Source organism: Aplidium turbinatum, chromosome 5, assembly GCF_918807975.1.
Source record: "Aplidium turbinatum chromosome 5, kaAplTurb1.1, whole genome shotgun sequence".
In the NCBI taxonomy this organism is placed as follows: Eukaryota; Metazoa; Chordata; class Ascidiacea; order Aplousobranchia; family Polyclinidae; genus Aplidium; species Aplidium turbinatum.
Window position 1 is genome coordinate 30,412,485 of NC_137476.1, and position 141,743 is coordinate 30,554,227.

A 141,743-nucleotide genomic window follows, 5' to 3' on the forward strand; every position below is an offset into this window, starting at 1 on the left:
AAATTGACATTGCTAACGCAGTCAAATAGCTTGAGAAAAACTGCCAATGAAAAAGAGAAAGCCTTAGACACACTTGATAAATAGCTTCAAGAGGAAGTGTCATGCTTGTCATCTTTGTGAAAATTTTTGTAGCATACAGGTATGCATAACTATTTATCTGGACTTGGGAATCCGTTTTTAAAAACAATTAATAATTTTTGCGCTTAAATGAATGTGTACCTGTACCAAGATTGCTTGTCTTTGTGTGTTCTTAATATCATTAGCCATATTTACAATGTCTTTGTCATTCAGTGTTCAGTAGCTTTTTATTTTTTTCATTTTTGTCAGTGGTGTAATTTTTAATTGTTTTAGTGTGGCTTATGGCAGATTGCCATGTCTTATGGAATGAGGCTTTGAATTGCAACTTTAGTATACATAAATGTGACAGTTTATCCAGACTGGTTTCAGTTTTGGTCTTTTGAAAAAAATACATATTTTGTTCAAACATGAATCTTCTACATTATTATATATATTTTTCATACTGATTCGGATGTGATAGAGTCCGGATACACAATTTTGAACCTGTACATGATCGTGTTTAGAAATAACACAGCACAGAAATTTTCATTGTTTAAGCACTGTTAATGCGCAATTTAGATCAAAATCAGGTAGAGAATTTTTTTAATTTTTTGTATTGAAAAAGTAGAGAATTTGTTTCTAAAACATTTGTTGGAACCTTGATTACTGAAACAGATGATATGATGAAATTCATCATTGAATTTTGTTAGTTAACATGCAAGTTGTACAGGGCATTTCTACACTGGCAGGCTTTATCTCTACTTCATATAGTCACTATTTGCCATTCTTTTAAGTTTTCAAACTAATCTTTCATTTCCATATTATCAAGTTGTAATGCAGTACTCAAGATTGCTCACAGTTACAAAATGGTAGGTATATACCTACAAGCTGGTTTTTTTTTTCGCTGAGACTTTTCGGTCATTTGTCCAAAATGACTTGTAAAAATTCGGTCATTTTTTATTTATTTTGGTCATTTTTTTCTGGTGAAAATATGTCCTTTCTAATAGTTGATACAAACCAAAATTTGCACTTCCTGATTAGCTACAACTTTAAGTTTCGCTGAGAAACGTTGTTGTGTTTTATCTGAGAAAAGTTAGAACAGACAAACGTTTCTTCAACGTTCATCAGCGAAACTCAACCTTGCAATTTTTTTCGGATATTTTAACCGAATTGACTATATTTTTTTCAGACATTTTGCTAAAAAATCGGTCAATGACCGATAAATGACCGAAAAAAAACCCAGCCTACAAGTTGATCAAATTTGGACAATAAAATAAATGTAACGATAATGAAGGTAGTATAATGATGCATGGCTTTTGTGATTAACAAATGCCATATATATGTTTTATTTGTTTACGTAGAGAGATAATTGATTTGTAATAAGCTATTTGACAACTTGTTTTTTTACAGTTTGTTATTTTTGAAAGAAAAGTAACTGTTGTTTTTGTACTTATTAAAATTAGATCTCTTTGCACGTTTAGTCATCATTTTTAGTGACTGCAATCAAGCTACAGGCTATTAATAATTCCTGATATAACATAACCTTGGTAACCTATGTTATTATTATCACTACTAAGTTAAGGTAGCCTATGTTATTATCATTGTTTTCATTTACCAAAGAAAGACTCATGTGTGGCAACTGGTCTACAATCTGTAATTTAGGTATTGAAACACACATGTTAACTTTATTATTAATAAAAATTAAAAAACAGGTAAAAAGCTTAGGCTGCAAAATATATTTTCATTTATTTACTTGCTTTAGTCATGAACTTTTTGATTGAAACATAACCCTTGTTTTCAAATGGTTCCTGCAAACGAAAACTTGTGGAATTAATTGAAGTGCCAAAACTTTTGGAGTTAAACCATCAAAAGATGGGTGTTTTATTCACCAAACTGTTACAGATGTTTAGAAATGCTGGTAAGCTTTGTTACTTGATGCATTCTCCTTTTAAAGTATATGCTCATCTATATCTAATCGTTTTTAATGTGGCCTGTGCTATGATGTGTTTGTGCAGGTCATTAGGTTCATCTAACACCCAGATTTTGCCTCGACATATTGTTCTGTTAGAGCCTAAAAACATGTATATACAGATTACACAACACATTTAAACTAAGGAGCAAAATGGTTGGAACGCCTGGTTAATCTAATCAAAAAATAAAGAGCCCAAAATGTAGATACCAAACTCATGTTCAGCAAACAAACGTTTCGAAAACTATACTGTCTTCATCTTCAGTGTTATAAATGTAAGCAATCCCTGGTGCCGCTTAGGTTTAAATTAAATTGCGGCTGACGTCACAAAGACTCATCAACAAGCTATTATGAGAGCGAAAAACGTAATAGAAGTCAGGTTTTTTCATGAAATGATGCGGAATAGAAGTCAGTATTTTACGATAAGACTTTACGAAAAAACAAATTAACCCATCTCGTTGATCCAGTAAAATGTAATTTGTTTTTTCGTAAAGTCTTGTCGTAAAATACTGACTTCTATTCCGCATCATTTCATGAAAAAACCTGACTTCTATTACGTTTTTCGCTCTCATAATAGCTTGTTGATAAGTCTTTGTGACGTCAGCCGCAATTTAATGTAAACCTAAGCGGCATCAGGGATTGCTTACATTTATAACACTGAAGATGAAGACAGTAGTACTAGTTTTCGAAACGTTTGTTTGCTGAACATAAGTTTGGTATCTACATTTTGGGCTCTTTATTTTTTTATTACATTTAAACTACTTGTCTCTAAATTCTAAAATATTAAATTTAGAAATCTCTTATTTTGTATATATGCTGTAATTGTAAATTATGTTGCTGGTTGCCTGTAGTGTATATTGCTTTGTCAATCGTATTAATTATTATTTTTGACTTTAGAGCACAAAGTTATCATAATTGGACTGGACAATGCTGGAAAAACAACAATATTATATCAGTTGTAAGTGAATGCTTGCGTTAGTTTATTTGTATTTTTGTTCTTCACCCAGAGATTTTCAACAAGTTGTGCCATCATGGTGTGCCATCATTGGCACAAATCACACAAAAATACTTCTCTGTTTGTTTCAGCTTCGCGGTTGCCGCATTCTGTTTTTGCACTATGCCTATTCCTGTCTTACTCTTAGGCACTTTTGTTAGGCTATAGCTTTTTTCACTTGTCTCAAAGTTTGCATTGTGGATGTGGTACTATATAAATGTTATCATTATATCAAAAACTATCTTAATTGTAGCACTGTAGGCGAAATTTAAGGTTATTGAAAAAAGTGAGACACTGTTTTTTAAGTCCGTGTTTTCTATTGACCTTGCTACAAAAGCAGTATGTATGTCCTAACTTTGGGATGGCATAGATGGATCAAATGATGCGACGTGACTGGTGCGGTGTTGTGTGTTAACACTATCAGCGACATTCTCAAGCTGCCCTAATACCAGCGAACAGCACGAACGCGCAACCGTATGCTAATGACGTCATTGCATAACGGCTAATAACGTGTTATGTTGTCACAATAATATCATTATTTTGACATTTATAAAAAACGTCTAAGCTGTAAATTCAGACCAAAAATGTCCCATTCAGCGATATTCTAGACACGGTAAAATCCGTTTTGCTCTACCAGCCTTGTAAAAAATAATTGAAACGTTTTTTTTTTTGTTTTTTTTTTCAGTTTAATGAACGAAGTCGTCCACACGTCGCCAACCATTGGTAGCAACGTGGAAGAGATTGTTTGCAAGAAGTCACGCTTCGTAATGTGGGACATTGGCGGGCAAGAGTCTCTCCGGTCTTCCTGGTCAACGTACTACGCCAATTCCGATGTAAGTTGACAGCGCTTGTGAAAGGTCAGATGACAAATGTATGCATTCATTCGATGGCCTTACTTGAATGTTAATTTTGCACAATGGTTACGAAAGAACATTTTTTAACGAAATTAATTAATCAAAAGTTTTAGGTGTTGAATGCATTAACTTCTACGTTGTTTTCAATTTTATTGTTTTTTTTACCAGTTTGTGATCCTGGTGGTTGATAGCACGGACAGAGAGCGATTGCACATCAGCAAAGAAGAATTGTATTCAATGCTGCAGCATGAAGTGAGTTTATTGGTCTAACCGTATCTCAGACAGCAAATCAGTCATTTTTTACTTTAATTCAACGTCTGGAGACGTTGAATCAACGTAAAAATGACTGATTTGCTGTGTGGGATGTATCTCGTTTGTGATACACAGGATTTTCAAAAATCGATCACGCACTTACAATTTTTTTTAGCTTCTTGGTTATTAAATGTATTGGAAGGAACTTACATGTTCGTTAATCCACGAAGCCCATAACATGGCTTCAGTCCATGTTGTATTAAGCTGCGCCCTTTTAGGGCAAATTTTTAATTTCAATTGGGGGGATATCTAAATATCTGTGTATGCCAGAAAAATGAAGGCATGCAAAAAAAATTTTTTTTTGTCAATGTTTAGACCCTGCTGTCGGCCCCGGAACATTTGCAGGTTACCGGAATTTTAAAATCCTCATAAAATCTTAATCTTTTGTGCTAGGTAGGGCATGTTGGTATTCATTTCTATTGTTTTTGGATAATTAATCCATTTATTAAGTTTACAGACAAATTTAGACATGTTTTAAAATTTTAATTTTTGCAACGGTGGCAAATTTTCTTGCATTTTATGTAAATGTTTGTCGTTTCTGAAGGTTATGATAGTAGCAAGTTGGATTTACTGGTTCTGGTACATTCTGAAGCAATATAAATAGACTCATTAGTTAAACATTTTTACAAAAACAATGGCTGAGGAAGTCCAGATGAAAAAATAGTATATTATAATTCTATGTAACAAATTACATCACAGGCATGTAAGTATGTATACTGTTTCTCCACCCATTAACTTGATTCCGATTTTACCTTCCAGGATACCACGAAATATGCCTACCTGACTCATTCTATTGAATGTATTGTATTAGCTGAGTGTAAGAATGGCATAACGATCTTCAATAAAGGATGATCCTTTAGAAATAGTAAAGTATAAGTCACTGAAAACATCCGAACTTCCGCTTCGTTTAAATGTACTCAGACATTTTCTCTATCTCCGTACATTTCAATTTATAAATTCCACAACATCTAGTCAACTGCACAATTAACTCTACGAAGGCATCATCGACATATATTCATCTGCATGTATAGCAGCCACAAAGTGCAAGAAGACCATCATAGACCACATAAAAGAGCTTGAAACCAAAAGAAAGACTGTGAACAAAAACAAGAATAACCAGTAGATTCTTAGGTTCAATAATTTTTTTTTAGGAAGTCTTAACTTTAAAATTTGTATTCTAGCCTACAGGAAAATGTGTTGCTGAAGGTGTCGTGGATCATCTAACCTTAATGAAAATTAACATATCTAACATATGTGTTATTTGAGATGGTATAAACTCTAATACTGGTTGGAAGGATGGTTCAATGGCCCATATCGACAGAAGTATAGGAAGACCTTGTCAGCGTGTTATTTGCTTACTTCACCACTGGGAGTTACCACTTCGCAAATTTTTTGAACACATTGATGGATAAACTTCAGGGCCAAACAGTTTTAATGGCCCAATCGGAAAAATGCTTGCCAAAAATGTATGGGAAATGGAGCCAATACTATTTGAACCACTAAATAATAAATATACCAAAATATCCTGAAATTTCGGTTCAAGTTGAACAGAATCTCTCGAATGATGCAAAGCACCTGCATAAGCTGGGCATGGCGACCAATAGTGGAAATCTTCCAGAAAGTTTGATCAAGAAAAAAATTGGCCCACTGTGTCACTCGCGTTGGTTATTCTTGTTTTTGTTCACGGTCTTTCTTTTGGTTTCATTGGTTTCAAACTCTTTCATCTGGTCTATGATGGTCTTCTTGCACTTTGTAGCTGCTATACATGCAAGGTGAATATAATTATGTTGATGATGTCTTCGTAGAGTTGATTGTGCAGTTGACTAGAAATCAGTGGTCTCCAACCTTTTTAAGAAGCGACCCCAATTTAAGCGAAAACAAAATCCGCATTTACATGCGACCCCATTTTGTTTTCCAATACGGAGAAAAATATTTCAAGTAATACTGAAACTAAATAGGCCCAATACGAGTAAGTATGCACAATTACAGAGAAATGTGGCTACACAAAAGTATTCCAAATGGTTGTTTTTAAGAAGTTTCACATAACACATGAACGTGATTTCACGAACACAAAATTGTCAATTTGTTTCAACATTTAATTTGCACTGTTAATGTGATGGTTTCAATTTGGTCAAGAACGTCATTGGACATAATCTTCAATCCTACGTTTTACTGATAGTAAAATTGAATTCAAGAGATTGCAATTTACGTTAAAATAACTCAGATGGTTTATCCATGCAGGCAGCCTGGATGATTTTTCTTTCAAAATGACGTTTAAGTTTATTTTTCTTCGTCGATTCTTCTCCGAGAACTTTATGACACTTTGGTTTGCGATTTGAGTCAGTAAAACCAAGTTTTAAAAAAGCCTCGTCATATGATCTTTTTCTGGTATTTTTTGTTGCCATTTTTGTATAATATTTAGCTATACTTACTAGCTACAAATTACTATTAGCCTACTAACTGCAAAGTAAACCGAAAACAGCCGATGAAATGTCTGCACACTACACCTGCATAAATAACTATTCGCTCGTTCTAGAGTCACCATGAATAACAAAAAGTTAATCTAAACTAGCATCGTAGTCTTTTTTTTTTCATTAATAAATTAAATATGGTGAGTTTTGACGACCCCAGGAAAAGTTAAGGCGACCCCACTTGGGGTCGCGACCCACAGGTTGGAGACCACTGGACTAGATGTTGTGGAATTTGTAAATTGAAATGTACGGAGATAGAGAAAATGTCGGAGTACATTCAAATGAAGCGGAAGTTCGGATGTTTTCAGTGACTCATACTTTTCTATTTCTAAAGGATCATCCTTTATTGAAGATCGTTGTGCATTCTTACACTCAGCTAATACAATAGATTCAATAGAATAAGTCAGGTAGGTATATTTTGTAGTATCCTGGAAGGTAAAATCGGAATCAAGTTAATGGGTGGAGAAACAGCATACAAACTTACATGCTTGTGATGTAATTTGTTACATAAATAAGAATTATAATACTATTTTTTCATCTGGACTTCCTAAGCCACTGTTTCTGTTAAATGTTTAACTAATGAGTCTATTTATATTGCTTCAGAATGTACCAGAACCAATAAATCCAACTTGCTACTATCATAACCTTCAGAAACAACAAAAATTTACATAAAATGCAAGAAAGTTTGTCACCGTAGCAAAAATTAAAATTTTAAAACATGTCTAAATTTGTCTGTAAACTTAATAAATGGATTAATTATCCAAAAACAATAGAAATGAATACCAACATGCCCTACCTAGCACAAAAGATTAAGATTTTATGAGGATTTCAAAATTCCGGTAACCTGCAAATGTTCCGGGGCCGACAGCAGGGTCTAAACATTGACAAAAAAAATTTTTTTTTTGCATGCCTTTATTTTTCAGGCATACACAGATATTTAGATGTCCCCCCAATTGAAATTAAAAATTTGCCCCAAAAGGGCGCAGCTTAATGTTGTATAAATGGCATGTGAAACGGGTCCCACGAATTACCCATAAGCCCCATAAGTACCCATAAGTACCCATAAGCACCATAAGTCGCGTCGAATTACCCATAAGTCGCGTCGAATTACCCATAAGCCCCATAAGTCGCGTCGAATTACCCATAAGCCCCATAAGTAGCGTCGAATTACCCATAAGCCCCATAAGTCGCGTCGAATTACCCATAAGTCGCGTCGAATTACCCATAAGCCCCGTAAGTCGCGTCGAATTACCCATAAGCCCCATAAGTCGCGTCGAATTACCCATAGGCACCATAAGTAGCATTGAATTACATAGAAGTAACGTCGAATTACCCATAAGCCTGTATAGTGTAGAGTGTAGTCTATAGCCGTCTAGAAGCCTAGCAGTCGGCTGCATAGCCGAGTGGTGAGGAGCACGGGCTGGGCGTTCCAAAATATAGTTCGACACCGCTCAAGAGCAGGACACTTGAAGGCATGCCTAAAGGTGGACACGAAGATTGGCTTCGTTGCCTTCCCGTCCGCTTATGTGTAATCTGCAGTTTGCTGCAGCAGATGGAGTGTTTTGTCCGATAAAACACCTTAACATTGGACAATTTTCCCTATGAACCAGGTGACTGCAGCATAGCAATCGTTCTCGCACTCAGCCAGAGACTTAATTCTTGCTTTAAACTTGATAATTAAAGAAAAAAAAAGAATAATGGCAAGGGTGGGAATCAAACCCGTGTCACCAAATTCAATAGCCCTTCGGCTATACCATTCCGCCACGCAATCGCTCGTGAAATCTTCGCTTAATTTGTTTATATATGTAATGTTTCGAGAACGCTCACAATATTATCAGTTTAGTTTGTTTTTATTTCTGACCATCATAACGAAAAAACAATATACGACAAACTTGGCAGAGGTTTATAAAAGGTAGAAGCGACAAAACGCGGACGTTATAACGTGCATGATGCCAAAGCAGGACAATCAGTTTAAGTGACACGATCGCAAATCGCAACAGCGACTTGCAGATTACATATACGCTGATATGAAGGCGTAAGTAATTCCACGTTGCTTATGGGTAATTCGACGCGAGTCGAATTACCCATAAGCCCCATAAGTCGCGTCGAATTACCCAAATGCCCCATAAGTCGCGTCGAATTATCCATAAGCAATGTGGAATTACTTACGCCTCATGTCAGCGTATATGTAATCTGCAGGTTGCTGTTGCGACTTGCGACCGTGTCATGTTAAACTGATTGTCCTGCTTTGGTATCATGCACGTTATAACGTCCGCGTTTTGTCGTTTCTACCTTTTATAGATCTGTGCTAAGTTTGTCGTATATTGTTTTTTCGTTGTGATGGTCAGAAATAAAAACAAACTAAACTGATAATAATTTTGTCTGATGCAAATAAATTATTATAATTAATATTGTGAGCGTTCTCGAAACATTACCGATATAAACCAAATTAAGCGAAGATTTCACGAGTGCTTCCGTGGCGGAGTGGTATAGCCGAAGGGCTATTGAATTTGGTGACACGGGTTTGATTCCCACCCTTGCCATTATTCTTTTTTTTTCTTTAATTATCAAGTTTAAAGCAAGAATTAAGTCTCTGGCTGAGTGCGAGAACGATTGCTATGCTACAGTCACCTGGTTCATAGGGAAAATTGTCCAATGTTAAGGTGTTTTATCGGACAAAACACTCCATCTGCTGCAGCAAACTGCAGATTACACATAAGCGGACGGGAAGGCAACGAAGCCAATCTTCGTGTCCACCTTTAGGCATGCCTTCAAGTGTCCTGCTCTTGAGCGGTGTCGAACTATATTTTGGAACGCCCAGCCCGTGCTCCTCACCACTCGGCTATGCAGCCGACTACTAGGCTTCTAGACGGCTATAGACTACACTCTACACTATACAGGCTTATGGGTAATTCGAGGTTACTTCTATGTAATTCAATGCTACCTATGGTGCCTATGGGTAATTCGACGCGACTTATGGGGCTTATGGGTAATTCGACTCGCGTCGAATTACCCATAAGCAATATGAAATTACTTACGCCTCATGTCAGCGTATATGTAATCTGCAGGTTGCTGTTGCGACTTGCGATCGTGTCATGTTAAACTGATTGTCCTGCTTTGGTATCATGCACGTTATAACGTCCGCGTTTTGTCGTTTCTACCTTTTATAGATCTGTGCTAAGTTTGTCGTATATTGTTTTTTCGTTGTGATGGTCAGAAATAAAAACAAACTAAACTGATAATATTGTGAGCGTTCTCGAAACATTACCTATATAAACAAATTAAGCGAAGATTTCACGAGCGATTGCGTGGCGGAATGGTATAGCCGAAGGGCTATTGAATTTGGTGACACGGGTTTGATTCCCACCCTTGCCATTATTCTTTTTTTTTCTTTAATTATCAAGTTTAAAGCAAGAATTAAGTCTCTGGCTGAGTGCGAGAACGATTGCTATGCTGCAGTCACCTGGTCAAAACACTCCATCTGCTGCAGCAAACTGCAGATTACACATAAGCGGACGGGAAGGCAACGAAGCCAATCTTCGTGTCCACCTTTAGGCATGCCTTCAAGTGTCCTGCTCTTGAACGGTGTCGAACTATATTTTGGAACGCCCAGCCCGTGCTCCTCACCACTCGGCTATGCAGCCGACTACTAGGCTTCTAGACGGCTATAGACTACACTCTACACTATACAGTATACAGGCTTATGGGTAATTCGACGTTACTTCTATGTAATTCAATGCTACTTATGGTGCCTATGGGTAATTCGACGCGACTTATGGGGCTTATGGGTAATTCGACGCGACTTATGGGGCTTATGGGTAATTCGACGCGACTTATGGGGCTTATGGGTAATTCGACGCGACTTATGGGGCTTATGGGTAATTCGACGCGACTTATGGGTACTTATGGGTAATTCGATGCGACTTATGGGGCTTATGGGTACTTATGGTGCTTATGGGTACTTATGGGTAATTCGTGGGACCGTGTGAAACTGCTGCTTTTATTGAGGGTTGCGTAGATTGTAAAGCTGTTTTGTCTTTAAAATGAGGCCTGTATCACATACCCGTAATGCCTTTGCCAATATAACAAACAAGCAATGAAATGTGGACCAAGCCATTATCTCAATTTCCTATTATTTTCAGGATTTAAAAAAAGCAAGGTTGCTTGTGTTTGCTAACAAACAGGACATTAAGGGAAGGATGTCAGCTGCTGAAATATCACAACAACTTAAGTTAACCAGCTTAAAGGACCATACTTGGCAAATACAAGCTTGCTGTGCGCTTACAGGAGAAGGGTCAGTCGTAATTAATATTTACTGTATAAGTGCACACTGCACAATATGAAATCCTTCGCAGATGTTAGAACTAGTTTTGTATCACTTCCTACCGTTTTTCCGCAATATTTTTCTAGTTTACAAATGACTTTGTTTTAGTGAGATTTGGATTGAAGGTAGTAGCTCACGATTTTATTATGGAAGCTGAATTGTGTTTTGCTTGCGTGTAAGCCGCCATAGGTAACCGGCTTTGATTACCCTCAGCCCACTGTATTTCTGCATAACTCAATGAATACATTGTTCTTTATTAAATTTGGATCCAGTCTAACCAAGTACATACCTAAAGCATTTCTTGTGGCAATTTACAGCTTTAAAGGTTTTTTTCTGGTCACCTGTCCTTAAATTCAACTCGTATTTTTTTAGATTATCACAAGGACTTGAATGGATGCTTGCACAAACAGGAAGATAGTATTAAAGTGCAAGATATAGTTGAAATGTATCTTGCTCATCCTACCTGGAGATGTGGTGTCGCCAATTAGTGTCATCGAGGTGCAAGGACTATCTCACAGATAGACTCACATTAACAAAAGATTAGTGTTTCCCTCAGTGTTAGCGTCACTAGTAAACCGATGACGTTGTATGGAGATCGGTGGTAGATCTTTCGGTGCCATAGTAGTGTCTGATTTACCAAATCTTTTCTTAAAGCTTGCAGTCTGCATGTCACCTGTGACCCTAACCCTGTCCGTCATGTGGATCTCACACTACAATGGCACCGATCTTTTTTTTTGCAATTGATTTCTTAAACTGCTTTCTTTTCATTGTCTTGTAGGCTAAGATCACATTATTCTTTTTGAATTTTTCTAACAGTGGCGTAGAAAGCTTTAAGAATTTGAAGAGTTGATATGTGGTACAGAACTTGAATACGGCGAGGAGAAGGTTTATCATTGCGACAGCAGCTTCGAGCAATGACAGACCTTCTTCTCGCCATCTGTAATTATTAACGCTAATGTATAAAAATATTTCTTTCTACTGTTGCTTAAGCAAAAGCATTGACGCAAGAACATCCTAAAACTGTTACTGAGCTCAAAAAACTATTCCATCATACATGTAGCTCGGTTTAATTTGAACCCTATTAAGTCATTTCAAAAATGACATGATATGTGAACTGACCTAGCCTTGTGATGGTGTTGTGTAAGTTCATCAAAATTCAAAACAATTACACTTTCAATATGTTAACCTCGTATCAACTCTGGACACTGACTGCAAAGTTGCATTTGACAGTAGTGACAGTGAAATTTATTCTAAAGCTTGAAGCTTACAACATTTTGGAGCTGAGTATCTCCTAGTTACTCCGTTTGTATTCACTCAGACTTAACAAGCTTGCGTAAAAGTTGCCAATTTTGAATCGCTTCAATGCCAGACGACATTGAAACAAAATAAAAAGGGCAAATTTTACTGTCTGGATATTTTACATTCTTGTGTGCGTGGCAACTGAAAGCTTTTCTTTTGCTAACATATTTTGACTTGTCTTTCAAAACCACAATCGTTCTTAAACTTTTCATCATTTAAATATCATCCAATTCATAAACAAGCCGCTTTTTACATTGATTCAACGCCTGCAGACAATTTGCCGTCTGAGCGTGTGTTGATTTTGGATTCGCATTCCCTAATACAGTGTTTCACGTCCATTCAAACCCCACATGAAAGACTGCAGTAGTTAGGCTACACTCCTCATCGTTTTGTGTCTCAGTAGAAAGTGCAATTATTGCAATACATTGAGTAAACCCTCTAAATTTACGAGGGATAAAGATCGAGCCTTGCCGCCAATGGTTGGACCCGTCCTAAAATGCTTTATAACTGCTTATTTTGATCTCTAAAAGCTCCCTATATATACCAGAGATTATCATTTTAAACACTTTTGCTACACTTCGGGCTGGTTTTCAGACGATTTTCAAATACATGTGACATGAGTTTTGTTAGTTGGTAATGTACGCGGCGGTAACTTCCCATTCAAAATTATGCAGTTGTGCTTTAAGTTCTCTTAAAATTAGTCCTAATTGCTAGAATTTAATGAAAAAAAACGCCTTAACAGTCGAGGGCCCACTCCATCGACCATGATTAATCAGATATTCTCGTATCTCGCAAACTTTGATTCGTATGCCTGACCACCATTCCTAATTTAGTGGCCTGTGTAAACCAACGCATTTTACTAATAAACACTTTATACTTCAAACTAAATTAGACTTTTAAACAATAAATGCTATTAATAGTACAAAAATTGTTCAAAGCCAAGCAGAGCGAATTGCATTAAAATTAGTTACCAGTTCACTAAAAACCTTAATAGCCTGTTTCACCTCAATATAATCATCAGAAGGAACTATTCAATTAGATTCTATTCTTATGATCCTATTTAGGTGAAACTAAGGTGTACTAATAACGAATTTTGATGTAATCAGACTTTTATAAATTATTGATTTTTTTTTGGAAGTGAATTCTTGTGTTTATATTGTTAGTCTTAATTTTAATGAATAACCGAAAAACTTTAGTGTAGAGCGGAATACAGAGTCCGTGATACGTTTTAATAAATAAAAAATAATAATTTTCCTCTCTGCGAAAGTTCATGAACAATAAAGTGTTAACGAGTGTTACGTCATAAAAAAGAGTTCAATTTTCTAATTTTCGATTGACCTCTTTAAGAAATGACGTCACAATCAAAAAGCACATGCAGGATACTTCTGCAGCTTTTAATATCTTGAAGGGAATTTTAGAAGTTTCAAATATTAGATTGCATTCAACAGACCATTTATTATTTTTATGTTGATTGATTGTTAGATGACGTCGATAGTTTGCAGATCCACCTATTCACTGGTTCAAACAAGGGAAGCGAATTTTTTCAACAAACATACTGATTTGATATTTTCCTACCAAATCAGTGACTAAAACTTGCTAATCCAGCCACTTGTTTGATGCGGTCCTTATTATAATGTGTTCTCAGTTATAAGAAGACACAATGCTCATATTGGTATTTTTAAGTTCATTATTTTTGAACATTTTAGCGCATTCCCCAAGACAAATACTGTTCATTTTGCTCCGTAGAATTAAACAGTTGCTTATCTTACGACATTTTACCTTTTTTTCAATTGCAAATTTCATCGTTTTTGATGTTATTTCAACGTATAAATGACGAAAATTATATTGATATTATTTACTTTGGTGTGTGCCTGCTTTTGTTCTGACCTTCTGAAAAGGTGATTCCTTTTTGGATAATGTCTTTTTTGTGTAACGTACATCTCTTTTAAGGTTTTGTTACAACTGAATGCAATACTTGTCTTCAGAACGTTTATTGTTACTTTAGTCTGGTTATATGGCAAACAAACCCTTTGTTGTCTTTTTGGTCAAGTTTAATAAATTTACACATTGCAAAACTTCTTGCTTGAATTGATATCACAGATGAATAGTTTTGTGGGGGGGTTTTTGACTTGCATTTGTCGGGCAAACGGCTTGTTTCCGAAGGGGATTTGTAATGAGAAGCAACCCAACTAATTCGTTCGGCTACGAACGAAAATTTGGAGGTAGCCCATCGAGAAAAATTTTGTTTCAAACCATTAATAGTATCGCATGGCATTTTGACACTTGAAGCTCGTTGTCTTTTGGTCAGTTTTTAAATATATTTCCGCATTGGTGAACTGTGTTGAAGCTACTGAGTAGTGCAGTTCACAGACAGTCTAAAATCAAACGATAAATGGTTTGAATTTTTAAATCCTTTGATGTTATATTAACGTCTACTGTGCGTTGACTAATGATTTTTTGTTCAATAAAACTAAGAAAATGTATGAACGTTTGTTTCAGTTTGGAGTAGCAGTGAATGACTCTACCTCTGTTGGAACGAGTTCTACCCAAGAATCAAAAAATAAGATAATGCAAAGATGACATCTTCTGATATTTATTCGTTGATAGAAAAATATAGCTAACTGCTCTAGGCTGCTGCTGAGTCGGAGTCTGCCTCGCTTTCTGACCTAGTCTTGTTCTGAAACGATCCCTGTTCCATATCTAGAAAGCTAAAACCTCAATTGGTAAGGCAACAGGGATCAGTTGTCAGTAGATGTAACAGAAAATATATTTCGCACTTGCTAGTGCATCGTCAGTTCTGATAAAGGGACCCTTTATCAGAACTGACGATGCACTAGCAAGTGCGAAATATATTTTCTGTTACATCTACTGACAACTGATCCCTGTTACCTTAGCAATTGAGGTTTTAGCTTCATAGAAAAATGTATTTATATAACTTGGCTTATTGTGACAGGTGCAGTGTCAAGTTTTGATGAGTCAGCGAATATGTTTGATTTATTGCGTCACAAATAAAAAGTTTTATTGAGCAATTTTAGTCTGGGGTTGCTGATTAGCTGTCATTACATTGACGCAATTTTATATGACGTTGAGTCATGTATTTGCATTAAATATGCTGCCAGTGTCTGACTGCGTCACTTTCAGTACTTACTAAGCGCCTTTTGTATTCTTGTTAATTCATGGTCATAGGTGCTGAGGAGTCAAAATCATCTGTCTGTAGGTCGTCTATTGGGAAATACCTTCTCTTTGTTAGTTTTAGCTTTGACGAGCTCAAGCTGGCCAAGTCACAAGTAATTTCGCTAACTCTTGAATAAGTTTCCTTGCCTTCGATTGTTTCTTTTTACCGAATTCTTCCGTTAACTCCACATCGCCTACCTTCACCTGGCCTTTTTAGAGCAGATACTGGCACGTCCAATTTCAGTAATAATCTGCAATCAACCGTTTTTCATCAAATGAACTACTGTATAAAAAAACTCACTTCACACAAGATTGTGACACAAACACGCTTGAAATAATTGAATGATTGACTCTCAAAATACAAGATTGCAGAGCTTAATTCACACAAAAAATTATCAATTCCTTGGTATCACTTTTTCTGTTTTTGTCACCACGTCCACTAAATGTCGCAACATGTGCAATAGATGAAAGTGACAAATTGTTACACACTACACAGTAGCCTAACTGCGGTTTTCTGAATAGCCTACAGCACAATGGTGGCTAAGGCCAAAAAATATCAGAACCACAAGCTTTTGCCATACTAAAAAAGCTAACACAATTGATTTTAATCTACCAAATTTAAAGATGAAAATTCTCAACTGTTAAAAAGTCAAATCTAAAAACAAAAGCCAGCTGACAATGACACAGATAGCCTAGTTCTTTTCTGTGCAAACTCGTTATTAAACGCAGTTGTGACTTAATTTTGCGCATTGGCGCCAAGTTTCTTTCAGCACTGACGAAAATGAACACAACACAACGAAAACGCCATTTTTTAACCTGATGTCGTTTTGTAATTTTAGAAAAAAAATCATCTGTTTGGCCATATCATATTAAAATGCACTTGAATTACAAGTCTTTTACGATCATCATGCCAGGGGAACGTCAAAAAATCCAGGAAACGTTTAGGACATAAAAACCTCAACAACTTGCATTAGCGTTTTTTGCTACTGATCATAGGTTAGAAACCAGCTTAAGCTTCTGCCACATCACTGTCGCTATGACCTGCTGTGTTTGATGGAGTTGGGGGCTTTTCTTTGGTAGAACCTAAAAAATGAAATAAGTATCATTCTTCTTTATTTGCCTGTAGTTGATGTGATATGTCTTGAAAAACTTTAAGTCAATATTAAACTACAATAGTCTTAGAATGAGATCAAATGTAGGTTGGTAAAACATTTTCTTCGTTTCTCTTGGTCGAGCTTAGACTTATTCATACATTCTTTAAAACAGGGGCAAGCAACCTTTTTCACACTACGGACCAGTTTAAGACACGCATTATTTGCGCCGACCGGCCTTCAATAAAACACACTTGGTGCATGCAAATATATTACAACTCATTCAGTCGTCGTTACGCAGCTTCGGTGAAAGCCCTGGGCTTGTTTTGCAGAAAAAGCTGCTTCCACCTTGGAATTATGGTAGTCAATGACACTTGCAGTGTGTTCGTTATGTCCAGCCTACTTTGTATTTTTGTCTTTTTTGCTGTTGTTTTATTGTAGCCTATCTGAAGGAAACTTTATGAATTTCTTGCTTATTTTTGGTTTGAGTATTTTTGGAGCAAACGTTTAGCCTACCAATCATCGAAAATAAAATTGCTATTTTGCACTAGCCCAGTTGATCAAAACCATTTGCAATTTTTAGAGCAGTTTGGGCTTGGTTTTGCGTTGCCTGGTAACAAATTCCCTACGGACCGTGGCCTCATGGTTGCAACCGGGGTTGGAAGAAACGACTAGTTGTCACTATTCGATAGCGTTATTTGTTGCTTTCTGAATATCGAATGCTTATAGCCTACCCATTCCTTTTAAAAATAAATATCGAATGCGTGTTATTCACTGCTTTTTTATGCAAGCAACGAAATCATTAATTTATTCGTTTTTCACTAAGCTAAATCGATATTTAGGAGAACTGCTAAATCATTTTTTGTTGTTCACTTACTTCGTCGTCAAAATGAATTTACTAGATTTAGTTTTCGGATTACTATCCGATCTAGTCTCCTTCCGGTTTTCGAACTTTAAAGGATTAAGGAAAATTAAAAACCATGCCCGTGAGAGTTGTTATTGCCAACCTTGCGGTTCTCCCGCAAGTTTGGGCTTGTTTTTTTCGAGTTTGCGTTTTGTTTTTTTTAGTTTGCTGGCTGCTTGTTTTTGAGCTTGTTTTTTGGCCAGTCAATTTTTAGTAATTGCTATTCATTGCTTTTTTTAAGTAGCCTATCAATAGCGAAAAGTCCTTGCTTTTTTGGGCACTATCACCGGGCACTATCGAATAGTGCAATAGTCATTGCTTTTTGACTAACGACTGCCAACCCTGGTTGCAACCTTTTAAGGAAGTGAAAATCTAGCGGTCAAAATTACAAACACTAGAAAGCGATGTCGAGCTTATCAGATGAGCATCAAGGTCAATTAGCGTATTTATCAATAAGCGCTTAGCAAAGTCAGGTAGCCTAACATTTGTCACTTATTGATTAAGCGAGTACTAAGTTATTTTGGTGATTAATGATTTATTTCTAACCCATTGATTTTGTAAATTATTCATCAGGTTTAATAACTTGTGTTTTTGTGAGTTATTTGGTTGCGTTCTTATGGTTGCAATTTTTCAATAGGACGTAGCCTACATCTTCATGTTTTGAGTGTAGGTCTAATACCCTAATAGGTTGACATTTGTCTGGAACATGACAACCAGATCTCATTTGTCAGCTTCTTTTAAAGGCCTCTTTTGTGTGGTAGGCTAAGTTGAGTTGAGTTGCTAGTAGTTTATAAATAGCCTATTGGCGATTTTAAGACTTCGACAAATTCCTTAATCATACGGAATAAGGCTACACATACATAAAAATGTTGGAAACCTTATCTTTTCATTCCCCGATGCTTGGAATCACGTGAGTGACTTTTACCTTTTCAGTACAGTAGACGGCTGGTAATGCAGTCTACAGTGACTATTTAAATATGAATCCTTCAAGCAATTGTGTTTTGAAAAGAAAACTATGACGCATGTTTATCTACTACAGTCATTTGAATCTCTTAAAAACTTAGAATGTCATAGATTACTTCTCAGTGTTGCCATTTCTTCTGCAGCTGCAGGTTCTTTTGGTTTGGGCTTTGCAGAAGTAGCTGGGGAATCTGGAAAAGTAAAAACTTCGAAATAAATCAAACTATTCCAGAAGAAAATATAACAATTAATCTGTAGCTTCTGGGGGCACTGTAAAGTGCACACGTCTTTTCATAAATAATTGGTTCTGGAATCCCGTGGCCGAAAAACGAGCTCACTGTTTTTCCCTGAGTTGCGTGCAAATCCTCAGCCTGAAACTTCACAGAGAGCGTATTTGCTCTCTCGCATTACGTTGCATTCACGTGATTTTGTGTCTATCTGCGTTGTTGGCCTGTTCTGTGCTGTGTGTAGGCTAATTATCAAGTCGGGGCCATGTTTGTAATCTAAATGCTGGTCCTTAAACTGCAACGTCTACCTCTAACGTTTCACGGCTGGAGAAAGAGAAAAAACTGGCAGGAGTCTTAACTCTTGGTATGTAAGCTTCGATAACTTATGGAATGAGTTGGTTTTCAATATGTAAGATTGTTATATGTTTCAAAACGTTTCAACACGCAGTCGAATGTAGAAAAGTAGGCTACAGTAGTTTCATGGTTTTCAAGATGAGCAGTGTGCTTCAATTGTAGAAACTCTCGGTATGAGCTTCAGTAAGATGGATTTTAATCAGTTCTGTATTCTATTTGAATAAGGCTTAATTTCGTCCCACCGGTCTTACTCTCTTTTGTTCCAATGTGTCGAGTTGGCTCGTGCTATCCCAATAAATTACTACGAAGAATATAGACGCTGTTCTCTGTTCATCCCCACTGCTACCACACTCCGGATGTCCTTGCAGTAGGTAGGCCTACTGCAGCTGTTGGCTATATGGGTGACCCATCTTTAAATAGTGCCGCTACAAATCTATTTGTAGATAGAATATTACAAGCTTACCTTTTCCCTTTTTCTTTTTCATGTATAAAAGTACTCCAGCCACAATAAGGAAAATCCCGGCTAAGACTCCGAACACTACCCCAACGATAAGGCCAGCGTCTGTGTAAGTGACTAGAACAACAACACATAAATTTTATTCTAAGTTCTATTGTGTTTCATCATACGTTGCCCAGTGAGAAGAATTGCAGTCTATAAACGGTTGGTAAGCTGTAAAGTGGTTCCGAAACGGAGGCCAAAATTGCAACAAAACAATCTAATTCGTGATTATATCTCACAATGAAGAAAATTATGAATCATGACGTGACATTATGAATTATGAATGAAAATTATGAATCATGACATCTTAAACCACTTTGTAAAAAAAAAACGATTAACCTATATAAGACAAACGTTGCGTTTTCGCAACAGACAAGTAGGTCGCGCTTTTTTCTATTTCAAGGTCGAACTGCTTGAGATTTTGCAGTCAGTCTAGTTTCATTAGTTAGTTTAGTGTTGTAAGAGTCAGAAACAAGTTAGCTTATCTGTTTATTAGCCTTACTGAAGTTTTAACATAGTTCTGAATTTCGACAATTTTTTGGAATACGATGGCTGCAAGAAATTAAGGTAAGTTGCATTTTTATATGACGAATTTACAATTTTTTTTACTGTGTATCTTAATTTAATGTATTAGATATTGCTTGGTTCACTTGTATAAAATCTAGCTGTATTCTAAGTAGAAGTGTTTTCGTGTTCAAAATGCGTGGCAATTTTTGTTGCGTTTTCGCAACGTTTGTCATCACAGATGCGCTGAACGATGCGTTTTCGCAACGTTTGTCATACCGTGAGCTTGCGATGTGCGACCGCTCTACATTTTATTATGGATTGATTGCTGTTGATAATGAAATATGGTAATCTGTAAATAAAGTTTTCTTTATAAACTATAATTTGACCCAACTCAATCCATCTGCTATCTGTCTTTGAATGTTTTATAACATATTACATTAGTTTCGTACATAATTACAGTAGGCCTATAACGAAAACCTCATGCAAAAATATTTAACCGCTATCCAAGTTAGAATTCATTTGTAAATTAAGAATTATATATTAATTATTAAAATTCTACAATGTGCTTCAAAGATCTGTTGAAGGTTGTCAAGTAATACCCCACAAGCCCGACTTATCTTCCACATCATAACAATGTTTCAGTGTTACAGGAAATCTTTTGTGCTAACTGTTGGCCTTATTTAGTGATTGTTGTCGAAAGCAAATTACATTGTTGTTCTACTTTTCTAACTCTAGTTTTCCCACACGTGTGGTTAATTATTTTTGTCTCCATTGTTAGGAAAAAGAGATTGGATGAAGAGTTGGAAGAACTTGAAAGATTCTCTGACAAAGAAAGTTCTGAAGAAGAAAATGATGATAACATCACTGTCGTTCAAACGTCTGAAGAAATTAGAGTGTTTATCGCTCCACCGAATAATGGAAATATCACTGATGAAGATTCAGGTGACGAAGAAAATGTGCAGCTGGGCCATTTACCGCGTGATCAGCTTACGGCTGAAGCTATAGTGGCAAGGCCCCACCCCTTCAGTCTCACAATACAGGATAAATATTTGAGGCAAGAAATGGTACTTTTCAATCCTCTCCTACATGTTGAATTTATGTGTGAACAACGCTTGGCTGTTTGCGAGTGAAGGTGGTTACAGCTAAGACATGCTGACCTTTACCAGATCACTGGTACAAATCTGGCTTAAAAAATATGGAGTCCCTCTGCAAACAGGAAGACAACGGTCGCTAACAAATGCGATCATTGCAGAGATGCGGTTCGATCAAATTGCTCATGATATCGTTCCAAGTGAACCCAAAAGCTGCCGAAGATGCAGACAATGCCAGAGCCAAACAGTATACGTCTGCAAGAAATGCGATGTTCCTTTACATTGGAAATGCTCTCAACATTACCACTAACAGTGAATAGGTTTTTACGAGTGAGTACATGATAATGTAACTGTTTTTCCAGCAATAAATCTTGCAAACTGCCAAGCTGACTTAGTGTATAAATATTACAATATTTCAGAAAAAACACTGCAGACAGATCATAAACTGATATGCATACAACTAAACGGATAAAGATAATAGCTGGGAAGATCAAGAAATTAGACAGACATAGCCTACATATATGTTTTAAGTCTGTACGAATCAATTGCGACAACAGCAATAGTATGCGTGGTGACAAACGATGCGTTTTCGCAACGTTCGATTTTTGCAAATATTTCAATAAATCAACGAAACATAAAATTTTTTTTGGCAATTATTATCCCTTTACACACTATTAAAGATGATATGTGACTTTCACGAATTTTTAAGCATCTTTATTTTTCATGTCTTATATGGGTTAATCGCCTTTGTTTGTTTGTTTATCTTTATCCTGCATTGCGGGAAAGCGGACTTAAACGCTATGCATCGGTGTACGCCTTCCGACATACACCTGACCCACGCTGCAGCCGACGGCAATGTCTGTTTCCGGTTGTCTATTCTACTAATGACTTAAATTTGGTACTACCCATTACTCGAAATCGATCACTGGGTAGAGGCAATTATCGTAAAGTTTCCTTGGAAACCAAACTGCCTTACTCAGGTTTGTGCCAGAGCAAGCAAACATGGCTGTTAAGGAATCCGCTGGCCCAATTCTTGCAGACACCATGATGCAAGTAAAAGGTGGTTCACTTTCTACAGTTTTACTTATCGCGTATGAAGGGTGGGGGGACTTTACTCTTCCATGTTAATTATTACGCCTTTGATTGTAGCACAGCCGACTGACATCAGCTTAAGATTGTATAGGTTACATTTCAAACTGTTGGAGTCGGCTGGAAAGGGAAAAGATAACTTAGCCTAACTGCCCGGACAGAAAATATATCCTTTTTCACACTGATCAAACGTCCACACACGCTGATTCAATATTAAAAAAGTGACTAATTTGCTGGCTGAGTAGCCTATTTACTGTAAATCATTGATTCTTCAAAACTAGGTCCGAATATCAAAAGTAAACACTTAAAAGTCTACAAAAAATTGCAACCACTTATTAATACGGTATGAACAATCTGTCCCATGTCATAGTTAATTAAATTTACTGACACACAAAAAAACTTGATAGTCAATCGAGTAATTATAAGTAAGGCGTACTTAAATAAATTTTATAAGATTTAGCCTAAGTTGACTCAAGTGAGTTAGGCTATTTTGGTTTTTCACCATTATGCATCCATTAATTAAAAAATCATTTTTTGTATCTTATTTTTCTTTTTTTTTTAATTCTGAAAAGAGATTTATAGTAATTCGTTCATAATGTATTGGCAGTACGATCTTATAATAGATGGCTACATCAGTGTACAAAGCATGCTTTGGTATAGGTATCAGTTTTAAGTTTGATTTCTCTCAGTGTTCTGCAGTTCCACGTTATGGTTTGATTTTGGGCGACAGACGGTCTTCCACGTTTGTTCTGATGGTCTCAATTCAAATCTTTACTGCAATAAACTACTGCGCAAAAGTAGCGTAGGCTATCAACATTGTTCTCAGGTCATCCTTCCCATTATGGTGCTCGTGGCGTTGTTGTAAGTTACTAACTACTACAGCTGTGTTGGCTATAGGCGGATTACCACTAACACTACCGCTACAGACTTACATATTAAAGGACAAAGCCAAAATCAAGCTTCACATTAAACTGCACTTCTTGTGTTGCTGCCCTTTACAAAAATTTGATTTTGAATTTTCTCCCCGTGCTAAAATAGGTTGGAAACCGTTGGTGTAGACCCATTACCACTGTAGCCTACAATGCATTACCTTGGGTAGTAACACAATCGCTGACTTCAAATGAACTATCCATTGCCTGAACCATTTTAGCATTTTCTGCTGGCTTTGCAGGATTCAGGCAGTTCTCAGTATCATTCGTGTAGATAAAAAGATTTCCCCAGATGTTGTTGCACAATTCTTTTCCCGATTGGTATACCTGTAACAATTGTGAAGCATTTGATTTGCATTTGGCATAGTATAATATAATAGTAAATAGAAGGGAAAATAAACGTTAAAAGAAATAAAGGCAGACCAATAATGATTTGGACAACAAACATCACAAAATGGACAAAATTAACTTATGAAAGTACAGTACGCACAGCTCATGGTCGAGAACAATGGCGCATTGTATCCAATCCTCAATACGAGGAAGGAACAAAATGATGAAATGATGATAGTATAAAATTTAACAGGAATAATCAACTTTTCAAGATGAGATGTCGTCAAAATCTTCATCTTGGCATCCTAATTAATTTTGCAGTCGCTGGGAAGTGGTTATTTTAAATAAATTTTACAATTTTTCTTAGTTGATTTTACTGGTTAATTTTTATGCTCTTGATTTGCTTATGCTTTTCCAGATAAACTAGTAAAGAAGCCGCCTTTAAGGTGGTAAAAGTTTTATAAATAAATTATTATACAAGTTTCCATACCTGGCTGGTTTTATTTTGCTCGCTTTAAATATTTAATTTATACTTTACGATTCTTAAAATTACGCAAACAATAGTCATCTTTGCTGCTTGCATTGTTGGAACTTGATTGTGATATTATTCTAAGTAAAACAATCGGGTGGACCAGTCGTTTAAACATTCGGTGGCATTATTTTTCGCAATTTGGTGTTTTAACTAACTTTTATATAAGCCTAACATATGATTTTATTTGAATGAATAAGGACCTTCTGATGATCCCCCCTTTTAAGGTGAAACAGGATGTAGGTAGAGGTTATACAGTAGAGAATAGGCCTACTAACTATATTTGATATAAATTGCTCAGCTTGGCTTTTTGCTTGGCATTGAGCACTTTTTGTAGTATTAATAGTATTCATTGTTTAAGCCATGAATATAAACATAATTTTGAATACCGTCGAGTAGTTTCTACATGTCACGGGCTCTTTGCAAGGTTGTTTCGGCGTTCCATCTGGATTGAACCCCTTGTAAATGTCAGTTATCAGATTTCCTTTTCCAACGGCGCAAGTGAAATCATTCTAAAATGGAAGCATTTTGTAATGACATAGTTTAGTAAATCAACAACAGTAATTTGATGTGTTACATGTTTTCTAACAGCCATTGTTGACACACAAAAGTCACTCATTTACCTACTTATTCAGATTCTTAAAGACACAACAGGCTACATAAACCAAGCTAGAAAAACCATCCCATTCGTATCAATGTTAAATGGACAAATGTGGCTGAGAACAATTTAATTGCTCCGTCGAATATACAGTCATGGCGCTGGAGATGCTAAGAGATCAAACATTCATTTCCCATCCACATGAAAATTTTCCGTACGTATTACTCTAAGAAAAGATTGATTCATTCATTTATTGTGGAAATCTTTATTTTTAGACTGAGAAAGATTGGCATAATTTATTTCGTCTACTGCGCTGGAGGCAATAAATCTATCCTCAAAATAAAGCGATTTCAGGGTCAATGAACTCAGTCGGCAATAAACCAATAGAAAGTACAGTATTTCGGTTGGTTGGTTTTGAATCTTTACCCTCGGACTGACAAAGCCTTGATATGCTATTCCTGGTAGTTTCGTATACTTGTAGAGGCTCTTGACACAGGGCCAGTTACCGAGATTGGCAGAGTGAAGTTTCCGATTGTTGAAGTGTTGCTGCCGAGGAAATTACTCCATTCACTAGGTGCCGCTGAATGGAGAGCAGTCCTGAAATGCTTTGCTTAAGCGCACACCCCGAGAGTCGAACCAGCGCTGCGTGATCTTGAGCCGGTCGCGTAACCACTAAGCTAACAGGGCGGACGTATCAATAGGCTACTACTTGATTTGTAACGGTAGTGGTTGTTGGGACATGTACAATTGTACAATACCTTGCAAGTATAGAACCACGCGTCACAAAAGCTAGCACAAATAGGAAGTCCGCTTAGCTTTTTTGTTGTAGAAGAAATCCATGGGAATAAGTTGGGAGAACAACGATACATGCATTCAATGTAAGCGAAGTCCATGGAGCACCTGAAAAAGAGTTGCGTGCCACATAACTTTGTCGTCGTCTGAGAGCTTAGGTCTACTAACATTATTTGTAACGTAAGCGTTGTTTTTCTTAAAGTGAAAAAGCCTCACGTAGCTCAAGTAACAAGCAGTTTTTGAAAGTGACTTCTTTAATTTTCCTTATTGAAACTTGTAAAAAAGGGACACAACAGTTCAATCGCTTGATCACAAAATACACAACACAACTGCAGGATCTGACGTTATGATGGCTGAAACTACAAGTTTTTAGCTCATGGCAATCAAAAATTTAAAACGGAGTTATGCATGCATTATAGCTTAACCATCATCACAACACATCAAAAACCTATACAAAAAGTAGTTTCTAGCCACAAAAAAACTTTGTTGTCTAATACCTACCCTATTTAAATATTTCTGAGCATTCAAGAAAATATTCTGGCCCGGAGCCATTAGTAGGCCTACAAGACCCCTATGGTAAAGCGCAGCATTTGCTGAACAGATTTTCTAGTGCAAAAGATCAATTTATTGAGCATGAATTGTAAGCTAACAAGACATTTAAGACCCTATATAGCCTATCTCACTTGCTGTATATTTCATATGTCGTATTGTAGGCTATAGAGCAAACATTTAAAAAAATTGAGTAAATTGTTAAACATGTAAACATTAAAAATATTTGCTTTATCAAAGAGCTGTCCTCGCCTGAGTTGTTGGTATTTTCGTGTGACGCTATACATATTTAAATTAAATATTAATATGAAATATTTTTATTGAGGCAAGCCTTGAAACCATTGTTGCTTTGATGGGCTGGGTTATCTCTTCCTTGAATCTGGTTTACTAGACATGTCGATATAAGATCATTCATATGGTTTGGGGCGTGGTATTTTGACCTTTGGAAACAGTAATTAAATTAACATGTCTGACCAATGTAAGGTGGAGTATTTTCAGCCTGTTTTGCTCTTATGCAGTTGACCTTATTGTTCTCATTTCGTTTCAGGTAGTTGTGTCAAAACCTGTGAAAGCTTTTTTTTGTTTTTTGATTAAAAACAATAGACTAAGAAACAAATCCCATGCACACTTACGCAGTTGACAACCCAGCACACTGGTCGAAGTTTACCAAGCCGACTTGCTTTAGTGGCACAGCAGCCAGTTCTATTGTCATGTTTGAGGTGCAACAGCTATTGCAAGAATACTGTTTACACGCATGCAATTCTGTCTCTTCAGAAGGATCCGTCTGCATAAAAATATCAAACAATCTAGTTGTTTTTGTAAAAATCAAAATAATATTTGTTTTCGGTTCCGCTCCAGTTGAAAGCATGCGACTGTGCTTGGTAGGAGGTTACATGCCCAACAGTGATGATGTTAGAAAGAAATTTTTAGGAGGGCAAAAGCAACTGTTGGCAGGCAAATTTATTAATGTTTGGAACAAAGAGTTCTTTTAAATATAACTTCTAAATGCAGGCAAAAATTTATGAAACGTCATTCAACATATAATACAGTGTCATTAAAATCAGGGCTGTGAAGTCGGAGTAGTGGAGTGAGAAAATTGTTGGGCTTTGGCATGTCCGGAAGCGGAGTAGTTAAGGTTAAAAAAGGCCGACTCCGACTTGATACAATACGGTGAACAATATCACTTTTGCTTGCAATCTATTTTCAAAATATTTTCTTCTTTTTATCTGTATCACGCTCTTAAACTTTACTAGAAAATAGAAGTGTTTGTTCTTGCCAGTGTTTAGACAAGTCGCCGTAACTTACAGTATAAGTGAAAGTAAATTAAAAAAAAAATAATAAAAAAAACTTTACAAAATCAAATCTGGCAACACTGGATCCAGAATCGGCCAGTTATAAAGCGAGGAGTCGGAGTCGTATAATTTTTGCTTGGCTCCACAGCCCTAAATAAAGCGTTATAGTGGTATCAAAACTTTTTTTTGAAAGGGCAAGATAAAACTTTAAAGGGAGCAATTGCTTCCCCAAGCCCAAGATTGCTCTCCCAAAATTTATCAAAATTGAATAATGATCCGTGTTTCAAAGCTTCAAACAGTTTTACATGCATCAATAAATTATTCTTCCTTTTTTCATGACACAAAAAAAGACATTTTGGGTTATGAGAAAAAATTTTAAACTATCTACTCTACAAAACTTGACATTGTAGTAGTCTACTTTTGAAAAGAAATAATGTAAGATGAATTTTTTTTTTGCATCTTTTGATTGTAAGTTATAATATCTGAAAAATTTAAAATGAACTGGCTTAAAAAAAATAAGTTGTATTAAAGTTCTAAGCATGGCCTTGCATATCTTTACAGAACTTTATCCCAGAGCATCTGATCATTGATCAAGATAAGAGAAAAACTAAATTCAGAGACTCAGGTCTTACCTTTCCTGCATGAGTAGGGTTTGGACAAGTGGAAGTTTTGAAAGCGTTGTTATTATTTGACGTTGGAGGTTCCGACATCACCAAAATAGAACACAAAAGCACAACTTCACAAAGTATTAAAATAATCTTCATCATCAATAATTTGATGCAAAACTTTCACGTACAAAAATATATGCTGTTGGATAAGTTTGAGGATAAAAAATACATAGTTGCTCAACAGACTACATTGCTTTAGCTTCATAAACTATTAAATGTCTCGTTTTATAATACTTTTAATTCTGCGAAATAAGTCTTGTTAGATTTTCACGTTATGAAGTTTTGACTTGAATGGTTTTTGACTTGATATTGCAAAAAAGCAGTTTCAAGGGGGAGAGAGGGAGAAAGAAATAACTTTCAATTTATAATATGTCGATATAACTTCAAGTAAGTTAGGTCTACATTTAAGTTAAGAATTTAAGTTTAGAAATATTTAACTTAAATGATGGCCAGATCCCATCAGACAATAGTTTCATTTTCAAACTGTAAAGTTTTTTTTTTTTCCATGAACAACGATTTATTTTACGCTACGAGAGCAGAAGCGGTGGAACTTTCATATTTCCAGTTCAGTGGAAGAACCGCTTTGGTCTTGTAATATCTCGCCAATCGGTGGATGCTGCTTTCGATCAAGATCAAACGAAATTTTGAATCGGTATCCTTTCTATTTCGCTTTAAGTGCTTGCGCATAGCCACGGCCCTCTTAATGAGATGGTACAAATCTTCTGGTAGATCAGGTGCAAGACCTTTTGCTTTCAATATGCGGAGAATTTGGCTTCCGGTGACAAATCGAGCTTGAGCAACACCTTGTGAGTCCCTCAGCCGTACACCGATCTGTGAAGGACGAAGACCTTTCTTTGCCAACTTGTCAATCTGCTCCTTCACATCATCGGCAGTAAGCTTCAACCATGTTGGAACACTTCTTCGATATGGCAATGAAGATGAAGAGATTTTAAAATTTCCCAAGCCACCACATAATCATTCGCAAACGGCATATCGATGACCAACTTGTACAGTGGCAATAAAACACATTCCTTTATTTTTGTGCAAGATTGTCGATGTTAAACTGCAGAAGTTGCTTGATTCGTCTAAGTATTAATATTTTTGCAGTTATTTAATATATGTTGGGCCGGGGTCCATACACAATTACTGAGCTTTGAGGAATGAGAAGATAAGATTCTCATTACACTCAGCTTTCGGTACCAACGAGAGTATATAGGGTGGTCAGTTCCTTTCTCTCGGCCGCCTTCCATTAGGAACTATATCAACCCAATTTATTACACCCTGGTAGAGGTGAGCGATGTTTATCAATAACCAGCTTAAGCCGGGTGTCAAAACAAGTTTGCATCATTGAAAAGCCAACGCCTTATCCACTGGGCCAACTCCCTGCCACATCAGCCCGAATTAGTCAAAACATAACCATAAATTATTACAATTACGTTGCAAATTGTATCAAGTGGCTTCCCATGCCTTTTTTGACTGTATTTTTCAAACGTGTATTGATAAAGCCTTGGGAAAGACTTCACTTTGTTCTGCCAAAAACGTTCAAGCGTTTTCGACACATCGCTGTGTCTTCATCAAGAATACCTAATAAGGATTAGCCTACATCTGCATCATAAAAAAGAAAGTAACAGATATTATAAGTTTGATTTGACCATGCACGAACAACAAAAGATAGTTTTCAATCGAAGGATTGAGTTTTTAGGAACATTTTTTCACGTAGAAAAGTTCACTGGTAATATTAGCCAAAAATGACTACTTTCGATTTCGTTTTTTTTGTTTCATACACTAACTAACTAATTAAGTTACACATTTTTGTTTGCACAGGATTGGACCCGGTTAAAAAAGTTATTTATCATTTTTCATACAAACTAGGAAAAGAGTTGATCACTCTAAGCATGACTGAATCTGATGTATATTGATGTTGAAAACCTTTTAAAACTCTTCAGAGTACAGCCATTTTCTTTTTGCTTGCCTGAAATATTTACTGCCTTGTTGTAAAAAATTATTATCGACGCCTGGGCGGTGTCATCACAACAGTACATTCACCACTCGTGAGGGTCGCAGTGTTGAACTGCGCAAGAATCAGTGTCAGTTCCTCCGAAACAGCTTCCCTGTTACAGTAATTTTATCAAGTCGATTTGAAATAGTAAATGATTAACAAAAGATGCTTTTTGGGTTTGTATTCACAATAGTGGCTGCTAACCCATCCTTCATCTGTTGAACGTTGTACTACGTTGCATCAACACGACTGCGATGACTTTCGTGTACGTGCGTTCTCTCGCAAACCACAAGGCTCTAAGCAACAAAACTACAAGTAAAAAACAACCAGTTTTGCATAGTTTCAACGTTTTAATAACCTTAAATCGATTGAAGAAACACAGATTTTGCTTTAAGGTGTGGTCCCTTCTTGATGATGAGAGGAATATATTTGACAAGAGCCAGCCATAAAAAAACAATTCTAACATTGAAAGTAAGACAGTGCAAGTAGTGATTATCACTTTTATATAAACAAGACATGGATCTTGTACATAAAGCAGTGCTAAGTTTCTAAATACACAGCTTCTGGAGCCTCAACCAATGGCCAACTCAGAATATTTTAACAAACTTTTATTTACCAGTTTTCCAACGTTGTCAACTCACAAATGCTTCATTGGCATAAAAGTTTCTCAATAACCTTAGCACTGTAGCACTGTACGGACAAGGAAACTTTTTGAGCTTTCAGTTATAACATTACCGTGGAAGTATTAAATTAGGTCCGAAAAGTCCATCTGGATTAGATTAAAATTAAGTCTTGCAGCGAGTTGTTAGCCACCAAGAGTCAATATATTTGTTAAGTTGTAATTTGTTGATAGTGCTATTCGCTTTTTTTAGAACATAGAAACAATTTTTTTCACCATCGCCTGATCTTCAATGTCCAAATGCCAGTTAAAATGTCAGAACACTGAACACTCATCATGTAAGATTGTAAGGGATGTCAGAGACCAGTGGGACAAACATAGCTTTTTCTTTAATAACTTAAATAATTTGCAAGCAATGTGTACCAAACCACATTTTTATAAAGTTCCACCTTTTAATCACATCTAACAATTCAACAAAAATTTTTTATATTTTAATGTATATTTTTAAGTTTTAAATTCCGCGTTAAAGTATCCCACTCGTACTTAACCTAAGGGAGCGGTGGGACACTTCAGAAATGCATTTAATGCAACAAGAAACTAGTTGCAAATACAAAATATATTTTGCATTGCTTTCATGCATGCATTTGTGTATTACAAGACACTGTTTCGACACTTTACATCAGAGAAACGTAGAAAGAAGTAGATTTAGTGGATTAACTCAACAAAACTCTCAAACGTATAAAAAAGTAGCCTATTGATGACAAAACAAAATACACAATAAAGTTGTTTAAATATAACATGACTTTTTAGAAGAGAAGGGTTTGCACCGTTGTATTGTGTTATACATGTTGTACATGTATATTGTTATAGGCCTACGTTTATACTGTCCCACAGGTCCTTGAACAAAATGCCTCACTATTGCCTGAACTCCATTTTGAAATATGTTTACCTCTCAGTCCAAAATTTGAAAAAAAAAAACTCTTCCGTTTTTGTTTAATGGAAGTGCAAGTTAAAAGGATTAACTCAATCTAAAAACTTCTTCATACAAAGTTACTGTTGAACCAAAAGTACAAAAGAAATCTGACCACTCTTTTTTACATCATCAAGTGAAAAAAACTCCTTTTGATGTCATTCTTAAACTACAAAATATTTTGCCATCAAATTACGCAAAACAATATTGACCATATTCTCACGAGCCTCCAAGTTTTGTAAAGAAAACCAACTTTATTTTCTAACTACTCTTGAAGACTATCAAAGTGTGAGGCAAGGTACAAAATTCCAAAATGATTATTATGTTATTTTTATTTCATTGCAAATAAACAAAGTGATTAAAAATTTGCCTATCATTTGAATATCAAGTCACACAAAGGAAATCTCTCTGTGCTGTAATTATTTCACATATTGATTTCCTTGCCATATAAAAAGGGACACAATTCTATTTGAAACAATTTTGCACCTTTTCATCAAATAGGTCTGATTTAAGAGGACCAGTATCAACAATAAATCTGCAAGCTTGTGTTAAGCAAAATGGACTGAAAGAAAACAGCTACTTGTAGGCAACGGTAATAAGACTCTAAGAGACCAATTCTTTATTCAAAAATAACAAATCTCCCATTGAAAATATTTCCGTGGTAAAACTTTTATAACTTATCTGAACCTTAGTCAGGCAAACTGGTCTAACAAAGTACACCATCTCGTTGCTTTATGGAAATCTGTAATTTAATAACTACACGCACATGTCGGTCATCATTGAGTATAAGTTGATTGCTAACATTACGACCCACAGGTATGAGTTTTTGAAAATTTAAACACAGAAACCTGTTAAGTTACGATCAACTAGTCAAAGCTTAAACAAAACCGTATCGGTTTTTGAGTTGCCTCAACCGTGATGTAGATATTCAAAGTTTCGCTAGGACAGTATTAAATAGGTAACCTACATAAATTGTTTCCAAATCCGCTTTTAGAAAGCTTCAGACTAGTGTCCTTTTAATTTCATGGATATCTTTGACGTGTTATTGAGCTACCATGCCATTAAAATTCTCTCCACTAACGAATATCTTACCCTATCACAGTAACAAGCTTTTGTTAGATAATCACTATTTCGTATACGTAAACCACCTATTATTGTTTTGTTAAAATTTTTAAACATTAACCACAACTTCTTAAAACACTTTGCGTCTGTTGACGAGTCTAAAATAATATTTTATTTAAGTTTGAATCGGCAAAAAATTTAGACTGTCACTCAACAAACACTGTTTTGGCCAATCTGCTCCATGTCCTGACCTCACCTGTTCCATTTGAATCATCGCTCAACGTCAGTAAACCTTGTAGGCTACAACCTTAGCTTGTCAGTGATATCAACGGAATGTTTTTCCTATTTCAGCAACGAGACTTGTCTTCTTGAAATGTGGGCGCGAAACATGTTTGTCTGGCCTAACTGTAGTTAAGCATTAACAGAAGACAAGCTGTAATCAAAGTAAACAGTACAATCCCACGCAATGCTGTCGCCAATGAAGAGGAAGAAGAACAGCAATGGGTGCTTTTTAGAAAAAATATGGTCGTGAATATTGGGTGGACTGAGAGCCAGTAAATTGTTTCACTTGGAATAGAAATATCAAAATATTTGGCTTATTAAAGAATGTAACCTGTACTGTTTTGGTTTAGCACCTTTTATTATCACGCAATTTCACCATTCACACAGTTGCACTATCCCACCAAACCTTGTAACATCCTTACCTTTTCTACCAGGTCAAGACCAAATCAATATTTGCGTTTACCATATTTGTGTTGATTTAATGACTTAAGATTTATTTGATCGCCGAAAAGCAAGTCGATACTTTATAGACCCGGGGTTACTAAATTTTATGCTTTGCAATGCCAAGTCAACCATGCCAAAACCTACTATTGGAATAAGCACGGTATTGAGGTGCTCCAGAGAAGAGAAACCTAATGGACGGTGCTTAGGCTACAGTTTTATCCTTTTTTGTAATCCACCGTGAGCAAGCGAGTAAAGGCTATAACTTCACTTAGCCTACTGGCCTCCTGAAAGATCATCAACTAACATTTCTGGTAGTTGTTGAGATGATTAGGCTGTAGCCTAATGGCTGTAAGTTTCTTTAGTAGATTTTATTCATTTCTTTTCATGATGACCCATACGCTTCTTATTGTCCAGAGCGTCACGAAAACACTTGCCATGTTGCAGATATACCTACCAAGTCAGGAAAATTGTTTTTTACTCTTAGCCTGTCTATTCCAAAAACTGCTCCATTTTCTGTCAAGAGTGTCCACGCAGGCTAAGGGATAAAGTTAAATGATGGCAGTTGGTTACTACCAGTACAGTAATCACATTTAGTTCATAACAACTCATCAATCACTTTTATGGCAAAGCGAAACTACCAACTGCATAGGCTACTCGTTGTGTCACGGCTGAAACCAGGTCACGTGATATAAACGTCATTTAGCGATTCACAAGTACGAACATACTACAACAAGTGAAATGTATGAAATTCAAAACCTGTTGAGTGTGAACTTCAATGACTTTTTTTTGACAAATTCTACTTTAAAGAGTCTAAGTCAGACACGGGGCTTTACTCAAAAATGAGTGACTTTAATTTAAGGGTACCACTGTTCCGAAAATGTTTCTTTTGCTACTCAAACACTGATGCAGTGTCTTAAAAAATAAAGAACTTCAGGTGCAAGGCAAAGCAAACTACATCACATAACCTGCTTTGAATAAAGTTCAGACCTCAGGAAAAGAGAGGCATAAAGGATGAGTAGCGCCCGATGAAAGGTGGTCCACTAACTTAGGAAGTGTATCAGTGAATGGAGAGAACATTGGTGGCCGAAATTTTGATGTGTTTGTACCTTCACATTTGCAAAACCGGATCGGGCCAGAAAGTCTGGTATGCTTCACCTCTTTTGTAGTGGTAAATCGTCTTCCAACAGGCTTAGGGCCAGCCTAGAAGAACGATTTAAACCTGTAATTGAGAAGGGCCTACAAAAAGCGTTCTTCGCCTGCTGTTTCTCAACCCGATATACATCTCTATGTTCACTTTTTTTTTATCCTGGTTAAACTTAAATGATAGCCCTGCCATAAAGCATTCCGTCCTGCCATCCGTCCGCCCCGATAGCTCAGTGGTTACGCGCCGGGCTCAAGATCACACGGCGCTGGTTCGACTCTCGGGGTGTGCGTTTGAGCAACGCATTTCAGGACTGCTCTCCATTCAGCGGCACCTAGTGAATGGAATAATTTCTCGGCAACAAGACTTCAACAATCGGAAAACTTCACTCTGCCAATCTCGGTAACCGGCCCTGCGTCAAGTGCCTCTACAAGTATGCGAACAAGTACCAGGAATAACCTATCAAGGCTTTGTCAGTCCGAGGATAAAGATTCAAAACCAACCAACCAACCATTCGCCTACTGGGTACCATTAACGTAATGACAAACATAGTGAAGTTGAAAAGCAAGATGTCTTATACTTATACAATCGTAGGCTACCATTAATCAATTTATTTTCTCCTATAATGCACAAAGTTTGCATAAGTGTTTAACAAAGCAACGTGTATAGGCTATCATAAGTTTACAACGTTTATCACCTTTTCCAAAAAAGTAATTTTTAAGACAAGATAAGTTATCGATGACAGTACCCTTAAAACTATTCAAGTTCAACAAATTGTCCTAGCTAGGTCAAGCATAAGCTGAGAGCATAAAGTTTGTCGAGATTTTTTTTGCTATCTTTTTAGGTTTTTAAAGTTTGTTAACAATTTCAAATTGTCCTATTTGTTGAAACAAACTGTTGCTATTAGACAAACACAGTATTCAAACTATGCAATTTAGAAATCAGTTGGAACCTCAAGCTGTGAAATAGAACTTAGACAAATGGAACTGCGGATTAACCCAGCTACCAAAATCCGTTATTGTTTATTCAAATTTCAAAGCATTCAAATTCTTATTGAAGGTGTCAAAGCAAGCACCCTTGTCTTTTCAGTAATTACACTTCACCTATACAATTGTTCAAAAAACTTCTTTTAATCTGCTATGAAGAATCAGCAATTTAGACTAAATAAATACAATTGGAAAACAAAAAACTTTTTTCGTCGATTCAAAGCCTTTCAGCATTGGGACTGCTAACGATAAATCATTCAGTGATTATTTGCAACAGGGAGAGCATTAGTAGATCTTACTTGCGCAAGGCAATGAAGGCAGGAATAGTGTTAATGCCTGGTAGTATTACAAGTAATTTTTTTATGCTGGCTAATAATAGTAAACAGACAAATTTCTTTTAAAAAAAAGATATCCCACTTTCACAGAACATCGCTTAGTTTGTTATTTGTAGCCTACCTTGATTACAAATAAACTAAAAGTTTTAAGTTTTATAATGTTTGTTTAGCGTTTGTTTTCTTAAGCATAAAACTTTTTCTCAGCAATGTCTACTTCACAACGCCCGTTTCAATGCCTATGGAGACCAAAAGGATTGTACGGAAAACCATGCGGAAGACTCTTCAACCGTTTTTCTGCTTTTTTGGATCATATTAAAAACACTCATATTGAAACGACAAAGAGTAAAGCACGCGTTTGTTTGTGGAATAGATGTGGAGTTAACTGCAGATCAAATGTGCATCTCAGAATCCACATCCGTAATCATACAGGAGAGAAGAAGCCTCAACTTTGGAGTCTTGAAGAAGAGATCCAAGCTCATAGTTGCTGAACAGCTTAAAAAGTAAGTCAATAGTTTTTCTTAAAATAATTTTAAATTTATTTTTGAACTTGAAAATATTTTGTTGTGAACTTTCCTTTCAAGTAGGCCTATAGGTAGAATGACGTACAGAATGACGTAGCAAACTTTAGTCGTCCAACACCGGAACAATGAAAAAACATTTATGAATTGTTTCACTATTTTTCTAAACAATATTGCAAGACGGAATAAATGAAGGAAAACCTCGCCTCAAAGGAACCCGGGTTAAGTAAGAGATCTGATGGGGGATGAACCTTTGAACGTTGTATTTTCTATAGCAGAAAAATATTTAACCTCTAGTATTAATTTTGAAGCCAAGCGCGTGACCAACTACGTGCCACTGCAGATCGGCTGTTTTTAGCCGCCTGACGTCACAGCGAAGATGACACTAGTTAAGTAACCTAGATTCCAGAACAAATGTTAAATATTTGATATAAGAAAACTACCGTTTACTGCTGTGTGAGCGGAGAAAACTTTTTCTCTCAACATTGAGAAAATTCCAAGTCTGACTAGTTAGAATACTTCTAAGTCAGACTTGGAATTTTCTCAATGTTGAGAGAAAAAGTTTTTTCCGCTTACACGACAGTAAACGGTAGTTTTCTATGTTACATTCACTTTCAAACTCTTTTTTTTAAATTATCACATTGCTACAAGAGGACCTCAATAAAGGATAGGACTTCATCTTGACATGCTGTGGTTTGGTGAAAAAAGGACTGAATTTTGTGATTTCCGACAAATACTAGAAATTAAAACAAGAGTTTTCATGCATCCGTTGAAATATTACTTGAAGCAGTATACCGTAAACTACCGACAACGCATGATGGTTACACTTGGAACTCTAAAAGCAAACATCATAATGAACTTATTTCCCCTTTATACCAGAATGTTTTAAAATTGGTGAACAATAACTGTCTTGAGCAAAATCTCATTTGGTTTTAGATGGAAAGTCAGAAATCGAATCCTTTCATCTTAGCTTTTATAATAGATGCTGCAGCTAATGTGTGATTTTGCTAAAAATTTTGGAGTTATTATTGCATCCTAAATAAATACACTGTTTTCCCGATTGTGCTGCTGTTGCTGGCAGCTTGTGTGATTTTGCTTTGGAGCTTAAGCAATCTTTGGTTATTTGAGTAAAGTCACAAGTAAAACTAAGTCTCCGAGAGAACGATTGGACGATGACAAAAACTCATGAATGTCTAAAGTCGTAAAAAATTGCTAAACTTGCCGATAATAGTGTTTAATGTTTAATTTAATAGTATCAAAGTCTAATTTTCACAATCCTTTTATTTATAATATTTTCCAAAATATTTGGTGTGAGAATAAATCTTATTTTAAATGCTTGCTTTCTGGTTGGAAATTCCTACGTAGCCTACTGTACTAGGATGGTAGCTGATTGATGTGAATAGCTCGGCTATTCGGCCTACTAATTACTAACTAATACAATTTGGGTAGACAGGTTACTTTTTGAAATCATAAAAAGACAAATTGTCTGTTTATAATTACTAACTCCCATTGATGAATAGCGCACGTTGGAGTTTCCTGTCTGAAATTTTTCCTTTGACGAAAACAAAAATACTGCAGGTTATTATTAAGATTATATTAGATAGGTTCAGCTAGCATGTCTTTGAATTGGGGAAAAGAGGGTGAGCTTTGTCAGTTTTAAAACGTGCATGGGCTTTGATGGAGAATGGTGAAGGTCTGTTTTTAGCACCAACGCAAAATCTAGAACCTGCTTTGTCATGGGCGTCGTGAGTCTTCTGCTGATAAATATGTCAGTAAATAAAGCACAAATTCTATTTTTGGATAAAATGGCCATGACACACTTAAAATGTTAGAATTTCATGACAAGTGTGATTGAATAAGATTAGTTTATGGTACAATTATGTACAGGGAATAGTTGGTATGTGGTGGAACGACTAAGATATGAATTAGCTTATAACTCAAAAGTAGGTGATTGATTGGCAAAGAGATCGACAACGACTCTTTGGAAAAACATGTTTTAGTGATGTTTGGCCCAGCAACAAATTTAGTTGTGCTAAGTCAATTTTGTAGGCTATAGCCTAACTGGAAGTGTAAGTCGATGGGAAGACAGCTAAAGCGGAAGAGTAGCCTACCAACAGTCACCCAACGGATACAAGTAGAAAGTTGAAGAAAGAACTGTTTGTCGCAATTATTAAACATTTGACATTTCAGTTCGGCGTTACTTTGTAACTTATTTCCAACCATTACAGCGAAACATAGCCTAATGCTTGCAATAAATAAGAGGTGTCAATCTGATCAAAAATAAAAATCCCAAAACGCACATATTAAACTCATGTTCAGCAGGAGTTTCGAAAACTAAACTGTTCTCATCTTCAGTGCTACATGAGTCTTCTTAAAACAGGTAGAAGCGACAAAACGCGAACGGGTGCTCGAGAATAAAATAAGTTTGGCATGGTTGCAACACTTTTGAATTTCTTGAAAAGCTAGAAATTACAGGAGCTTCATCTTAATTTACTCATAAAAATGACAAGGTTGCATATTGAATCTGATATTAAATTGATGGGATCCGTGAAACGGTTTAAGAGAGGTACGTAAATGTACTTGTTACAAAAAAAAGTAGACTTGGCCCTTCAACAAACACCAATGTGTCAAAAATTATTTTGCTTGAGGCACCATGTGTCCACGAGAAATAAAATATCTTAGAGCAACATTTTTTAACAAAAATAGTAGGGGATCCAGGAGAGGCCCCTCCTTCCTTTTCTCAAAAACACAAAAAAAGTAACTTTAATTGCAGTGTTTTTACAAGGCAGGAATAATGCAGTCCTACACATCATTGTGTTTGCTATAATCGCCCCTCCTCTCAAGGACTACTGGCTGGATCCACCCTTGAACGCAAAGTAGCCTACATTCCTTGGTGGTAAATTAATTCGGTTTCTTAAACAGTATCGTGATTGATGCGTATTGCTTTTGTGAATGTATCCTAAGCCTATCGAAGTTCGACAGTTTGTTTTCGTGCCATAAGTTTAGGAGAAAAGTAATTTTGCAATATCACAGACAGATAATAATTGACGTGGAGTTTGTGGGATTGAATAACATTATTTGAATTCAAACAATACAATATCAATAAACTAAATTCAATTGTTTTCGGCATAGCTCTGTTCCTTATTCAAGAAACCCAACGCAGTAGAGTATTCTCCGCGAATGCAAAGCATGCACTGCCTGCCTTAATCAAGCTCAATAAAACCGAAAAAAAAGGTTCTATTAAATATTATTAACAAATTTATCTTTGCTGAGTAGAAAAAGCAAAAATAAATTAAACATATATTTCATATCAGGAATTATGTTTCTTGAATCATAAAAAAAAATAACTTTATGGCAAAACTTTTCTTATGTATGTAAAAACTCTTTAGCCTATAGCAATATTATAAGAATTAGCCTATAGCACATTAAAATAACACTGGACAAAATCAGATGAACGTTGCCTAGAAAAGAAAATAATTTTGATGAACATACAGTATGTAAACTTTTCAATATTCAACCAAACAACTTATTGAAGTAAAATGAATTAAATACACTCGGTGCTCTTTTACATAGAATTACGCTATTCAAATTTACACAAACAAGAAATGCGAAGTCACAGAGCTTCACGTTTTGAAAAAAAATTAGTTCACTTAACGTGAGATGGAACTTGCAACGGAAGTCTGCCTACTTCATTGCGTTCTTACAACCCAGCCAACAAACCTGTTTTTACATTGATACAACGTCTGAAACTTTAAAGCAATGAAAACATAGCATGCTGTAAACCAGCGGAACGTATCAGTTCGCTACTCAATTGAAGCATGAGCGGTAATGAGGCATCATTACTCCACAACCCAAATGGGTTGCGAGTAGAAAGTGTTTTTGATCCAGAAAACAAATGCAAAGCTAGTTAATCAGCAAATATAGAAGTAACAGAAACTATGATGCATTTGAGGTTTTCACAGGGGACTAACAACTGTTTCTTTGAAGAGTACACCACACGTATAAGCAGAGATGGGCAAGATCTCCAGTTTTGGTGATTGTCGAAGTTGGCCCTGGCCTGCTTCAAAAGCCAATACAAGTATGCGAAATTATCAGGAATAGCTTATCAGAGGCTTTGTCAGTCCGAGGATAAAGATTCAAAACCAGCCAATCCAAAACTAAAGTTGGCTACAGAGTCTAGGTTTTTTAGCACCACCATTCCAAACTTTTTAAACATCTAAAATTGGGTCAAAGAAAGCAAACATTTTTTTAGAATTTATAAAGCATAATTGTGAACCAAGTTAAATGATTTTTTTTATCATACGTCAACATAAAGTATATTCGGAAGTTGATTTAATTACTAGTATGACCAACACAGAAATCTTTTTAAAATTTTAAATAGCAACACTAACCAATTAGATTGCAACTTCAAATCAACTTTACTTGGACACGTATTATGATAACGGTAGCTTAATGTTAGTAATTGCCACTAATTACTTTGTACAATACAAGTTCTAACAAAATGCCTCTATCTACTAACTAAACTTCAATTTTAGTGATCTTGATCTTATCGTTCTTTAAGATCAAGACCACCAAACTAAAGTGATCTAGAAGATCAGGATCACAATCTTGATCTTCAAGATCACTTGTGATCTTGAAGGTCAAGATCATGCCCGTCTCTGCTCTGTACGTTCATCAAAGGTTAATTAGCTTTCTGTAGAAAAAAAATTGCAATTTCTTTATTTAAGAGCCCCATGTGACGACATTGAATATTTCGTTTCCCAAAAAATAATGTTTTTGACATTTTGCGAACCCGTAAGCTCAATTTGTAATAAGATGAAAGGCTGAAAATAAAGTGAAGAATGATAAGCTGTTTGCTCCAATAGCTCAGTAGTCAACCAGTGACGAATCCAGGAAGGGGCGATCGTCCCCTTTTAAAACACAAGAAAGTAACTTATTTCACGGTGTATAAGTAAGGTCGGATGAATCTAGAGTTCTAGACCTGTGCATTATCGTGCTTTTTTAAAATTGCCCCTCCTCCCAAGCTACTTGGTGGATCCGCCCGTGTGGTCAACCGCCGGACTTTTTGCGCAAAGAAACCGCAACGTGTGCTTGAACAACGCATTACAAGGACAACCTTTCCATTCAGCGACACCTAGTAGATGGAGTAATTTCACAACCAACACCACTTCAACGATCGGAAACTTCACTCCGTCAAATTCAATGGCCTGCTTGCGTCAGTGGTTCATTGTGGGGAATATTTACCGAGTGAGATTTTCCATGAAGAATTTTTACCGAAAAAAGGTTTTTCACCAAAAATGGGACTTTGCATTTATCTTGTAAGAAAAGATGGGCTTTTGTTTGACGATCGCCCATTGTTTGTACAAGCTATCGATTGAATGATCACTGGCCTTCGCCAACCAGCTGGCAACCCAAAAATCAATCTAATTTGTAGAAATACTCATCCTCATGCGTGAATAGCCTTCACAGATTGGTCACTGAGCTTGCGGCAGTGTGAACCTGTCAATAGAACTTAAGTGATACGGCGCAGCAGTGCCAAAGTGCAGACGAATAGGCTAGACGACTAGTTTCAGTTCTAGTGCTGCAGTGAATTCCGAAGACCGAATGCAAGCTGAAAGATGTGATTGTGAGTTGGAGGTGTTGCGCCCGTGCCATGTTGTAAACTGATTGTCCTTTGGTAGGCCTATCATGCACGTTATAACGTCCGCGTTTTATCGCTTCAACACTTTTATTGACCTCTGCTTTGTTAAGCATATTTGGTTGTGATGGTCAAAAATAAAAACAAACTGAACTGAACAGGTTGAACAACTTTTGACAGTTTTTACGATAAGCACTTACGGCCAAGTTTTGTTGCAATAAAAAAAATAGTCTATGTTGGATATGGTTCTTTGCGTAGTCCAGTGTTATAGTTGAAACGCTGGCAAGATTTATGAACGAATCATCTGGTTATGCATCGCTTGTTATTCCTATGACGATGAATAGTAGTGATTGTGTGCGCAATACACTCATTTTCAGCAAAGCAAACAAACTGTTGGAAATATCATCCTAATAAACTACACTCACTAGAATTCAGTGGTTCACCTTTACTAACCTGCCGAACCCTTACGCTAATCTGCAAGCTTTCGTTGAACCCCAAATTTTCGCCTAATCACAAAAACAAGAATCTAGTAGTAGCATTACTATATTAATAAGACTTTTGTTGTTGTTTTTCTGAGACCAATAGTGAGATTCGAGGCTATGTGTCTCGGAAACAGCAATTCTCATGTCACTTTCGTATGCAAGCCGGTTTCGTTTTTCTGTTTTAACATCCACACGAATAGAAAACGCATGCTCGGATAAATAAATAGTTACGAATGGCATGAGAACTTCAAGGGCAACTTTTGTAATAAGAGGATAACTTTCAATTTGTTGGCACCTGTCTTCGTGCTTACTTTTATCATTCTTTGTTATTAAATATGTTACATCAAAAAAGGTTACATTTAAAAAGGTGTGGCAATCATGAGCCTTTCTTTTTTCTAGCATAAGTATCTGTGTCTTAATACAGTGAAGAAAGAAAATGTAGGCCTACCGGTCCGATACTGACTGATGGCTGACTACTGAACACTACCGCCAATCAATACAAAGCCTTAAGCAAACCTGCCTACAAAAAAGTGCAAATACAGTAAAGTAGGCGTAGGCTAAAATGTTTTCTTCGATTTCCTTACAAAAAAGAATTTCCTAAAAAATTGAAAATAGAACTAACATGCAAAAAACAAACGTGAGGAAATTCATGTTTTGAGAAAATCAAGTTTTTCTTACCGATCGTTTTTACAATGTTACGTAATAATATAGTATATATTTTTGCATTCTGTGTTACATGCAGATGGCACCATTACATCACGCGTCAAACACACAGATGTTTATTAACCATCACGTAAGCCGCAGTTAAGTTTCGGCTGGACAATACTTTCCAAAAATATTTGCTGATATACCATTCCGTAGGACGTGTGGTAATGTTTCAGAGGACGTTCGCGCCGAACCCCTGAAACCGCTTCGTCGAACCCCAGGGGTTCGATCGAACCCTGGTTAAGAACCACTGCCTAGATGAATAGAGGATATATTCCATGCCGGTAAATCTTGTTGTAAAATCGCAATTGACCTACCGATACTTACTTCAACAAGTTACAAAAAAATATCTCAACAAAAAGAAAAGCAGGAAGCCTTTGCCGTGCAAATACAAAAAAATAGAATTTATAAAAATTGGCTACTGGATTGGCTACTGTTCTGTAGAACGGTTTTAAACATGTCTTATTTTCATCTACAAGCAATCAAGAACGACTGATTAACAACAAAAAAGAAATAAAACGTCGGGAACCAAATACTGATCAATCAACACCACTGTACTTGAAATGTTTATGAAAATGTCAAGTGTGTTGTTATGAACTTATGTGGCCAGTATAACAAATGCCTCACCGTGTCGGTCCGAATCCTTGTTATTGCAGACTTGGACAACTAGAATTTTTGTAGTCTTTCGAAATTAGATTAGAATTAGAGCTACCCAAGTTTTTACAAATTAGAGTAGAATTTAAACTAGATTAGAATTAGTTGGACGCAATTGTCACATATCTTTTTTTCGTTGGATAAAAACGCCAATGTGGCAACTCGGGGTCAAAGTGTCATTCCACTATCACAGAGCCAAAACCACTTACGTCATAATATACATTGTAACGTCAGTGAATTGATGAATAAATCGAATTTTTCATGACTTTGCTGGTCAAGGGATGGAATGACACTTTGATCTTGATCGTTTTATTGCATTTTTTTGTATAACTTTGATAAGAGCGTAATATTCTTCCATTTTCCAAAAAATACTGTTTGACAAACTAATTTTTTTTAGCAAAACTGGAGATTGGATAAGAACTACAATTAGAACAAACAAGTTTTTACCGAATTATATTAGAATTAGAATTATCGACGTTTCGCTCTAATTTATCGAATTAGACAACTAGAATTATTTATCTACTGTAGTTGTCCAAGTCTGTGTTATTGCAAACCCTTGCGCTTGTGCAGCTTACATGACATAAACACTTTATTACTGTAATGAGGTTACCACAAAGGGTGGTCCTCCTTAAACAAACAAGTTACATTAAAAGTTATGTTAAAAAAGGTAAAACATTCTCATACTAGATAGCTGTGCAACCAGAAGGAAGGCAAAGAAGTAAATCGTCAATCCACTAGGCTACATGTTTTAATGTTTGTTTAAAGTCAGTTGAAAGAAAATTCGACCGCGCTAAGCTTCAGCCTCCAAGGAGAAAATGTTGCACAATTTTTTTTCTTCTGGCAATTGTTCAGCAGTAGGTCGTTTTCTGTTTAGTCCCTTCCTTAAAACGTACGGTAGGCTTACTGCAAGAATGAGTTTTTTTACAAAGATCAAAGAGAAATGGAATACACTGCGTCATTCGAATGGTATCATGGTTGGATTGGTGTACGCAACTCTAATGGTGGACAGTGTTCTACTCACAGCCGTAGGTAAGTAAAATTGACTTTTACTGTACTTTGTTTACTGTAGCACAGGCTTTCTCAGCAGGAGACTAGAAGACTTTTGCAACAACCAAAAATCTTATTTTTTATCGTTCAGAAAGCTCTTCTCAAAAAAAGCAAAGTCTTGTTTGCAAGCAAGCTAAAAGGCTCTTTCCATGAAATACACTGATGAATAAGCAAAATGTTTCATCAACACTTTTTATTAGTTTTGTTTCGTCAGAAAGCAAAAACAATTAATTGGGTACTTTTGCATTTATGTTATTACAACTCTTAGTAGTATAGCCTACGCCATCACTTCGAATACAGCAGCATGCTGTATCTCGTGTATTGATTGAAACTTTAAGAAGGTAATTGTGAAACATTTTTTAATTCAACAAATTCAGCTGTGTGGAACATTCTTTTCGTCCTTCAATTTAAAGAAATAAACTACCCCAAACAGGACTATGTGATAAATGTAAATTCATTTAAAGTAAAAGGTGGCACAGGAAAAAGTTGCTACTTGCTTGGTAACTTTATCACCGATAGGTTAATCGACAAAAAATTGCGTGAAAACGAAATATTTCGAAACAGTATTCCTACTAATTTGTCATAGGCATAGCCTAAGCTAAGTCATAGCTATAGCCTAAGCCAAAAATGGTTAAATCCATATTATTTATGTCCATTACAAATTGATTTCAAAACGCAACCAAGTGGATTTCTTTCGAAACACAAACCGAAAACAGAAAATTTGCTCAAAAACGAAATATTTTGAAATATCTTTTTCTTTGGACCATCTCACTGCAATGCTAACTACCATTACGTTGTTTTGTGAGAATTTGCCTCATGCCACCAGAGAATGCTAATGTACATGCTTCTACTGCAGTGCTGATAGGCGATAGCTGGCAGCCCCCAAGGTCTTCGAGTGTCATTGATAGTGTCATAGACATTGTAAGAAACCCCTGGTATTTTTAATTCCTTTCTTTTGCAGTTCCAATTTTACCAGAATTCTTTTTCAAAAAGCATCAAGAAATGGAAATGCTCGAAACTACTACAGAGACAATGTTTTCCTCAACAAACTTACAGTACACGGAAGAAAATTTTACGGAAATTATTACAGCTACAACGCAATCTACAAATCAGTCCGAAATAAAACAAAGTACCACTAACTGCAATATCAGCGAAGAAAATGCTTTTTTATCCGAAGAAAATTTGTATATAGGAATACTCTTTGCTTCCAAGCCGATAGTTCAAGTAGTGGCAAACAGTGCTGTTGGGCCCCTTTCGGATAAGATCGGATACAACGTACCGATGCTTGCTGGATATATTGTGATGTGTGTATCTGCAACAAGTAAGAAGCGAATTTTTGATTTATTTTGATAAAATAGTGTCGTTTCATTAGGGCTAGCTTCTTTACACTATGGTCCAAGCACTTCAAACCGTTTCAGAAGTTACTTCAAAATATTTTTTATTTCTGATCAGAAATTGACTACAAAGGACAAAAGTGGCAGCTTTTCACACAAACTTTGTGTACAGTAATGCTTATTTCCATTGATATAGTTGCAACGTTGTTCCATTAAAACTGCCTTTCAACAACAGAAACAAACCGGTATTAACAACCTTGCTTCAATCTAATTTTAGTTTTTTCGTTTGGAAGATCCTACCCAGTCATATTGTTGGCTAGAGCCATGCAAGGGATCGGGTCCGCCTGTGCATCCACGGCCGGAATGGGAATGCTGGCTTCCCGTTATGATGACGATGAAAAACGAGGAAGGGCTCTTGGGATTGCGATCAGTGGTCTAGCTTTGGGAGTACTAAGTAGGTTTTAATTGATCTTTGCTGGTGACCTCAATTTGCTGTGCTCTGTTTTGAGTTGTGGTTGAGGTTTATTCATCAACCTACTACTATTTTCTTGTTAGTTCAAGTCTAGTCTTGTCCGGATTATTTTACCAGTTATTTTTCATTGATAAATTTTTACTAGTGAAAATATCGTATCTTGACATCTTATATCGATGTATTTTTCGACATTGTAATGATAAGCAGTGTTAGTCTGCAATTTAATTTTTGACCTTAAGTAGATTAAACTGAAACTACAATACTGTTTTGGTGAAAAGGTTGCTTTGTTGAACCATGTACAGACAATGTCAAGATGTTTGATAACGGCTAAATGCATAGCCGAAAACGTTCGTAGATTTTGTTTTTTCATCATGATAATGCCAAGTTATTGCTCGGGCTTTCATTTGCATTTAACACATTGACAATGCTGATTATTTTCAAACAACCTATAGCACTTGACAAAATCGTCTTTTTATGTTTATATTAATTGACTAAGTGTCCGTTTCTTTCAGCCGGCCCTGTTTTTGGAAGTGTCGTTTACCAACTGGCCGGTAAGGAAAGCGTTTTCCTTGTTCTGGCAGCATTGGCTATTCTGCTGGCCTTGAGTCTCCTTGTTATAAGTGACATTCGTGTGGAGCAAAAGGCAAAAGTAGGACTTTAGATATTGATTTTTCTAAAATGCTCAGTGTTTAGCGTTTGGTTCACAGTTGTAGGCCTACCAAGATTTAGGTTAGAGAAATGTTTTGAACTGCGTATTTGTCCTTCTAGCAAACAAGAAAATTATATTAATTTTAGAAAAAAATCGATAAATAGATATCACAATTTATGTGATTGAAGTATTTGCTTTGCTATTCAAAAACTACATTTTACATCTTTTCTATAATCACATGTACCTGATCGATACCACAGGAAATGATGCATCATTTATTAGATCTAGTAATAAAATCAATAATCGTTGGTGTAAATGTTGCTCTCGATCAGGTCATGTTGAATTAAACATTCGATAAATTAGTTTTTGTATTTTCTAACGTAAGACTAATGTTGTCACAGACGATAAAACTTATAATGCAAAGTCTGCTGTCCAGTATTAGACTACTTTTTATAGTATCTTTTTTACTTTGCACAAGTGTAAACTTTTATGAAAAGGCATATCCTTGTATTTCAGTTTTTTTAATTGTTATCTCTATTTCTATTCTGATGTTTTTGCAGTAAATGCAAATTATCTGTAAGTTTCTATTCTCTTCAAAAACATAGAATGACTTTCAGACAAGGACAACCAAATTATTTTTCATTCTATCCACGCTTAAGCTGAGCCTGGCAGGTTGCAGATAGGTAGGCTACAAAGTGGACATAGCCAACTTTTGTTTTCATTCTTTAGCAATTCATTGAATATTTCCCAAAAAAAATGACATGTGCTTTCAGTAGGTGTCGGTCCAATCCAAGGTCCTCCCAATTGTCATCAGTCGCCAAAGCAAGCTGCTTAAAAATAATCAAAAATGTAAACAATAATTAAATATCGATTATGGGTTTCCAGGAAGAAGAAGGAACACCCCTGTACAGATTGTTGATGGACCCTTACATACTTCTTGTGGCCGGAGCTCTCATGTTGGGAAACATATGTATAGGAACTTTAGAAGCCACTTTGCCTATCTGGATGATAAAAACAATGTGCGCTCCAAAATGGGCATTAGGTGAATTTAAATTTTATAACTTAAAGCACGCATGGCAAATATGTCTTTGTGGTTTTTAAATGTTCAAAAGCTTTGCAAGGACTATGAAATGTATTGTTCAAGACCCAATACAATTCCAGCCGCTTTTAGTCTCACCTTGAAACCAACTAGATTTTTACGGCATGATCGTTTGACAGGTGTAGAATGGCCAAGTCATCGGCATAGGCGTACTTTTCGGATACCGCATTTGGCAGGTTGTGGGTGTAGATGTTAAACAGAAGAAGAGCCAGTACAGATTCCTGATGGATGCCATTTTTAAGGCGTCGTAACCTGCTTAGTTTACCACTTCTGGTAGTGGGGGTAAAGCTTTTGTTGTAAACGAACTCCTTGATCATGCGGACCATATGCCTGTCAGGGAGCAGGCGGAACAGTTTGCAGTTGAGGCCATGTGGAATTTTCTGAACGTTCCGGGTCAACGTTCGGTTTCGATAGCCTTCGTTTCTCATTTTTGTGCTACTTACAAGGGGGACCGCGTGAAGATGACTGCCTCCCTCCCCCAAGGTGACTGCTCAGTGGCTTAGTGGATAGAACAGTGGCTCGAAAAACTTTCCTAACCGCTGGCCAAAACCAAACGAAGCCATATGAGCAAATTACTACAATATTTATTAAAAGAGTTGAAAGCCGAGAATTTTGTATGGTGGTCAGACAAAGCCAGCTGACTGTAAGTTACCGACGCCTGGGTCAGAGTGCCAGCGTTTGCATCGGTAGGCATGAGTTCGATACCCTGCCGGATCATACCAAAAGCTTTTTTTAATTTCGCACATCTTACTTCTGCTTGGCATTCAGCAAAGGAATGGATTTAAGGTAATAATGTACCTTGGCCAACGCAGTTGCACTGACACTGTCTGCTTTGTAAAGCTCTTGAGAGCAACGCAAGTCTGTGATGGATACAGCGCTAGGCCTATAAAAAACACAACACAGTTTTATTTTAGAAATAGGCAAGAAAGTGTGGACATAACTCGTAGCCTACACTACCAAAGCCTAATTTGATACTACTACTACTGGATTCACTGCACGTAGTGATATAGCAGCTACCCTACAATAACATGTAGCCTACAAACACACCAGGTCAAGTCGATGCAACTTTTGTGTATTTTTAGCGTTTGTAAACTTTCGATGAAGCAAAACTAAAACAAATATTTTACTGTGAAAAAAAATACTTGAATCAATTTTAAGATATTAACGTATACCTTTTAAAGCCTTTAAAGTACGTGTTAATTTGAAGAGAAGGAGACATTATTTATGGTCTCTGTTGAAGAAGGACCTTTAGTGCAAACTAGCACACGTTAAAATTATTTGGATTTGAACAGTCAATTCATAGAACTCACGACGTGATACATCTTCTTGTCCACCATACTATACTTCCAAGTTTGATTTTACTCAATGGAAATATTGATTTGCGACCTACCGGCTTTTAGACATGGTGCTCATGAGACAGTTGACTTTTTTTCTACAGAAATCTTTTTCAAATATTGCATTCATATTTTAACAACACAATGAAGTAACTTATGAACGTCTTTTAGATGTTATTTTTTCTTTGGTTAAATGTTGAAACAATGTATAAAGTTTTATAAAAAAAGCATTGTGCAAAGCAACAGTTTAGCACGGAATTATATCTTGGGCTAAACTTAAATAGTTGAAATTACTAACAAAAAATAAATTAGAAACAAAAAGTTACGATAAACGGAAATTGACCTTTAAATAGTTTTAAAATGACTGTAGAGGTGAATTCATCAAGAATGTGAAAATATTTTTTTAACATGTCATGCTACAAAGTATTTAGGCTACTGTTTCAAGGGTCGGCAACTCAGCATCTTTTTGTAGAAGAGTCTGCCCCGATACGTTATTAGGTTTAGCGACCAATTGTGAAGGAAGAAACAGCATGGCCGTACTTCTTAAGAGGTGTGCACTTAAACTACACACTTCAAGGACTGTTCTCCATTCACCTACATCTAATGGATGGAGTTATCCACAGACAACAACACTTCAACAAGCTGAAACTTCATTCTCTCACACTCGGTGACCTGCTCTGCGTTAGTGGTTCAAAACCTTTATCAGTATGCAAAGCTTTAATGATTAAGGATTAGGCTATAAGCTTTCAAAGAAGCTTTCTCAGTCCCAAGATAAAAATGTCCTCAATCAACCAAAAAAATTAACAATTAAATGGTGTTTTTTTATTTCAAAGTTTTAACTTTTAGCAATTATTTTAATTGCTGATATAGAGGTAAACACATTTGCAATGGGTAGCTACCCTAGGCTAGACCATTTCGTAGACTCTTGTTAAAGGGCTAATACAAAAATCAATACTATTTCAGGAATTGCATTTTTACCGTTCAGTGTTTCCTATTTGGTAATGACAAATTTGTCGGCTTTTTTCTGCCAGCACCATTCCCGTTGGCTTCAATGCATGTTTGCTCTGTTATCTATCACTGCTGGATGCATAGGATTGCCTTTCGCTACAAGGTAAATGTGTTAAAAGAACTTAACGTTTAAAGATGTCACTTTTAAAGTTCAGATTTTCCAGAACTACAGTTCAATTAATGGTCGATTTTAGAAAGAGGTAAATTTAAAAATTGAACGAGGCTTTACGTCAGGTCTTTAGTTCAATAACATGATGTGCTTTTCTGGTTTAAACTAAGATAAACTATCACAAGACGTTTCAGGTAATAATTAGCATTTATTCCGACGTTTCGTCAATCAGACACGACTGACTTCTTCAGAGTGCTAGATCAGACAAAGACAAAACACCTTGTGATAATTCACAAATGTATAGAAGATAGAAACGACTTGTTTTAGCCGAATGGTGCTGGTTCGCTGTAGCCTAGTAGTAGCGGTTTGCACTAGCTTTCGGAACACAGCTCAGTTATAATCATGTGCTATGACGTATGGTATTGGAGTCAATCTTGCCAAACTAAGCTAAACTATCACCGGGTGATAGTTTAGGGCTAGGCTATCATGTCACTAAAGAGTTATATTACTAACGTGACTGAAGAGTTTATTTTTCTCAGCTGAACCATATTTTTCTCACCTTACTACAGTGGCAATATGGTAGATTAATTATACTGCACAATTTTAATTAATATGACGTGCAGACATAAATTAATTTATTGCCTTTTTAGTGTTTTATTTACTCTTGTTTGTGATGCTTTTTAACTTTTTGGTTAATTTAAAATTTCAGTCTTCCAGAATTAATAGCTCCAGGTCTATTTATCGGTGGAGGAATTGGAATTGTGGACACCAGTATGTTCCCAGTCATGGGATACTTAGTTGACACGCGACACAAACCCGTCTATGGAAGTGTGTACGCGATAGCAGATACATCGTTCTGCGCTGCATTTATCGTAGGTATGCTCATAGGAGGCGAACGGTAGCACGACAATTCAAAGCCAACAATTCAAAGCCGACAATTCAAAGCCGACAATTCAAAGACGAAAGGTTAAGGTTAGGGTTAGAGTTAGGGTACTAGAGGTCACCATGGGTTACCATAGGTTAGGGTAATGGTTAGAGTTAGGGTTGGGGTTATTGTCTTTATCGTAAGTAAGTTATCGGCTTTGAATTGACGCATAACCGAGGCGACCGGTTCTTAGAGCAAATTTTGACAGTTCTTGCCTTTCTTTTCCAAACAAAATTACATGCGTTTTCTTGAAAATTTATCAACTAAAATAGAAAAAAGTTTGTTGACATAGATAACTTAAAGTGAATACGAAAAAATTTGGGGCTTAAATGAGTAGATAGAGCTAAAATTTTCCACATAAGCAGTTGGCTACACAAATCACCATAAGGAAACATTAAGTGAAGGGAATAATTTACTGCCTACTATTGAGAAAGAATATAAATTAGGCGCCTAACTATATCATTGGTACCAAAATAATCAATTAATTCACACTTAAACACATTGCAAAATTATTAACTGACTATCCATATATGCTATAACGTTCTTTACATATTCTGTAACATGTCAATGAAAATATTTTAACTTGCCTTTTGTCTTTATTCACAACAGCTACGCTATTTTAGGGGCAGTGCTCACAATATGCATTGCAAAGGAAAAACATAATAAGTGGGTAACACTTTTGTAGTTTTTGAAATGACCTGACTAAATCCGAACCCAAACCTATCCAAAGCAATAATAATAAAAATCATGCTTTTATTTGCGCCCATTGCGATAACATACAGTACACTGCGATCACAGATGCGATACAACAGACGACAGGAAGCAGCAAAAGTGACATATAGTCTTCGAGTCAGCTGCTCTCCTTATTTTGGCTTGCTTTTAAGTGTCTTTCGCCGAGACACAGCCGCGTACTCTGGAGCGATGTCGAACCCACGTCCTTTCGAACGTCGCGCAGACGTTCTTACCACTCGGCTACGCAATGGTGGGTTAATGGCCTGTCCACCGTCAACCTGGACAAAATATTTACTTACAATGATTTTTAAAGTAGATGATGACAACAGAAACCTTCGTGCAATGTTAGAAAACTAAAGAATTTTGCATCGCAACGGTCGATTCAATTTCTAAATTTAATTTATGAATCCTGCATGTTTTTCTCCTACGCTATGCAAACAATAAACATGCAAACTGCAGTGAGGTCGTTGACTTCTTACAGGGCCACTGGCAGGTGGGGCTCTTTCAAGGGGAATCGGATTTCGTTGGATGATGTGGATAGTTGCTATAGTAACCGTTTCCTATACTCCTCTTTTGTGTTTATTGAAGAAAGCCTATCAACCATCCGAAGAAACAATTGTACGGTTTTGTAATTATTATTATTAGGTTATTTATTATTATTATTTTCTTTGCAATAGGTCCATATTAGTAACTAAACAAGCAGAACAAAAAACAATAGGCTACATTTATATATAATAATAACAATAATTGAAATTTGAAATGTCATTGTGAACACAACATGTTTTTTTGTCATCTATGTTTTTTTATTATTGCAGTAATTTCACCAGTTTTTCATAGAACATATTATTTTGTCAGCACAATTGAGTGGAAGCCTTAACTTGCAGCTTTTCAACGAACCTATATGCAAAAATCTTGAAATAGGAAAGTAATGGCGTTTGTTTGTTGTAAAAATATAAATTTAATTAAAGTAGGCTATATCAAAATATATTTTTAATGATACCTACAATCAAAACATACCAAAGGCACAGAATTGAGTTGTTCCTGCTTTCCGTAACTCTTGAAAACTGTCATCAGCTTTAAAAGAAAGTCTATCAGTAGAAAGATAATTGCTTCATAACAAACAGATTTTATAAAACAAACCGTTGCCGTTGTTTAAACAGCATTTTGTTTCACTTGCAGCCCATACTACCTCGAGCAAACAATGGAGAACCTGACGACGTATTTGCCAGCGACAGAAATGGTACCATGATGGATTCCCCTTAGCTCCAATGATTGCAACTACTTCTTTACATACAAAGATATGCCTGACGTATTTTTATATTTGTTTATTAAATTCAAATCAACTAGCTGTCTCATTTGTTTAATCGTGCATACAGCAGCTCAAGACTAGACTACTCAATGGGTCTACTCAAGACCGACTGCCATCTACAGATCTGACTTCTGTAAAGCTAGCTTACGGCAGGCTACCATACAAAGTTCTACCCTTAAAAATAGATAAAGCTATAGGGTGACCAAAAAAAAAATGCCACCCATGAAAAAATCAATAAAATGCACACTCTTTTTTATATTTCATCCATATTAGGTACACATAAAGTTCATGCTTTGCCTGACATGTCTACCCAGTTTCAATGATTTCTGACAAACCATCTTTGTTTTAGTGCCGTTCAAGGATGTGCTCTAAATGTCTACCTTTGCGTTGCAAGCACACCTGGATGCGACGTGCAAAATTGTCAAATTCTCTGGCACATTCCCCTTTAGAAATTGTCCTGATTTTGGCACTGATTGCTGTCTTCAGTTCAGGGATAGTCTGGGGATTGTCCTTGTAGACATTATCTTTGAGATAACCCCACAGATAAAAAGCTGGGGGGGTGAGGTCCGGCGAGTCTGAGGCCCAATCAGGATCACACCTCCTACTGATGAGACGATCACCAAAGCGTTCCCGCAGCCATTGCAATGAGTCATTTGAAGTATGGGGAGTTGCTCCATCTTGTTTTAACCATTGTTCATCCCTCACAACACCTCTACGTCTACCCAAGGCTGTCCAAAACTTTCTAAGAACCTCTAGATAACGCTCCGTATTGATTGTGACTGAATGTTGGTTCTCGAAACCGAATCCCTGACAGCATCAATATTGATCTGGGATCGAAAACTCTTAGGCCGACCAGAATGGGTAGCTCTGTTACTTTTGGCATTTAAGTTTAAGATTGTTCCTTGGGCTCGGAACTTGTGGATCCAGGTGTACATGAGTTTTTTGTCCGGACAATCACGACATCGAAACTTTTTTTTGAATCGTGCTTGCACTGTCACCATCGATTTCGTCTCAAAATACGATTCTACACAAAAGTCTTTTCTTCAACTGTCCAAGGCATTTCTAAAATGCTCTATTTTTATTTTTACAGGCAATGATTCTTCTACATAATTCTGAAATATAAAAGCATTTGGTTAATCATTATTGATTTTATTGACATTTTCATGGGTGGCATTTTTTTTGGGGTTACCCTATACCGTACAATATTAATCACTTATCTATGTAGTTCTCTACCCTAAAAAACAAAATTGTTTGCAGCAATAGAGATGTTGAAGTGATGTTGATAAATTGATTAACATTTTAGCTATTCTTATCCGCTTTGGTGGCCGTGCTTAACTACTACTAGTTACCGGTATAAATTGGTTTCGAAAATCATTAAACCTCTTTTATCGTATCCTGACTTAAGCGCGGTATTTAAAAAGTTTAAATTGCGTAGACAGGAAGGTAGGCTATTTTTTTTGCTCATCTTCAAGCAAGTCATAAACTGTCCTGATATAGTTACAAGCTTCTTTTTCGAGTGTCGTGTGAGCCGAGTGCTCACTCAACCGTTAAAACAAGTTGTAACTTAAAACTGGTGACCAGGAGATCCAACCAATTTTTATCTATTGCATCATACTTTGAAAAGCATCCTCAAGATATTTTCGCAAGAGTTTTTTTAAATTATGCAAGCTTCATGACACAGCTGTCTCTTTCACGGCATGGCTCTCTGTTGTGCAACGGTGGGTAACACAGTTTGGAAAACACAGGTGTGGCAACTGTGGCTGTTCCAAAGACGCAGCGGTACGATTAAAGAAGACAACTCTAAAGGAGGTTCAACCTATAGACTATACAATGTGCAATCTGAGTCGTTCTAAAAACTACTCTTCGCTATTTTAGCTATTCTATCCACTGACTTTATTACGAACAGTAACCTAACTTACACAATAGGAGAGGAATGAAAAGTTTCAAAATCTTTGAAGAGAAGTTTACATAAAAAAAATTGGGAACCACTGATTTGAATCCTTCAAGGTTTTTTAACAGTTTCACTTCATTGCTGTGCTGGTTTATCGTAATTTGTGGCTGTTATGGTGTTTTACGAAACGTAATTGGAAACTCTGCTCGTTCTCACGAGGAGACCATTGTTTAATTTCGTACTTTTTCGATTGGTTTAAAATGAATACAAGACATGCAAAAACGGTCATCTTTGTTTACAGTTTCCGAACTGAGAAAGCTTAGTTTAGTTTTATTCATTTGTTGTAAAAACACAACAAATTGGCGACGAGGTTTCAGAACCACCACATTGATCTAGACTTAACCTGTCCAGCAGTTTAGCCTAGCAAGAATGAGCAACAAAGATATCATTGAGTTGATGAAAAAGCAATTGGACCAACAACAGTCGCAATTGGCTTTACAAAAAGAACAGTTGGAGCTTCAAGGTAAGCAAAATCAACAACAGCTTGATGCTATTTTGCAATCTTTTCAAGCATTTGCCAAACCAAGTACTAGTGATGCTGAAACTAATGACAGGCAACTTGCTACACATCAAGTGCACTACTCAGTTCCTGCATTTTTAGCATTTGACCCTTCTAAAGAATTGTGGAATGATTATTATCTTCGTTTTCAAACATTTGTGAAAGCACATTCAGTTCCTGAGCAAAAAGTTGCACAAGTTTTTCTCACAAATCAATCAGTGGAGACATACAAGCTTTTGCAAAATTATGTTGCACAACAACCAACTCCAACAAACATCAATGAAGCTGATTTAGACACATTAACTAAATGCATGTCTGAGCAATTCAATCCTAAGCTATTTGTGATACGAGAGCGATACAAGTTTTGGAGTGACCTGCAACGAAAAAAAGGAGAGTCTATTTCTCAACTGGCTGCAAGAATTCGCCAAGATGCACTGACATGCGAATTTTCTTCTATTGAAGACCCCAGGGATGATGCCATGTGCACTCGTTTCATTTGTTCTATGCAAAATGAATCTTTCCTGAAAGCAGTTTTTAAAGAAAAGGGGGGAGAGCTGACATTCGCGAAAGCAATCCAGATGGCAAAAGAAATCGAAGAAGCAACAAAGGTAGCTAAAGAGACTGCTAGCAACAATATTGATGAGACATTTGTTGTCAAGAGCCATACTCGCAAGCCCATGTTGAAACCAAATTCCTACAAGACTGTTAAACATGAAAAACTAACTGTCCAAAATAAGCCCACACATCCTTGTGGAAGATGCGGAAAGCATGGACATACAGGTATATCCTGTCGATTCAAAACTTTTACTTGTAATTATTGTAAAAAAGTTGGTCACATAGAGCATGCATGTTTTAAAAAAAGAAAAGACACAGCAACTCAGCCAGTTCAAACAATTAAGTTTGTCGATACCCCTCACCTTGAACAAACCCTCTGCTTAAATGGCAAAGATGTAACTTTTGAAATAGATACCGGGGCAGGGGATAGTTTTTTATCAAAAACTAGCTGGCTTAAATTGGGAAAACCAACACTTGAACTTTCTAAAAAGAGGTATGAATCAGCCTCTGGGCATAATTTACCTGTTCTTGGTGTTTTCAAACCAACTTTGATTTCGTTTTCTCAGAACAACTGTACTAATGCTTGTGCCAATGATGTTAATTTTGTTGTTACTGAACTACCGCAATTGAATTTGTTAGGTAGAAATGCAATTACTCAACTTGGAGTATCGGTAGATAATGTATTGTATCCTAATCAAGATCGTCACTTGACATCTGAATCTGTTCATAAATGTACGGATGGTGATTCTAGCCTGCAAAGTGCATGTAAACAATTGTGTGACCAGTTTCCTGATGTATTTAAAAGTGAATTAGGTTGTTTAAAAGATATTGAGCTTGACATTAAGTTTAAATCTGATGCTGCACCCATTTTTTGTAAACCACGTCCAGTGCCATTCGCACTGCAGGACGATTTGTCTCATGCTTATGAGCAAGGCATTGCTCGAGGGGTGTGGAAACCTGTACAATTTAATGATTATGGCACACCTGTGGTACCCATAAGAAAAACATTACTGCCGGGGCAAACTGCACCATCTCTTAGAGTTTGTGGGACTACTCAGTCACTGTCAACCCACAACTTGAGATTCACAGACAGCCAATACCAGTACCTGAAGAACTAATGCATAAGTTGGGGGGAGGATACGGCTTCACTAAAATCGACTTGGCCGATGCATACAACCAAATACCTCTTAGTATTGAAAGTCAAAAGCGGCTAGCTCTTAGCACTCACAAAGGAGTGTTACTGCAAATGCGCTTGCCTTTCGGTATTAGTTCAGCCCCAGGGTATTTTCAGGAGATCATGTCCCAGTTAACCTCAGACCTGAAAGGTGTTGCCGTGTATTTGGACGACATCCTTGTCAGTGGTGATAATGCCCAAGAACATTTACACAATTTACGTCAATTATTGCAGAGGTTGCAAGACAAAGGACTGCGTTGCAGACTAGAAAAATGTGAGTTTGCACAGCATAGTGTCGAGTATTTGGGTCATACCTTATCCCACCAAGGCATTTCCAAAGGACGCAAAGTCGATGCTGTACTCAGCATGCCTCGACCAAATGACATTTCAACTCTCAAATCATTTTTGGGATCTATTCAGTTTTACAGTAAGTTCCTACCTAACCTTGCCACTATCACAGAGCCGCTCTACTACTTGACCAGAAATGACACTGAATGGAATTGGGGAGAGCAGCAAGAAGTGGCTTTCACTACTCTTAAAGAAATGTTAAACACAGATATGGTATTAGCTCATTTTGACCCTACACTTCCTATTGGGATAGCATGTGATGCATCTGGGGTTGGAATCGGAGCTGTGCTATTTCATCGCTTACCCAATGGCAGTGAGCGACCAATCGCTAATGTTTCAAAAATTCTGTCTGCCACACAAAGAAAATACAGTCAGATACAAAAAGAAGCACTGTCGATTGTGTTTGCCATTCGTAAATTTCACCAGTACTTATATGCTCGGAAGTTTATTTTGGTTACATACCATAAGCCACTTCTGACATTGTTCAGTCCCACTAAAGCCACACCAGTTTTAGCTGCAAACCGATTAGCGAGATGGGCACTGATTCTTGGACAATACAGCTACACCATCGAGTACAGAAAAACAACTGAACATGGCAATGCTGATGCCCTGAGTCGTTTACCAAGTGGCCATGATGAGGAGTTTGACAACGAAGAAGAGGAAGATGACATTAACATTGTGAACACCATTAAAATCATCAGCTCCCAAATCAAACCAACTGATTCAGAATCCGTTCGCAAAGAATCAGCAAAAGATCCAGCTATATCTACAGCCATGAGATATACGCAGGAGGGATGGCCAGGAAAACTATCCGAAAACCAAAAGGTTGAAATTTTCAGAAAAATTGCTGACTCATTGTCAGTGGAACATGGATGTTTGTTATATGGATCGAGACTGGTGATTCCCCAAAGTCTACAAAAATCGGTTCTTGAATTATTGCATCTTGGACATTTCGGCATGGAAAAGATGAAGCAACTTGCCCGCACTGCTGTCTATTGGCCCGGCCTGGACACAGACATTCAAGACCAATGCAAACAATGTTCCAATTGTGCAGAGTTTCAGAATAAACCTTCTAAAATGGACAACCACCCGTGGATGCTGCCAGAAAAGCCGTGGAGCCGGATACACGCGGACCACGCGATACAATTCATGGGTAGAAACTGGCTAGTTATAGTTGACGCATATTCTAAATACCCCTGCATTTATCCAACCGGTTCTGTTTCGGCAAATACCACTATGGAACTGCTAGAAGATTCGTTTACTCATTTTGGATACCCGTACAGCCTTGTGACGGATAATGCAGCGACCTTCATGTCAAACGAATTTCAGCAATGGTGTAAGGAAAGAGGAATTGTCCATCTTACTGGAGCACCTTACCACCCTGCTACCAACGGAGCTGCTGAAAGACTTGTTCAAACCTTCAAACAAGCTCTGCGAAAGTCCACTCTTTCACCGAAAGCCGCTCTGCAGGAGTTTTTGATACAGTACCGACGTATGCCTCTACCGTGTGGATACTCTCCTAGTCAACTACTTACTGGACGCCAAATCAGAACGAAAATCGACGTCCTGTTGCCGTCACCTGCCCATGCTGCACAAAAGAAACAAGTCATAGAAGCTCGCCGATCAGCAAAGGGAAATGGCGATAAGAATAAAAACCCATACACAGAGGATATGAACGTTTACGCCCTAGTGTGTGGCCAAACACAAAGCAACAGACCGCGCTGGGTTCCAGCTGTTGTTATCAAAGTATTGGGAACCCGCACTGTTAATGTGCGAGTACTTGACAGTGGACACATATGGCGCAGACACGTTGATCAGCTTCGTCCACGATACGAGAGTACAGCTGAGTCTTTGGCTGGCACCGGTTTGGGTCATGAGGTTGACGGTGATATGAATAGTCCCCAAAGATCGATTCGGCCTAAAAGAGCCATCAAACCTAGGGTGCCATATGATATGTAGAATCATTTTACATCTTCATTCTTGTTTATGTATACCTTCCTTTAACGTGCATTTTACGACATTGATTTATGTGCTTTCATAATTTGCGTGGGAGGTGTTATGGTGTTTTACGAAACGTAATTGGAAACTCTGCTCGTTCTCACGAGGAGACCATTGTTTAATTTCGTACTTTTTCGATTGGTTTAAAATGAATACAAGACATGCAAAAACGGTCATCTTTGTTTACAGTTTCCGAACTGAGAAAGCTTAGTTTAGTTTTATTCATTTGTTGTAAAAACACAACAGTGGCAAAACTCCATTTTGCGTCAATGAAAAAAAAATATAACGATATGTTCTGATCTTGATGTGAAGAACATTTGTCAAAACACGGTTTGGACTACCGCCAGCTTACATCACTCTGCAACAGCATAAAGATGACTCATTGGCCGATGCATGTGCAGAACTGTTTTTCTTTGTTGGAGCGGTGGAGATATTTTCTTTGCAGATGATAATTTGTTCAGACCTCCGATTTTCTGTAACTGCCGAGTGTGGCTTCTGCAACAAAAGTTGGTAATTCAAACATTGTTTTCTGGATATTTGAGTTTTAGCTAAATTTAGTGGGCTACTGTTATAGGCCTAGGCCTACATTTAAAGTAAGTACCCAAAAAGATATAAACTGATTGTTAGTCTATTCGTAGTAGTTTTCTACATCTTTACTTGTACACTGATAGACCTACATTAGGTTACACTGCGGAACTTCTTCAGAGCTTTTTTTCTACAAAAATCACAAAGCAAACTGAAATAAAAATTTTCCTTGTCAAGCACAAACAGGTGAAACAAAGTCTACCATTTACTCGAAATTTGTTTAAAGTAGATAAAGTAAAACTAGGTTGTTACAAATGTTCATTGGGTTACCGCTACGTTACAAATATGAAGTGTACGTACATGATTGGGGTCTTTTTCTATACTGTCTTGGTCACATAACTGAAAGTTGCGCTCTTCTAAATGCTTTACCTTGGCAGCTTTATGGACAGACCATTTTTCTGCGAAAAAAGGAAATTGTGTAGCCCACGCATTACAAAATAGGAGGTCACTATTAAAAGGTCTCAAAAAGGTCGCTGTTAATTTGGCAGCAAAAATTAAGAAGCACTGCGAAGCTTTATGAAATTTAGCTGAACTACTTTTAACTCTTTTTGTTTACTTTAAAAACATTAGAGAGTGACTAGCCAGCAAGACTTAACTGAACCTAAGATTGCGTGAGTAGCCTAAACGTTTCATCACTATGACTACACGAAAAACCTAATTGAAAATAACATTGTACAGTAAAGTACATTACAGTTAGACAATTTTCAAGCACCACCTAATCATTAGATACTAATGGAATTACGGGAATGGCTTAACCCATTAAAAGCGGCTACAAGTTCCCATTGCTCTTTTTAGAAAATATTTCAGCCACAAAGTTGTATTGTCATAACTTTTTAATTAATTTAAAAAAATTAATGATTTTTGCTTTTTTGATACATTTTTTTGTTTGCCTTTTAAAAGGACACCGGCCACATGGTCAAATATAAATCTCGCAATACCTTAACATAAGCAGGTGTTTGTTTCGGTAGAAATTTGTCAGATCTTTCTTGAAGGGCAATTCAAAGTTATTGTATGAACATATTATATTCACGGTAACCATCGGCGCAGCTAGTGGGAGGGTGCATCCCCTCCAGTAGGCAGTCTCCCCCTTGGTCGGAAGCTTGTGGCGGCAGAATATTTTTAAACGTAAACGAACAGCCATAGTAAAAATCTTTTTTGAAATGGATTTGGCTCGAATTCTATTTTATTGTTCCTACTTTACGCGTTCAGGGGTGCAAAATCATGGTCCGCCGCGGACGGCACAAACCATAGCTTTACGCCACTGATAGTCGTCGACTCCAGCTCGTGACCGAGCATTGGTTTCGTCATCAAATCGAATTTGGCTTTGGATGGTCATGTCATATATGGCTTTGGAGGCCCAGTCTATGATGGAAAAGACGTGGGCAAAAGTCACATTGTATGGAGGGTATGGATTGTATGGAGGGAGGGACGTGGTAGTTTTAGCTTTTCTAGTGTTCGTTTTTCTTGGGCTTTTGTATCCTTTTTTTTTTCGAACATTTCCATGCCTTCCTTAGATCTTATTCCCCAGAGTAATCTGTCACTAGCAATGTTTTCCCATGAATCCAGATCAATGTTTGCATGGTTGAGGGAAACTTTGTTTCAGCTGATCTTTGTATCTCATTTTTGGTCTTATGGGGGGGTGGGGCTTTTTCCTGTCTCTAGTTGTCCCTCTTCGTTGTCCCTTCTCATGACATGTCCTGTCCAGCGAAGGCAGTGTTGCAATATGATGGCTTCTTAACTGGGCAACCTAGCGTGATTAAGGATTGCATCTTTGGTGAGACAATCTTCCAAACGAGTGCCTAGCATTTGGCCCTGTTTTCTCTTCTGAAAATTTTCAAGACGTTTGATGTCACAGCGGTATAATGTCCAGGTTTCACAAGCATAGAGAAGGGTGGATAGCACGACTGCCCGGAGGACCATAATTTTTGTGCGGATAGATATAGCATGGTTGCTGAAAACACGATAGTTAAGTCTTCCATAGGCACAATGCGCTGCTTTTACACGATGTTCAATATTCTTTGACAGTGTTACAAACAGCCAAAAAAATGTAGCCATGTGGCCGGTGTCCTTTTAAAAGGCAACAATAAATATAAAGCAAAATAAACAAATAAAAGAAGCAAAACCTTACACAAATTAGAGTGTAGTAGGAAGCACAATATTATAGAGTGTCAAACTATGAAGAGACATAAGTCATATCTATTACTAATAGGCAATAAAACTTGTATGTTCCTCCTCACTTCACTTCATCTGGCTTTTCTCATTTTTCAACAATTTTCAAACGTTCACAAAATTCAGAAAAAGTACGTTGTTCGCAAATATTTGTCAACATCTTCCAAAACAGACCCTAAACAACTACTAGCAAGTCCAAAATGATTCAATCAAAATAAGATGATGCAATACTGATGCATTCAAAACGATGTCCTTTTAAAAGGACACCGGTCGTAAATGGGTTAATTAAGACACTAAAGTTATGATATTACGCAAGGTCATAGCCTATGACATGAAAATGTATAAAAAAAAACTAAAAACCGCAATGTCCATAAACTGAAGACTGTAAGAAGAATAACAGTGGCAAATGGAAGTTTCAGTGCTCTGAGAGTTCATTACCTAGGTCTATACCATTCAGTCGTTAACATATGATACTGATCATTAAAAGTTATAGCAAGCCGGAAAAGCGTCGTCATTTTTACATCGTTTCAACCTGGCCAGGTGTTGAAACGATGAAAAAAGGCATCGTATTCTGGTGGGTTCCCAATCACATTTTTCAATCATTTTAAAAACATGTAGGCTAGAAGATACCTGACAAATTGGTTCCATGATCAACACACAAACTGGCAACACCATCATCCTTCCAGTTCTTTTCACAGAAAGTGTCGTTTATTTCTTGTATTTCTATGCCATTAAACATGGAACTTGTTTGGGGTGCAGTTAATCCTATCTTTTGTTTCTTTTGGCTTAAGCTTTGTCTTAAGCTTGAGTTACTGCCACTACTGGTAACAGCAGATGCCTTTGATGCAATTTTCCTCTGGCTATTTGTCGAACCAACAATTTGATCGTTTCTTGAACTCAGGTCGTTTGGTTGAGAGTCCAAGTCTGAATTATTGCCTTCTTCATCCTTATCGGATAATATTGGCGAAATATCTGTGCTGCCAAAGTTTCTCAATACATTTGATTCTTCTGAATTGAAAGAAAAATTTAGTTTTGTGCTGGTTTTTGAGTCGGTTGCAACAACATTTGTTTCATGCTTGCTTAGCCTATTTGCTCCTTCTTTAATAGAAGTGAAACGATCTTCATCAAATGAGTTGAAATCTTGATCGTCAGTAATGAATTTTTCCTTTTCTTTTTTGTTGCATTTTGTATCTATTCTTTTCTGAAGACTTACTTCATCTTTTGATATAAATTCATTCATGTTATCGAAAGAAGTTGATGTTTTGCTGAAATTGTATGTGCTTTGACCCAAAAAGTTTTCAGTCTTTAGTTTTGATACATTAAGACGCTCTTTATCTAAATAAGCAGCATAACGTTTATCATCCTTGTTGTCAGCAACACTATTTTTTTCATGAATATCTGCTGGAAGGCAACAGGTAACAATTTCATCATCAAGCAAAGTATCTTGTCCCAGCTTCATATTAGTTAAATACCCTCTTTTGTCATTAAGGCTAACATGATCACAATCTCTTTTGTACGGAGTGGACGTTTCGGGATTAGTGCCAATGCTAAATTGACCAGACGAGGTCAACAAATCTGGACTCTTCTTCTCAGCTTTGGTGATCGCAGTTATGTTGTTTTCAAGAGGACCAAGCGAAGTATTATTTGCTCCATTGCAATGAACACCCTGAAAATGAATGTATATCAATAATTTTACAATGTGATAAAACCCAAGTAGACGTCGAAAAAGTACTTTAGTTTGAGGTTATAAGTCCATGGAAAAGTTGAAATCAATCTAAGGATAACACAAAAATATAGATTACTGTATTAGGAATGAATTTGCTTTCTATTTTGCGCCCATAAACTGTTTAATGGCGTACGAATTCATTATAAAGCAAGGTTGCTGTTGGTTGTTTTGAAATGAAATCAAAATAACCTACTTCTTTCTATACAAAATACTTTTTGTTGAAACGAAACAAAAGTTTTGAAATACGTCAGTATCATCAGTTTTGTTATCGTTATTATATTAGTCCACTCCGTTATCTCAGTGATTAAGTGGTTAAGCTCCGACTCAAGATCAAGTGGCGCTGGTTTAGCTCTCGGGGTGTGCGCTTGAGCAACGCATTTTAAGGACTGTTCTCCATTCAGCGGCACCTAATGGATGGAATAACTCCCCGGCGACAACATTTCAACAATCGGAAAACTTCACTCTGTCAATCTCGGTAGCCAGCCCTGCGTCGGTGGTTTGAAGCCTCTACAAGTATGCGAAACTACCAGGAATAAACTATCACAGGCTTTGTCAGTCCAAGGATGAAGATTTAAAACCAACCATCAGTATTTTTGTCTTTATCTTATCTTTTGTCGTATCTTGCAAGGCTTAGATGAAGTGACCAAGAAGTGAGGAAGTCAACTTCGTGTCCTGCACGTAATTATGCTTCCTGCTAAAAGCACAGCTGCATGCTTAGTTGATTTGGTTTGTATCGCTATCCTCAAACTGACAAACCCTCTGTTTGCTTATTCCAGGCAATGTCGCATTGTCCTTGAACCACTGAAGCAGGCTGAGTTAAACAGATTGGCAGATTAAAGTTTCCGATTGTTGAAATGTTGTTCTCTGTAAATATTCCATCCACTATGTGCCCCTGAACGGAAAGCAGTCGTTGAAATGCGCTGCTCAAGCGCACACCACGAGAGCCGAACCAGGGCTTCTTGGTCTTGAGGATTTTTTTGTGCACAAAGTCGGCGCTTAATCCACTAAACTATCAGGTCGAACATGCTCTTGTGCGATATCAAACCGGCGCTCTCTTCAGTTATATTCCAGTTAGGCTATATCAGCGCTTTCACTTCATCTTTTATTCAGCCACTGAAAATCGAATTAGCTTTTAGCCTAAGTTGATAAAAAAAATGTTTTTAAAACAGCAACTATTAATGTATTAATTTTATGAAGTATTAACAAACCATCGACAAATCTTGATTTCTAGCTTCTTCTCTAGAGTCCACCGTTGAATTCACTAATCCCAACATGTCAGAAGATATCATGGCAGCAAATTCATTTAATCCTCCTCCACAGGCACTTGAATGAAACCTCATAAACCCAGGCCTACAGAAAAATAAAATGTAGCTTATCACACATAACCAAAACTTTAAATTGCTTAGTTTCATTCATTAAATAGGTTATAAAAATTTTAATAGGTCGAGTAAAAGGATGAGTCGTGTATTACTTTCGATACAAACTGTTCACCTTTAAAAGTTTTGAAAGTCATAAAAACAGAATCAGTCACTTGAACTATTTTCAAAGTATGGCAGAAGTGGCTGTGTCTTGTAAACAGCTTTGTCTTTCAGGGTGGAAAATGACTACGGTACTTTTGAACCTGCCAATAGCCTAAAAGTCAAACATGTTATTCTCTATAACAGAACGCAGCACGTATCAGCTACAGCAATCTGCTTACTGCTACAGCAATCAAATTTACAAGTTTTCTTACCGATTGTGATTCATTTCTTGAAGCGGTTTTGCACAAGAATTGTGTTGCAGTGACTTCAAAGTTTTGATATCATTTTGTCTATCAGTCGATACAAATGACCCAGACAGAAGCCAATCCCGTGTGATTTTTTGCTGGTCTGATGTAGGCAGACTTTCCAACTGATTTATATCTTCATCAATAGAAAGCTCCGTGTCTTCGTCTGTGGTTTGCCCCTCGAGGTCAGAGGAGGAGTAGTGAGGGTCCGAGGGAGATTGTAAAATGGTGGATAATTGACCTGGAATTTCTTGCACTGCGCTCTTGTATTTGATATCTTGCAGCGACTTTAAGTCACAATAAGAGGATGAGGCTTGTTGATCTACACAAAAAACGTAGACTACTTCAATTGAAGGGCAGTGTACCGTAAATCTTCTCTGTACTGTATTATTACCTTAATATAGGTTTACCACGTCACCAATTTAGCCGTTGTGCCTAGAACTGGAATGAAAACATGAAAACAAACTCGCAAATGAAATTACAAAAGTGAAACTAATTTTTTTACAACAAATTGATGAGCCCACATAAAGCAAAATTTACAAAAGCAGTTCTAAGTATTAGCTGGCCACTTACCGTTTCCAATGGATTGAATATTTTTTACTGGAACGGACGGTTTTCTGAAAAAGTAGCAGTTTGAAATAAACTTTACGAAAAAAATTTAAGGTTGTAAAATACTCTTTAGTAGAAAATTCAAAACGCCAATAAGTTGGATGATATTTCTCAAACAGTTGCTAATTGAGCAAATGCCTTGGTTTAACTTTTTAAATAGTTAATGTAGCTAGGCTACAAAAATCTATAGCTTACTCTATAGTATACGGTTAGGCTATTACATAACATCAACATACCTGTTCGGGTGGAAAGAAAACGGGTCCAATTCTAATTTATTAACAGACACATTATCAATATCACCCGTTAGGCTTCGGGTTTTTACCAACTTGTCTTTTCGTTTTTTCTTTCTTATCTTTTTCCAAGTTTTATAGCTAACGGTACTGGTAACACTCTTTTCAGAGCTTACTTCAGATGTAGCCTCATTGATACCATCTCTTGAATTGCAGACCCCCATGGTAAGGTACCCAGGACAGTCAACGTTCATTAACGCACGACGACGTTGGTACACAGAAACATGTGTATTGAAATGCATTGTATTTTGTTCTGAATTTTGTATTTGTTTACAACTTTTTGATGATGATACACTAAATAATTACTTTAACGCATTTAGCTCAAAACTGTAACAATATTTAACTACTTTTTAAAACAATTCATCATTTACTTTACGATTCAACGTCTCCTGTTCTCCGCATTGCGAGGATTAGACGCGAGCAAATGTCGTTTCATTCTGATAACATTTCTCTATGCAGCCCGGTCCTGGGTGACGGTAGAGATGAGATCTACCGACGGCAAAATCTCCCTGACGTTGTGGACCCAGGAATTACTTTAAAGCAATAATAACTGATGGTTTAGTAACAAAAAAATTATAGAGATTTAGTGTGACGGATGATAAAAAAATGATAGAAAACCGCTGCAGTTGAAAATCGATAAGCTAGAACAATAATTTGAGAGCATGGTTGTTTTCTAAACAAGCATTGCACGAAAGGACAAAAGAGACAAAGCGTAAAACGAATTCCATCCTAAATTTTTCCATCCATCCTAAGTCTTTTCTAACATTTAACTGCGTATACTTGCTGAAAAGATAAGCTGTGTAGCTTTGCTTTCGTGAAAGAGTTGCGATAAACCAATTTCATCAACAACTATGTCCTTTTAAAACTTATGCTTCAGATCCATCTAATCTTTTTTGTTGATTTGTGATAAAATTAAGTATCAGATCAAGTCAATCTGTAGCCAATCCCTCGTAAGACATTGTGGCCCAATTTAAACAAATTTTCTGCAATCAGAGTGAGCTTTTCTCCTTTTATCGTTATTTTCTAATTGAACCATGTAAGCATAGACAAACGTAAGTTCACAAACTACGATATTTTTCTTCACTAGACTCTCTTCTGAAAAGTGATCTAGATTTCTTTTCTGCTACTAACTGCGCGCTGTGATGTTCACAAAACAATAAAGTTCCTCAGGTAATTTTCTTTCCAGCTCTCAATTACCAAAGAAGTTAAGATATCAGCACTTACGTTTATGTAACGTTTGTAAACATGTAAGTTTTGAAAATGTCGCGGCTTGGTGCTTATCTCACTGTAGGTCGACACATAACTTCCCAAAGGAAGTTGCCGTTTTACCAGCTCAGTGGCCGAGTGGTTTCGCCTTCGGCTCTGGTGCTGGTAGGTCTAACATCAATTTCAGCTCGTGTCAAACCTAAGAATTTAAAAACGGTACCGATTATGTTCTTTCTTCTATGACGCAGTGAGAAGAAGTCGAGACTGATGACATTGTAAACCTAATATAAAATTAGAAAGGAGCCTTGGCGCTAAAAGACGTTAACAGTTGTAGAGCGACAATAAATAAAACCATAGCATTATTAAGTTGCGGTCTTGAGAAAAACTGATCATAAATGAACACTTCAGTTAAGAATACATTGATTCAATGTAAGAATAACGGATTTTGCTGACTGGAAAACATACAAAATAAATTGTATCTTTTCCAGACAGAATTTCCTTCAGGCTCAAACGAGTAACCATTTTTGGTGTCATTGATGACATGACCAGTTCATTGGCCGAGTGGTTGTCGCCTTCTGCTCCAGTGCTGGTTAGTATGGGTTCGATCACATGTCAAGTCACATCAAAAATTTCAGAAACGGTAGGTACCGATTGTGTTCATTATGACATAATACTAGTGAGGATTGGTTGGTAATAATGTGGTGACGTCTTAAACCTAATACAAAGTTAAAAATGAACCCTGTCGCTAAAAGACCTTAGCTGTTGTAGAGCGACATTAAGCAAACAATGAGATTATTAATGCTGATGAAGTGAAACTAATTGGCAATGTTGCAACGAAATTACTTGATGTCAGTAGGACGTTAGTTTTGGTAAACGCCGATGCAAAATTTTGTGAATTGAAACGAAACCTAGTTTTATTTTGTCAACAGCGGTTCGAAATAAAGTTAATGTTTCTGAAAATTTTTTTTTATTTGAAGCCAAACAAAATCATTACAAAGCAACTTTGGCCCCACGTCGCAATGTTTAGTTACTGCAATAAGTACACCTGTAAAGATATAAAAAAAATATATATAAAAAAAGGAAATTATGCAGTTGATCATATTTTCATCTAAAGCACTCCTGTTGTGTTGCGACTTTAGCCCCTGGTAAGAAAATGGCTATTTCTCAGTATTGAAATAAGATTTTTTAAAAGTCATCCTCAGTAATTGAAATGTAGGCTATTTCAGCGTTGTTTGCTTTATACCAGTAGAATTTTCGATCAATATCAACCTACAGAAGGCGGCATACAAACGTGTTATCCACTATCCAGCCAATAGATCACTTCTTTTTCACATTGATTACCGTCTGCAAATGCAATGTGAAGTAAGAAGTGAGTTGCTAGTTGAATGGGTATCGATGGGTATAGAATTTGAAGAAAGTAAGAGTGAAACGCTTAAAAATAATTCTCAATCTGATGCAAAACATGTCTTGTGCAAAAATGCGTGGCTGCAGTCTGAAAAACTACTCGTACTCTCAAGGATCAGTGGTGGAGAAAACAAGTTTATGAAATACGGCAGCTAGCGAGCGTCAATGGCACATGTGATAGGTTTTATACGAAGACATGGCTTACTAAGCTTACTGTGCAAAGACTATCATATTGGAATATCAATCTTTTTGCTGTGTACAGCTCTGATGATGTCAGAAAACTTTATTGGATGACACAATGAGATCAAAGTCTACTTTTCCAAAAACTTCCTTAATCAGCATTTTTGTGTGACTTCAGTGAATTCATCTTTTAATTTCGAGTAAAGTCAAAGCGCAGTGGTAAGTTGTTTACCACTATGTTGCTTCAGCGTTAATTTCCTATGACAAATCATTTTAACACCGTGTTGTCTTGTTTTTGCTTAGTAATTTCATTAGTAATTGCTGATATGTTTTATATTATCCTACATTGAACAAGCTAGTGTTTAACAACAAGCAATACCCTTTTTTTAATTAATTAATTTCCAGTAGTTTACCGGTAGCCTACTTGAAATATGATCAACAATAAGGACAATTTTAATACGTCTACTCTACATTCTACAACGTTATCACGTGTGCGTTTTATCGTTTCTACCTTTTTTCAGACCTCTGCTATGTTTTCACACATGGACTATTGTTTTTTGTTGTGATGATCAGAAATAAAAACAAACTAAACTGATATAATTCATAACTAGCCTAAGTTTAGTGCAATTTGCTTTGAGGATTTGGTTAGAGATGGTGCATTAAATTTAAATTCTTGTAAGATATTTTCAAAAATCTGGCAAGCAAATTTCAAAGGATGTATGATATTGTTGCTTTTCTTTGTAACATAGAAAAATTCCAATCACCAATGATTGAAGAAAACATCAGTAGATCATTGGCGCTGGCACATGTGTAGTTTGTGTCAAAATATCCGAATGACAAGGTAGGTTTACCTGAACGTTCTACGACCGTCAAAAGCGCCACGAATAGGATAGATCGGTGAGCCTTCGTCACCGCAAGGAGGAGCTGGAGACTGTCATGGCCAAGGAGAATGAGGAGATGTCGAGGATGGAGGTGAGAACTCCATGGGATGTTGTCGATACATTTCTCATATCAGAAGATAGTTGCAAACGCTCACCCAATTACTTTGCTCGTCAGGTGTTACTCCGCACTATTCAGCAGTGTGAAGAGCGGATGAATAGCAACGAAGATCACCGCGCTTTACTCGACCATGCAGCTGACGTCATCACCGATTTACAGGTTGCACATGATGCGATTGTCTTCTAATTGTTGTAGTGATGTTGCATGTCAATTCACTTTTCAATTACTTTTCGCATAAAACCTGTCTCTTTGTTCAGGAGAATTACTTCGCCGAGTATCGAATGTTTGAACTCGGTGACCTCGCTCAAGTGATGGTGCGCCCCCTACTGTTCACGTACTTTGCAAAGTCAGTCATCCTCTTGAATGACTTGTAATTCATCAGACGACTCCAGTAATTGACTTGTTCTGTTGGTTCTTTTAGTTGGAATCCTCTCGACAAACCTACGTTTGGGATTTCTGAAATGAAACGATGGAAGAAGATTCTGGAACACGATAAATCTTCTTACTCTCAGCAGGTGGCAGCATTGTGCATGTACTGACGTCACATCTGATAAATGCGAAGGGATTCACTTTGCGCGCAGTAGAAATATTGTGCGGCTCTTTGTTTCTGTGAGGGATCTTCCATTGGTCAGTAGTTGACCTTCAGTAGTTGATTTGAAGTAAGCCGATAAATATTTTTAAAATGGCATGCCGGTACATGGCCTTATGCCGGTACATGCAAATCATGGATGTGCAGCTGAGGTTCATTTGTTTTGTTGCGAATAGTTCCGCTTGGTAGTGATGTTTCTAAGTTGCCGGAATATTCTGAATCTTTTGTTAATTTTTTTATTTGTTGAAATCTTCAGAATGTCTCAGATGACACTGATCTGTTCCAACATGTGATGTGGAAAGTATGGATGCCACATGTTCGTTCTGCCATCCTCTCATGGGATGCCAGGGATTGCGATTCCGCATTGGATCTTGATGAATCCTGGATCCATCTCATTCCTTCATGGATGCTCGAAAACATCCTCATTCAACTAATATGTGTTCTTCTGTTGGCGAATAAACAAAAATAATTCGCACAGCAAAGATGGCAGCAAAATACCAAAATGCCACCAAAGTCAGCTCCTACCCGAACACATAAGTGTCACAATCAAGGTGCAATGCCATGCCTCGCGATGGCTTGCTTTGTATCTTCAACGAGCGTGTTGTTTTGGTTGTAGAATTCTGGTGCGATGTGTTATTATCGGTTATGACCTGAAGTAACCTCTGATTACGAAATCTGTATTATGTAAAATGTGTTTTCTGGAATCATTTTCCCTACGTGACATTCTAGAGACTTCTGTTGTGCTTGATAGAACAATGGTTCTTTATGATGTAACCTTACGTAACCTTCTCAAAGTTACTGGACTGAACAACCAACTATAAATAGTGGTGTAGTTTGTGTAATGTTTATTATTATTATTATGAGTTGATTATGAGAGTTGTGCTATGAGTTGTGGATTGGTAGTTGATGCAGAAATTATTGGTGATTGAGACTTGAAGTAATTGAATACAAGTAGATGAGAATTGGTGCTGATATAAATTGTGTTCGAAATTAGAGTTATTTGAGAAGCCGTTCGTTAAAGTTCTTCAAGAAGTCAGATTATCATTTCACTTGTAGAATTATTCGACATTTAATTGACTGCTTTTCGGTTTGACCCATTAAACTACGTCATTGAACCTTTCCAAGTCTTTTTCCTGGTAAGAGATAGAAAGATATCGTGACAATAAGAAACACATAGAAATTAAAGAACATAATATCGGTACTTAGCATAATACAGCAAAACAACAAAAACAAAGCATCACAAAGGAATATGTGCAAAGAGATAAGTAGGTAATACATCTTAGAAGTGATTACTGTAGAATTTTTTTAAGAGACATTTAAATTTAAAAGTAGCCTACTGTAAGATGTTTCTTTTAGTTCTTTTGGTATTTCATTCCATAGTAACCTTCCATTGAAGCATCTTCTTATCTAAGTTTGATTTCATAGATGGCAAATATAAATCATTATTTTTGTTTTGACAGGTGCTATACTGGTCATTTTGTGCACATATTTGTACATGAACTTTGCAGTCTGTAATTTAATAATATCTTAATTCTGAGCACATTAGATTTATGATAACAAATAGTTGATCTTGTTGGCGAAAACAGACAAACTTGTTCTTTATTGTATCACTTGAGTTGGATCAAGTAGTGTAGAATTCTCCCTTCCACAGTTTATAACCGAGTATTGAAACTTGAATTAAAACAAAGCATAATATAAAGTTTGTAATATTGTTAATGGAGCAATGCATCTTAGCTTAAATGCTATACCACAGACCTTTGCAAGTTGCTTTCTAAGATTAATAATATGACTATTCCATTGCAATCGTTCATCCAAAGCTACACCAAGATAGTTTATACTTTTCTTTTTCAATACTTTGGCCACTGATTGACAAACTAAAATTTTCTGGTTCACTTTGTTTATTCCAGAGAGTCATATAAGTTTTGCTATAATTTAATGACAGCTTATTGGATTTCATCTACACATCATTTTTTTCTATTTCTCTATTGACTTTTTTTGGAGCGATGACAAACATTTATATATCAGACATATGAAAGTTTGAATCATCAGCAAAGAGTGTAGTTGAAAAAGAGAATGCATTTGGAAGATCATTCACATATAGATGAAAAAGCAAAGGTCCGAGGATTGAACCCTGTGGTACATCACACTTAACAACATTAAAATTAGAATTCTTTCCGCTAATTTTTGTACTCTGCAATCTTTTTTTAGATAAGATTTTAAAACTTTTAAAAACTTGCCCCTGAAACCGTAATGGTAAAGTTTTTATAAAAGTATGTCATGATCAACTGTATCGGAGTTTTTACTTAGATCAACTAAAACCGAGCGTTTATATTTGTGATCATTCATGTTCGAAGTGTCTGATGCTCAGTGGTGGATTTCCAGAAGATTAGCTTCCGGAACGTTAGTTTTTTACTTTCCAAATGCGCTAGGTGCCGTAGAAGAGATTCAGAAATGTGCCCTTATTAGACTTTGATACAACACACTTGGTACGTAAAACGTTGCTAAAGTAAGTATCATGGTCTAATGGATGATATGACGCTGTTTAATGCAAATATTCGTATTTTAGTGAAACAATAACACAAAAAAATACAAGTTATAGCCTACAATTTTTTAAGACATTTATCGTATTCAAAACCATAAAACCTCTGGCGACTTCAGGTCTTCATTGCTGGGTTACGTCCCTGGCGCAACCAGGATCCAATATAGCCTACTTTGCTGGTTAATACTTTTTCAGTGGAGGACCGACCATTCGTATAAAGAGTAAACTTGAAACAGTTACATAGTGTGTAGTGAAGCACGGTCAGTTGTCAGTATGAGGTTGATTTGTGAAAATACGCGTTCACACTCGCTCGATGAAATTGGAAGGGATTTTAGTGCTTTATCAAGTGATATGAAGTGATTTATCAAATTTTGAAGACTCTGGGATCTTTTTTTTGTGGTTATATATTTACGAAGTCCTCTCACAGCTTCGCGTTCATCTAAGCGCAATCTTTTTGCTACTTCAATGATTTCATTTTCTCCGTGTGTCATTAGCCTACTGTGTCCTCTGGCCAAGTAGTTGAACCAACTATTTTGCAGCTGTTAATAAATGACGAGTCTGTTGAATTCAACAAGCGATCTTGGATGGAATTTCTTAAGTGATGATAGAAGATGCGGAGAATGATTAGCGGGCTTTTTTTTGCAATTGTTTACATGCTATTCCACATCTTTGAACTCTAAGTTTTCTTCAGCATCGTTGGCAATGCGATAATGTCGTCCGGGTTCGTTCCTACGTGTTTCAAATAATTTTGCAAGATTATTAATTTTGTTATCTACATCTCAAATAGTAGCCTACATGCTCTGTTTTGCAGTTCGAGGCTTAGGCTACTTCGGATAATTCTTTCGAAGATTCGTAGCCTATATCAAAGCCAAGTCCAACAAGAAATCCGTGGATGTTATCTTCGACAAGAGTCCTTGATATTTTGCACGTTCCCGGGAAACACTTGTTTCGCTACTAGCTCCCTTTGTGAAATGTTCGACAAGTGCTGGAAAATCATTCCACCCAACGTGTGTCCAGTACCCTTCCGATTTTCAACAACTGCACTTCAACAGCCGCTGCACATTCACCCAATTCCCTGCTTTTGTTTGGAGAAGTGTGGTAAAGGCTATAGCGCTGTCCATAAAAGATCGAAATCGATTCACATTACTGACTTCATTCATTCATAACTTGTCACGCCAGTGTCGGAGCCAGGTAAGAGCATTGTTTGTGATGTTTTTGAGGTCGTTGTCATCACATGAAGGGCTAAGGGGGCAGTTGGTGATGATGTGCTTCATCGTCTGATTGTCCAGGCCACAACTGTCTGATCAGTAAGATCGATCTTACAATACCACGAACCGATAGTACCAATCTATGGTTTGCACAATACCACACCACAATGTCTGGAAATTCATCACGAAGCAATTTTTCCACAGCATTTTTGCGACCTAACATCACAGCCGCGTCATCACATATAACACCAATCAAACAAGAAGATAAAAATGTTGTTGACATGCCATATGATTTTAGGCAGCTCTTCAGGGATTCAAAGATGTCATTCGCCGTAAGACTAGCGAGCTCAACAAGATCCACAAATACATTCACAGGTTCGCTTCCGTCAAGACTGGTACGAAAATATATTATCAGAGTGGATACGCGATTTTACGTGGTCGACACAAGAAGAATTATAGATATACTTTTACTGAATAAGGCAAAGCATAGGCCTTAGGCTAATAAGAGTGTAAAATATTTGAGCTTCCGGAACGCCGTTCCGGACAAGTCAACTTTTTGATCGAGCTTCCGGAGCGGCGCTCCGGACCGCTCCGGCTGAAATCCAGCCCTGCTGAAGCTATAATGAGCCTCAAAGAAAATAAAGCTTCAGGCAATTTTGAAATACCTTCCAAATTTATCAAGATGGCTAAAGGAAATATATGCCATCTTTTCACAAAAATACTAAACAATGTGTTTGCAAGAAATCTTTCCTGATATACTCAAAAAGAGTCTGTACCAAAAATTATCTGCACCAAAAGTTAGTTCATCTTTGCACTTGATGAATTTGTGATTAATTTTTTTATTGCCAACACTTTCCAAAATTTTATATAAATAAACGAATGATTAATTTTACTGTCAAATATAATATTTTAACCCCAGCTCAACATAGTTTTCGTAAAAATGATTTAACAAGTTTAGCATTAGCAAATATGTATGACGATTTGCTTTCTATCTTATATCAGGAAAGCCAAATAAAGAACATTTGCGGTTTATTATACACGATTCAAACTTATCGTTTGAATTTAGCTGCCATTGAAGCACCAATATTAGAGTGTACCAAAAAACCTTACTTTCACTGATCTTGCTGTTGGCTGGCAAAAAGTTGTGTTTGGGATCAAAGCTAATGCTAATATTTTTTTTTTAATTTCATTGTTGTTTGACGCCTATTTTCTTTACGTTTTCATGGAAACAACCCAAATTTTAAAAAAATGGCGTAACTTGAAAACCACTATAGTTAGAAAGCTCTAATAAACACCAAAAGTTCCAGCACACCAATATTCCTATGAGTGTTTAATACATTTTATGGGTCTAGAATCTAGATAATGTAGTTTATTAGATATTTCCTAAAATAGCGTTTTTGTAAAAAATCTATTTAATTTACTCTAAAAATTATTTTATACAAATTTTTGCTATAGCTGGCTAAAGTGGCAATGTAACAATCACACAATAGTCAGGCAATGTAAACAAAAATTAAATTACATATATATATCAGTTAACATGCAGTAAGCAATACTATTTTACTTCCTTTGAAAATGCTCAAGACAAAAGGTGTACAAGTGGTCCAGTACCTGTGTAGCTGTAATAGTCCTGTAGAATTTGGTCTAAAAATGGGTCAACCTAGAAAAAGAATTTTCAGAACAGCACTGTTGGTGGCGTGTGTCTCCTGTAGAAGAGTAGCCGTTACTTGGTTGGCCTTCACTATTTGTTCTAAGATGTCGATTTTAGACTTGGTCAGGCCTTCCACATTCAACTGCAGCAAGGTGATGCCTTCCCATACGACAACTGAAGTTTCCCGCCCTGAACAGCTATTTGACATGAAGGGCGCATGCTCTGGGTCGGCATCACTCTGTACAGGATGGAGTTGCATAGAGCTCTGTGAGCTACAATTGCTGTCTCGATTTGTTGTCATTCGCTTGATTGCAAGAATCAATTACCAGGGCTCACCACTAGGAGGTTGACAACTTGAGCCCCAAGAAAAGAATGGGTGACTCTGAATCGCCTCCGTACTGTTTACCTGGGGATTGTGTGACTCACCAGCCTGTGTTTGTGGTGACTGTCAAACAGCACAGCACATCATTAATCACTGTCCAGTGTTTCGACTTGCAGAACTTGTGGATCTCATAGACCCTGATACGAAGACATTACTCTGGTTACAACAATTAGGAGATGTTGCCTGAACTGCTGCCTCATAAGCAAGAAGAAGAAGAAGAACCTCGAAAAATTTCTTATAAATACGTATGATATACCATAGGAAATACAATTTTATCAGCTTTTCAATGGTGGGTTTTGTCATTTTTTTACCTTGGGGAAAAAAGTTACGACCAAAAACGTGTCAGGGGTGTAAAATTAAAATTAGGGAAAAAATTTAACATAAGAATGTTTATATTCTTATCTTTCCTATAATGGGTGAACAAAAGGCTAGAAACTGATGAATCATATCAACAGAAAAGCAGGATATAGATGCAAAAGGTATAAATGAAAATAGAAATAGAATTATTGGCCACATCTGTTTCAGGGGGTTAAAGTGAGCAAGACAGAGGGGCACCAGTAGAACTGTCGTTGTTCATTATACAGTAACTTCGTTATGTTATTGTTTACTTGCTGCGGTCAGTTTTATTTCCCTTGCTTGTTTTTTCAGATAAACCTTAGTAAAGAAGTGTGAGACATTGTAGATGGATTCAAGTCAAGAAGAAACAGCAATTTGTGTTAAGTGTAGACAAGGCTATCGGACTGGTGATTCACTGTGTCATGTTGGAGCTTATTTCTGCTAGAGTGATAGTAGCTTACCACACCCTCTTTGGACACTATAATTGGTCATGCTTTGAAACTGGATTGTGAAACGCTGGTCGCAACTCTGCAGAAAAAAAGAGAAAATGGCCATATTACGTACACCCATACATTGTGTCGTAATTTCTTGAAAAACCATGCGAGATCCAAGAAGCGTCCAGCCTCATATAATGAACAATCCAGTAGCAAGAGAGTATCGACCCAGTCAGATGAACAGTCGTTCAACTTTAAAAAGCAGTGTTTATACTGTGGATATATTGTTGTACGTTTGATGAACGGCACCCTGATCGAAATAAATTTGAAGAGGTGCGGACAAAATCGTCAGGAATCTATTACGTAACACTTTCTTTATACCAAAGTAGAGACGATGAACTTGCTAAAACTGTTCAGAAACGAATGCTTAGTGCACACGACCTAGTGGCTGCTGAAGCCAGATATCATGCAGAACAAGGTTTGAAAATGATGCTCAGTATTCAACACCTGGTCGTCCAACATCCACTGAAAAAATGGCATTGTTTAATGCTGCATGTAAAAAAATGGAAGATGATATGGACTTGTACACCGTTGCAGAGTTTCATTCCATGATGCAGGAACGTCCGCCCCGTTAGCCCAGTGATTACTAGGGTGCCACAGGCGCCCCTCAAAAATTAAAATTACGTCCGATACACCTGAACTTTCTTTTATATGTGACACTTGGTAAAAAAACATATGTAAGAAATTTCAATAAGTTTTGATAAAATTTGGACGTGCAGATTAAGTTTAAAGTTTTTAAAGGTAAATTTGCACAATTTCAATAGTAAAATCCTTTCTAGATCATCAAAACTCAGACATTTCTTCTTAGTTACGGAGTATTTGAACTTCGAACTGTTTCTGGTGAACTTACTTACTAATTCACAATCATGCAGACCATGTGTCAATTGTATATGTTCAACAATTTATGAAAAATGCTTAAAAATATAAGGTTTCATGCATTATAAAAAAGGATCCATGTAAAGAAAATGCCTATTGAGATGAAATTACTACAGCATTTGAAGAATCAAAAGTAAAATCATTAACTAATCGTTTTTGTTTATTGAAAACTTTTTGGTCTTTGAAGATCAAAATCTCAGCTATGTTTGTACGGAACTTGAACTCAAAAACAAAAATTTGGATCTTTACGCACTAAACATAGTCAGTAAAAACGTAACACAGAAAGATAAACACAAAGCACAATGCTTAGAGTCCAGACATCCACTACTTAACAACAAAATCACAATAGCGTAAACTTTATGGAGGCTTACATTTATTTTAACGCTTGCAATAATAGTGAAATGGAAAGGTAAAATGGCAATTAATAACACACAACTATCTAGTATCTAATTACAAAGTAAAATGCAGCATAATAGGCTACTGGTATGCTATGACAGGCTGCAAATAATGCTGATTGCAACGTTGTGTAAGCTGACAACACTTTATGGAGTTGTACAGTCCGTGCTTTGACAATTACATGGTTAAAAACCATGTGCCCTCAGACTGTAGTTGTCGAGTACGTTGATTAGGTAGGCTAATACCTTCCTCGCATTTTCGACTACTTGGAAAATGTTTTGGTAGCGTTCTTCAAGGTTTGAAGTTGACAAGAAGTCATGGGCCAACTTGACGCCTCGCTCAGTAGCATCTTTAACGACTCTGAAAGCATCAACTTTCTTTTTCGCCTCAACATATGATTGTTCTTTATGCCACTCATCGGATGACTTAGAAAGAAATGAGGAGTTTATCTTCATGAGATGAAAAAAGTTCCACGAATCGGGACCGACAAAATCAGGCAGGGAAGCATTTTCATTAAGTTCAGTGACATCTGGAAAAATTGGCTTTCCAAATCCAATTCCAAATCTTTTCAGGAAAATCCCATTGTTGTTCTGTTGTTGTTGCAATTTCTGAGAAATTGCATCCTTGTCAGCATTAGAAATATTGGCACTAAACAGTGATAATGGAATCATTTCCTCTGTTAAATACCACAAATGTTTCTTAAAAGCTTTGAGTGCGCAATGAGAAACAGTTAAATCAATTTCTCTGTATGCAGACAATGCTTGTAATAATTGTAGGTCATTCAGCGGAGCATCACAGCTAATGGGGGATGTAAACCACCATGATACATAGAAATAAACTGTAAATTGTAGAAACCTCTTTAACTTTTTGAGTTGAGATGCTTTCATGATGACATTTTTTTGGGGCAATTTATGAATTTCGTCTTGTAAGAGCACAATTTTCAGTGAATATATAAGTTTGCTCATCCACCTGGCTCTGTGTAATGCACCAAAATTAAAAATTATTCTCCTTGACAGTGTGAGTGGAATTGTAAGTGAAAAATGGTATCAGAGAAGAGACAGCAATGTATCTCACGAGACTGAGCGCATTGTTAAAACTGTAGCAAAACTCGTAAAGGATGTCATAAAAAATCATGAACATGAAAGCAGTACGTATCTTTCAGTTGAAGATATTCTTGGCACAGAAAACCCCCTTGAACCTGAATTGCTGAAAGTATTCATGAACGAATTGGTTATGGCCCCAGTTAAACAGGCAACATTATCACAAGCCTTGTATTACAATTATAATGTAACCGTTGAGGAAGAGAATGCTGCTCACCTGCGTTAGATTTTGATTAAGTGTCATTATGGAATTAAGGTCAAGTATTAGTAAGTCGATGCAAAACTTCAAGGAATTTTAGGATAATGTGCTTCCCCTTAATTCAGATATAGTCAGTCACTACTTTTACTTGAAGAAGAAAGTAGCTGAAACTAATCCTAAGTTTTTGAAGAAAATACCTCATTTCAAAGATTTGAAAGATGAACTGCTGAAAGATGTAGTTGGTATATGGAATAAAGCTGGTCTTCCAGTGCTTAGCAAACAGAGAATTGAAGCGAAGTTAAAAGACGTGATAGAGAAGTACAATAGGCTACACCAAGAAAGAAGGAAATGAAACGAAGAGGTAATGAGGTTAATCAAGAATGGTTATTCAACTACTGCTTCCCTTGGACTTAGTTATCTGTAGGTTACCATGTCTAATTGCACTCTTACCTTGGCCTTTGTGCCCGACCATTGCGGTCACTGTAGAAATTGTTCTACCATAGACGTTCACTGACTTTGGGCTTTACCGACGTTGGTCTGATGTAAGTCGACATCCTGCTTGCAATTCGCTTGCCCTCCCGTTCTGCCCTATTGGCGCCTTGTCGCGTAATCGCCCTTTCACCCCTGCTCTGCTATTGGTTTCTCTTAGTAAACGACATGTGCCTTACATCCCTTCATTTTTGTTGTACTTGATCTAGACTCTAGTCGATTGTACATCCTTCAATTACAATTATCATAGTATCCGATTTAGTATCACACTTGGTGCATTTTTAGATCGTAGTCCGTGTTCATCCTGACCCGAACATAGACTTGGTGTTTAGTAATGCAGCTCACCTTCCCCCGCTTAGCTCTCCGTCCTGGGCAAGACTTAAAACTGCATCCATGCATTCAGTTCACCTTAGTAGTCTTTTTGTCAGTTACTTTGTTTAGTAGTCGCCCTTTTGGGGATGTCGTGGTTGCTTTCCCCTCACGTAGTGTCTTGTTATATCTTAGTCTGACCACTGTGGTCATCCGTAGGCATCGTTTGTTCACGACGTGCCTTGCTGTCTTTTTGTAAGCCACGATTAGTGGGGGCTTGTACAATCGTTAAGATATGGTTCACAGTTTAATTAATTTTCGCTGGTGCCTCACTTCCTCATCAGCTCACTACACTTAACCATTCTTTTCCGTTACGTTGTTAACGTTACCGAGTAGTCATGACCTTCACGGACATATCATAGATATCAGCCGACATCTGCTTGCAACTAGCTCGCCCGTCGCTTTCTGCCCTTTTGGCCTTGTCTCATTATAGCTACTCGTCTTCACATGTCCACCGCCTCCTGCCCTGTTGGACTGGTTCCCCGTGTAGCCACATCGTATAGCTATCATGCTTTCAGTCGATCTATCATTGTCCCTTGCAGGTTGTCCTGAGGCTGGGCACTTCTAGCCATCTTCGCTCTCCTTTGGTGCGTCTCCTGGCAGTACAGTCCTAGTCTGGTTTAATTAAAAGGTTTGTCCGTTCTTTTCACCTTCCCCATTTAGTTAGATTCCCATCCTGCTGTCATGACGCTTTGCTCTCGCGTCGCGGTGTGTGGCAGTTCGTGCGACTGCTTCGCACGGCGTTTGTTCGGACTGTCCCCCGTTTTGTAGAGAGAGTGCGCTCTGCGCCCTCTGACATGCTTCGTCACTTTTCACAAGTATTAGGCCTCCTGTACTGCATATAGACTTTAACTGCTTCCGCGGCGTTCACTTGTAATAACCGTAGCGATTAGATTGTCATCGCGCCCTGCAATTGTAATCTTCCACATTTTTTTGTGTTACTTAGAAATTATCGTGGCCGGATGTCCGCTGCACGAGACCTCTGCTTCGACCGACGTCAGAGCCGACCAACCGCTCAAGGACAGAGGGACTGTTAGCGCTCGCGCCGTGCGGAGGGGATCCGAACCCGTTCTTGTTTTTGGTGTATACCTTGTCATCGTTTTAATTTAGACATTACCGTGTTATGTCCATATACTGTGTCTTGAACTTGTACGTTTCTTCCGCCTCACATCCTCATCAGAAGTCAAATGGCTCCCCCCGAATGCCTTCTTGCAGGGGTGTCTGCAGCGCCCTGCGTTTCACCTTAGGTCTTTCCAACTTTCCTTAGGTTTGTTACCATCGTGAAATTGTCGTTCTTTTGCATATCTGTAACGTTGCCCAGCAATTCAAGAAATTGTGCAGTTATGCTTCGGGATTTTCACCTTAGGTCTTTTCAACTTTCCTAAGGTTTGTTACCGTCGTGAAATTGTCGTTCTTTTGCATGTATGTAACGTTACCCAGTAATTCAAGCAATTTTGCAATTGTGCTTCGGAAGTTTGAAGCGCAATTAGGAATTTGCGTGCCTCAAGAAATCGCATGCCAATAAGCTAAAGCATTCTTGCAACCGGCAGTTTCAATCACATATGCGTAGTTTTTCGTCTCTTCAACGTTTTAGCCTACAGATGCTTGATTCCTCTGCGACTATGTATATCGCGTTCTGGCCTTCAACTCAACAGACAGAGAATTTTACTTTTGGTGTAGGGAGTATGGCAGAGTACGGTATAATTTTGGTGCAGCTCACTATAGTATGATTTTGATACAGTAGTGATATTACTTCTGGCTCCGTCAGTCAACGTTCAGTGCGCAGTTTCCTGCGTTGGACTTAGGATTTGAATTATGTTTTGTTGTGGAAAGACGATTGCAATCTTTTAAGTTATGTGGTGACAATAAAATCATACATGTAGTAAAGAAGCATAGATCTCGTTCCCGGATCATTTCTGCCGCATTGTTGTGCCCGAAATGTCGCTGTAAACTAAGTAGGGTAGTTCGGGCAAAACAAGTCGTCGGCTAAAACCGGTCAGTTTGATTTCAATCAAGCATAACTTTTTTTTGGAAATAATACACTCAAAAAAAATGCTTTAACGCACTTAGTGGTTCCTTTGTGATGTGACAACAGCAACTGCTCTGCAGTTTTTGCTTGCTGTCTTGGTCTAGGCTGCGAAACTTAAATTAGTGTAAAATTTGACCTTCATATTTTGGACTAACTTTTTCTTGTGGTTTAGACTAAACAGAGCATTACACAGTGACGTTCGGTGGCTTAAACCGTTGGGAAAGCAACTTGGAAATATGCTGCAGCAAGGTAGTAGGCACGAAGGGCGTAACCGTTGGGCGAAGCCCGAAGGCGTGTTGCTGAAGGCAACACTTCCAGCTGGGGGTCTGGGGGCCTCCCTCAGAAATTTTAAAAAACACTTCCAATTTGGTGCGCTCTGAGAGCATTTCCAAAACAAATCAAAAATAAAAATCTGTCAAATTGTGCTTCGCCTATGTCGTGATCATACATCCATTTAATGTTTAGAGGTTATGAACAATCTTAATTTTAACGTTGCAGGACCAAGATCCTGTGTTAGACATGGAATAATAGTTGTCTAAATGTTTAATTCGTCATGAATGTTCATTCTCAGATATTCAGTTAAGCCTACACTACAAAGACTAACACTTAGGCCTAAACATTACAACCGCAAGCAATTTGTACAAAAAGCTGGATAAGTTTGCCTCCTGCGTATAGAAGCTTAACAAACTAAATATTGCATCCGCACCTGAACGTTCATTGGCGAAGTAACGTTATATCAACGCTGTAAAAAGGGCAAAGGCATGACTATGAAAGCTAGTACAGTAAGCTAAAGTACATGGCGAGGAAACATCAAAAAACAGCAACAAGCTTTTTGGCATTATGATGCTGTGCGTGTACCGTGACGAGAGACCATTCTGACGAGTTAGTCTAGTCGCTCTAGCGAATGTACGCATTGACGTCACTGGGAAAGCACAACTAACCATACCATAATCATAACACACCTGATTGGCTAAGCAGCTGGTGACGTTTTGCAAAACGAGTAAAGATTGGATAAAACGAAGGCGTTTTTTGACATTTTTTGAACCTGGGAAAGCAACTTTGATAGTTGATTTCCCTGGAGCTTCAGTGGTTGTTTCTGACAGAAGCGTTTGCGTCAATTGGCATTTATAGGCAAGACATGCGGTTTGGTGAGGACTTGGACTACTCATAAGCGTTACGAGTAATTTTAGTCACGAATACAGTAATTTTTAAGTTAAAATAAACGTGATAAAAATAATAAGAAGTTAAACCTAGAATTCAGTCATTATATTTTGCATAGTTTTTGCTAAGGTAAGCACTGCTTTCCTTGCTTTCCCTCACCGATCGTCACTGGCATTACACTATGAAAATTGTTAATTAAACCAAGACTTTCTAGTTTAAACGAAATTGCAATTATTGTATGTCACGATTTCTTTCTATCTCTTACCAGGAAAAAGACTTGGAAAGGTTTAATGACGTAGTTTAATGAGTTAAACCGAAAAGCAGTCAATTAAATTCACGGATAGTTCTACTAGTGAAATGATACATATATGAAAACGCTTGAAGGACTCCAACGAATGGTTCACCACTTCCAGCAATTAATCAAAGTAACAGTAAACAGCAATAGATTCCAACGCTTGCGGCTTTTGATCGAGTCTAACGTGATCCACTCACAGCTTCTCATACGATTCTAATTTCAATCAGAAATTATATTAGCATCAACTTTGCATTTCTCGTATTCAATACTTCATCTCTCGATCAACAATAATTTTTGCGTCTATTAACAACTGCTACTACTACAACAATGATCTCTCATCACCAACTCATCATAATAATCAACTCATCATAATAATAATCAATTCACACCATTATTTATAGCAGGTTTAAAGAAGCTTCTAGATAGTCACGTAGGAGTAGAAGGTTCTAGAAAACACGTTACATAATGTGGTATTTACGTCTTGACAACGTCTGCAATTTGTGTTTGGTAGTTATACCATCTGCTGCTTGATTAAGAAGCGCGATGCCTCTGGCACCGCAAGCAACCTTTCCTTTCAACTGCTTTGCCAGAGCGTCGCAGTCTTATGTTTGAAACTATATGTTACAGTAGAAGTTTGTGTTGTATGCCTACTACGTTACCTAATGCTATCAGTTTGTCTTTAGTTCTTATTGTTTTGTATTTATATATTTCAGTGAATAAAAGCCTCAATTGGTTATTAAATGTTTCATCTCAATTTTATTCACTTGTATTAATGGACAAATTGCTGCGACCCAACAGGCTGGAGATCCTTCCAGAGGATCCCGAAGCAAAGAAAATATACGATCACTGGAAAAAAACTTTTGAAACTTTTCTAACTGCGGTTGAAAGAAACGAAGGAAATCAAGAAAACATCGACAAGCTGGGGTTACTAGCAAACTCACTCTCACACAGAACCTACGCCTTCATCGCAGATGCAGGGACCTACGCCGCAGCAAGGACAGCGCTCGACAATGCTTATCATAAAAAGAAAAATGTTGTGTTTGCTAGACATTTATTAATGACCAGAGTTCAAAATCCTGAAGAGACCATCGATGAATACATTCACGCATTACGTCAACTAGCAAGAGAATGCGAATTCGAAAACGTAGACGCCGAGACCTACAAAGACGAAATTACAAGAGATGCTTTTATTAATGGCATCAACTCCAATACAATTCGACAGAGATTACTTGAAGAGCAAAAATTGGATTTACCAACTGCCATTAGAAAAGCTCAAATGCTGGACAAAGCCAAAAAACACTCAAATTCTTATTTAACTAATTCACCCCAGCGTGCTTCATCCATTTCTAAGCAATCTAGCAGCGATGTGAAAACGACAACAATGAAACCTACAGTTTCTAACCGATGCACAAAGCGCAAGTGTTTTTTTTGTGGAGGTAATCTCCATGCAGGTGGCAGATACTTCTGTCCAGCGAAAGACAAGCTTTGCAATGCTTGTGGCAAGATCGGTCATTTTCAAGGTGTTTGCCAAAACAACCTTCGGAAAGCAGCTGCAATACCATTTGCAGGCCAGAAGTCCCCACTTGACGATGACAACACAGCCCATGATGATGTTGAAAAATCTCACTTGTATTCTGTTCTTGGTACAGTCCCAGAATGCTTAAACAAAACCACACTACGTACACAAATTAAAGCGTACGTGAACATCAATCGATCATTGAAATCTATCAAAATCTATAGCGTACTATAGCAACCAAAATCTATAGCAATCAAAATCTATAGCGTACGTGAACATCAAGTCTTGTGTAACATCATAACATTTGATGCATTACTTCGTAAATATGTTTTTTCTTTTGTTGGAAGATGCGAAGTATCGTCTAACTCTATTGTTGCCTCCCTGATGAGGTCTGATTGCCATCGTATATCAAATTACCGTCTTCATTATAATAATTCTATGTATGCTATTAACTAGTTTTGATGGCTGCCATGTCATCTGATGGTTTTTATCGTTCTCAATATTTTCAGTTCTTCTAAATTGTAACGCTACCGTACCATTGTCTGTAAACTTGTAACAGTAGATAGCCTATTTATTGAGATTTTGTGCATTTGCAGTTAGTGTATTATTTTGTTATTTTTTGATGTTATTTCGTTGTTGTTGTTCGTTATTTGTGCATTTGCAGTTTGTGTATTATTTTGTTGTTTTGTTTTGGATATGGACAGCTTTGTCTGATGCAAATAAATTATTATTATAAATTATTATTATTATAAAGGGGTGGATTTTGATTGCTTGCTGGACACAGGTGCATCCGACAACTTCATGAGTGCCAAAGCTGCAAAATTTATTAAACTGCAACCTCAAGGCAAGCCATCTAAAGTTTCAATGGCTTCGGACCAACTCACTGCACAAGTGCTGGGGAAAGTGTGTACTGACGTCAAACTTCAAGAGAGAAAGTATGCCAATGTCGTCTTTGGAGTAGTACCAAAACTTTGTGCCGACATCATACTAGGCCAAGGTTTTCTGAACCAGCATGAAGAAGTTGTGTTCAAGCTTGATGGATCACAAAGAAAGTTAGTGATCGGAGACTCTTACTGCGGAGTATCTGCCTCAACCATGGAATCTCCTCGTTTATTCCAAAGTTTGGAACCTAACTCCAAGCCCATCGCCACTAAGTCTCGGAATTTCAATCAAGAAGATCGTAAATTCATCCGGGAGGAGGTAAGCAAACTTTTGTCCGAGAAAATTATCGAACCTTCTTATTCACCTTGGCGAGCGCAAGTGCTGGTTGCAAGAGATGGACGACATAAACCAAGAATGGTTGTTGACTATTCACAAACTATAAATAGATTTACATTACTTGATGCTTATCCGCTTCCTAAAATAAGTGATCAAATTGCGAAAATCGCAGAAGGATCTGTGTTTAGCACTTTAGACTTAAAATCTGCTTATTATCAAATTTCGCTTTGTCCTGCTGACCGCCCATTTACGGCTTTTGAAGCCGAAGGAAAATTATTTCAATTCACGCGTTTACCATTTGGTGTTACTAACGGTGTGTCGTTTTTTCAACGAATTGTTGACAAACTGATCGAAAAGCATAATTTGACTGACACCTATGCTTATCTTGATAATATAACTGTGTGTGGCAATGATCGAGCAGATCATGACGCGAAATTAAACGCCTTGTTTGCTGCAGCTAAAGCCGAGGGCTTAACTTTTAATGAATCGAAATGTGTTTTTGCTCGTAATGAGATTGACTTACTGGGTTATAGACTTTCACACCGTAAAATCAAACCTGACCCCGAACGCCTTAAACCCTTGCTCGAACTTACCTTGCCGAAATCTAAACCAGAATTACAACGGGTTTTGGGAATGTTTTCTTACTATGCCAAATGGGTACCCGATTTCTCTGAAAAGGTTAGACCTTTAGTACAATCCAATCTATCATCTTCTTTTCCTTTACCCTCTGACGCCATTAAAAGCTTCGAAACTTTACGTGAGGGTCTTGCATCTGCTTGCCTCACCAGTGTCAAAGAAGGAATTCCATTTGTAGTGGAGTGCGACGCTTCGGAGCATACCTTAGCTGCCACTTTAAATCAGGGAGGGCAGCCTGTTGCCTTTCACTCTAGAACATTTTCTCGATGCGAAGCAAACTATTCAACTGTAGAAAAGGAAGCTTCGGCTATCATGGATGCGGTTAGAAAGTGGAGCCATTTATTACATGGCCGCAAGTTTACACTTCTGACAGATCAAAGGGCCGTTTCCTTCATGTTTGACCCAAAACGACTAGGTAAAATTAAAAACAACAAAATCCAGCTCTGGCGTGCCGAATTGGGAAATTTCGATTACGACATCTTGCATCGACCCGGTAAGAGCAATCTAGTTCCAGATGCGTTATCCAAAGCGTGTACACTATCTTCTAACTCGCCCGATCTTACCAAAATCCATAAAAAACTTGGGCACCCTGGCATTACACGTTTGTCCCATTTCATTCGCACTAAAAATCTGCCTTTTTCTATAGAAGATGTCAAATATGTTTGTTTGCACTGCAAAGTCTGCGCTGAATTAAAACCTCGATTTTATCGTAAGCCAGCCGAATTGTTGATTAAATCGATGAGACCATGGGAAAGACTTAGCATTGACTTTAAAGGACCCCTCGATGGCAGGAATAAGTATATGTTGATTGTTGTTGATGAATATAGTCGCTATCCTTTCGCATTTGCATGTAAAGACATGACTTCGCCCACTGTTATACGATGCCTTGGTCAACTCTTTTCTTTATTTGGTCATCCCTTGTATATCCACAGCGACCGAGGCTCTTCATTCATGTCTCAAGATCTCAAGCAATATCTTTTAGACAGAGGAATTGCGAGTAGCCGGAGTACACCATACCACCCTACCGGCAACTCTCAATGTGAAAGAATTAACCAAACTGTTTGGAGAACTGTCAAACTCTTGTTAAGAACGTATGAACAGCCTGAGAGCTGCTGGGAGGCAGTTCTACCCGAAGCTCTGCACGCAGTACGATCTCTCTTATGCACTGCAACCAACACCACTCCCCACGAACGATTTCTGGGGTTTAGTCGTCGAAGTATGTTCGGTCAATCTCTTCCTAGCTGGCTTATCCAGCCAGGACCAGTCCTACTTCGACGTTTTGTCCGAAATAAAAGCGATCCGCTTGTGGAAGAGGTCGAGCTATTGGACGCAAACCCAAGTTTCGCCCATGTGCGATTTCCCAATGGTCGGGAATCTTCCGTCTCAACCAACGATCTTGCCCCAACACCTAGAAAAGGATCAAACAATGATAACACGATTTCTACTCCTTCTGAATCTCTCTCTCAAACTTCACTCACACAACAAAATCTTACATCAGAACCTCCATGTACACAACAAAACCCTTCACCGGAAACCGCAGGTACACAGCAAAATCTTACACCAGATATTGATGCAGATGCTCATACTTCTTCGGAAACTAATCATGAAATGACTGAATCTCCCTTAACCATTTCTACACACCCGAGACGTTCTTCTAGAGTAACTAGACCACCTAAAAGATATGGTCACAATATATACGATGTTTGAGGTGCCTGTAGGTAATGCAATTATTTATCATGTATGAAATGTATCTGTTTGTTATTATATCGTTTTGTCAATTTGTTATTGTATTATTCGAAGATGGTGTTCCGAAGATGAAGGAGGGAAGAATGTGGTATTTACGTCTTGACAACGTCTGCAATTTGTGTTTGGTAGTTATGCCATCTGCTGCTTGATTAAGAAGCGCGATGCCTCTGGCACCGCAAGCAACCTTTCCTTTCAACTGCTTTGCCAGAGCGTCGCAGTCTTATGTTTGAAACTATATGTTACAGTAGAAGTTTGTGTTGTATGCCTACTACGTTACCTAATGCTATCAGTTTGTCTTAAGTTCTTATTGTTTTGTATTTATATATTTCAGTGAATAAAAGCCTCAATTGGTTATTAAATGTTTCATCTCACATAATAAAGATTTCGCAATTACAGATCTACTGCTAAACATCCTTATAACAGAACAATCCAGATTTGTTCTGAATGAATGTCCCGAATGCTCTGGAAACACATTACATAATAGAGATCTCGCAATCGAGGGTTACTTCAGGTCAATAACCGATGATAACCTATAGCATAAGAATTTTACAATCAAAACAGCACGCTCGTTGAAGACACAAAACAGTCCATCGCGAAGCCTTGCACATTGATTGTGACATTGTACTTTGTCTCAAAACTACTCATCTTGTAGTTATTCCTTGGTAATTAGTTTTATTTGGTATTTATTTTTGTTCAGTCATGGCTATTTTGGTTGGGGCAACACAAGTCAGTCATGAAGTGCTGTGCCAAACTTTTGCCTCAATTGGTGAAAATACTAAATTCTTTAACCAAATAGTCATGTAGGCTTACCTGGTTCATAGGGTATTATTTGCCCATCACATCGAAACTCAGCTTATCCTAGTGTGAGAGTGAGCTAACCTTTCCCAAAGTTTGTGTCATGCAACATACCCTTGTAGGGTCATTCCGTGTCAATTCAAACAGTTAAAAAATTCATCCTCTCCGATTTTCTTTAAATTTGACACACCTTTTCACTACAGTATCTTATATGATGAACACCTGCAAAATTTGAGTGAAATTTATTGAGAAACACTAGAGTGATGAGGGCGCGATTTTTTTGATTTTTGGCCATGTTTGAGGCCATAATAATGCTAAACCAAATTGGGTAACAACCCAAATTTTTTACAAGTGATAGTACTTCTGCCAAATATTGAAAAAACAACATCGTTCACAGTCACTCTAAAAGGTCAAAGGTCATAGACATCCAAATTTGGCCGTTTCCAGCTCTCGACTACGATTTTTCAAAATTTTAAAACCTCGCCAAGACCCCATTTTTGATTAATTTTGGCTGAAGTTGGGTAGAAATGTTGCTTACAAGATTATCTATGAACTGAGTTAATATCAGAACAAAATATTAAAGGGCTCTGGAGGTATTTAATGTAAAACGTGGGTCGAAACGAAATAAAAAAAAGTGGGGTCCTATTTATATCTTGGGTACCCATGACCCCAGTGAAAATTTGCACTGACATTTTTTCTACTTATTCACTAAGATATGATAAGTCTACCATGCAAAATTGATCAATGGTTCTCAATTTTTTCTTATAGAAAGTGTGCGTCAAAGTTTGGACAAAAATGCCAAAAATTCACAAATAAAAAATATTAAAAAAATGTAACAATATTGAACTATACTAGAAAACATTTGAAGTGTATTTTTGATTGTGTTTCTATCAACTGTTCACAAAGCAATTGTTTTGAGATTTGACAACTGTAATTTGAAAACTTTAAAAATTCGTTTGTTAAAATGCTTTGTTTGGTCAACTTTGAAGTACGGATGTGAAACCTGGACGCTAACGACAAAAACCCGAAAAAAGCTTGAAGCTGCAGAAATGTGGTTTTACCGAAAAATTCTTAAAATTCCATGGACAGCTTTTCGAACCAACAGAGCAGTTCTCCAACAGATGGGCCTGGAGCAGCAGATAATGAGATCTATAGAAATGCGGCAACTGAAGTTCTTGGGTCACAGCGTAAGGAAAGGCGAACTTGAAGATTTATCTTTAAGTGGGAAAATAATAGGAAAACGGTCAAGAGAAGCTCAAAGATTCACATTTTTGCACAATTTTCAACCACAAATCAAAAACCCTACTAAAATTTGGCAAGACGCACGAGATCGATCAAACTGGAACATCATTGTACAATGTACATCGAGGGCTGTATCAGCCATGATACCTACAGAGAGAGAATGTACCATGTGGACCTCATTGTCAGTGAACAAAATAGCAAATTTTGTCATAATCTTTCTTGCTCAGTTTGTTTTGTCGTCCAGAAGATCCATGGATACTCGGCACAGCAATTGAACAAATAATGTCATAAAATGGAATCCAGCATGTTTGCTGATGTCTGTTCTGAACAAATGTGCTGCAGTAGTGTACTTTGTATGTGTAACTGCACTTTGTATGTGTAAATATAATCTTTCTTTCATCAAAAAAACACTGACCTGTTTTACCCTTACTTAGGGGCAAAACCAGTCATTTGACTCTGTCGTAAAAATGATGTTAAAAATTGAGACATTTTTAACTTTGTGAAGATATACACAATAATACCAAAATGTGACCAGTCTTGCCCCGCACTACCCGATTACAGCTAGGTATGAGCGGATAAGTTAAGTTACCTGCCGTCCGCTACATAACATAACGGCAAATCTACGTGTGTATGAAGCACTAGCCAGAATGCGATTAGATATTCTTACAAAAATTTATTGATTTATTAAAATTGAAACAAATAAATTGACTTGACTTTCTTGTGGGAACCATGAAAGCAAACTTGAACAAATGATTCCATAAATTAGAGCGAAATGTGGGTAATTGTGTTGAGCGTCTTTACACACAGTGGAAATTCGTGACTGGGGTTCTGCTCCACATGGTAGGGTTACGGTATTCCAGGGTACTCAGCAGGGATTAGAATCTTTTTGACCTTATGTGCGGGGAAACTTCCTTTCTTCTTCGTTCTTTCATTTTGACCAATTCTGGAAGCCCAGGAGAAATCATCGTAGCCGGGTGATGTAATTCTATCACCTACACTCATTGCTATTTCTCCATCTAGCGGATCATGTTCTTGTATTGCTTCGAACACTTGGCTGTGTCCTCCGAAGAAGTGATACATACTGTCAACAGAAACAGCATCGTAGGTTCGGTCTGCGTCGGCTTGCATCAGCTCATACACAATCCTTCCCACCTGCGAGGAATGCCAAGTTAATCATCGACATTGGTGGTCATAGACCTGCCAGGTTGGCGCATATATAGAAGCAGGCTACTTTGTGTCGCTGTCCTATGTTTACTTGTTTGATGAGTTAAAGCAGGGGTGAACAGCTACTCACAACCACGGCTGCATCAATTAGGATTTTGAATGCAATGCAGCAAAGATGATAAAAGCAGTTTAACTAAATTAGGTCATAAAACCATAATTATTTTCATTAAAAGACAAATTTAACATATTTTGCGTCTAGCGAGATAAGCTGACACAAAGTAGCCTAAATTATGTTTGTGGGAATATTTTGAACAGATTTAGCAGACAACATAGGTGATTGATTGAACAAGCATAGTATTTCTTCTGGAAAATTGAAGCACATCTGACACCACTATACTCTGAGCACACAGTTTCGCATTTTACATTTTCAAATTATATTTCTTTTCTGTAGAGGAATCTAAGAATTTTTCATTGTTACCACATTTAGCTTATTTATCATGTAGCCTACTTCTGCCTATTAAGGAAGAGATTGCCAGATGTTTCCCTGAACATTATACACAAACAAAGACGTGCAACATCACACAGCGCTCTCACATTCGATGAATACGTTCCGACAAAGAAGTCGCATTGAGTCAAGAGCATGACGTCATTGATGATGTCGATCAAGCCGCTGTTGGTAAAGCGGAACCGGATTGTCCGATCAGCGGCGTGAGGATCGTGAATCATCGTGTAGTTCTTGTATCTGAAAGGAATCAAAACTCAAACCGAGGTAACGGCGGTTCCGAATCGCGGTCTCGAGGGACTCGCGGAAGAGGAAATTGTGTTTCCTTCAGTATTCTTACTTTTTAAACTCCTCGATCACATGAGGCTCATCGGTTGCTACGAAAACCCGTCTGGTTGCTATGGTATTCGTCATCATGTCGTGTCGGTCGAACCATTCACCGACGTGGCGCATGTATTCATCCACGCCGTGGAACTTCGCTTCTCTGATCAGCTTGTCCGTCCGACGTACGTGCACTCTGCAACGTCACAAGTTGTATATTCAACGGTAGTCAGACCCATGGGCATGCGACAGCTCAGCAAGTGCATTTCAGCCACCTACTGCCCAAGTCAGCAAATGAAATTTTCATCGAGCATCCGACTTGCTTGGTAATCTTTTGCTAAACTGAATTTGCTGACTTGTGACATGCCAAGTTTCGGCTTGCTGCTCAGTTGTCACTTGCTCAACTGTCATTTGCTCAGTTCACAACTGCTGACTTGTTGGAGATTCATTTTCAATGACGTATTTATCCCATGATTATGACGTAGAAGGAAGTTACACAATGTACGCACCCCACAATAGGGTGCAGAAACTCAATCGCCCGTTTTGTTTCGCCGACCTTTTTGGACACTCGGGGCTTGAGTCGCATCAAATGTTTCATGATCTGACCGATCCACCAAACATTTGGGTCGTCATGGCAACCGCTCAATCGTTCTGAAAATGTCACTTACTGTTAAAAGGAAATGAAGAGAAACAAAGTTTTCCGCTATTTTTGAAAAAAATCTTTGTGGGTGTTTTCGGATAAATAAAACAGTGAACTGCACAAACTTCACTTTAGTATGATCAGTCCGTCTGCAACACTGAAATGGGCAACGGAATAACTTTTGAAACGTGTTCGCTAAACATGTGTTTAGTTCCTATATATTGGGTTGGTACTTTAAAAAAAATAGGTTTGTTCATTTAAAGAGGTGTCAACCAGGCTACCAACGTAAATGTTATTTTAGTTTGTTTTTGATCCTTTATCTTCGGACTGACAAAGCCTTGATATTCCTGGTAATTTCGCGTACTCGTTGAGGTTTTTGACGCAGGGTAGGTAATTACTAAGATTGACAGAGAGGACTTTCCGATTGTTGAAGTGTTGTTGCTGGGGAGTTATTCCTTTCATTAGGTACCGCTGAATGGAAAGCAGTCCTCAAGCGCACAACCCGAGAGTCGAACCAGCAGCGCTTGATCTTGAAGCTTCTTTGTTCACGAAGTCACCAGCTCAATTCAATACCACAAGCTTGAAATCCCCACAAACTAGCCTATTTGCTATTACCAAGGATTCCTGAAGGAACAGTGCAAGGGGCGAACAAAGTCGTGGGGGGGAAAGCGCCTCTGATGATCACCTTCACAACTCTGACGTCATCAGGAGTGGGGTTGTTTGTCTTTTCTCCTGGAGCGTAAATAGTTGGTAAAAAATCATTTTGACGCAATAATTGAGTTACGAAATATGACGTGTGGAAATGAACACAGTGTTTTAGTAATCCAATGAACCCTAACCAGAATTTAATCGAGTTATGGAAACTTTTACTGCAAGATTTCATCATTTTACAATCAAATTATAAATTTTATAGTTGTGACTAATGACTCTGTTGCACCTTTCCATTCAGGTACGTTTGAAGTGTCCACTTGAGAGCACGTCGGAGCCACTGGTTTGAACACGTCATCCATGTTGACGTAATTTCCTCTAGAAAGGTCAAGGGTCAATGTCCGATTAGTTCCGAGCGCGATGAAGAAGCAAATCGCGTAGTGATGAAGAAGACATCCCAATCCACAACCGACCGCTAACTGACAGATCAACCTTCGCGCTGACTCGCAGTCTGCTGGATTCTAAATCATAATTGACCCTTTATTGGAAACTTTTCTGCTCTTCCGCATTCACCAAAAATACGAAAAATAAAAGACGAGGTACATGTTAATCTTTCATCAATTTGTTTTTGAAGCTTTGCGTTTGTTACTTAAATAATAGTACAGAAAATATAAGCTGTCACATAAAACGCCGTTGAAGTCGCGCCATTGTATCTGTAAACGTGTTAAAATAGCAAATGCTTTGGATCAACTACCACCCACAATGATGATGGTGGTTCAGCATCACCGCTCACAATGATGATGGTGGTTCAGCATCACTGCTCACAATGATGATGTTGGTTCAGCATCACCGCTTACAATGATGATGGTGGTTCAGCATCACCACCCACAATGATGATGGTGGTTCTGCATCACCGCTCACAATGATGATGGTGGTTCAGCATCACCGCTCACAATGATGATGGTGGTTCAGCGTCACCGCCACAATGATGATGGTGGTTCAGCATCACCGCTCACAATGATGATGGTGGTTCAGCATCACCGCCCACAATGATGATGGTGGTTCTGCATCACCGCTCACAATGATGATGGTGGTTCAGCATCACTGCCCACCATGATGATGGTGGTTCAGCATCACCGCCCACAATGATGATGTTGGTTCAGCATCTCCACCCACAATGATGATGTTAGTTCAGCATCACCGCCCACAATGATGATGGTGGTTCAGCATCACCGCTCACAATGATGATGTTGGTTCAGCATCACCGCCCACCATGATGATGGTGGTTCAGCATCACTGCCCACAATGATAATGGTGGTTCAGCATCACCGCCCACAATGATGATAGTGGTTCAGTTCAACCGCCCACAATGATGATGGTGGTTCAGCATCCCCGCCCACAATGATGATGGTGGTTCAACATCACCACCCACCATGATGATGGTGGTTCAGCATCACCGCCCCACAATGATGAGTAATGGTTCAGCATCACCGCCCACCATGATGATGGTGGTTCAGCATCACTGCCCACAATGATAATGGTGTTCAGCATCACCGCCCACAATGATGATGGTGGTTCAGCATCACCGCCCACAGTGATGATGGTGGTTCAGCATCATCGCCCACAATGATGATGGTGGTTCAGCATCACCGCCCACAATGATGATGTTGGTTCAGCATCCCCGCCCACAATGATGATGGTGGTTCAACATCACCACCCACCATGATGATGGTGGTTCAGCATCACCGCCCACAATGATGAGTAATGGTTCAGCATCACCGCCCACAATGATGATGTTGGTTCAGCATCACTGCCCACAATGATGAGCGTGGTCCATTCAGAACTCAATAGGTGTTTGGCACTAAAGCTGTCAGTACATTGGGAGCCATGGGATTCCATCAAAAGAGTTTCAAGTTGCTCAGAAGATTCTCTACGAGCAACAGATGTTCGGCTTCAGTTAGTTTGCAAACCTCTTGAAATAAAGAACCTTGCGCTTCAGATGAACAATAAATTTGGTTTAAGACAAAACAAACAGCGACACAATGGCAGCTTCTAAGTTTGAAAACCTTAGAAACACAGTTATAACGTCCTCTTCAATTATCACCTGCAAATCATGAATTCTTTTTGCCACAATTTCTTGTAAGGTTTTCATTTCTTTCTTGCTTTCACTCTCATGTTCTTTTACAAACACTTCAAGTTCGGCGACGACTTCTCTGAAACGGAAAGTTTGTTGAGCTTCATTTGCCATGTCATTGGCTCTCGGGAGGACTCACACGATGCCAGAGTTGGGTAAGTTACATAATTTTCAGTTCAATTACGTTACGATTACACCATCAACATTTTTGATTACATTACAATTGCATTGTTCTGAACTGTTTAAATTACAATTATGCCATAGACAAAGAACCAGATGGCATTTAACATAACAACATGAAAGTAAACTAAAAATTACAAACGTTTTCGGCCATACTCATGTTAGCCCTTTTCAATTAACCAACTAAATGATGTTCTTCACCAATTGAAATTACAGATCTAATCTGCATACCCAAAAATCGAAAAAAGAAACGCATAAGAATGAAACGGCAAGGCAGAGGAGAGGCAAAATCACATGACGCTTAATTGCCTAAGAAGAACACAAATCAATGACGCAAAATTACTTGGACATTTAACAGATAGGAGGGGCATGCGGCAAACAGCTGCCTATTGGGGCGAAGATTGCCTATTGAGGCAATTTTTTTTTCATTAAGACACCGAATCTTAGCACGTGGAAGAATCCTCGAGAAATATTTCAAGTTTTATTAAAAAGAAAGTTAAAAGAAACGCGAAGAGAGCTTCGCATGGCAGAGCGAAAATATGAAGAACACAAAAGACAAATGTTGAATATTCTCCCTTTCCGTAAAAAAACGTCTTTAATTTGTCTGCTCACACAACAGTTCAAAAGATTATCGACTGAAACCATCAAGACGCACCAGCGAAAGCTTGCTAACTTGTGGAGTAGGCAAAGAGTCAAAATCCCTAACTGCATAATTAATCATGGACATAAAAAGCAAACTAACGCAATGAGAATATGTCAATAGATTCTGAAACTAAAAACGAAATCAAATTTATGGTAAAACGTTTCATGAGCAGCTGCAAACAGATGTGCTCGTCCAAAAGAAATCAGGCCATTCACAAAGCACTCAAATCTCTGTCTTCAAACAAGGACATTAAAATCTGCAAGTTCTTCATAGGAAAAGGACACAGCGATTCTCGACTCCTCCGATGATTCCTCCAAATTGGACACGACTGTTAACAAAATTTAAAGAAATCAACTTCAATACCAAAGTTCATCCCATTAGTTTTAAAGAAAAGTCCGTTGCGCATTATATGAGAAACTACCTGAAAATATTAGATAAAGACATAACACGGAAATTAACTCCTTCTGCGAGCAGCTCGGGTAGGCTTTACGGTCAAAGTTCACAAAAACGATAACTCTGCTCGTCCTATGGCATCTACGGTTTCTACCCCTGAATACCGTTTGGAAAAATTTTTGGACTCTATCATCAAACTATATATGGCGAATAATTACATGCTCAATTCTACTAACGATTTTTTCAGAAAAACTCAATAGTTTTCGAAGTGGTAGGAATCAACTAATGGTTAGTTTCGATGCAAAATCATTGTTCACCAATGTTCCTTTAAATTAAACTAGTGACGTTATCGCCAATTGTATTTTTTCGCAAAACCAGCCCAACCTTCCACCCATCAAAAAATATTTTTTTTATGAAACTGTTGCACATGGCCACCGAAGGTATGTTTCTATACAAAGGCAAATTCACAGTGTGTACACCAAAATGTCACTGGGGAGACAAGCGCCGTTTCTAGCTAATTTGGGGTCGCTGATCACGATGATGGTCATTAAAAGATGCTCCTGTGTGCAGTTTTTGAAAAAAATTGAAGTTTCGTTTGATACACTGCATTGCATTATGTAAAGCTATCATTAGACACTCAGAGACTCTAATCGAAATGATTTATAGCGATGTGTAAAAAATAGTGTTAGAATGTTTTCGCAATCTTAGCTATTTAACACTCCGCTTGTCAATAGCAAAAATGAGTTCGCCAACCCTACCTTATGAATCCCTGGCTGAAATGCAAGGTAATGCCGGTGTATATGGGCCATTATAACTGTGTAAGGATGATTTTTTCCTGCAATGAAGACCTAGAAGCTGGGCTCCTCACATCGTTTGTGCAGATTGTTCATCAAAGCTAGCTGCATGGAAAATAAGACAGAAGAGAAGTTTGTTTTCCGTCCCCATGTTGTGCCGTGAACCCTTCAATCATGCATCTGACTGTTAATTTTACCTCACCAAACTGCCCAAGTATTGAATAACCCAAATCGGCTGCCATTGAGTATCCTCATGTCCCACTGCAATACGACCTGTGTGGCATTATGCTGATGACCCTGACTTATCCATTCCTGTATATCCAGTGACTGAACACTAACAGAGTGATAATGACTCAAGCATTGCATCAGATTCTCATGCTTCCTTGTCTGACTGCTTCGAACCCAGACCACGAGGCGACCACCACGAAATCTCATTACCAGAGTTCAACGATTTGGTCAGAGCACTGTCAATGAGATATACAGAGTTACTTGCTTCACGGCTGCAACAGTGGAAACTTACAGGTAAAGCAGTGGCTGTTCGGGGTGTTCGTGAACGAGGAAAGGAGTTCATTGACTTTTTTTCTAACAAGGTGATTGATGATGGAGTCCAGGTGACATTTTTCCGAAATGGGCCGTTTTGACGAGTCCGATTTGGCGAATCCGATTCGGAGAGTTCCCTATTCGGAGATTTTTCAAAAATTCAACGACGCCTTCTGTTTATTTAGAGAATTTTTGTATTTTATTTCACAATATTCATTTGCATATTTTATTCTACCTTCTTTGCGTCATGTTTATGTCATTCGTCATGTCATTCATTTTTTAAATAAGCTATTTGTTGATTTTACATGATATTTCAAATATACCTCATCCAGTGTTTAGTTTTGAGTGCCTTCAGCCTGTAAGTTTGTATTTTGAACAGACTGTTCAAAATATTTGTTTTACTGTACATCAAAACAACCTTTTTCACAAAAAGATGCTGTAACTCAAAACAGTCAAAGAATTTTTGATGTCAACAAAACTTGGAATGTAACGTAAAGGCAAACCAAACGTGGCAGCTTATAGGTTTCATCGAAAGAAAATATGTTTGCAACCACCTAATTGGTCAAGTTCAACTTCGGTACGGTAGCCTAGCTCCCGGCTAGCAAAAATTGTCATTTTTACATCGTTTTAACGTCGCCAGACGTTGAAATCGTGTATAAAAGGGAACTTTTGCTGACCAGGTATAGGTTGAAACTGAGAAACATTTACAGAAGCCATTTGATTTGTTCAAAGAACCCAACTTGCCTAACAATTCGTATTTACATTGATTCAATGTCTGAATACGTTGAATCACTCAGTTGGCCTATCGTTTTTCTTTAGATTGATTTCACGTCTAAACAGGTTGATTCAATGCAAAAAAAACTGTTTTGCTGACTGGCGCAGCGCGCTTGTAAATGCATTGGTCAATTGGCCATTTCGCCGATCAATTGCAACACCAATTTGCTCCAACAGCGTTTCATGATTAACAATAGAGGTTAATGAGATAAAGTCTCAGTGAAAACGTGTCATCTAAGTTTGCATACAGACGGCGCGACGCAGGATACATGTCAATTTTATGTGAGCAAACATTTTAATTTAATAGTTCAAAGATAAATTTAATTAGCTTTTTATTTTTCGCTAAATTTCATTTCAATTTATTTTTTTTTGTCGCAATGCAAAAGAAACGATATTGTGGAATAAAATACAAAATTTCTCTAAATAAACAAGAAGGCGTCGTTGGATTTGGAATTTTGTAATGGTTGAGGATTCGAATATAGTCTGTTTGCATACAGACGGCTACGTAGGATACATGTCAATTTTATGTGAGCAAACATTTTAATTTAATAGTTCAAACATTTTTCGCTCAATTTCATTTCAATTTATTTTTTTTTATCGGAATGCAAAAGAAACGATATTGTGGAATAAATACAAAATTCTCTAAATAAACAGAAGGCGTCATTGGATTTTCAAAAAATCTCCGAATAGGAAACTCCCCGAAAAAGGCTGTCTTCAAATAGGGAACTCTCCAAATCGGACTCGCCGAATAGTAGCAGACCCCATTTTGCAATGATGTTGTGGGACTGATGGGTGATCTGGAAGGTCATCATGATTCAGAGGATTGGCGATTCGTCATCGACTCTTCTAAGGAAAGTCTCAAAGCAGTAGGCTACTACTGCATAATGGGAATAGAAAGCCATCACTCCCTGTTGCATATTCTACAACAAGAGTCGGCAACGTGCGGCCCGCGGGCCGCGTGCGGCCCTTTTCCATTTTTTGTGCGGCCCTTTAACTTCTTCCAGCTATTTTTCCCCAAATAAGGCTATTAAAATTAACTAATTGAGGCTATTTTCATCTCGATTTACACAATTTCGAAGCGAAGTAATATGACCGTTTTTGCACTCCCCTGTTCCTGTGAAATAATTTTTGCGCCTGTAGAAATCCAGCTTGAATTGAATTCATTGCAGGCGGATGACATTCTTGTACAAAATTTTAATATGATAAACTCCATTGCTGAGAATATAAATTAGTGTTTATTTGATGTGCGCCCTCCTGTAAGCATTACATTTTCCTAACTGGCCCTTGTGTTAAAAAGGTTACCCATCCCTGTTCTACAACCATGAAGGAGTCAACAGAATGTATGAAAGCTATCTTGGAAGCCATCAAATACGATACATTCCAATGGTACCTGTGTGGAGATTTAAAGTGTTGAACATGCTGATGGAAATGCAATTGGTGTACAGTACACAAAGTACTGTTGTTTCTTATGTCTATGGGACAGTCGGGCACGGCAATACCACTACATTCAACATGAATGGCCTCCTAGGACATCATACAACCCTGGAGAGCACAATGTGGCCAACATTATACTTGTTGATCCGAGAAGAATCCTTATGCCGCCCTTACATATCAAGCTAGGCCTTATAAAAAAGTTTGTTGTTTCCCTGAAAACTGAGGCAGCAATTAATCAGTTAAAGGCACTATTCCCAGCTCTGTCTAATGCAAAAGTTACAGATGGAGTTTTTACTGGTATAGATGTGAAAAAAAAATATTGGAAGATGAGTTGTTAGAGAGCTTGCTGAATGGAACTGAGAGAACTGAATACATTAGTCTAAAGGCGGTGGTGCATAACTTTCTGAGAAACCATAGAATAGCATTTTCATGGAGGTGAACGATTCCACCAAGATTTTGCAAGTATAGAGAGGCGATACAAGTGCAAGGATAGCCGGGCGATGTTGGATGGATTTTGCTAGTCGAGGAAGAGAGTCTGTACTGGTGAATAGGGGGCAAAGGTTCTGAGTCTTGCCTCAACTGGATAGTCACAGGCGCTATTATTTCTGACCACGTTCATTTAGCACAGTGCACCCTAACTCTGGTTATATATATATACAAAATAATACAACTTTTTTAATTTTTTGAAAACTCTTTTTCTCAAAAATGGTACACAGGAGCTCATTTTAATGATGAAATTCGCGTTCAGCATTGTCGACTTAAAAACTATAAAACATGTATCTATTGCCAGTGACAAATTGTTTAGTCAAAATGTACACACTGTGTTATATAAACAAATTGACGGTGTGACAGTGGGCTTGCCTCTGGGTCCAACAGTAATCAATTTCTTTTTGGCGCAGAATAAAATCTTTGCTGAAACTGATATGAATTGTACTTACGTCACGTTGACGATATTTTTGCTATATTCGAGAATGAGAATTCTTGTACGCAGTTTCTTAACATACTTAACTCACAATATCGCAATATAACCTTTACAGTAGAAAAAGCCACTCAGACCATCTCCTTTCTCGATGTCGAAATCAAAATTAATAGCTACAAATTTAATACTTGTGTTTGACGAAAATCAACCAATACTAACCTAGTTCTGAATTTCAACGCTATATTATATGCCTCTAACGACAAGTCTGGATTGATTAAGTGCCTGCTAAAGCGAGTATGAGACATTTTCTCCAGTTCTCATCGTTTTAATAATGAAGTCAATCGATTACGTTCTTATTTTAAGGCTAATAACTATCCCTCGTGGTTTTTTAATAAAGTGCTGAGAGGGTTTTTAGATTCAAGTTCTACTGAGTCTCAGACGGAGAAACGTGAACGCGAATTAAGAAACTTTCTCACTGTTCCTTTTATTGGTTAAGAATCCAAACGTTTTGTCAAGAATATGTCTAATTTTATTGGATTGAATTTCAACAATGATATTATTCCCGTGTATAAAACATTTAAAGTTGGTTATTATTTTCATCTTAAATCTGAAACTCCCTCCTTTCTGTGTTCAAATGTTGTGTACCGTATAAGTTCACTTGTTCGCGCGACTCGGACTGTAAATACAGTACATTGGTATGTCCACGCGACATTTGGCCACAAGAGTGAGGGAGCATTTGGATTTAACTCCTCTCAACAGAAAAAGTGCCATTAAAGATCATATACTCGATTGTCAAACTTGTTCAAACAATAAACCATCCCTGGAGTCTTTTGGAATTGTACGTAAATGCTTCACCGAATTTGATACTAAAATTCATGCTTGCTCATAAAATCTTGCAATCCTCGCCTCAATAGGCAGCTGTTTGCCGCAGGCGCCTCCTATCTGCTAAATGTCTTCACGTAATTTTGGTTTGTTTCATTGGTTTGTGTTTTTTTCTCGGCAATTAAGCGTCATGTGATTTTGCCTCTCCTCTGCCTTGCCGTTTCATTCTTATACGTATTTTTTTTCGATTTTTGTGTATGTAGATTAGATCTATAATTTCAATAATGAAGAATATCAGTCAGTTGGTTAATTGAAAAGGGCTAACATGAGTATGGCCAAAAACGTTTGTAATTTTTAGTTTATTTTCATGTTATTATTTTAAATGCAATCTCTGGAGACTTCACCCCAGAGGAATTTGCCGCCACCCTCCGCCTAGTGAAACCACACAAGTCTCCAGGGCCGGATAAGATCTGCCCTGAGCTTGTGCTCCATGCTGGCCATGCTCTAAAGTCCTGGTTACGTAGATTCCTCTCTTCCTGCCTGCACCACCTCACAATCCCAAAAATCTGGAGAAGAGCTTTAGTAGTTGCGATCTTTAAGCCTCACAAGCTACCAGAGGACCCAAGGAGTTATCGTCCGATATCCCTCCTCTGTGTTCCTTTCAAGATCCTCGAAAGACTGATCTACTCACGCGTCAACCCAATCATCGACCCGCTCCTCCCAAAAGAGCAAGCTGGGTATCGACGCGGAAAATCCACTGTAGATCAGGTCACACTCTTAACCCAAGACATCGAGGATTGCTTTGAGGCAAAAAAAAAGGCCGGCGCTGTCTTTCTATATCTTACAGCTGCCTATGACACTGTATGGCATCGCGGCCTTACTTGCAAGCTGCTTCGCCTGATTCCTGACCGACATATGGTTCATATGATTATGGAACTTGTCAGGAATCGAAGCTTCACCCTCACCACCGGTAGCTCACGGCGAGACAGACTAAGACGCCTGAAAAACGGCGTCCCACAGGGATCGGTCCTGGCTCCACTTCTTTTCAATATCTACACCCACGACCTGTCAACAACGGTCTCCGCAAAATACGCTTATGCGGACGACCTGGCAATTCTCCACTCCACAAAGTCGTGGGAAAATCTAGAAGACACCTTGACCCAGGACATGAAAACTCTCTCAGCCTATCTCCAGAACTGGCGACTGAAATTCAGCGAAACCAAAACTGTGGCAGCAGCTTTCCACCTCCATAATCGGGAAGCTGATCGTGAGCTACACGTCCAGAACAACGGAAAGTCTCTGTCCTTCTGCCCCGAACCAAGATATCTTGGGGTGACACTGGACAGATCGCTCACATACCGCCACCATTTGGTGTCACTGCGCAAGAAACTCACATCCCGCGTTGCGCTACTCAAGCGCCTGGCAGGCTCTAGCTGGGGGGGCGAAGGCTGACACTTTGCGTATAGCAGCCTTAGCTCTTGTCTACTCTTCAGCAGAGTACTGTGCACCTGTTTGGTGTCGCAGTGCGCACTGCCATAACATCGACACTGCCATAAACAGTGCCCCGCGCACAGTGACCGGATGCCTGCGTCCCACACCATTGGACAATCTCCCCATTCTCGCTGGCATCCAACCTGCTGAGCTTCGTCGCGAAGAAGCCACTCTGTCCCTCGGTCGACGGGCACTGGAGCCTAACCACCTTCTCCACCACAAGATCTCTGCTCTCCCAAACGAGCACCCCCGTCGACTGAAATCCTGACATCCTTTCGTGCCAGCCGCTTAACTTCTTATCAACGAAGCTGATGTACAAGACATCTCTGCGGCTGCTTGGGTGGACCATAAATGGAGTTCTGAATGGAAGTCAAGTACCACCAGACTCTATTCGTTCATCCCCGACGCCGACACACGCCCCATCGGTCTAACACTACCAAGACAGGCATGGGTGCGCCTCAACCGTCTCCGTACGGCGTCGGGCTTTGTCGCTCAACCATGCACCAATGGGGAATGGCCTCTTCCTCCTCCTGTGAATGTGGTGCCGAGGAACACACCGCAGACCACATCATCAACGACTGTAACATCTTCAAGCCACCTAACGGAGTAGAAGGTCTGCGTGTCATGGATGATGAAACCAAAGACTGGCTGCTCTCTAGTAGCCTTCTAGTGTAGTCCGGGAACATCGTGAATCTGGGGTGGTAAAAGGATAAACCCTCGGCCCCAGACGCTCACGCTCATATGACGACGACGACGCGACGATTTTAAATGCCGTCTTGTTGCTAGATTTTATTTGTCTATGGTTAAGAAAAATTACCTCTCTACCAAAATTGTACAATTATACTGTAGGCCTAACTTCAATTACACAACAACAAAAAATCTCAATTACAATTGTACTTACAATTACATGAAAACATGTAAGTGATAACTTTCGATTACAATTACGATTGATTCAATTTTGCCTAAATTGAATTTATGACGTCATATCCATTTGTAATATCCACTGAGCAAACATTTCCATCAGTTACCGTTGCAGAAAAAGTAAAGTTTTGGAGCTCTTCTTTCGGTCAATTGACGTTTGATTTACATCTTCAACAAGCTCTTGAATCAATTCCTGCATCTGCAAGGACTTTCCCTCGACCTTTCTAGCGAATTGTCCAACTCGTGCCATGTTGTTGTCAATAGAATCTGAAATCAAATTGCCAGTTTGAGACCGAAATAAATCACCAAATAATTATAGATTGCTCCTTCGACGTCCGCTACAAGTTCAATGAAGGCCGGAGACAACAACTGTCACGTGACTGTATTCTTGTTTCCTTGTACGTCATAGTGAGAGCTTTACCTTCTAACCACAAATACACTTTAGTTGACCTTTTTCTGTTCAAGCTACTTGACTTTTGACGGTACGATACCTGAAGCGATTGGAGTACTTGTTGATTGCGCAATTGGAGATTCATTGCTGACGTCAGAGTAGAAAGCCAATTCACTGAAACAAATGATTTGCCTTCAGCTTTATAGTATCATGAAACACTTTCAAAGCTATATGTTGGACTGTTGATTAATAAACTCCGTTTCAAATAACAGGCAGAGTATTTGCGATTGCGACTTATACACCCAGTGGCTCCGAGAGGGGGGGGGAAGTCGGGCCAGTTTCCCTCTAACAAAACATTGTAAAGGAAAAACGACTAGTTTTTTGGTTTTGCACTTTTGAGGGGGGCCCATTTTTAGTACTAAAGTAAAAATGTACCACCTAAACAATCAACAAATTTTTAAATGAAGTGCGTAGTTCCAAGTAGCCTACTGTATTTCTCAATCATTGTAAATGTCGCTCTCGATGCTTCTCATCAAGAACAAATCATTTTCGTGTTAAGGTAGGCGATGTTGAACAGCTTCAAGACGTAAAATCTGAAGCTGAAATGATTTCTGTATCACTGAACGGTTTTCCACTGTATTGATAGTGTCAACTTGAAAACTGGTGCTGTTTTAGCTAAGTGGGAACTATTTTTGCTTGACAACTGAACCTTAACTTCAAAATCTGCGTTGGCCAGGCGTAGGATGTTGTATCCAACACAAGTTATCTGGAAAAGTTAAAGGTATCAGTCCAAGCACGATTAAAGAAAGTAAATCCTGTATATTTTTTGTTTATGGATCATCATCAGTCATCATCTCCGCCTGCAGCAGATTGCGCATCAACATGAGTTATTTGCTTCCAAGAGTGGCGATTTTGAGCCAGCTCGCCCGGTGTCGCCAAGTTGAGTCGCTCCATGATTGGATGTTGTCTTGCCATCGTTTTGGTTGTCTGCCACGTTTTCTTTTTCCTTCTACTTTTCCTTCTGTGCAAACTTTGCTGTGTCCGAATTGTGATCTTTTAGTGTGGCCATAGTTAATAAATATATAAATATAATAAATAATAATAATATTAATATGTATATTTATTAATTATGGTGTGGCCGAATAGTTTTAAAACTTTTGATTTTATTAACTTATTGCTGCAATTGGATGTAATTTTGTCATAGATAAAAGATCTTCTGTTTTCGTGTGGTCAAGTAGCCTTTTGTTGGTCATGCTTCTCATGATGTGATTTTGGAAGATAGTGAGTTTTTTCTTTATTTGAGTTTTTTGTTTATAAATGTTGTTGCTTAAATCAAGTTGGATTTCATAATGTTGCCTACAGACAGCGTTGTTCAAATGTCTTATCATTTTTGGAGTAATTGATTATCTGTAAGCTAGTGACATCTTTAAAGTCATAGCCCAGTCAGAGGGAAAATTCTGAAAAATCTAAAGAAAGCTGTCCTATCATGTTGCAAAGAAAATTGACTTCGAGAGAGTAATCAAGGCGTGGTGCAGTCAAACCCAATGCTTTACATTACCCTTTTGCAATTAAAGACCAACAGAGCTTGATCGGAAGCTGAGTCAATGCCAAAGTAGCCTACAACTAGCAGTTTAAAATTTGTGACTGGTGACTGCTTTGCATTATGTGGATTACGGTCTTAAACAAGATTCACTGATGAATGTAATGAAATTAAAGGAAGATGTAACCTAAGTAAGAGAAAGCTGAGAAGAGTAGGCTACTACTCGCAAGCAAAGTTGCAGTGGCAATCATAAATTTAAATGAAAATGACTTTCTTTTCCTGAGGACAGAACGCTTTTATAACTCCACTTAACTAGCAGAATCATTCGAAGGAAATGTATTCTACCGTACATTGCAAAGCATTCGATAGTTGTTGGAAGTGACAAATGTATCAACAAACTCAAACATATCGTCGATGAGTTTGAAGTTCCATGAAAATTTCATCGCATGTCTGTTGTGCAGTTGCGGGCATGTGGGACAAATTTAAACCATTTGTAGACTACAACAATGACATTTTTCAAGACAGTTTGGATGAGTTGTCAGATTTGGTACTTTTGACAGAAAGCCACACAGCAAACTTCAGCTGCAAACCAGAACGAATCACCCCATAATCTCTACACAAGGAATCATCGATTGCAACTTTCGAAAGGTTTTTCCAAATAGTTTTGTAATGATAGGCGTACCATATTTTCATCTCCTAAAAAGAGGACACGTTTTGCCAGTAGCCTAAGTAGAATTTTACGCTTGAAGAATCGTTTAGATCATTTATAGCCTATAGGCCTACGCAGCAAAGGTGACCGAAAAAAAAAACAAGAAATATTTTTTCTCATTTTAGTGCTTCCGCAAAAAGTGAAGAAAATACCTAATATTTATACAGTTTCAGTCAGACAGCCATGTTCGCAAAAATCTGCAAAATGTGACAAATCAGGCACGATCTCCACGTAGCCAAGCCTTAACTTTTTTCAACAAGGAATGGTCAGTCAGCCTTAACGAAATTGTTAAATTACTTGCAAGAAATATGATTAAAACAGTAGGCTGCACAAAGTGCACATAACCATTAAGAAGCTAAAAGCGGCGTGAACTAAAAATCCGTCCCTTTCCTTGCAACCTAGGCCATCCATGCAATGATTTCTTTTGCTGGAGGTTAGGCGTTATGCACATTGCACTTATAAACATGCGTTTCGATTTGTTTCAAGCAACAAACGAACCAAACTGAGTTGGTAATCAACAACGTCTACAAGCGTTGTATCAACATAAAGCATAGATGTAGTAGGTAAAAGAATAACTTTTTGTGAAAGTGTGAGCATGGCTTTTAAAATGTCGTTTAATATCTTACACCACCACTTTCACCATCACAAATGATGACGGCGGTCAATGACTGTCCTCGCGCAAAATTTGATTTAAAAAAAACGACTTAATTTCGCTATAACATATTTTGCTGGTGCTTGCATAGAAATAAAAATTTGAACAACGTTGAAACAATTTTAACTGAAAAGTCGTATTTTTGACTTAAGTAGTTCTTCAACTCAGGTCTTTAATTGATTGACAACAAGGTAGTGAAGCTCATAATTATAAACATTTGCGGTAGCTGCAGAAGTGGGCATCCGCTACTTTGAAAGCAGCGCGCTATCGCTACTCAGACTAAAAGTTATACGCGCCACCGCTACTTCTCCGCGCTAATTTTGTCTTAAACCGACAGTGAAAATCTCTATTTAAGTACCTTGTAAAGCAGAGATGTAGCATACATCAGTCGGACAGAGTTTTAGAGCTGTTAGGAGCCGGAGTCTCCGTTTTTGGCCGGAGTGGAGCTGGAGTCTGATTTTTTTGCCAGTTGATATATTTAACATGCAAGTGCTTGGTGCAGTGGTCATTTTTGTGCACTTCTGATTTTATTTTTTAAGTTGCTTTTTTAATTTATTTAAGAATATTCTTTTCTTTTCATGACAAGGGATAGGGCGGTATAAATGTTAGACGTAGACAACAATAAAAAATGTGGTTTATGTTTTGTGTTTTGAGGATGGTAGTTTGGAGTAATATTTCCAAAATAGTGGAAGCAGGAGTGGGTTTTGAATCGTAGACTTCGGGGTCGGAGTGCGGCAAGAGTCCAGAAAACATAACTCGGTACACCTCTGTAAGTCAAGTCAAAATGGCTTTGAAAACGAATGATGTCATGTTTTAGTACACATTTGTTCACATGGCCATTCCATTATATAAAATAAGCTCCAAGTGAATCTTATGTCCCAGTGTTTTCATAACAAATGTCCAAAAGTTTTTCTTTCTTTTTTGCTCTATAAATTGGAAATTTGAAAAGTAGCAGGTATAGCGGATGTAGGGGAAGGTATGGACCCATGACCATACCTGACCCATGAACCACACCCTTCCAAATTCGAATAACACCTTATAGTCGATTTTTAATCAACTAAATAAGTTGCATTTAGTTCAATTGTATTTCTTGGAAAGTTCTGGATGGAATCTTTTAAAATTTTGCAAGTTAGAGGGTGGGGTGTGATTTTGAGGTGTTTTAGTAAAATTTCTCGTTTGCGTTTGGAGCTTTACAAAAACTTAAATACAGCTAGCATCGAGATATAAAATTCAGAACTTGTAATGGGCTATATAGTGCAGGATTTAGTACAGTTCATTTAAACTTTACTTTATTCTAATTAAGTAAAGCTAAGATGGAACTTTGTCATCAACAGTTCTGACCGATGATCCACCAAAAGTGTTGTCCCTTGAACCACATAGTTCATGGGTTAGCACAATGCCTAATTGAGGGACAATAAACATGTTTCATTTATTTTTTATTTTAGAAATTATTGTGTATTGTAAGTAGAGTGTAAGGTATTTTAAAATGACTAGCGAAGCTGGTGATGCCTTATCAATTGTTTTTGTCCTCCCCCCACCACTTGCAGGAACGACAAAACAGACAGTCGACATTAAAAAGTTTTGAACCGACTTTTCGCAGTTTAATATTGCTTAATCTATTTTTGCAAACTGTTAGCAGTGTGCGCATTTGACAGAGTATTTATTGTATCATAAAAGTTTGCTCTAAACATCTTTAAGGTCAAACTTATCAGAGTGGTTCAAGGGTCCATACCCGGTGGTTCAAGGGTCCAAACGCGTTTGCACCCTTGAACCACTCTGATCACCGTCAATGTTGTCAAATATTTTTGTTGATCCTATAATTATATGTGGTTGAATTTTTTACACAATATACTGAAGTGATCACACTATGTTGTGTGGAAGTTTCGTCATCATAGAGTGATTGGTTAACCAACTATAGCTTTTAATGTGAAAAAGTGGCTCATCAGTCCATACCTCCCCCTACGACTGAAGCAAACGTAGTGTCCACTGATCAGTATTTAGTAGCGCGTTACTGCCCACCTCTGGGTAGCCGCAAGTTTATGTTGTTCATACCTCGCGTTTTGTTCTTGGAAATAGAAGGAACACAACATCATAAATAAAACAAGAAGAAGAATCACTGGCAATAGCCGCCACGTCGTCTTCCATCCAAAGCTCATTGGGATTGATAAATAAATTTGTATTTTTTAACACCTGCAAAGACATCGAATGAAACTCACACAATAAAACCGGCCAAACTAAAAGTTTGATTTGTGAAGTGTTGGATTTATTTCGGGGTAAGCGGAAAACCCACCGTAGATCAGGGCACACTCAACACGAAGACATCGAGGATTGCTTTGAGGCAAAAAGAAGGCTGGCACTGTCTTTTTAGATCGTAGCCTAGTGCTGCCTACGACACCGTATGACATGATTAATTGATTATGCTGGGAAGGTTGAAATATTTTAGCAGTTATTAAGGCTGATAGTGATACAGATTCAGTACCAGTAGGCCTACAGTTTTTGTTTAAAAACGAATGACTGAGTTAAGTCAATACATGAAGAGCCCTTTTCCAAAACCACGTAGGTCGTTGGCGCCACTTTTACTGAAATTGAGTTTAGAACAGGGGTTTTCGACGTGGAGGTCGCGAGCCGTTTTTCGCAGGGTCGCGAGGCACTTGAAATTCCAGTGTATTGTTTTCAATTCTTTTTTGCCAAAAAAGATTAAAAACTGTGTTTTTTTGCAATCGACCATTCCTTTACTTGAGGTTATTATATCGTTTAAGCTTTCAGACGTTGCAAGGCTTTAACTATAGGAAAACATTCGATATTTTCACCAAGTTCTTGTACGTTGTTTTGTGCAGACTGAAGGTCACCAGTAACCAACCACGCTATGGTAAAAAATCAAAATTGTGTAGAATCCTATGCAAAATATAGATTTCTCAGTATCGTTTTCAATTGCATTGAAAAAAATTAGTGTCGGCTATTTTGTTTGAAAGTTCGTTCAGCAACATGTGCACGCAATGACAAAGTTTTTGCAGCACCAACCATCTCACTGAAATTGATTTAAATAAATCCATAAAAGATAGCAATAAATTCAACCGGCGAAAGTGCGAAAATGTAGATTATTCTCATTATTTTTCTCCTATTATCTAGCTATGCTTAACATAACTGGCTGTCGGTATGAATCAAATTTGGTTAAATTTTGCATTAAATTCCTCTGCCCTGGTGCCTGCTGGTTTTGTTGGCTCTTTTCTTTCCACAAAGATAAGAGTTAAACTTACTGGTAAAGCGGTGGTCGACTGCCTTTGTGGCAGAGCGCGATCGGTCACCGCTCTGCCACAAAAAAAAAAAAAAAAAAAAAAAAAAAAAAAAAAAGAAACATCGCAGGCCATCTTTCTGGGCAATGCAGAAAGAGCCTGTCTCCCTGGCCCGCTCCGCCATTCTAAATTTGCGGACGGGTCATGTAACGTTTTTGATCCACACTCTCCCTCCACAGGTACCTCGACTCCCCAGCCTGGCCCCCGCGACCTAAGCTGGTGGACTTACCCCTCCGGGTGCATCGTCACGCCGCCGCGGGGTGTGGCAGGCCGGTTTCTGAAAGTCTTCGACCTGGCTATGTTTGTTTGTGCTCTCTCGCCGTGTCAATTATTTGTACCCGTGCGCTGTTGATGAGAATAAAACAGTTTAACACTAAAAGTGGTGCGATACTGACGAGCCCAGCCTAATGGGCGAAACACGGTGTCTATCGCTGTCAATTTTTGCTACAAATCGGCTGCCGAGAAACAAATATGCTTTTGTTGCATAGGCTACTTTTATGGGGGGTCTCGAGACTACATTGATTGCTCTGACGGGGCCGTGGTGGAAAAAAGGTTGAAAACCTATGGTTTAGATTTAGAGTGTCATTAGGTAGAGTACTAGGCTACCATAGGTACCTACTATCCATTTCTTTCCAAAATCTTTTCCATCTGCTTCAAATTCGACGCTAAAAATTGCGTTTGTTTCCAAAACCAATTATGCGCCATCATTAGCCATTTTTCTGTTATGTTGACGTGACTTTGCAGTAAATAATTTCAATTTTTCATTTATGTATTTTTATTACTTTTTCTAACTTGGTTTGCAAAATTAGGCCATTCTCTAGTAAATAGCCTTAGGCCTACAGTAGCCTACCCTTAATCCGGCCATGAGTAGGTGGGACCTGTCAGTGTATAACTCCGTTGCGGAAGAATGTGTCAATCTGTGGTGTATCAACAGTGTTGGGCGCGATAACTCATTTTTCAGTTAAGCGATAACGATAATCGATAAACGAAAAATGCCTAAAGCGATAACGATAAACGATAAATCAAAAAAAAGTTAAGCGATATCGATAAGCGATAAATTATCGCCGATAATGTCCGATAACGATAATTTTTTTTCTTGATTAGCGCTGCCCCATCCCATGCAGCACGAACTGTTTTCATCAACATGACGAAAAATCGAACATAATATACTGTAAAGGGACAAAACTTTTTGTAAGTTATGCATGAATAGAATCGCAACAGCGGCAGTAACCTAGGTATCGAATCTTCAACCTCTTGATCCAGAATCAAACCACTGAGGTAACCGCCGTGCTTATAATTATACCTTCAGATACCAGTTGGATGCTTTTATCAATTGAGTTACACTGCCGCTCACGTGCAGCAGGAAAAATAATTAAATCAAATGAAAATACCATAAAAAATTCCAAACTTTGTATTTTGCTTTCTGCTTAAAGGGCGCTGTTTACAGCAAAGTCAGCAATAATTGAAAAAATTCCAAAAACCGCAAAATGCTTGAAAATTTATCAGTAATCTTAAGCGTTATTGGTAATAAAAATGTGCATACTGTGAAATCCATCAAGCTTGTCAAATTAGTCGTGTTTGTTTAAGAACAATAACATAACTATCGTAATTTACTGATAATTTCAGATATTTTTTTTTGTTTTCTTTGTGAACACCTTCATTAAAGCAATGGCAGAACGCTGAGTTGTTGAGATAAAATTACAATATAGGCACTGTATTAGTGGGAATAAAAATATTTGATGAGGTAGGCTAGGTCGCATAGGTAAATGAGAAAGGTTATACTGTATTTAGCATAATTTTACCACGCAACTCGATGCGCCTATTGTCATGCAAAAACTACTACAAGATGCAAAAAATGTGATGTCGGTCTGCATGTCAAATGCTTCAAGCAATATCATATTCCGCAATGACTTGTTTCAGTGATATTGTGTTACTTTGCTAATTTTCATCTTCATATTTTTTGAACTTTTATTTCAATAAAATGCTCGATGACAATAATGACATGACAAGACATGAACAAGACATTTCCCATTCATCACTTTGAGCGATAAGTAAAATGTAATAACGCTTAAGCATTACGCACAAGAAACTTGTGAAATTTGATAACGGATTTGCCTAGCATCTTATGTATAGGACGGTTTTTTTCTCAAAAAGTACAAACACAATTAGGAAAAATATAATTGTGATATGTTCTTTAGGTCATAATTATGCAATGTTTAAATTTTCCGAAAATTTTTTTAAGTACTTTCACTTTCGGCACAAATGGGTTAACTTTATAAGTTAAATGGCACTTACGAATTTGGTTATTATTTTTGGATTAAAGTTATATCGCCAAGCTAGAAAAAAATCAATCTTATAGTCTATAACCGATCTTGTGTTGTTATTGTGTGTGAAATTTGTCTTTTAAACTGAGTTTGTGACGTAACCGCACGTTTCAAGGCAAGTTCTTGCAATTTTAGTTAATCTACTCATCTAAAGATTTAATGCGCTTAAAACAGTAAGTTTCATGTTTTGAGGAGAGGAGTTTTATTTTTTTACGACAATTACTAAAAACTAACACTTCCAACGAATTGGGAAAACACAAAAATAAAATAGTTGATCGTGAGGTGGCGCGAAAGACCATGTTTCCGATGTAAAAGCGGCCTCGTATTGCGACACTTTCACAAACCACTTGCCAATTTCTTTCGCTTCGCTTCAAAGGAATCTGTACTGTCTGTGCGCTTACATTTTAATTGTAAAATTCACTCGCGATTGCCGATTGCAGCAAAACAACAAGAGACTTGTTGCATGCATTTCATTGCATTGCAATTTGCAACTCTAAAAAATATTGTGTTGTCAGGGCCGTCGTTGCAGGGGGCGTGCCCCCTCCCTTGACAACGACCTGTGCACATACGCTTCAGGCACTGAAGAAGAACTGGTTTTAATTTTAGTTTCATTAACTAGGTGGCTAGTAAAAATATTACTTTTCATGGTCTTTCCACTTGTGCGTTGATCCGAAATAAAATTTATCGGCGATTAATTATCGGCGATAATCAAATATTGCCTTTGGCGATAACGATAAACGATAACTGAAAAAATAATTGAGCGATAACGATAAGCGATAAAAATTTATCGCCGATAATTATCGCCGATAATGCCCATCACTGTGTATCAACGAATTTTAGATGACTCGATAGAAAAAGAAGCATTGTTTTTGCAAAATTTTGAAGGAAAGAAGAGTAATCATTGCTCATATTGTAAAGCAACCGATTTGAAAACGCAGCTTTTCTTTGTTTTTGATGATCGTGACTCTAGCACTCCATCAAAAGTTAAGGAAAAGGCCAAGTGTGAAATTTTGAAGGAAAGAAGAGTAATCATTGCTCGTATTGTAAAGCAACCGATTTGAAAACGCAGCTTTTCTTTGTTTTTGATGATCGTGACTCTAGCACTCCATCAAAAGTTAAGGAAAAGGCCAAGTGTGAAGCATTGTGTATTTACATCTGCAGGAAAACATAGCTGAAGCTAACATAATTGCTTTGACACTTTTTGTCTATATTTGACACTTTTTGCCACTTTTAACTTCACCCATACATTATCTGTGTACAATCAACCCATTGAACGTCTTAACACTGTTAGTTTCCTAGGCATTTTACTGAATGAAAATTTGTCATGGAAATCCCATATGATTCACTTGCTACAAAAACTGCGACGAAATTTCGGAATAATCTGCAAGATTAAACCTTACTTAAACTCTACGAATTTGATTTTTCTCTATCATTCTCTCATTGAAAGCAATCTAAGATATTGCATTAGTGCTTGGAAGCATGGTCATGTTACCATTGTAAACAAACTGCAAAAAATTTGCAACAAATTCATAAAAATGATCACTAAGCATGAACCACAATACAATGTTGACAGTTTTTTCACAATTGATAACCTTTATACCATCGAAACTGGCAAATTCATGTTTAAACTAAAACATAATCAACTGCCTAAAAACTTTAACTCACTATTTCAACTTAACAGCAACTTGCATCACATATCAACTAGAAGTAGCAATCGATTTTTTCTCCCCTATTACTCGAAAAAGTTAACCCAACAATCCATCCAATTTAGTGGAGTTAAAGTCTGGAACGATCTCCCTAAACACATTACTGAAATCGAAACCTTTTCATTATTCAGCAGCAAGCTGAAAACCCATCTGCAAACAAAAAATCAAACCGATTAGCATGCGTCCATTGTGTAATAGATACCACTTTTGTACATTTAATCTTTCAAGTACTACTGTTTGACACCTAGTAGGCCTATATGCTTAGCTTATTACAGCTGTCACTGTCGTACATCTGCCATCACCACCTAAAACTGTTCAATTTCAATAGGCTGCTATTAGGTGCTAATATGTTACCAATGCAATACGCCTTTAATTAGCCGAACTACGTATAATATACTTGTTCACAGAACCTTATAACTCTCTGTCACTTTGTTGTGTAGATTTGTTTGACAAGATTTGTTTGATTTGTCTGTTTGTTTGTTTGATTTGTCGGCAGCCGTGGCCGAGTGGTTAGCGCGTTGGGCTCGCAGTCGAAAGCCTGCATGTTCGACTCCAGCCACTCGCACTTGCTGTTGTTTCTCTGGGTAAGAAACTTTACGATAATTGCCTCTACCTAGTGATCGATTTCGAGTAATGGGTAGTACCAAATTTAAATCATAAGTAAAGTAGACAACCGGAAACAGACATTGCTGTCGGCTGCAGCGTGGGTCAGGTGTATGTCGGAAGGCGTACACCGATGCATAGCGCTCAAGTCCGCTTTCCCGCAATGCAGGATAAAGATAAACAAACAAACAAACAAAATTGCCTCTACCCAGTGATCGATTTCGAGTATTGGGTAGTACCACATTTAAGTCATAAGTAGAGTAGACAACCGGAAACAGACATTGCAGTCGGCTGCAGCGTGGGTCAGGTGTACGTCGGAAGGCGTACACCGATGCATAGCGCTCAAGTCCGCTTTCCCGCAATGCAGGATAAAGATAAACAAACAAACAAACAAGAGTACTTCAACAATGAAGCTGGATCACTCTCCAGAAGTTTGGTTGCAAATTCATTTCAAAAAACTCCAAAGAAACTCCTTCCCGCTCTGATACCGAAGTCACCCGCATGCCATCTAGACCATTTTCATATCATCTTCACTACATTTTTCATTATTCATGATCATCGGTTTAATATCATGCTCAAATAATAAGTTAATTAATCTAAATTCCTGTACCCATCAGTTGTCAATTCCTATTCAACATCACACCACTGTCGTTGCTGCGAACACTCCATTTTACTTAAAACGATGCACTGTACATTAGGGTGGGTCGATTTTCACATAAAATTGTCGGATTGTCGCATAAATCGGTATTTAGGTGAGGCTTGCCATACTAAATAAAGTGTTAAAATTTCAATGTGATGGTGTGCTCCTAACCACTTACCCCAGGTCGTGTGGAAAAATATAATTTTCTACTTCAGGGTAAATTATATTCAATAGGTAGGCTGGAGTGAAAACAAAACACAATTGAAATTTAATGAGTTAAAATCACACCTGGATGTTAAACTAAACAACACAGTCTTTCTTTGATTCAAATATAGCCTAGGCCGCTGCTTCCTTGCATCTAAGATAGAATGATTCATAGAGTTCCTTTTCTCCTTTCCGACAGTTTTGAGGCTGACCTCAGCGACTACACGAATCATGCTTTCAACGGCTTGAGTCTGTGGTGTGTATGACGACTTTACTGGGACTGACTTTATTGCATCCCAAAGTTCATCCTCACTCTTAGATGCTAATAATGGTGGTTCAGTAACGTCAATCTGTGTCCAGTCGATCAGATCAATATAATCCTTTCCCTTTGCATTAAGATTAAGTTGATAAGCAGGGCGATGGGATCTTCGTATTATCGTGGATGAAAGCTTTCAGAATTCGCTTAACAGCTACCTCACGAATGGCAGGTCTATTGTCATGAAACATGGCATATAGCAAGTTTTTGGGGTGAGCTGCATAACAATTTTGCTTGATCGATTTGTCGATGACAGACTGCACTTCTACTGGCTCAAGTCCACGACTGAGTTGTATCATAAGGAAAAGTACTGCTGGAGCATCGCTGATTTCTGTGGCCATCTTAGTGGCAAACCATACAGGCCTATACAGTTGCAATTGAATCGTGTCAATGACTTAACAGCTTCTGATGGATGGGTTTGACTAACATGATAGCGGCACATTCGATTTGCTCCTGTGAATGATTATATTTCCCAGGATCTCTGTGTAAGAGTGTTTCAGAGCATTCCCCAGAACTGATTGCATGGCAGATTTCCAAAAGGTACATCTGGTCTGTGCTTAGATCCTTTGAATTGTCCAATTTTAGCAAATGGGGAGTTACAATTTTATCAAACAATGCAATCTCCACGGCTATAAGGTTTGACCACAGAATATCGTCAATTTCACCAATTATGAATGTTTCTGCACCAGATGTCTTTCCAAATAATCCAAATAGATGGCGCAATGGTAACTCATGGATAGGCAACATAGGCCAACATATATTCCACTGAACTTCATACTGGATAATGGATATGATCTTCTATTCTAGCAATTACTCCATTACGATTCCCAGTGTTCACTGCTGTCCCGTCACAACCTGTTATCCGAATTCCATCCATGATCATATTCTCATCGATCATACATTTTAAAATGTCAACTGAACAACCACTTGGTGTTGTGACATGAGAGATGTAGATGTCACCAGGTTATGTTAGTAAAACGTAATGGTATTCTTTTATTTTTCTCCTGTGGTGGTAGTCATCAAAGACATATGATTTATCCTTTCTCCCATCGAAATAGAGCGATATAAAATTATTGACGACATGTTGGGTTGGTTTCAATCAAGTACCCATCTTGACTCGGCTATGTCTCACTTTTCGTGGGTCAAAAATGATGTCTGTGGAGAAATCTTCTAACACATCCTGCAAAGTAGCAGTGGCAATAACAGCAACTGTTTCGTCAGAAACCATCTTTCGATCGGCTTCCCTTGCACCACAAGGGATTGGGATGGTATTGTAGGCACTACTTATTGAGACACTCTCCATGAAACTCGGATCATTATCGGATGAATAAGATAAATAGTCAGTTTCACAAATCTTTTTTGGTGTGTTAAACCGCACAACTATTAGAAGTTCGCCTATTGTGCAGAATTGCCAGATTGGGCAAAAAAATGAGGTAAAATCACAATTTTTTTTGCAACTTTTCGCCCAATTTGGCAACCCTGTTATAGAAACAGAGGGTCATTGGGGTAAAGGGTTGCTGTGCCCAAAACGATTTTAAACTTTGACAAAATGTTTAGAAGGTAAAGTCTCACCTATGTTCAAATTTATATGATAAATGGAGAAATCGACCCACCCTACTGTACATAGTATTTTGTATATGTAAATAATATGTTTAATATGTAAATAATATGTAATATGTTTAATATGTAATAATATGCCGTATGTTCATTGTTTATTCTTAAATGCTCGTGTTGTTAATTTTTCTTTTTTATATTGATTGTAAGGTTCAGTCGTCCCCGCATGGTTTCATCAACTGGCACACCTCCAGTTGCTTTAGGTATGTGGAGCCAACTGGTACTTCCAACTAATTCATCTACTTTAAACTGTTAGGTTTGGTGGCCGTGATTAATTTACTTTCGTGTACGTAACCTTTAAATTTGCATCGCATGCACGTTTTAAACTTTTGTAGTTTTGCCACCTTTTCCTTTAGTTGGTTTTGTTCCCGTTCACTAGTTGTAATTTTTTCATTGCTGTTATTTTCCGACAAAGAAAAATAAATTGAATTGAATTGAATATTTTCCAGTTGTTTGTCATAGCTTTCTGCTAGAGCAATAAATTGACAAGTTTTCAAACAGGCAAAGTACATGTCTGTAAGAACTACATACGAAACTTCTACTTCTGCATTCAAACAATGACTTTGGTACCTTTCAAAAGCTTAACAACTCCATTCACATCTGGCACTTCCTGCCTGCAAGTGTCACCGACCAAGATACTTTAATGTGTTTTGTGACATTTTTTGGGGTTCAACCTTATATTGACTCGTCTAAAGACATATAAAGATATAAAGTCTTTTGGAAACTTTTGAATTTCAGATATTTCGTTTGCACATACTGTAAAGTATGGACAAACGTTTGTCCATGCCATGAAGTTATGACAAAAATACAAGACTTGCATTAGAATAGCAGCCGGTGTAGTTGTTAATGCTGATGCAGATTGACAACATACAAATAGCTGTCAATCAAATTAAGTGGGAACGATGATCGTGAATGCGTCGTCACTAATCGGATCCAGAAAGTCGAAACAGAGACTGTGACTGAAGCTGATGTTTTCATCAATTCTGCAAAAGTTTTCTACCACTTTAAAAAAAAAAGTAATGTCTGATTGTTAGAATGTACATTTTGGCGCTGTTCTAAACTTCAACGATGCTCACTGTGTCGCCAATATGCAATTGAAATTTTAAGGTGGCCCGCCAGCAACTTAGTCGAGGTATATTGTCATAGCTTCAAACAGAAATATCTAAACATTTGTTGAAACAATGAAAACTATTAATACTACAAAAAGTGCTCAATGCCAAGCAAAAAGGCAAAGCAGAGCGAATTAAATCAAATGTAGTTATTACTATCTGAAGCCTTTACAAATTGTTTCACCTAACGGATCATCAGAAGGTCTTATTTGAATAAGACCTTCTGATGATCCGTTAGGTGAAACAATTTGTAAAGGCTTCAGATAGTAATAACTACATTTGATTTAAACATTTGTTGATGTTCTTACAGAAGAGTTAGGAATGCCAGCGGCGTTGTCGATTCGTTTCTAGTACGAGTTGTTGTGTCAATTTTCCTAGATAGTTCAGTGGGCAAACGTGCACTTTATGCACCAAGAAAGCTCAAGATCAAGCGGCGCTGGATCGACTCTCGGCGTGGGTGCTTAAGCAACGCACGATAAAGACTGCTCTCCATTCAGCGGCACTTAATGAATAGGATATTTCCCAGGCAACACTTCAACAATCGGAAACTTCACTCTGTCAATCTCGGTGACCAAGCCTGCGTCAGTGATTCAAAGCCTCTACAAGTATTCGAAACTGCCAGGAATAAGCTCTTCAAGAAGCTCTCTTTGTCCGCGGATAAAGATTTCAACAATCAATAAAGCAATAAATCAACAGATAGAAACAGAAAAAACAACAGAAATAACTATTCGTTACAACTTTTCATTTACTTTACAGTAATGAGAAAGCAAGTAATCATAGAACACCGCTGACATCTGACTTTATTTTTTCATTGCAGTAGCATTGAACGAAAACAAAACTGTTATAACCAGATTGAACGCAGGTCGTGATGGTAAACCACACTTCTGCCTGTGCAGAGGTCGCTCATTGTTCAGCACAATGCAACTTGAGTGGAAGTCCCATTGTGCTTGTGTGACGTCACAAACGACAGCTTTCCTCATGCTGAAACAACGTCTCGTCGGTGATTTCCCCGGTGATGATGTCGATCCAGAGCTCGTGCTCCACCACCTTCGAGTAGACGCCTGGTCGCTTGGCAACCGCGCACGTAGAAGCCCGGTATGACGTGATTCCTGCCACGTACCAGAAACATGAGCCACACCGTTGGCACATGAGAGGTCCTCCACTGTCCCCCTGTAGAAATTAAAGGATTTTACAAATTGGCATCCCTTCCACATTCTACATGATGTAGAAATTGTTGGTGGTGAGGAAATTAAAGGAATAGGTTTGTAACGCCATTGATGCCTTGATAAGGTCGCGAGCCATCTCTTGCAGTTGTGATCAACATTGTGAATTGGAGGAGAATCAATTGTGAACTTAATCGGTTGCAACTTCATATTCATTTGTGGGTCGTTTAATTCTTACATCGCCAGAACAAATTAAAGTCCCACTCACTGCACAAGTATCATATCCGCCAGAGAGTGCCCCAGCGCACATTACACTTTGATCGATTGCAGAAATGATTGGATCCGTCTTGTACCCCACCACGCAAGAGTTGACATCCAAGTTACGAAGTTTCACCACTTGAAGGTGTCTGTGTAGTCTATGGTCGCTCGGGTCGGGATTGGCGGAATAGAAAGTACTCGGTTTTAACAAACGATAGAAATCGTTTGACAAAAACTTCATAGCTGGATGGAAACTTTGAAATCTCGTTATTAATTCTCTGCTGTTTAATATCAAAAGCTTTACAGTATTGTTCGAATTAATTGAAACTGTCTAGAAAACAGGCTGAATTTGTGTATATTTGGTTTATTGTGATAATTTAACAGATGTGTACAGTTTGATACCTAATGTGGCCTCCATCTTTTTTCAATATTGCACGAACACGGTTTGGCATGGATTCGATTAGTTTTTTTCAGTTTTTAGCAAATTATGGGTCCCGCAACCACACCTGAATGATGGCCTCCATCAGCTTCCTTGTGATGGTGCAGTCCTTCTTGCATAATCGTGCCTTGATTATGCTCCACAAATTTTCGATGGAATTTAAATCCGAAGAATTGCCAGGCCAAGCTAACGTGATAATCTTGTTTTTCTTCAAAAAATTAGTGTTTTTTTTAGAAGAATGGCATGGTGTGAGGTCATGCTGAAAAATGCCCCCATCTTCAGGAAATGCTTTTCCCAGGTCTTGGATAATTAATTATTTCTTCACCGGAAACAGTGATCCAACACCTCTGTGGCTAAAACTTCTCCAGAACATCTTTTTGGGGGGATATTTTACACATTGATTGAAATGGCAGGGCTTCAGCGTCTCTCCAACACTCCTTCTCACAAACCTCGCACCATGCCATTCTTCTAGAAAAACCACTAATTTTTTGAAGAAAAACAAGATTACCAGATTGGCCTGGCAATTCTCCGGATTTTAATCCCATCGAAAATTTGTGGAGCATAATCAAGGCACGATTACGCAAGAAGGACTGCACCATCGTAAGGAAGCTGATGGAGGCCATCATTCAGGTGTGGTTTTGGGACCCAAAAATTGCAGAAAACTGCAAAAAACTAATCGAATCTATGTCAAACCGTGTTCGTGCAATATTGAAAAAAGGTGGAGGCCACATTAGGTATTAAACTATACACATCTGTTAAATTATTGCAATAAACCAAATATACACAATATACACAATTTCAGCCTGTTTTTCTGACAGTTTCAATTAATTCAAACAATACTGTATTTTCAATTAAGACGTCATTAATATCTTTCACTTGGTTGGTACAAACTCAAGATGTGTCAAAGGAGATTTGATCTTCTCTTCAGGATCTTGGAGAGAGCTGGTTAGATTCCTTTCCATGTTTGTTGCCTCAACTTTAAACCTAAACAAGAAACTTACTCGACCCCCAGCCAACAGCGTAACAGTGAGCATCAATCGGTGTGATTTCTCCACGCGGAAGGCAAATGGGGCGAACGGGAATTTCCGGCCTTAAATTTGTGGCCACCTCAAAAGGGGTGTCAACCTGGAAAAGGGATACAAAAGTTAAGGATTTAAAATTAAGCATCACAATTAGTTTTCATGCAAAAGCAATGAAAATAATACAAGCATCATCACCATCATCCACTCACCTGTACCAGCGCGATATCAGCCACCGCGCCCCTGTAGCTTGGATGGACAATGATCTCTCGCGCCAACCTTCTCTGACCTCGATCCCGCAAAATTTTGATGCCGGCCATCGTAGTCACTAGGTGGGGCTGATCTTTGAAGTCGCTGAACATTAGAAACAAAATGAAACAAAGGGACCAGTGATCAAAATTTTGTCAAACTGCGCTTGTTACGTCACAAAGCAAAACGCTTTTCTGGTCTTTTTGCACATACCCTTGATGGTCAAGCAAACGAAAAGTTAAAAAAAAAACTAAAAAAAAATTGAAACATTTTTCGTTTTTCTATCAGGCATCAGGTTGATGCGTTTCACCAAAATATTTGTTTATATTCATTGATTGTATAAAGTATAAACAATTACTTTGCGAAAGTAGAGCACCCCCCATTCTCAAATACAAGGGTCTCGTGATGAGAAAATTGACTTACTCGACGCAGTGGGCTGCAGTTAGAGCCCACTCCGCACACAGCAAACTTGCCCCGCAGAAATAATAGTTCCCTTTGTTGTTGGGTCCAATTTGAAGAAACACCTAAGAAGATGAAATAAATACTTTTCATCCAAAAGTCATAATTGAAGCTGTTTAAGAAGAATCTATTGTGCAAGTATGCCAAGTTTTTTTTATTACAAAACAAGCTAAACTATCAAGATATGGTCAGTAGAAATCTCAATTTTAGTCAGGTTTCTTCAAACAAACTCTACTGACTTCTTCCAGGAATATTATGCAAATTGCCAAGACCTAGAAATTGAAATGAGTTGGTTTCCATGCATCAAGTTAAGTTACTTCGAGCATAGAAAGAATATATTTCTTGAAGATCTGATTGAAGTAAAACAAGAGGATAAGCTAAAATAATATTTCACAACATTTTCAATAAATTTAAGATTGCAGGAAAACTAGACCGTTGTGCAAATGAATGACACAAAACCAGCAAAGCAACATAATAAACTGCCAGACTGTGAGGTAATAACTCTTGTGCGCCATCTAGCGAGAGCAGGCTGCTTGTTTTGGCATAACACGTAATCACGTCCGCGAAGGTCGACACAAAAATTGGCTTCCTTACTTGCCCGTCCGGTTAATTTAAACCTTCATCTAGTACGAATTACCTTGCATTGCGATAAAATCTGCAAATTTTTGTCATTTCTATGCATGCGTTTGGTCATTCTTATGTCAAGATAGTTCAATAAATGCGTTTACCATCCATGTCCATTCGAAAGGTTTTGCGTCCTGCCCATTGATGATGTTGCTACTAATCTTAAAGTCCCCGCACAAAGACGAAATAACTGGTTTGCAACATCCTGAGCTTTATTGTATCGATAGACTTCATCTGATGAGCAAGAATCTGAAAAGTATTGATTTTGAAACATAAACAAATATAGGCATACGAAGCCGAGCAACGTTATCAAGTTTAACATATTAAAGATTATTATATTTACAAAAAACACAAAACTACGCAACAATTAAATATCGAACGTTTTCGTCATCACACGATGTCCTCTTCAGGAATAACAACATATAAATAATTTTTACTACATTTGAATAAAATACAATGGTTGTTATAACTATAAACAGGAAAAAACAAAAACTGCACAGTACTTCTGACTAGCTCAAACTCAACGATATAGGCTTTGCGAGAATCCAAGGTAACTGCATCAAGAGGTGTTGAACAGATCATATGATGTGGACATTTTACCCTGTAAAATGTCCACTGTAAAACTGTAACAATGTAAAATGTCGATGTAAAATGTCACTTTTACACTGTAAAATGTCGATTGTGACATTTACCCTGTATAGAACGTTCAAAGTAGGCAGATATTTCCAACTTAAGTCACCTACGCTCTTTGCTCTATGTTCTAATGTTGTGTATAAATTCAGTTGTTTGCGTGATGCAAGCCTGACATACATCGGTATGTCAACAAGACATTTATCGACTAGAGCTGGGGAACACTTGAATTTGAATTCCATACAGACAAGTGCCATTAAAGGTCACATTTTCTCGTGTACAGTATGCAAAAACAACGTTTCTATAAAACAATTTGAGATCATGTCCAGAGGCAGGTCTGAGTATCAAACTAAAATCTTAGAAGCCCTGTACATAAAACGTAACAATCCACCTTTGAACAGACAATTGTATGCTTGCGGCTCATCTTTCTTGCTCTCTGTATTTTAAAATTAGTTTTTTCGCACCTTGCCTTTCTACCACATCAAGTGATCTGTTCAACACCATTTGATGCAGTTACCTTGGATTCTCGCAAAGCCTATATCGTTGAGTATGAGCTAGTCAGAAGTACTGTGCAGTTTTTGTTTTTTCCTGTTTATAGTTATAATAACCATTGTATTTTATTCAGATGTAGTAAAAATTGTTTATATGTTGTTATTCTTGAAGAGAACTTCGTGTGATGTCGAAAACGTTCGATATTTAATTGTTGCGTAGTTTTGTGTTTTTTGTAAATATAATAATCTTTAATATGTTAAACTTGATGACGTTGCTCGGCTTCGTATGCCTATGGTTCAACAAGACAAACTCTCTACCGAAGCTGTACAAACAAATATTTGGGGCAACTTTGAGAGAGAAGTAACTTTACAAGACCACAGACACCACAGATTCAACACAACAAATCAATGAGACTGAGCATCGTTATTTGAACATACAAACAACAAACCAACATAATAAGTTGAAATATTTTCATCAAAGTTTATCATTTTGATAAAGCGTTTGCTTCAAACTGCAAACGTTTCCTTGGAACTTAATTTTATTGTATTTAGCATCTCTCAACAACCCCTAAAGTTGATTCTAGCACCTCCAGCTAAGAAACCTTGTTTTACAGTACGATGATGCTGACGATGAGGGAAGCTGTCACAGACTTTTAGTTGGATCATTAGAGCCACTTTGAACCACTGAAAGAGTTCGGTTGCAAAGATCAGCGTGTTGCAATGTCCTCTTCAGAGTGATCAGTTCAATATATTTAGAAAGAAACGTCGCTTAACGTTGCATGAATCATTGTGAACATAACCTTTTGATTGGTGTTGTTGGGATTACAACTAAGTTTATAGAAAAGTTTACACAGAAAATGAAAACACGTTACCTGATGGACAAGGTAATGTATTGCAGTCTTCATATTCCTTTGGACATCTTGTCCTTGGAAGATCCAGGCACTTTGTAAACTTCCATCTCGTTCCTCCACCGCAAGATCGTGCACAAGCGCTCCAATTTACAGAATGGAACCGAGCGTCACCAACTGATGATTGTTCTGTGAAAGCAACATCGTCTCACCGAAGAAGCTCTTTCCATTGCACTGGACAGCTTTGTCTTCTTTCTCTCGTCCAAAGCAAAAAGCTGACTGACGATAGTGTATATGAAAACATAATCACTGTTGTGAAAACTTTATTAAATTTGAGCAACTCAAAGTCGTATTTGAAGAAGATGTCTTACCATGGTCTCTCTGAACTAGTTAGCCAGGTGATTAGCTGACGTCATATGTTTGTGTTATGCATTGAGTGATGTAATCTTGTAACAGAAGAAATACTGCGATTGTTTTTTATATTGTTAAAATTTTTTCGCGTGTTCTCAATCTCCTTTGTTACTTGGCTTCTTTTATTAGTTTGTTTATTTCTTTTATTCTTTTCATTTCTTTTACTGCATGTAGGTGTAGACCACGCATGTAGCCTGTTATGATGAGTGTTATGTGGAGTGTTATAATGTTTTTTAAAGTCCAATTGGTGAATCTACAGTCTAGTCGACTGATACAAGTTAACTTGAAAATTCAAATTCTTTCAGTTTAAATTTAATAAACTTAAATTTGCTAATTTTAGTGTGATATTCTCCACCTTTTTTATTCCTTTATCACACCACGCATCTTTTTGGATCACTGATTTTGGTGAAATCAAAAGAAGATTTCAAATGAAAAGTTTAGTGACAGCATTTTATTTTGGTCACTTGTCGACGTCTTCATTATTTCAGAGAAGCAAAAGCCCAAATTTTTTAAAAACGATCGATAGCCTACCTGTAGCAGAAGTTATACGAATAACATAGGCAGGAGTAACATGATGGAAGATGTAACCTGCAGGTCGCTGCAGCAGATGGGGTGTTTTGACCAATCAGAAGGCAGGAAAATGGTTAGTGTTATGGGTTAGGGACAACAAAGCTGAAAAAACTTTGTGGGGAAAAAAGTTTAGTAAATCAAGTGTTTCACAACTCGCAAAATTTTCATGTGATATTGAAAATTTCATGGCCCTGCCCCTGCCACACTTTGCTAAATCAGACCAGTGGCCTACCTCAAGCGTTAGCATGAAAATTACTACGCAAGATTTATTTAGCCTACTGTAGCCTACTCACCTTGGCTACGTTTGTTTTTTCAAAACTCGCCTTCTGAATCCTCCCACGTGCGATTTTGACAAATGATATTGTGAGTTGTCAAAAACCTGATCTCTTAACCCGCAAACATTTTCTCAGCTAGATAAATCTTGCCTTCTGATTGGTCAATAAATCAAATAAATGCATCACTTATTGCTTCTGCAACCTGCAGATTAGGCTACAAATTAAATACGGCTGGTCTACAGTAGCGAATCTCGTACAAGTCAGCAGTTGACCAGTTGTGAACTGACTAAGCGACAACTGACAACTAAGCTAGCAACACTTAGCCTAACACTATATAAGCAAGTGGCTGAAGTTTGTAAATGATTTATTCCCCCCCCGATAGCTCAGTTGGTTAGCCCATGACTTCGTTAACAAATAAACTTCAAGATCAAGCGGCGCTGGTTCGGCTCTCGGGGTGTGCGCTTGAGCAACGCATTTCAAGACTGCTCTCCATTCAGCGGCACCTAATGGATGGAATATTTCCCCGGCAAACCTGCAAATCTTTTCCCCGGCAAATTCCCCCATCAACATAGACAAACCTGAGTTCACAAAATATTACACTTTTTCCTCATTAGACTCTCTTCTGAAAAGTGATCTAGATTTCTTTTCTGCTACTAACTGCGCACTGTGATGTCCACAAAACAATAAAGTTCCTCAGGTAATTTTCTTTCCAGCTCTCAATTACCAAAAAAGTTAAGATATCAGCACTTACGTTTATGTAACGTTTGTAAACATTTAAGTTTTGAAAATGTCGCGACTTGGTGCTTATCTCACTGTAGGTCGACGCATAACTTCCCAAAGGAAGTTGCCGTTTTACCAGCTCAGTGGCCGAGTGGTTTCGCCTTCGGCTCTGGTGCTGGTAGGTCTAAGATCAATTTCAGCTCGTGTCAAACCTAAGACTTTAAAAACGGTACCGATTGTGTTCTTTCTTCCATGGCGCAGTGAGAATAAGTCGGGACTGATGACATTGTAAACCTAATATAAAATTAGAACGGAGCCTTGACGCTAAAAAACGTTAACAGTGTTGTAGAGCGACAATAAATAAAACCATAACATTGTTAAGTTGCGGTCTTAGAGAAAAACTGATCATGAGTGAATACTTGAGTTAAGAATGCATTAATTCAATGTAAAAATAACGGACTTTGTTGACTGGAAAAGATACAAAAAAAATTGTATCTTTTCCAGACAGAATTTCCTTCAGGCTCAAACGAGTAACCATTTTTGGTGTCATTGATGACATGACTAGTTCATTGGCCGAGTGGTTGTCGCCTTCTGCTCCAGTGCTGGTTAGTATGGGTTCGATCACAGGTCAAGTCACATCAAAAATTTCAGAAACGGTAGGTACCGATTGTGTTCATTATGACATAATACTAGTGAGGATTGGTTGGTAATAATGTGATGACGTCTTAAACCTGATACAAAATTAAAAATGAGCCCTGTCGCTAAAAGACCTTAGCTGTTGTAGAGCGACAATAAACAAACAATGAGATTATTAATGCTGATTAATGGAAATTAATTAGCAATGTTGCAACGAGATTACTAGATGTCAGTAGGACGTTAGTTTTGGTAAACGCCGATGCAAAATTTTGAAACGAAAACCGAACCTAGTTTTATTCTGTCAACAGCGGTTCGAAATAAAGTTAATGTTTCTGAAAAAAAAAATTTATTTGAAGCCAAACAAAATCATTACAAAGCAACTTTTGCCCCACGTCGCAATGTTTAGCTACTGCAATAAGTAAACCTGTAAAGATATAAAAAAATATATATAAAAAAAAAGGAAATTATGCAGTTGATCATATTTTCATCTAAAACACTCCTGTTGTGTTGCGACTTTAGCCCCTGGTAAGAAAATGGCTATTTCTCAGTATTGAAAAAAGATTTTTTAAAAGTCATCCTCAGTAATTGAAATGTAGGCTATTTCAGCGTTGTTTGCTTTATACCAGTAAAATTTTCGATCAATATCAACCTACAGAAGGCGGCATACAAACGTGTTATCCACTATCCAGCCAATAGATCACTTCTTTTTCACATTGATTACCGTCTGCAAATGCAATGTGAAATAAGAAGTGAGTTGCTAGTTGAATGGGTATCGATGGGTATAGAATTTGAAGAAAGTAAGAGTGAAACGCTTAAAAATAATTTTCAATCTGATGCAAAACGTGTCTTGTGCAAAAATGCGTGGCTGCAGTCTGAAAAACTACTCGTACTCTCAAGGATCAGTGGTGGAGAAAACAAGTTTATGAAATACGGCAGCTAGCGAGCGTCAATGGCACATGTGATAGGTTTTATACAAAGACATGGCTTACTAAGCTTACTGTGCAAAGACTAATTGGAATATCAATCTTTTTGCTGTGTACAGCTCTGATGATGTCAGAAAACTTTAATGGATGACACAATGGGATCAAAGTCTACTTTTCCAAAAACTTCCTTAATCAGCATTTTTGTGTGACTTCAGTGAATTCATCTTTTAATTTCGAGTAAAGTCAAAGCGCAGTGGTAAGTTGTTTACCACTATGTTGCTTCAGCGTTAATTTCCTATGACAAATCATTTTAACACCGTGTTGTCTTGTTTTAGCTTATAGTAATTTCATTAGTAATTGCTGATATGTTTTATATTATCCTACATTGAACAAGCTAGTGTTTAATAACAAGCAATAGGCCTACCCTTTTTTTAATTAATTAATTTACCAGTAGTTTATCGGTAGCCTACTTGAAATATGATCAACAATAAGGACAATTTTAATACGTATATTCTACATTCTACAACGTTATCACGTTCGCGTTTTATCGTTTCTACTTTTTTTCAGACCTCTGCTATGTTTTCACACATGGACTATTGTTTTTTGTTGTGATGATCAGAAATAAAAACAAACTAAACTGATATGATTCATAACTAGCCTAAGTTTAGTGCAATTTGCTTTGAGGATTTGGTTAGAGATGGTGCATTAAATTTAAATTCTTGTAAGGTATTTTCAAAAATCTGGCAAGCAAATTTCAAAGGATGTATGATATTTTTGCTTTTCTTTGTAACATAGAAAAATGGCAATCACCAATGATTGAAGAAAACATCAGTAGATCATTGGCGCTGGCACATGTGTAGTTTGTGTGAAAATATCCGAATGACAAAGTAGGTTTACCTCAACGTTCTGGGTTTACGGTATTCCTAGAATTCCTTGTTCCATTAAACGATAATTAAACATCGTTTTGCATCTTCCAAGTTTTAAATTCTTTGTCAACTTGTTTCTGACACTTCAACACTAAATCAAATATTTAACTTGCTCAGTAAACGATCTTTCAATTTCATTAGCACTGGTAAGCAAAGTGTGTGCTCATATCACGACGTAGACGCAAATTAGATAAACTTTTTAGAAACAACTGAAAAGATGCTTCAACTATGGTGGAAATGAACCAGAGCATTGAATAAGTATACAGTATATACGCAGTGAGCAATTTTGCTAGTAATGTTAATTAGCATGGGACAGTAAATTAGAAAAGCTATTAAATCTCGCCATTTGCAGTTTATCAAATACGGCATAGTTTAATCATGAAAGGAAAAATGTTTAAATTTCATATCATTTTTGTCTGCTAACCTATCAAAGTTTAAATAAGATTTTCGTGCCCAATAAGCCATATGTCAATAAACGTACAGTAAGTTGCAGTCTCAAGCAACACAGGACAATTAAAATGTGATACGGTAGACATAGTTGATTGAATACCAACGTGATCTGAGAATTTCGGTCTACTGGATTTTATTGCTTAAAACTTGTTGTGTATATCATTCTGTTGACAGGACAATTGCTTGTCAGTGAGTAGACCAGTAGGAACTGTACATGTTCACTGGAGCTACCTGCTAGCATAAGTTAGTAATAAATATAAAACTGGAAGCATCCGTGAAGAAGAATCATGATATACAATGGAAAATGTAATTTAAAGTTAATCACTGCTAATGTTAAGCAGTGTAGTATGCAGCTTATGCATGTAAATCTGCTGCAAAAAATAGTTTTATTTTATGTTTTATTAAAAGTTCGAGCGAGGTAAGATTGTTAGGCAAGATAGAGCATCAACACATCGTAGTTGTAATTTGTAATACATTAATCTGGCATTCTGCAAATGTTATAAATAACCTATTAAAATCAGAAAAAAAAATCAATAGCTTTTTTTCTCTAAAGTCTGAACCAGATCGCCTTTTCCAGTTAGTTTTTCCCATTTTTGACCTATTAAAAAGAATTTTTTTTTAATTTGCTGTTCTAGAATCTAGAGAGAGATAGAAATAACTTCATTTGCCAATCCGATTCTATAATATTACACAAAAAGCTTACATCACAATAACATAGTCTAAAGTTCCCAAGCATGAAGGATCGCTTAACGGCTTTAAAATACATTAGATTTAAACTATCAAATCTGATTAACCAGGGGCAGCGAAAGAATATTCGACTAAGAAAGCAATAATAAACAAAAATTGCTTCAATAATGTCTTCCGTGAGTAAATCATGGATTATTCCAACAGTATTGCTTTGTTCCAACGGATTCTTTCGATCTTTTAACCCGGCTGATTCCTATTTAACTCCTTACTTGATGGTACGTTAATTTTGTTATTTCCAAAAATCAAGATTTTTATTACAGTTGAATGCAGACTTAATTTTATCAGTTGCTGTTCATAAATATGTTTAATGTTTCTCACTACGGCATAGGCTATACAGTAAATTTCAAAGCATTGGCTAAAGTAAACATAAAGCGTGTTGGAAAATGGGTCCGTCTTTTTTAAACGTCTTATGTCCCTGGCTCAGCTTTATTTCTGCAATTCAAAAAGTTTCAACTATTTTTTTGTGATTTTTGATAGGCTCCTCCCAAAAATTTTACTTCTTCCGAACTTGTGAATCAAATCTACCCAGTTTGGATATATTCGTATCTCGGCTTCCTGGTTCCAGTATTTCTTCTGACTGACTTTCTCAAGTATAAACCAGTGATTGTCTTGGGAGGAATTTGGTGCGTTGCATACAATATGCAAGCTTAGTTGCATGAAATGTTGTGGTATGATCTCTTTCCATTCATTCGAAGACAGCAAATCAGTCGTTTTTACATTGATTCAACATCTGTAGACGTTTTACAACAACCAACTTGGAAAATTTTATTTTTACTATATCGATCACGTAGTCTTTCAGAGTGTTCAGACCTTAATTACAGTCAATAAAGCGTTTAAATTCGAGTTTTTCGTTGACAGCTATATTGCTTGCTGGTTGCTGTTGCTGTTTGGTGAAAATGTGCTGGTCATGCAGGCAATGCAGGTATTGTATGGAATGGCAAAAGCTGGAGACATTGGTTATTACTCCTACACATATAGGTATAGCAGTAAGATTATTGTTATTAAATAATATGATCCTTTTTGGTATTTTGCAATCAACACTTTTGTATAAATAACGAGAATGAACAAACAAAGCGACATTTCGCAAACGTTTGTCAAAAAATTTGTGATGCTTTAGTTGGAACTTTAAATGTTATTTCACTTGTATATCACTAGTCACATAAAATTGTACCTTTTGAAATTTACTTTCATAATCTCTTTAGCTGCAGTACACATACAGATTAAACAATTCATTAAAAAAAGTGCAGAAAGCTTGAGTTTAAAATAGTTCTTTTGCTGTAGCGTACCCTTTACATTTTTGTATTTATCTGTATCGTTTATCTACAAGTTTCTTTCAGCGTTGTACCAGAGAACAAGTATCGCCGAGTAACTTCTTACACCCGAACTGTGTTACTATTGGGCCGGTTAGCTGGAGCTGTTTTGGCCCAAATTCTTGTTTCTGTTTTTGACATTGACTATTTTTACTTGAATGTGATCACCTTCGTGAATATTTGTCTTGGGTTGCTTGTGTCTTTGTTCCTACCAGTGCCAAAAAAGACGTTGTTCTTCTATGCAACGTCGCAAACCACAAATCTGGAAACAAAAATGTCATCAATTGAAGACAGCACTGATAAGGAAAACGAAAAAGTGAAAGAACAATCTATTAAAACGGTAACTGTACAACATAGCCTATTCCAGGTTCATCGAGTGCTGTGTGAAAGTTGCCATGATTTTGTTTTAATTAAATCTGTTTGAAATTGCACAATAAAGATATTACATTTCTTTTAACATTTTTGGCTTTGGCATTATTAGAAAAAAGATCGTGCCTATAAACTTGTCAACTACTGTAGAAGCTTCAGATTAGCCATTTACTTTTTCTGGTTTGTTATTTTGCGTTTAAAGGTTTCAAAGAAGTGGAAAGCCGTTTTGTGCAATTTAGGTAAAGATCTAATAACTGCGTTTGTAAACCCTGTTCTATTTTGTTGGTCCATTTGGTGGATCCTGTCAACCTGTGGCTACTTGTTGATTGTAAATTACGTTCAAAACTTTTGGGAAACAGTTCACTCCAGTCAAAACAGCCATAGAAATGTTTACAATGGAGCTGTTGTATCTGTTGCTACTGTTTTAGGTAAGTAAAATCATTGCTGTTCACAATAAAACCATAAACAAAAAGAAGATTACCTGCGCTGCTACAGCTAAACAAGTAAGCAATTGATTTTGTAATTGGGTAGTCCTTATCAAATGTATCTTAGCTTGAAAACTTTCTGAATTTACCTGATTCTTGCTCTTTGATCCATTAAAGTTTCGAAACAATAGACAACCTACACCAGAAACAAATTCTACAGTAATCTATGTAGGCTATAAAAAAGTCGGTGAGTCCTCTTTGCGATATGTACTAAATTGATACCAGCTTGTCTACTCGTAGGAAAGAGTTTGTTGCAAATAAATCCCTGGGCCTCGCCGATGAAACAAATGTCAAACTCGGATGTACGATCTATCAGTCTGGCTTGCTTCTTCCAAAAGTTTTAAAAAAAAACTATCTAACACTCAAAAAAAAAGTCATACGTTATGGAAGTGTTTAAGCTGCAAAGCTTGGATGCCAATGATCACCCGACTATTACGTCATCAAGCTTTATTAAAGCCTTTGGCATTTTATGTTGTCAGGTGCTATTTGCTCTTTCTCTGTTGGTCTCATTAAGTTGAACTGGGCACGTTGGGGTGAAATATTTCTTGGGGTTTGCTCTACCTTCACATTTGCGATGCTCTTTTTGATGTGTCAAACTAACAGCGTATGGACATGTTACGCCACCTACGTTGCGTATATTTTCACGCACAACTTCATCAAAACTGTGACGCAGTGAGTATTATTCAGTGACGTAGCTTGAAAGACAATGTCAAAAGTGACAAAAGCACCTGTTGGGGAAAAATATTTTAATGTTTGAAGTAAAGATATTTTTAATAATACTCTATAGCTACTGAATACAGCCAAGCATTCATGAAATGTCATTCAACATGTAATACAATGTCATTGAAACGTTGCAATAATATTAATTTTTTTTTGTTGGGGGTTAAGATGCAATTTTTGAAGGGCGATTTCTCTCCAAGCCAAGTCCCCGTGGCTACGCTTCTGGTGTTATTGGATATATGAATTAAAATGTGTGGGAAAGGTAATTTGTTTATAAACTATAATCCATATGAGTTTTTTAAAACGCTTCAACGGTTGTGTAAATTGCAGTGTTGTAAATTCAACATTCCAGATACCAAATAGCCATCGGATTGAACAACGAACGATATGCTTTGATCTTTGGAATGAATAATTTCCTAGCCGTTGCCTTGAGCACCGTTGTCACTGTGGTTATTATTGATGATGTGGGCTTTGGTCTTGGAGTCAGGATTCAATTTGTTATGTATTGGTAAGTTTGTTTATCTTTATAAACAAATTGTTTCTCATTAGAAAGTTCATCTTGTTCTTGTTGCGTAAAATAATTCCAAAACTTATTTCTATACCAAGTTGGGAACGGTATTATTTCTATCAGCCATCTTCAGTGACATCGACAGGGGGTCAGTGATGTACGCGCATACAAAAAATATTGACGCTGTCAGTGTAAACTCAAACGTTCGAAAAACCACACGCCGTATGTGTCAACGTAGCTTGTAAAAAAAAGTTGACGGTGACAGCGTCAGCGCATACACTAGCGTAAACTAATTTTGTTTGCTAGGTGCCAAACATTCACACGGTATAAACTACTCGAAACAAACAAGTTTTATTTTCAATTTCCACGAACAAACACAAGCATCTGAAAGTGTTCATCTGACATTTTTGCTGCGTTTTGGTTTCAATATGTCTTTGCCCATTGAAAACATTCTTTCAACTTGTTCAAAATTTGGAAAGTTTGATAAAAAAATGCAAACAACAGCTAAGACATTAAAAAGTATGCGTTGACGCTATGCGCTAAAAAACCGCGAAAACTTTACGGCGTAGCCTCAAGCGACAAGTATCCAAAAAAATGTGGCCACAAGCGTTAGCGTAAACAAAAAGTCTACTCCGCAAGTCTACGGCGTAGCTTTTGCGGCGTATACGTACATCTCTGCAGGGGGTTCAAAGGGGGCACTACTTTTAGAACTGGGCCCGGGATGCTATTTAGAAGCTGGAATCCTTCCTGGGTATCTGAAAATTGAAAAAAAGCGCATAATTTTTAGAGTCCTATTGTGATGTAGCCTGATGCGTTTGCATTCTTTTTTTAGACTCATTTAGTTGAAAACTACCTCTCTTCTTTCTTCTTGAAAGTTGTTTGTGATAGCATATGAGTTGTTTTTCCAAGCAGTGTTTTGCTTGCTGTTGAATTCACTGTCAATGGCATTGTAAGCTATAGCCTACTGTATAGCCTAAGTTAAAAACTTGGAATAGACTATTGGCAATTACCGGTCAGTTAACTATAAGCCAAGTGCAAGACCTGTTGTCGTTCAGTCTCCGGCACTGGTCTATTGAGAGGGATAACTTCATTTTAGAAACAATTACCCGTACTCAGACTTTAGGGTCCAAATACGCCTAAGTAGGCTATTAATTTTGTAAAAGGAGGTTCAAACTATCGTTTTAAGACAAAAGATTGACTAACTCTGCCATAATTCATAAGAAACTGATTTTGATGTGTGAATTCTGCATATAGGTCTAGGTAGTAAATCGGAATAACTTCCGATGCTATTAACTTAAAAGTATTGTTTACTAAATAACTTAAAAGTATTTGTTTCAGTATCTACTTTGGAATTCTCTCACTCCTATTTTTGTCACATGGAATTTACAAATTTATTACAAATCGTTGTCGTCTCCAAACGCAAGAACTTACTGTCCAAATCGATGATGTTAAAGACGAAGATGACTGAAATTAGTTTTCTGAAATTGTTAAGCTATAGGCCTACATTATTTTATCAAACTATCTTTCATCACCCACCAACAAAATTACTTTTGTTGCATTCGTTAGTTGTTGTGTTTTTACTCAAGAATTACAATTGAAAGTTTTGGACATGTCATCTGGGCTAAATTACATTTCAAGCACAGGCTAAGTTAAGCTACATGCTATATCCAGCCTACACAAAAGACTTGAAATCGCCCTGCTAAGTTGAGTTAAGAGAAAAAAGTCATTTCATAAATTCCTCTCTTCCGAATCAGACATTGCGCTTCCATGCTGCTGCAACAACACATTTTAACAAATACGTTTTTTCGGTATCAATGGTTTTGGTTAGCCTACCCCCGGTAGCCTACCTGTAGCAGAAGTTATATGCGAATAACACATGCAAGAGTAACAGGATGGAAGATGTAATCTGTAGGTCGCTGCAGCAGATGGGGGTTTTGACCAATCAGAAGGCAAGAAAGGGGTTAGGGTTAAGGGTTAGAGATTCAACAAAGCTGAAAAAAAGTTTAGTAAATCAGGTGTTTCACAGCTCGCAACATTTTCCCGTGATAATGAAATTTTCATGGCCCTGCCCGTGGCACACTTTGATAAACCAGACCAGTGGCCTTTACCTCAAGCGATAGCATGAAAATTACTACCCAAGGCCAAACCTTATTTAACCTACTTCCCTTCGTTGCATTTGTTTTTCCAAAACTCGCCTTCATTATCCTCCCACGTGCGATTTTGACAAATGATATTGGGAGTTGTGAATAACCTGATCTCTTAACACGCAAACATTTTCTCAGCTAGATATATCTTGCCTTTTAATTGGTCAATAAATCCATCATTTGCTGCTGCAACCTGCAGATTAGGCTACAAATTAAATACGGCTGGTCTACAGTGGCGAATCTCCTACAGTACAAGTCAGCAGTTGACCAGTTGTGAACTGAGCAAGCGACAACTGACAACTAAGCTAGCAACACTTAGCCTACTGTATATAAGCAAGTTAGTAAATGATTTATTCCCCCCCCGATAGCTGTTGGTTAGCGCGTGACTTCATTAACAAACAAGCCTCAAAATCAAGCGGCGCTGGTTCGGCTCTCGGGTGTGCGCTTGAGCAACGCATTTTAAGACTGCTCTCCATTCAGCGGCACCTAATGGATGGAATATTTCCCCGGCAACAACACTTCAACAATCGGATAACTTCACTTTGCCAATCTCGGTAACCGGCCCTGTTTCAAGAGCCTCTACAAGTATGCGAAACTACCAGGAATAACCTATCAAGGCCTTGTCTGTCTGAGGATAAAGATTCAAAACTAACCAACGACTAAACTTAGCAAGCCGTACGGTAGCTTTACAGGTCACAAGTCAGCAAATTCAGTTTGACAAGTGATAGGCTACGGTAGGCCTACGGTACCGTAGGCTAAGTGATTTTTTTATCTGGTGTGAAATCAAATCTCGAAAAAGAAATTCAATCACACACATTGATGAGGAAAGCAATTGGAGTGGAGAGCATTTTTTGGTTTGAGTTCTAGGTTAATAGCATGCAACAACAATAAAGTTGTTGAATATATTTTCATCAATTTTGTTTTCATGTTTTACACAGTGTAGCGTAGCCTAATAGTCTCTTTGTATAATGATTTACATATCGCGATTCACCTCGGTTTATCTTTCAGTAGGCTAAATACTAAATAGGGTACCGGTAGCCTATATGAGTTTGTTATAAAAGTGAGTACAAAAGGTGCACAGAAGCCATAACCAAAAAAGGTTGAAGAGCACTAGATTACAGGAACCGGAGTCTTGGTTTTCAGCCAAAATCGGAATGAAACCGGAGTCTGAAAGTCTTTACAAAAACAGAAGCCGGATTGTAACCGTAATCTGATTTTTTTGTCGTTTGATACTTTTAACACGCAAATATTTGCGCTGTGGCCTACTTGGCGCAGTTTTTATTTTTGTGTAGCCTTACTGCTATGGTCTTATACTTTCTAAGCAGTAATTTTTTTATTTAAAAATGTGTTTTTCCTTTCATTGCATGGCATGGGGAAGGTAGCATAAGTGTTATACGTAAAAAGCCATAAAAATCTGGATTGTGGTCTATATTTTGCCTTTAATGTCGGATTGGAGTCGGATTTGGAGTCATTTTCCCAAAATATTTGGAGCAGGAGTGGATTTGGAGTCGCAGACTCGGGGTTGGAGTGGACCAGCAAGAGTTTAGAAGATATGACTAATGACTCCGTAGGCTACACCTCTTTTTGGAGATAAGCAATTACCTGCTAAGACAATAAAATTTACTAATTAGGCCTAAGAAATGTAGAAGAAAAATAAAACATTCAGTAAAATAAATAATGCTAGTCTACAATAATTCGACTAAGTTACACGACATCGGAGTGATGGGTCTGTGACAAATACACAGCAAGATTCAACAATAATGGTTCTACTCTAGGCGTGTCCGTTTGAGGAACAAGTAACACTTGTTGAGCAAGAAGCCTCTACAAGTATGCGAAACTGCCAAGATTAAACTTTCAAAGACGCTTTCCTACTCCGAAGACAAAGATTCAATCAATCTATCATTTAGCTGCATCTGGTAAATGCGAGAAATGCTGGCAACAAGCTTAAATCATACTGTCAATGTCTACCATGATGACCAAACCAGCGTCAATGGTTTTAATTGTTAATGCAAAACAGTCATGTACTTTAAAAAGGCTTTCTTAAACATGGAATAAAGATTTAATCATACAACCTTTTTAAATGCAGGTGTTGGTGATTTTGCTTTTAATCTGTTTTGTTGTAAAGTCATTTTGTAATCTTTCGTGTCCTGCGTTATTGGTTTTGTATTCATCTGTTGGTCATACTTTGTTTGTGGCAATGTCTGCAGATTGTAAAAATTTTTATTCAAAAAACTCTTTCTCTTTAACTAACAATATTAATAGGAACCAGCTATCGATTTTACATGTAAACATGAGAAGCCTAGTGGGCAACTTTGAAAAATTAGAATCACTGCTTGTCGAAATGCAAGAAGCACCGGACCTTATTGCTGTGTCAGAAACCTGGCTGAATGAAAATCGATTGCATTTTGTTAGCTTGCAAGGCTATAATTTTGTCCACTTTAATAACAAACAAACTGATGCTAAAATACAAGCAGGTGGTGTCGGGCTATACGTAAGCAGTTCAATAAAGTA

General features: G+C 37.6%; 6 protein-coding genes, 1 long non-coding RNA gene and 3 pseudogenes across 9 annotated transcripts; 6 read left to right on the forward strand and 4 right to left on the reverse strand.

Annotated features, from left to right (window-relative positions):
- Positions 1-1,777: 1,777 nt before the first annotated feature.
- LOC145769922 (ADP-ribosylation factor-like protein 5A) lies at positions 1,778-14,763 on the forward strand. The gene is made up of 6 exons (XM_082581472.1): positions 1,778-1,975; positions 2,924-2,984; positions 3,706-3,853; positions 4,043-4,126; positions 10,800-10,951; positions 11,354-14,763. The coding sequence occupies exons 1-6, from the start codon at positions 1,930-1,932 to the stop codon at positions 11,397-11,399; spliced, it is 537 nt and encodes a 178-aa protein (XP_082437598.1). The 5' UTR covers positions 1,778-1,929; the 3' UTR covers positions 11,400-14,763.
- A 943-nt stretch (positions 14,764-15,706) lies between these two features.
- Positions 15,707-27,998, reverse strand: LOC145769921 (folate receptor gamma-like). The gene is made up of 8 exons (XM_082581471.1): positions 27,828-27,998; positions 26,536-26,687; positions 25,321-25,462; positions 24,354-24,476; positions 23,267-23,432; positions 19,454-19,564; positions 18,529-18,600; positions 15,707-16,537 (listed from the first exon to the last, which is right to left on the reverse strand). The coding sequence occupies exons 1-8, from the start codon at positions 27,960-27,962 to the stop codon at positions 16,464-16,466; spliced, it is 975 nt and encodes a 324-aa protein (XP_082437597.1). The 5' UTR covers positions 27,963-27,998; the 3' UTR covers positions 15,707-16,463.
- Positions 19,572-24,771, forward strand: LOC145769923 (uncharacterized). The gene is made up of 3 exons (XR_014289114.1): positions 19,572-20,056; positions 20,775-21,417; positions 24,600-24,771. It is a non-coding gene; the product is annotated as an uncharacterized LOC145769923 (long non-coding RNA).
- A 366-nt stretch (positions 27,999-28,364) lies between the features above and the next one.
- On the reverse strand, positions 28,365-28,835 carry LOC145771118 (small ribosomal subunit protein uS15 pseudogene; annotated as a pseudogene).
- A 7,268-nt stretch (positions 28,836-36,103) lies between these two features.
- LOC145770361 (synaptic vesicular amine transporter-like) lies at positions 36,104-53,745 on the forward strand. Of its 3 annotated transcripts, none has more exons than XM_082581984.1 (9): positions 36,104-36,201; positions 45,707-46,066; positions 46,357-46,533; positions 47,064-47,200; positions 48,086-48,242; positions 50,597-50,744; positions 51,460-51,626; positions 52,889-53,025; positions 53,587-53,745. In XM_082581984.1, the coding sequence occupies exons 2-9, from the start codon at positions 45,748-45,750 to the stop codon at positions 53,668-53,670; spliced, it is 1,326 nt and encodes a 441-aa protein (XP_082438110.1). In that variant the 5' UTR covers positions 36,104-36,201; positions 45,707-45,747; the 3' UTR covers positions 53,671-53,745. The 3 variants fall into 3 exon arrangements, with proteins under 3 accessions (XP_082438110.1, XP_082438109.1, XP_082438111.1); XM_082581983.1 differs by lacking the exon at positions 36,104-36,201 and adding an exon at positions 44,578-44,727; XM_082581985.1 differs by lacking the exons at positions 36,104-36,201; positions 52,889-53,025 and adding an exon at positions 44,578-44,727.
- A 2,291-nt stretch (positions 53,746-56,036) lies between these two features.
- On the forward strand, positions 56,037-57,839 carry LOC145771119 (uncharacterized). The gene is made up of 2 exons (XM_082582858.1): positions 56,037-56,946; positions 57,361-57,839. The coding sequence occupies exons 1-2, from the start codon at positions 56,037-56,039 to the stop codon at positions 57,837-57,839; spliced, it is 1,389 nt and encodes a 462-aa protein (XP_082438984.1).
- Positions 57,840-78,222: 20,383 nt separating this feature from the next.
- Positions 78,223-80,968, forward strand: LOC145771120 (uncharacterized; annotated as a pseudogene).
- A 12,183-nt stretch (positions 80,969-93,151) lies between these two features.
- LOC145771295 (alpha-(1,6)-fucosyltransferase-like) lies at positions 93,152-112,176 on the reverse strand. Its single transcript, XM_082583035.1, has 10 exons — positions 112,102-112,176; positions 107,249-107,322; positions 106,865-107,024; positions 97,817-97,925; positions 96,002-96,233; positions 95,680-95,796; positions 94,934-95,075; positions 94,444-94,620; positions 94,196-94,343; positions 93,152-93,589 (listed from the first exon to the last, which is right to left on the reverse strand). Exons 1-10 carry the CDS (start codon positions 112,140-112,142, stop codon positions 93,284-93,286), a joined length of 1,506 nt encoding a protein of 501 aa, XP_082439161.1. The 5' UTR covers positions 112,143-112,176; the 3' UTR covers positions 93,152-93,283.
- Positions 112,177-122,815: 10,639 nt separating this feature from the next.
- Positions 122,816-128,929, reverse strand: LOC145771122 (chymotrypsin A-like; annotated as a pseudogene).
- A 4,874-nt stretch (positions 128,930-133,803) lies between these two features.
- Positions 133,804-138,655, forward strand: LOC145771123 (thiamine transporter 2-like). Its single transcript, XM_082582860.1, has 8 exons — positions 133,804-133,911; positions 134,174-134,319; positions 134,555-134,674; positions 135,034-135,346; positions 135,578-135,803; positions 136,340-136,532; positions 136,933-137,088; positions 138,427-138,655. The coding sequence occupies exons 1-8, from the start codon at positions 133,804-133,806 to the stop codon at positions 138,554-138,556; spliced, it is 1,392 nt and encodes a 463-aa protein (XP_082438986.1). The 3' UTR covers positions 138,557-138,655.
- Positions 138,656-141,743: the final 3,088 nt, after the last annotated feature.

What these genes read in the sequence shown, in the direction of transcription:
- LOC145769921 (XM_082581471.1), bottom strand. Translation starts at nt 27,962, where the DNA reads ATGATGAAGATTATTTTAATACTTTGTGAAGTTGTGCTTTTGTGTTCT. An exon ending in CATGTAGAAACTACTCGACG is followed by an intron (nt 23,433 to 24,353) that starts GTATTCAAAATT and finishes CAATTGTTACAG; the next exon opens with GTATACCAATCGGGAAAAGA. An exon ending in GAAAAAGAAAAAGGGAAAAG is followed by an intron (nt 18,601 to 19,453) that starts GTAAGCTTGTAA and finishes TTACTTTTCCAG; the next exon opens with ATTCCCCAGCTACTTCTGCA.
- LOC145771295 (XM_082583035.1), bottom strand. Translation starts at nt 112,142, where the DNA reads ATGATGTTGTGTTCCTTCTATTTCCAAGAACAAAACGCGAG. An exon ending in TTCCAAGAACAAAACGCGAG is followed by an intron (nt 107,323 to 112,101) that starts GTATGAACAACA and finishes CATTTGTTTCAG; the next exon opens with TGAATTGGCTTTCTACTCTG. An exon ending in GTGATCGAGGAGTTTAAAAA is followed by an intron (nt 94,344 to 94,443) that starts GTAAGAATACTG and finishes GATTCCTTTCAG; the next exon opens with ATACAAGAACTACACGATGA.
- LOC145769922 (XM_082581472.1), top strand. Translation starts at nt 1,930, where the DNA reads ATGGGTGTTTTATTCACCAAACTGTTACAGATGTTTAGAAATGCTG. An exon ending in ACAACAATATTATATCAGTT is followed by an intron (nt 2,985 to 3,705) that starts GTAAGTGAATGC and finishes TTTTTTTTTCAG; the next exon opens with TTTAATGAACGAAGTCGTCC. An exon ending in ATTCAATGCTGCAGCATGAA is followed by an intron (nt 4,127 to 10,799) that starts GTGAGTTTATTG and finishes TATTATTTTCAG; the next exon opens with GATTTAAAAAAAGCAAGGTT.
- LOC145770361 (XM_082581983.1), top strand. Translation starts at nt 44,610, where the DNA reads ATGAGTTTTTTTACAAAGATCAAAGAGAAATGGAATACACTGCGTCAT. An exon ending in GTGTGGAGCAAAAGGCAAAA is followed by an intron (nt 47,201 to 48,085) that starts GTAGGACTTTAG and finishes ATGGGTTTCCAG; the next exon opens with GAAGAAGAAGGAACACCCCT. An exon ending in CGCTCCAAAATGGGCATTAG is followed by an intron (nt 48,243 to 50,596) that starts GTGAATTTAAAT and finishes ATACTATTTCAG; the next exon opens with GAATTGCATTTTTACCGTTC.
- LOC145771123 (XM_082582860.1), top strand. Translation starts at nt 133,804, where the DNA reads ATGTCTTCCGTGAGTAAATCATGGATTATTCCAACAGTATTGCTTTGT. An exon ending in ATTGTCTTGGGAGGAATTTG is followed by an intron (nt 134,320 to 134,554) that starts GTGCGTTGCATA and finishes TTTCGTTGACAG; the next exon opens with CTATATTGCTTGCTGGTTGC. An exon ending in TATTACTCCTACACATATAG is followed by an intron (nt 134,675 to 135,033) that starts GTATAGCAGTAA and finishes AGTTTCTTTCAG; the next exon opens with CGTTGTACCAGAGAACAAGT.
- LOC145771119 (XM_082582858.1), top strand. Translation starts at nt 56,037, where the DNA reads ATGAGCAACAAAGATATCATTGAGTTGATGAAAAAGCAATTGGACCAA. An exon ending in CGGAAAGCATGGACATACAG is followed by an intron (nt 56,947 to 57,360) that starts GTATATCCTGTC and finishes TGAATTTGTTAG; the next exon opens with GTAGAAATGCAATTACTCAA.